Source organism: Budorcas taxicolor, chromosome 25 (assembly GCF_023091745.1).
Source record: "Budorcas taxicolor isolate Tak-1 chromosome 25, Takin1.1, whole genome shotgun sequence".
Classification (NCBI taxonomy): Eukaryota; Metazoa; Chordata; class Mammalia; order Artiodactyla; family Bovidae; genus Budorcas; species Budorcas taxicolor.
In genome coordinates this window covers 49069219-49191114 of record NC_068934.1, presented here as the reverse complement: position 1 = coordinate 49191114, position 121896 = coordinate 49069219, and the positions used below count along the sequence as shown (strand labels likewise).

General features: G+C 59.9%; 3 protein-coding genes across 6 annotated transcripts; 1 reads left to right on the top strand and 2 right to left on the bottom strand.

Moving 5' to 3' along the window:
- Positions 1–965: 965 nt before the first annotated feature.
- On the bottom strand, positions 966–73023 carry OSBPL5 (oxysterol binding protein like 5). 4 transcript variants are annotated; one of them, XM_052661800.1, is made up of 22 exons: positions 72950–73023; positions 38724–38862; positions 36466–36548; positions 27038–27118; positions 26681–26782; positions 25346–25549; positions 24207–24291; positions 22346–22517; positions 21794–21986; positions 20512–20696; positions 19709–19790; positions 18213–18311; positions 17695–17791; positions 16635–16733; positions 7612–7709; positions 7093–7182; positions 6860–6996; positions 6264–6449; positions 5940–6051; positions 3781–3922; positions 3332–3434; positions 966–1877 (listed from the first exon to the last, which is right to left on the bottom strand). In XM_052661800.1, the coding sequence occupies exons 2-22, from the start codon at positions 38839–38841 to the stop codon at positions 1739–1741; spliced, it is 2607 nt and encodes an 868-aa protein (XP_052517760.1). In that variant the 5' UTR covers positions 38842–38862; positions 72950–73023; the 3' UTR covers positions 966–1738. The 4 variants fall into 4 exon arrangements, with proteins under 4 accessions (XP_052517760.1, XP_052517759.1, XP_052517761.1 ...); XM_052661799.1 differs by lacking the exon at positions 72950–73023 and adding an exon at positions 72001–72051; XM_052661801.1 differs by lacking the exon at positions 72950–73023 and adding an exon at positions 72001–72051 and having other exon boundaries at positions 27062–27118.
- Positions 70663–93389, top strand: LOC128068595 (collagen alpha-1(I) chain-like). The gene is made up of 12 exons (XM_052661705.1): positions 70663–70825; positions 71041–71126; positions 71720–72342; positions 72468–72528; positions 72850–72900; positions 90044–90133; positions 92161–92355; positions 92446–92534; positions 92582–92760; positions 92802–92921; positions 93063–93148; positions 93270–93389. Exons 1-12 carry the CDS (start codon positions 70663–70665, stop codon positions 93387–93389), a joined length of 1863 nt encoding a protein of 620 aa, XP_052517665.1.
- Positions 93390–109005: 15616 nt separating this feature from the next.
- MRGPRG (MAS related GPR family member G) lies at positions 109006–109869 on the bottom strand. The gene has a single exon (XM_052662556.1). The coding sequence runs from the start codon at positions 109867–109869 to the stop codon at positions 109006–109008; it is 864 nt and encodes a 287-aa protein (XP_052518516.1).
- Positions 109870–121896: the final 12027 nt, after the last annotated feature.

The window sequence follows — 121896 nt, the reverse complement described above, 5'->3', positions numbered from 1 at the left end:
GGCGGGGAGGGCTGGGACGGCAGGGACGGCAGGGCACACCTGCCCCTCCCTTGGCCCCAGCCGATGTCCATCTTGTCCCACGGCCTCTCCCTCTCTTTTATCCTTCATGTCCGTCAGGGCCGGGCCGCGGTCTCCTTGTACTGTGGGGTGTGGTCTGCAGTCAGCTGCCCCGACCCCCCCCTTCAGGGGCATCCTGGGCTGTCCCAGCAAAGGCCAGCCCACTCCCCTGGACCTGGTGGCCAGGAGTACTGGGAACGGTAGCCACAGTGGAACTGAGGGGCTGCCTGGGGGCAGCTGGAGAGGGGGGGAGTGGGTTGTGATTGTGGGGAAGGGACCAGGCCAAATGCCCCCTGGAGTGCCCCGTGGGCAGCACCCCCATGTCCTGAGCCGGCTCATCGGCTGCTGGACGGGTCCCAGGCCTCCTGCACTGGCTCCTCAGAGGTGGGGAGGGGGCGCGGACTGCGTCTCTCCGCTCCCTGCAGACTGCACGCCCCTCCACGCCAGACCTCCTCCCTCCATCCTCGAGGCCCCAACCCTTCCCTGGGCCCCTCCAGCCCCAGACAGCTTCTGCTGGCATCGAATCTCTCCCCTGAGACACCCCAACCCTACTGGTTTCCAGAATTTCCCCAAGAAGGCAGCATACAACATGTGCGTCTGTTTATTTCACACGTGGAGACGTGTCCCCAAATTGGAGGAGGAGCAAGACATAGATAAAAAACTGGTCAGCTCAGGTGGCACCATCACAGCTGAATGTACGGCCCCGTCTGTGTCTGCATGTGCAGAGCTTCACACACACACACACACACACACACACACACACACAGCATTTGACACAGGAACAGAGGCCAGTTGACAGACGCTGTTCGCAGCCTGCACACACACACACACACACACACACACACACACACACACAGCATTTGACACAGGAACAGAGGCCAGTTGACAGACGCTGTTCGCAGCCTGCCTAAAATATTGCAATTGCGTTTATTAAAAATGTGTGGGAAGGGAAGACCGTGCATGTCTGTCTGAATAAAGTGTCCCCCCTCGGGCCCAGGCCAGGAATGCCCCCCAGACACGCCATGCTCAGATGTGCCCACCCCAGCTTGGCATGTCCTGGCTGAGGGAGATGGGCTGGGCCTGTGAAGTGTATGAACTGGGCCCCACCGTGCAGACGGCACAGGGGGCAGAAGGAAGCCCCATTGCAGCCCAGCCGGCGCCTGAAGCCCACCTGCGGCCCGTCCAGGACAGCGTGGGCGGGGACTCGGGAAGGGATGCTCTGTGTGTTGGGCACCCAAGAGGACCTGGGGTGCCGGCTTGCTCCTCAGAGCCTCCTACTCACCGCTGCTGAGGGGCAACACCTGGAGCCCGGCGGGCCCTCCTGCCCCTTCACCATCAGCCCCCTGAGGCTGCCCGGGGAGGGGGTGATGAGGCAAGGCTGCCAGAGAGCGTGGCCCAGGGTGAAAGTGGCATTTGGCTTCAGCATTAAGGCCAGCGCGGGGTGGAGGGCCCTGTGGGAAAGGCCAGCGCCTCGCCAGGGGTATCCCGCGCAGCAACCCCCCCCCCACCCAGGTCCCTCCTGCTGTCCTGCAGCCGTGGGTTCCTCCGTCCACGTGGGCCATGCTCACGGAGTCTCTGCCTCCATAGGGCTGGCTTAAAGTGCTAGGTGCCTGGGAGGGAGGCTCGGCTTCCCCTGTCCCCTAGTCCTGCAGACGATGCCCACGCCATCCCCACTGGGCTCTTATTTGAGGATGTAGTTAATGAGCAGCTGACACGCCAGGAACATGCAGAGCAGGAACCAAGAGCGAGGGCTGTGCAGGGGGCCCGGGGTCGGGGCCTGCCTGGCGCGGGCCGTGGAGCTCAGCATGGCCGAGAGGTGCCTGGAACGAGAGGGCGCAGCGGTTCAGCCTTGGCCAGCCAAGCAGCAAGGTGAGGAGTCTGGCCCTCGGGTGAAAACGGGGCCAGGGGCTCGCGTAGGGGAGGGCCCCAGGGCACAGTGGCTGCCTGGGGCTCCCTGGGCACACCCTTCAGGGAGAGGGGTCAGGGCTAGTGGAGCTGGGGCTCTCACATCCCCCCTCCCACCTCCACTGCCGTGGGCTGAACGGCGTCTGCAAGTCCTGTGTTGGAGTCCTGACCCCCAGCAGCCAGAACGCAACTGTTTGGAGATGTGACCTTTACAGGGGTAAATAAAGAAATGGGGTCACTAGGCTGGGCCCTCATCCCACAGGACTGGGGGTCCCTGTAAGAAGAGGAGGTCAGGACACAGACACACACAGAGGGACAACCCTGTGAGGACGCAGGGAGGAGACGGCCGTCGTCTGCACGCCTAGGAGAGCAGCCTCGGGAGGACCAGCCCTGCTCTGATCTGGGATTTCCAGCCTCAAGGCCCAGGAGGGGCAAATGCCTGTAGCTGAAGCTGCCAGTCTGGGCTTGGCTGGCAGCCCAGGAAAGCTGCAGCTCTGTCCTGGCCTCTTGACATCACTGTGTCTGGACCAAAGGCTGAAGCTATTGGCTGTGTTTCCACCCCCTCCCTCGCAGCAAAGCAGCAAATCTCCTTCTGTGGTGCCCTAACCCCCCTCCTGGTTCCCACGGCCTCCGGGCCGGGCTCCTTCGTCTTGGTCTCTCACCTCAACTGCCCCTCCTCCTGGCAGCGGCCATCCTGTGGTGCCCGCCACTCGGGACTGACCTCTGCATTCCCCATTTCCAGCTCCGCCCTGCCCAAACGCATCCTCCTCCAGGAAGCCCTCCCTGATCATGGAGACCGTGCCCCTCCCCCACTCTTACAAGGTGTCAGTCTCCGTTTCCCTTGGCCCTGCACAGCATCACCATGGAGCTGGTACCAAAGGGTGAGAAACACCTCTGGGCCCCCTTGGGTGAGTCGCAGGGGAAGTAGGGCTGGCCTCGTTACAGACATGAGATTCTAGGCTCCCAAGAGCAGCTCAGGTGTTCACAGCTGCCAAGGGCTCTCGGGGCGCCAGGCTCAGAGCCTCACCCTCTGCTCCATCTTCCTCCCGCCCCAGGGGCACTGCTGTCAACCCCAGTTCACAGATGGGGAGACTGAGGCCCAGACAGACCAAGGTTTTGCAGCTCAGAGACTTGCCGTCTTGACTGGAGCCTGGCTCTGGGGGAGAGGGGGCGTCAGAAACCGAACGTGTTCCTAGGCCCCCTGACATGACTTGGCCCGCTATTTCTGAGGTCCTACTGGTTTTGGGGCTCGGGGGGCCACTGCCGCTGGTACCTTCTTCCAGCTTCCATCTAGCTCCGCCCCTCGGGGTTCTGGCCGTCCTGCACTCTGACCCCGCGCCCCCCAGCTGGTCCTCCGAGGGCGGCGCACCTGTGCAGCTCCTGCTGGGCCTCCCGGATGGACAGGATCGCCTCGTGCAGCACCTGCAGCCGCCGCGCCTCCTTCCCACACCGAGGGCATGGGCTCTCGCAGCCTACAGGCGTCAGGAAGGAGCGGGGAGAGGTGAGGATGGGCGGGTGGGGGCCTGAGGTTACCGCCCGCCTCCCTGCAGCCACTGGCACAAGAGGGAGGTGGTGCCCACTCCGGAGGAAACTCCCAGGATCAGCCAGCCTCTGATAAGCCCAGGGGGTCAAACGGGGAGACAGGCACTCCCTGAAGACAGGGGACCAGGAAGTGGGAGCCCACCCGGAGAGTCACAGGCCAGACAGGCAAGCCCCGCCCCTCGCTGGGCGCCCCGCCCCAAGAGCAGACTCAGAGCCCGGCCCCCTCGCCCGTCCCCACCGGCTGCACCGTCCAGAGGGTCGGCCCACAGGTCTCACCCGGAACAAAGTCTCCGTTCTCCTCCTCCTCGTCAGAGAGCTCGGGGCAGGACTCGGGCGTGGAGCCGCTGCTCTCGGTGACCTGGCTGTGGCCGGAGGGCTGGTCGCTGGGCTTGCGGAGCCGCGGCTTGGGGGCGGGCCCCTGGGGGAGACGGAGCAGCTGAGCCGCAGCCCGCGCGCCCCCGCGCGCCCCCGCGCCCCCGCGCGCCCCCGCGCGCCCCCGCGCCCCCGCGCGCCCCCGCACCCCCGCGCGCCCCCCGCGCACCCCCGCGCGCACCCGCACCCCCGCGCGCACCCCCCGCGCGCACCCGCGCCCCCGCGCGCACCCGCGCACCCCCCGCACCCCCGCGCACCCCGCGCGCGCCCCCGCACGCCCCCGCGCGCCCCCGCACCCCCGCGCGCCCCCGCACGCCCCCGCGCGCCCCCGCGCGCCCGCGCACCCCCGCGCGCCCCCGCACCCCCGCGCGCACCCGCGCACCCCCCGCGCGCCCCCGCACGCCCCCGCGCGCCCGCGCACCCCCGCGCGCCCCCGCACGCCCCCGCGCGCCCCCGCACCCCCGCGCGCACCCGCGCGCCCCCCGCACGCCCCCGCGCGCCCCCGCACCCACGCGCACACCCGCGCACCCCCCGCGCGCCCCCCGCGCACCCCCCGCGCGCCCCCGCACCCCCGCACGCCCCCGCGCGCCCCCGCACGCCCCCGCGCGCCCCCCGCACCCACGCGCACACCCGCGCACCCCCCGCGCGCCCCCGCGCGCCCCCGCACCCCCGCGCGCCCCCGCACGCCCCCGCGCGCACCCGCGCACCCCCGCGCGCACCCGCACCCCCGCGCGCCCCCCGCGCACCCCCCGCGCGCACCCGCACCCCCGCGCACCCCCGCGCGCACCCGCGCACCCGCGCACCCCCGCGCGCACCCGCGCACCCCCCGCGCGCACCCGCGCACCCCCGCGCGCACCCGCGGGGCCACCTGTGCCGCAGAAGGCGGCCGGCAGCGGCGGAGGCTGCTGGCTCTGAGCGGGTGACAGGCCCGGCCCTGACCTGACTGCAGCGCCCACCACCCCGCTCCGACCCCCCATACAGAGGGAGACGACGGGGGCCGGGCCACAGGACTCCGGGGCCGGCAGGGCTGACCCTCCCAGCGCGCGCGGACGGCCGGGGCTTCCCCAGCGTGGACGCGGGGACCCCCGGGCCGGCCAGCCTCAGAGAAGCCTCCCGAGAACAGGGGTGGCCGCGTGACCGGAGGCCTGTCCCTGCGAGGGCCCGGGGGTGCCCGACACCCTGCATGGAGGCCCTTGCCCCCGATGAGTGTGGTCAGAGCCGGGGCACGGGGGCTTCCCACACAGGCAGGTTTTGGGGTGTGGTGGGGCCCGTTTTGACCAGAGAGGCTGAGGAGAGAGAGGAGGGTGAAGAGGCCTGCCGGGGGCACTCGTGCGGGAGAGACAGGGCTATCCGGTCCCGGCTGAGGGGCTGCGGCACGTGGGGGAAGGGGCTGGGACACACACGGCTCGGGAGGTACCTCCGCCCCCGTTTGCTGGGGAAATTGGGGCCACAGGGCAAGATGGGGGAGTCCACGCCTCCCTGCCCAGGGGGGAGTGCCCCCCCGTTGTATGCACAGTGGGCACCCAGCGGGCACTGATCCACACGTGGGGCCGCCCTGGGCTCCCCCTGAAGTGGCACCTCTGCCAGAGTGCTCCTCCCTTGTGCTCCCCAGGGCCTCCCGCTGTCCTCCCCACCCCACCCCCACCCTCCTCACCCACCCACAGAGGCCCAGGAGTCTGTGCAAATGCCACCTCCTCCTCCTCCTGCTACTTGGGCAAGCCCCTGGGCTGCCCTGAGGCTCAGTGTTTTCATCTGTACAATGGGATACCGCCCCGCCGACACCACGGGGAACGGTTCTGGGGAGCGACGGGGCAGGGCCAGTGCACCCCAGCACAGTGCCCTGAACATTGGGGTGTCCCAGGAACTGCGTGTCCTGCAAGGGGAGGGTCTTGGCCCCTTGCTGGGTGGGGAAAGGTGGAACAGGGACCCAGGGGGACACTAGGGGAGACCCTGCTGGGATGTGTGTGGGTCAGAGTGATGGGGACCCAGAAGAGGAGGGCCAGGTTAGCTGGGTGTGACGTGGGGGCGGAGGACCCCAGGCCGGGCCCAGGGCTGGTTCTGACCTGGTGCCTGGGCCCCGGGCTGCCCAGGAAGGTGGTCTCCCGCTGCAGGGTGTGCAGGACCCCATCTTGCTCAAACTGGGCGATGTCCTTCAGGGGGTCCCAGGGGCTGCGGCTGGGGGGAGTCCAGAGAGTGTGGGTTGGCAGGGGCGGTGGCCCACACAGTGAGGGGCCCCCTCCCGGCCCAGCCCTCAGCCTCTCATCAGGGCTGAAGCCCCCAGGGGAGTGACCACAGCCTGCCCCCGAGAGCAGCCCCCGCGTGGCCCTCCCTCCCCATCACTCAGGGCCAGGACAGTGGGGGTCTGCGGGCAGCCTGCCGCCACTCACTTCTCGTATCGGTAGCGCCACTCCTGGGTGGCAGGGTCCAGGTGGAAGAGCTGGGGCGTCCAGGGCACCAGGTTCTGCTGGCGCTCCCGGGCCCGCTGCCGCTGCGCCTCCTCTAGGGAAAACTTCTCCTGTGTGGCTTTGTGCTGGTCACCCTCGCTGATGGCCCTGGTGACGTGCTGCCAGAGCCTGCAAGTGGAGCACCCGCTCTGAGCCAAGGGGACCTGGGCAGCCTTGACCCTTCACACTAGAGGGGAGGCTCAGAGCAACCTCCATTTGATTGCCTCCAGCGATAAGGAGCTCACTACCTATCAGGGTGCCCATCTCTCCTGGGCACTGTTTATTTACCATGAGATGGTTCTTTCCTATGCTGGGTGCACACTTGGCACCACAGGGCCCTCCCTACAGAGCTCGCTCTTCCCCCAGGCCTCCCTTTCTCTCCCTCTGGCTTCCCACAGCCGGACGTGTCCTCTGCCACCAGGGATCCCCTCGGGTCTGTCCTCGTGCCAGGGACATCCAGGGAACATGCATCCAGGGATCGCAGCTGCCAGCCTGGCCGCTCCGGCTGGGGTCGGGGTCCTGCAGCACCCAGGCCTCACCTCTCCGACTCCAGCTCCATCTGCTCCTCCAGCAGCACTGTGTACCGCTTCAGCCGCTGCCTGCGCACCTCCTCGCTGGGGTTCCAGAAGAGCTCAGGGCCTCCTCTGCCCTCCTCCTTGATGAACACTTCCCTGTCCTGCCCCAGGTGGCTGGGCGGGTCAGAGGCACCGGCCGTGGCCTCCAGAGCCCCGGCCCGCCCTCCCGCCCGCGCCTGCCCAGAGGCGGGCCTTACCCAGTGTCCCGTGAGCCGCGCCAGGACCTCCTCGCCCGACGTGATCTTCCCCGAGATCTGGTTGATGCTCGTGCTGCCCCCGAAGAAGGGCTGTGGGGACATGCCCGAGACGGACGCGGGTGAGGGCGCTGAGCTGGGGAGGAGGAGGGGCCCCTTCCTCGTGGGGGTGCGAGCTCCCAGCCCTGGTGCACAGCAGGGGCGGCCACACTCGCCCACAGCCCAGCCAGAGCTCCAGGGTGCAGGGTCCCTGCCAGGCCTCGGTGCCCCATGGTGGGGACGGGCCTCGGCCTCGCCTGTCTCTGCTGTGTGGTCTGCGGGCAGCCCCTTCCCCTCTCTGCGCCCCTCACAGGCTCCGGCTGTGCTACAGGACGGCCAGGAGCTGCTCATCCGTGTGCCCCTGATCAGGAAACCATCCCTGGGCACAGAGAGGGTGGTGGGGGACCTCCCAAGGCCTCGCCTCTCCCCTGCCCGAGCCCCACGCCCCCCAAGGCCCTGAGGTGGCTGAGCTGCCTGTGCTACCTGGAGCTTGAACTCCAGCTCAGCCTGCAAGCTGTTCTTCTCACACTCGATGGTCACCCTGCCACCCAGCTCCATGGCCATCGTGCCGTAGAGGATGCCTGCAAGACAGCCATGGCAGGGGTCAGCGCTGCCCCGGGGCCGGCTGAGCCCCCAGGCCTTGGTGGAGTCCCAGCAGCGCTGAGACGGGGATGAGTGTGTCGGGCCCCGAGGGTGAGAAGGGAGCGGGGATGACTGGTGCTCCCGGTGGCCAGCGCTGCCAGGAGGGTGAAAATCGGACCTGGCTCCTCACGGGCCTGCTACCCCCGGCGGACGGGCTCTCTGGCCTTTGCTCATGTGAGTCGCCAAGTCTCAGAGACACCCCCACCCTTAACTGGGTCACCGCCTCCAGGAAGCCCCTGTTCCAGGCTCCCAGGAGCTCCACTGTCCCCTAGGAGACCCTCATCTCTGTGGGTCACTTGGCTCCACAGTTCCTGCCCTGCGTGGGTCTGTTTTAACTTAATACGTCAATGTTTTAATTAGCAAAGGAAAGCACGAGCCTTCTGTTTCTGGTCAGATGGAAGGCTTACTCTGAAAGAAAGAAATGAGGAAGGAAGGGGAGAAGAGAAGGCAGGAAGGAAGGATCCCTGTTACCCTAAGACACTTAGAGATGTGGGATAAAATATGTCTTTCGAAACTTCTTAAAAAATACAAGCTAACTGAAGTAGCAACATGGCGGGAATCACCCCCCAATCCTCCAGGCACCCCATGGAAAAGCTACACTGAAGGGAGGGGGCCTCCGAGCTGCTTGGGCGCTTCTCCAGGACAGGGCAGCATGGGGTCAGAGACGCAGGTATGGGGGCCTGGTCTTCCAAGGTGGGGGTGAGGGCATCAGAGGCTCTAGAACTGTCTGCACCCTGCTTTGTAGTTTTGACTTTGGAACCAGGCACCTGTTTTCACTTACAAATTATTTTCAAGATGAAATAGCAATTCCTAAAAATCCAAAGTGCAATGAAACCAAAGCCCAGGATGAGTGTCCTTCGTGGCATGATCTGAGGGGGAGTATTCAGTGCCATCACAGATCCCAGTGGGACCTACTGAAGATGGGAAGGAGCGCAAAAATCACAGCCCATACGGCCTTCATGGGCTTCCCTGGGGGTTCAGATGGTAAAGAATCTTGCCTGCAGTGCAGGAGACCCAGCTTCAGTCCTTGGGTCAGGAAGATCCCCTGGAGAAGGGAATGGCTACCCACTCCAGTATTCTCGCCTGGAGAATCCCATGGATAGAGGAGCCTGGCGGGCTACAGTCCACGGGGTCTCAGTGACTCAGATAAGACTTTCACATCATGCTGTCACCAGCCATCATCCTGCTGGTGGGCAGGGCTGTGTTGTTGTGAGTGCTGTAGGTGGGGTGTGAGTAAGATAGAAAGTGAGCGTGGTGGGCTCATGGAAATGCGCTGTCTCGTATGGGAGGAAGACATTTCACATGTGCTGAACGGGGTGGACAAAAACCCACTGTCTTGAATCTGGATTGGAAACATAAGTGTGAATGCATCTGTTTTAATCTTAAAAAAACAAACAATTCTATGTTCTGCTCAGTGGAAAGCCCTAGGGAAACAGAGACCAGACCACTCAAAGGAAGCACCTGGCCTGCAGACAATGGTGCCTAAGTCTAAAATACCTCTTCTTACTGGAAAGAACCAGAGACTCCCTGGAGAAATGGCTGATTCACGGGCTAGAGCAGGAGACGCCGCCGTCTCCTGGGATCACGGCAGGAGGAGGCAGCCCACTCGGGCTGGGTGTACCAAGGTCCCAGGGCCAATCTGAGGGCTCCCGCCGGCCAGCGTGGCACAAGGAGCAGCCAGCGTGATTCCAGCTGGAATACTCTTTATGGTCATGCCTGTTCTGATCCAACCATGTTCCAAGCAACATGACCTCACCCAGGACCACCTTTGGAGGAGTTCAGGGGGAAAACTCACTACTGTTTTGAAAATGCCAGGCTGGATGAGTCATAAGCTGGAGTCAAGATTGCTGGGAGAAACATTATATCAACAGCCTCAGATGTGCAGATGATACCACTCTAACGGCAGAAAGTGAAGAGGACCTGAAGAGCCTCTCGATGAGGGTGACGAGGAGACTGAAACAAACTCAACACAAAAAACTTAAGATCCTGGCATCTCGTCCCATCGTTTCACGCACGGCAAACAGAAGGGGGAAAGATGGAAGCAGCCACAGATTTTATTATCTTGGGCTCCAAAATCACTGTGGACAGTGACAGCAGCCAGGAAATCCAAAGACACTTGCTCCTTAGAAGGAAAGCTGTGACAACCGTGGACAGTGTGTTAAGCAGCAGAGACATCACTTTGCTGACAAAGGTCTGTATAGTCTAAGCTATGGTTTTTCCAGCAGTCATGTACAGATGTGAGAGTTGGACCATAAAGAAGGTCGAGTGCTGAAGAATTGATGCTTTCGAACTGTGGTGGTGGTAAAGACTCTTGAGAGTCCCTTGGACTGCAAGGAGATCCAACCAGTCCATCCTAAAGGAAATCAACACTGAATATTCATTGGAAGGACTGATGCTGAAGCGAAGCTCCAACACTTTGGCCACCTGATGCAAAGAGCTGACTCACTGGAGAAGATCCCGATGTTGGGAAAGATAGAAGGCAGGAGGAAAAGGGGACGACAGAGGATGAGATGGTTGGATGGCATCACTGACTCAGTGGTCATGAATCTGAGCAAACTCTGGGAGACCGTGAAGGACAGGGGAGCCTGGGGCGCTGCATTCCATGGGGTCCAAAGAGTCAGACACGACTGAGCAACTGAACAACAACATTTGGAGAAAAAATCTGGCATTTATCCTACATGTGCCGGACCGAGTGGCTGAGCACGTGGTAGTGAGTGGGAGTTTCTCTTCGCAGAAGATTGCCTGCTGGCTGGCTGAAGGAGCAAGGGACCATCACCACATGCGGTGCCGCCGAGGTTAGCGGAAGCAGGCGCTGAGACTCCACATCCCATCCCTGCCGCTACCATCGCGGAGATGAAGGCAGCTCGACATCGCGAACCTCGTGGCGGGGAGGCGGGAACTGCCTGCTGTTGTCTTGATGGAAAATCTGTGCCTGAAAGTGATCAAGCCTCCAGGGATGAGGCCAGCCTCCAGATGACAGAGAATACGTTCAGCTACAGCATGGACATAGCCAGTAAATCCAGACCGGAGGAAACCCCACAAGCAAATGATCTTATTCCTTCAAGAAATACATTGTGAGGGAAAAAAAGGTGCAGGGTCATACAGAGCACCGAGTGTGACCCTCGCCTGGAATCCTCTTCAAACAAATGAACTGCGACGTGTGTGTATCTACACGCACCTCAGCTTCCCTGGTGGCTCAGAGCGTAAAGAATCTGCCTCCAGTGCAGGAGACGGGGGTCTGACCCCCTGGGTCGGGAAGGTCCCCTGGAGGAGGGAATGGCTGCCCACTCCAGTATTCTTGCCGGGAGCATCCCACGGACAGAGGAGCCTGGTGGGCTGCAGTCCGTGGGGTTGCCAAGAGTCAGATTTGACTGAGCAACTAACACTTTCATGTATATAAACATACATGTACTTATGATAATTAGGGGTCTTTGAACACTGACTGTGGATCTGATGATTTAAGGAAAGTCTTGGTTACTTTTTCTGTGTACGTGATGACAGATTTGTTGTTACGGCTAAGAAGGGGAATCCTTACCTTGTAGTGAGTGAGTCACTGCAAGATAAGGCTGAGATGATGTGATCTCTAGAATCTACTTCAAATGAATGCCGTGGGGGGCATGTGACTGAGAACAAAGGAAGCAAGACACCTACAACACTGTACGTGGTTGGGAGGGGGGCCCTGTCCTTTCACAAGTATTTGATGTTTTCCATAACAGAAGGTTGATGAAAAAGTCATGTTCTTTTAAATGCACTGATGAACAGATAGGCATGCAAATAAATAAATAAGAGTAATTCTCTGGGAGAAAAAGATAAGAAGAGGAGGGGAGGAGGGGAGGAGGGGCAGGGGTAAGGGGAGGAGGAGGAAGAGAAGCATCTGTCCTCTGAGCAGCGAGGCCTTTGCTGACCTGACCCTTGGTGTCCTGTGGGGAGCAGGACAGAGGGGCTGCCCCAGGGTAGCAAGGAAAGTGTGCTCTGAGCCATTTCCATAAAACTGGGGCTCTCACCTCCCTACACCCTCAGCAAAAGGAGAGTAAAGGAAACAGTGGTATTGGGCACGGTTCTCGGGGTTAAAGGGCTTCCCTGGGGCTCAGCTGGGAAAGAATCCGCCTATAATGCGAGAGCCGGGTTCAGTCCCTGGGTCAGGAAGATCCCCTGGAGGAGGGAATGGCTGCCCACTCCAGTATTCTGGCCTGGAGCATCCCATGGACAGAGGAGCCTGGCCAGCCACAGTCCATGGGGTTGCCAAGAGTCACATACAACTGAGCAACTAACACTTTCACGTACATAAACATACATGTATTTATGACAATTAAGGGACTTTGAATACTGACTGTATATCTGATGACAGTAAGGAGAGAGTCTTGTTTATTTTTTCTGTGTATGTGATGACAGTCTTGAGGTTACGGCTAAGAAGGGGAATCTTCGCCTTGTAGTGAGGAGTCACTGCCGTGTGATGACGCAATATGAAGCACGGGTGGTGTGACATCTAGACTCGACTTCAAATGAATGCGGTGGGGGGCGTGTGACTGAGAACAGAGGAAGCAGGACGCCCGGTGTGTTGCGGGTGCTCGGTTGGGAGGGGGCCCCTGTCCTTTCACATACGTTTGATGAGAATTCCATGGACTGTATAGCCCACGGGGTCACAAAGAATCGGACAAGACTGAGCACTTTTCACTTCACTCGGAGTTAAAAATGCCTCCACCTCTCGCATCCCCGGACTTGACTTTGTAACGTCAGCTTGCAACTCAAATAGAAACTTCCTGGGCTTCCCCGGTGGTCCAGTGGCTGAGAATCCACCTGCCAATGCAGGGGACACAGCTTGCATCCCTGGTCCAGGAGGAGCGTCCCTGGTCTGGGAGGGTCATCCCTTGTCTGGGAGGATCGTCCCTGGTCCGGGAGGGTCGTCCCTGGTCCGGGAGGATCATCCCTGCTCCGGGAGGATCCCACATGCAGTGCAGCATCTAAGCCTGGGCACCATGACTGCCGAGCCCGTGCTCTAGAGCCTGGGAACCACAACTGTTGAGCCCACGTGTCCCAACTATGAAGCCCGTGCCCTCGAGCCAGCTCTGCAACAAGAAGAGCCACTTTAGTGAGCAGCCTGCAAACCACAACGAAGAGTGGCCTCTGCTTCCTACAACTAGAGCAAGCCGGTGCATCAGTAAGTAAATTTTTTAAAAATAGAGAAATTTCCTGTGTCGTTCACAACCTACTGGACACAACCGCCTAGTATAGGGGAAGACCCCCAACAGAATTAGAATCCCAAAGTCTCAATATATACAATCATCCCCTGAAGGAATGTTTATTCAGTATATACTGTGGGCAGAGGGGACCCAGCAGTAAACTGGCTAGAATAGTGAAATTCCTAGATAGAGAATAGAAAACAATTATGTTTACAATGTTTATAGATCTTTAAGAAGAAATTTTGAACTTGATCAAGGAACAAGATACAAATATAAACCAACAAAAAAGTTTGAAATGAAATCAAATGAAATTTTTAGGGGAAAAAACTCTCTAACATCGAAATTAAACTCAGTGGATGAATTAAGTATAAGGCTAGTAAGAGTTGAAGGTTTAAATCTAAAGACGTTATCTAGAACATGGAAAGATAAAAGATATGAAATGCAGGGCATAGAATGTCTGATTGAAGTTCTAGAAGAAAATTGAGAAATTGGAATGAAGCAGTATTAAAAAATAATGGCTTAAAAACTTCCACACTTGATCAAAACCATGAAATCTCTGCCTAAAAAGTTTAAACAAACCAAAATCCTTACAAATAAAAGAAAAAAGCCGACTTCTCTGGTGGTCCAGTGGCTAAGAATCCGCCTGCCCATGCAGCAGACAGAGGTTTGATCCCTGGTCTGGGGAGATCCCACAGACTGAGGGGCAACGAAACCCGGGCACCACAACTGCCGAGCCCGAGCTCTGGAGCCGTGAGCCACAACCACTGAAGCCCGAGGGCCCTGGAGCCCATGCTCCGAGACGAGAGAAGCGCCGGCAGTGAGAAGCCTGCGCACCACAAAGGAGTGTGGGCCCTGCGGGCTTGCTGCAATGAGAGCAAAGCCCTTGCACAGCAACACAGACCCAGCACTGTCAAAAGCAAAAACGAATAAATACATTTAAAAGGAAGAAGGAAACCCAGAGCTGTCAAGCCGCAGAAAACGATGGAGGAAACTTAAATGCATATTGCTTAGTCAAAGACACTGATTTGAAAATGCTACATACCCTATGATTCCAGCTCTGTGACCTTCTGAAAAGAGCAAACCTATGCAGACAGTGAAAAGACCAGTGGTTTGGGGGAGGGAGGAAGAGGTGAATTCATCTATTCATGTATAACCATCATAAGAAATCTTTAGGGTGGTGAAACGATCCTATAATCTTGTAGTGATAGAACACTTATTTGTCCCAGCCCACATAATTACACAACAAAGTGTGAACCCTAATGTAAACTACGGACTTAATATTCAACAATAATTTGTCAATACCAGCTAATCAACTGTGACACTGTAGCACACTAATGAAAGATGTTTACAGTAGGGAATTCCTGTGTGTGTGAGTATACTCATCTCTGTGTGTGTGTATACTCGTGTGTGTGTGTATACTTGTGGGTGTGTCAGTATTCTCCTGGGTGTCTGTCTGAGAGAGAGTATACTCGTGGGTGTGTGTGTATACTCGTGGGTGTGTGTGTATACTCATGGGTGAGTATACTCCTGTGTGTCTGTGTGTGTGAGAGAGTATACTCATGTATGTGAATATACTCGTGTGTGTGTGAGTATACTCGTGTGTATATGTATGTGTGTATACTCATGTGTGTGAGTATACTCGTGGGGGTGTGTGTGTGAGAGAGAGAGAGAGTATACTCGTGTGTGTGTGTGTGTGTGTATACTCATGGGTGTGTGTGTATACTCGTGGGTGTGTGAGTATACTCCTGTGTGTCTGTGTGTGTGAGAGTATACTCATGTCTGTGAATATACTCGTGTGTGTGAGTATACTTGTGTGTGTATGTATGTGTGTATACTCATGGGTGTGAGTATACTTGTGGGGGTGTGTGTGTATACTGTTGTGTGTATGTGTATACTCATGGGTGTGAGTATACTCGTGGGTGTGTGAGTATACTCTGGGTGTGAGTATACTTGTGGGTGTGTGTGTATACTCGTGTGTGTGTGAGTATATTCCTGTGTGTCTGTGTGTGTGTGAGAGAGTATACTCGTGTGTGTGAGTATACTCGTGTGTGTGAGTATACTTGTGGATGTGTGTGAGTATACTCATGGGTGTGTGTGTGTATACTCGTGTGTGTGTGTGTGTATACTCTGTGTAAGTATATTCCTGTGTGTCTGTGTGTGTGTGAGAGAGTATACTTGTGTGTAAGAGAGTATACTCGTGTGTGTGAGTATACTCTGGGTGTGAGTATACCTGTGGGTGTGTGTGAGTATACTCATGGGTGTGTGTGTATACTCATGGGTGTGTGAGTATATTCCCGTGTGTCTCTCTGTGTGAGAGAGTATACTCGTGTGTAAGAGAGTATACTCATGTGTGTGAGTATACTTGTGGGTCTGTGTGAGTATACTCATGGGTGTGTGTGAGTATACTCATGGGTGTGTGTGTATACTCATGGGTGTGTGAGTATATTCCTGTGTGTCTGTGTGTGTGTGTGAGAGAATATACTTGTGTGTGTGAGTATACTCGTGTCTGTGAGTATACTCATGGGGGTGTGTGTGTATACTCTGTGTGTGTGTGTATACTCATGGGTGTGTGAGTATATTCCTGTGTGTCTGTCTGTGTGTGAGAGAGTATACTCGTGTGTGTGAGTATACTTATGGGTGTGTGTGAGTATACTCATGGGTGTTTGTGAGTATACTCATGGGTGTGTGTGAGTACTCATGGGTGAGTATATTCCTGTGTGTCTGTGTGTGTGTGAGTATACTTGTGGGTGTGTGTGAGTATACTCGTGTGTGTGTGTGTGAGTATACTCATGGGTGTGTGTGTATACTCTGTGTGTGTGTGTATACTCATGGGTGTGTGAGTATATTCCTGTGTGTCTGTGTGTGAGAGAGTATACTCGTGTGTGTGAGTATACCTGTGTGTGTGTGTGTATACTCTGTGTGTGTGTGTATACTCATGGGTGTGTGAGTATATTCCTGTGTGTCTCTCTGTGTGAGAGAGTATACTTGTGTGTAAGAGAGTATACTCGTGTGTGTGAGTATACTCTGGGTGTGAGTATACCTGTGGGTGTGTGTGAGTATACTCATGGGTGTGTGTGTATACTCATGGGTGTGTGAGTATATTCCCGTGTGTCTCTCTGTGTGAGAGAGTATACTCGTGTGTAAGAGAGTATACTCATGTGTGTGTGTGTATACTCGTGCATGCGTGCGTGTGTGTTGGGACAGAGGGGGATACGGCGCACTCTGCATTTTTTGTTCAAATTTTTGGAAACCTAAAACTACTGTAAAAAAAAAAGCCTATTAATTAAAAAATAAAAGAAATCCTGTAAGTGAATTACTTTGCTGTATACCAGAAATGGACACAACATTGAAGGAAAAAAAAGGAAACCTAAACCTTGAACTACAACAGCGAGCCTGCAGAACACCAGAAACAAGAGAAGATCCTAAGAGCAGCTGCAGAGAAAAGCAGGCCACATAACAAGCAGGCTGGCGCTGACTGATCACCAACCGCAGTGGAAGCTGGAAGGTGGAGACAAGCTTTCAAAGCAGAGACAGACCATCTGCCCAGAATTTCATACCCCGCTAAACAGTCACGTAAGAGGGAGCGTGAAATAGATCCCTTGGAGCAGACAAGAACCAGGCTGTTCCCCCAAGGGAGCTGGCCTGGACTCTGCTCCCTGGGGTGGGGGCACCACAGCCTCTCACCTTTGCAGTGGGCGTAGGGCATGGTGAGGCTGTAATCCTCTGCCCGGGTCAGGAAGGTGAGGGTGGCCTTGCCATCCAGCAGAGCTGATAGTGAGTTCCCTGCAGAGAGACATGGGGTGGTAGGGACAGCACGTGGAGCCAGATCCTGGGGACCTGGGCCCCCACCCCCACCCCAAGTCAGAGGACCTGAGCTCCCTTCCAACAAGTGGGGAGAGCCCCAGGCACTTTGAGCTGTGTGACTGTGGGTGGGTCACTTAACCTCTCTGAGCCTCAGGTTCTGTGAAAGCCCCGTCCAAGTTGCACAAGGCATTCATCCTGAGGAGTTACTTAAGCTGCCGTGTGTTAGCGTTTATTTCAGTTACTAAAGCCGGGATTCTTAAGGGGGAGGCTTTGACCTTTTCCAAACCAGGGCCTCTGCTTTGATTTTAAATACCTGCAGAGAGAGGGTCTGGCCCACTTAAGGGTACACAGTCAGTGACGGGAGCACAGGGGTTGGAAAGGTGGGCACAGCCTATGCGGTCAGCTGGGTACACAGAGGCACTCAGCCCACCTGTCCCCCAGCGAGAGCCATGACAAGGCCAATCAGATGGAGAAATGCAGAGAAACCCACAGAGCCTGTGACGGCGAAGCTGCTCTGCCCTGTGCCGTGGGACACGGCGGCCACCTGTGGCTACCTGCACTGTGGCCAGAGTGACTGAGGGGCCACCTGGCAAGTTTCATTTCATCTGAATTACTTTAAATAGCCACCTGTGGCCAGCGATGCTGGATGGCCGGCCAGCCCTGGAGGCACCTTTGCACACGGTCCTTTCTCATTATCCTCCCAGCACCCCTGTGAACCCCACGGGAGGGAGGGATGGGAGGAGACGCCTGGGGGCCTCTGCAGACCCCAGGTTCTGAGCACTTTACCCGGCGTGGTCCCTGCTAGGAGAGGTGGGGAGGGACATGAATACGGCCCTCGTGGGAGCTCTTGGTAACCACTGAATCTGCGGCTCAGTCCTTCCCCCCACCCCGTTTTCCCAAGGCCCCCCGGGGAGACCCCAGGGAGCCGCTCCCCTCTCACCGTAGAACCGGGACTTGGCAGTGATGCTGCCACTGATGCAGAAGCCGTCCTTCCGGTTGCTGACGTGGAAAGCGGACACGGGTGGGTGGTGGGAGACCTGTGGGCAGGGAGGTGGCTCGTGCTACGGCCCCAGCAGCGGGCAGCCCCGCCCACCCACAACCCTCCCAGCTCAAGCAGCGGGTAGCCCCGCCCACCCCATCCGGCAGCCCCGCCCACCCCATCCCTCCCAGCCCCAGCCCCGGGCGTGAGGGCAGTCTCGTCTTGGGACTCAGCCCAGAAGCTGCCTGCCATCCCCCTGTCCCGCCCAGACCTCCCCCCGCCAAGGACACACAGCTGTCACAGCCACGGTGGGGTCTGCAACCCCTGGGAGAATCCCTCTGGCGGTAGTGAGGCCAGAGCTCTTCCGACGGTCCAAGGCTGGGCCGCCCAGAAACAGGCCTGGGCTGAGACACCCCCGACCCGCCGCCAGGGCCCGCCCAGTGCAAAGCCCGGTGCCCAGAGCCTGGGGTGACCCTTGCCTGCTCAGCGATGTAGAAGGTGTGGCTGTTGGTCTGGGGGTGGAACCAGCAACAGCGGAAGGTCTCCCCCAGGATGGGGTTGTAGGGCTTCTTGATGCCCTGCAGGCAATGAACAAGAGGCTGGCGTGAGGCACTGGGGGCAGGGGAGGCCAGGGACGCCAGCTGGACTGGGCTGAGGGCCGAGGGACGGTGAGGGGGCTGCCCCTGCCCACGGCCCCGGCAGGCAGGTCTCTACAAGGGACGCCGGTTTGCAGCCAGCGTCCGGGAACAGCACCCCACTCCTGCTCCAGGGAGACTATGCTTTGCCCATGATTTCCATTCGGGGGGAGGGGGCGGGGGGAACAGCCTACAAGATGTCATGTCCACATGTCGGCTCTGAGGGGCTCACAAGACCCTGACCACTGCACACTATCCCTGGACACCCAGGAAGCCAGTGTGCCGCCCACTCAAAGCCTCCAGTGGCTTCTAGTGACCTTTCGAGTGAGCACCCAAGTCCTCCAGCATGTCCTGCCCCCAGCTCTGCTTGGGCCACACTCACCTCCTTTCTGCTCCCCAAACAGTCCAAGTTCACCAGGAAACAACCTCCCTGTCTGGAGAGCCCTCCTCCCAGGTCCCCTGTAGCCCACCTCAGACTCCCCTCTCCCCATCTGATGCCCGTCAACTGCAGCTGGGTGTGCGCACAGGGGTCTCACCCCGGAGACCCGGGCTCTGTGACTGTCTGCAGAGCCCCCTGGAGGTGTGCCTGCGCATCCACAGCTCCACACTCTGCCCATCAGTCCTCTGATCCAGGCTTCCTAGAGCCAGCTCTGAGCCCACTCTGCAGCAGCCACTGTGCTGTCCTGGGTAGGTAACCTGGCACACGGAGCACCCTCCTCTGAGAAGTCCTCCGGAGTGCGCCCTCTATCCCAACGGCCACTAAGCGTGCGCACACCTGGCTTTGCCCAGGGCCTGCCTCAGAATACAGAAAGCCCCAGGAAGAGAGGGGAGACCTGGTCCCATTTGCAAACTGCTGTGTGACTCTGGGCCTTCCCTTCCCCTCTCTGAGCCTCAGTTTCCCCTCCTGCACAGTGGAACAGAATCCTGGGTCCCATGGGACCCCAGGCCCCTCCCATCACTACAGCCAGAGGAGCCCTGCTCTCATCAGAGCCCGGGATTTGGTTCTCAAAAGGGGCTTCACGCCCAAAACCCATGGGTCCCCAGGGTTCCTCGAGGTTCGGGGTCCAAAGTCCTCTTCTTGGCGCTGCTGTGTGGCAGCTGTTTCTCTGAGGCGTGGAGGGCCCAGCTCGGACTTCTCAGGGATTGGGACCACCCTGTGGGCCGGGCCCCGCCAGCGGGTCTCTGGGTGGGAAGTCCGGGCCTGGCCTCCCATCTCTGAGGACCTGCGGGGACAATCCTGGGGGGTGGAGGATGCCCCTCACCCCCAACTGCAGGCAGGGGCAGGGCTGAGTGGACCTCCCGCTGGCCGCCCCCCATACCTCCCCAGCAGGTGCTCTCACCTTGGGCTTCTTGTAGAAGCCGGACAGGTACCACCGCAGCACGAGCTTGATGCGGCTGTAGGCGTCCTCCTCCAGTGCAGCCCTGCAACCACGGGCGGGGGCCTCACTCCAGGCCGGGGACCCGGGCCTCTCCCCCCTTTCCCCGGCCCCTCCCTCCTTCCGTTCCAACCTCCATCCGCTTGTTGGAAACCCAGGCCCTTCCCAAGCTTCCCTGTCCCGACGCGCCGACGATGGGAAGTGTGTGTGTGTGTGTGTGTGTGTGTGTGTGTGTGTGTGTTGGGGTGGGGGGTGAATCTCCCACCTCTGGGAAATCTGGTCAGGAAGTATCTGTGTGCGTGTGTGTGTGTGTGTGTGTTGGGGTGGGGGGTGAATCTCCCACCTCTGGGAAATTTGGTCAGGAAATATCTGTGTGTGTGTGTGTGTGTGTGTGAAATACCAGGGCAGCTCCACCGCTGGGGCAGCGAGGGCACGGCTGGCTCAAGGCTGGCAAGATGCCGCCTGCAGGAAGCTGCTGGGATGCTCTCCCCTTCACCTAGCTCCCTGTGCGTGGGCTCCTGAGCCTGCAGGCCCCCTTCCACCCTCAGCCTTATTCAGCCTGAGGGCATAGTGCCAGCGCTCAGGTGCACAGAGGGTGCTGGGCTCCCCTGCGATGGGGGCCCTGACGGACGTGGGGCAGCCCTGCCCTCCCGGCCCAGCAGCCCCTCCCTGCAGTCGGGGCCCTTTGGAGGCATAGCGTCCAGGGGCCGTCTCCCAGGGCCGCTCTGCCTCCTCGGGGCGGGTGTCGGGCCCTCCCCGCGGCACACCTGGAGAGCAGGTCGGCGTGGCAGTAGTAGTCGGAGAGCTTGTTGAGGAATGAGCGCGGCTCGAGCACGAAGGTGGGCAGCGCCACGCGAGACAGGTCCATGCCCGGCCGCAGCTGCTTCAGCAGGACCCACACCAAGCTCTTATTCTCGTCTGACACAGTCTCCACCTGCGACGCCTCGCCCCGCTGAGGGCAGAGGGGCCGGGTCAGGCCGGAGCCGGGCAGGCGGGGAGCCTCGACGCCCAGGGGAGCTGCAAGGGGCACACTGCCACCTCATCCGGGGTCGCCCCTGGCCAGGCCCCCACGCCCAGCAAGCTTGTCCTGGCCCCACCTGACCCCTACCTATTCCGGCATGTATCCCCCGAGCCCAGAGGGGGACCTGCTGGCCCAGGCCAGCTGCCCTGTGCCTCGGTTCCTGGCCAGCCCAGACGCCCTGGCGCCCTCTGCGCCTCACAGTCTGTGCCCCGCCTGACACCTGTCTTTGCACACTTCCGTGCCGCGGCAGCAGGGGGCACGTGCTCACAGACACCTCGTCCCGCCCCCAGCCTGTCTCCACCTGGGGACAGGACAGCGGTGCTTCGGGCCAGCACCCCCTTCAGAAGGGCCTTCACTCCCCCAGGACCACACGGGGACCCCCTCTCTTCCCTGAGATGTCTCACCCTCCCCGTAGCTCCAAACACTTGCCAGGGAGAGACCTAGCCCTGGGGCTGTGGGCTTTGTCTGCGCAGGGGGTGGGGGGCATGGTGGACAGGGAAGCTGGGGACCAGGTGGGGGGCTCCGTCTCCCAGAACACGCCCACCACAGGCCCTCAGGTGGGCAGAACGATCTCAGAAAGGGTCTGGGGACAGCTGGCTGGTGGGACGGGTGATCCCAGGCAGGGCTGGGATACTCACACTTGGGAAACCGAAGCCCCTGGGTGATGCCAAGCCCCTCTCCCCTCCCTATGGACCCCCAGGACCTATGGATCCAAGGTCTTGGGCCTGGGGTGTACGTAGCTGGACCTGACCCCCTGGGGTCAGCAGCACGGGGGTGCCCACAGCCTGCCCTGCATCACGACCCGCCCCCTCCTCCTCCTGCCCTCAACTCTTCCCGGCATCAGAGTCTTTTCCAGCAAGTGGGCCCTTCGCATCCCTCCCAGGGCTCTCCCTGAGTCCTGCCACCCTGGCCCACCCAGTCCCGGGCCCTCTGGGTGCTGCAGAGCTGGCGAGCTCTCCCTGAGGTGGTGGCCAGGCGTTGCCTCCACGGCTCCAGGGGTGGGGGCTCCGGGGCGGGGCAGCTCTCACCTCCCCCAGCTCCTCGTGGTCCTGCACCACGTAGGTGGTCCCTCTGCGCCCGGGGCCCGCCGGGGCCTCGGACTGGTCGCTCCCGCTCTCAGTCTTCCGGCTGTGGTCGTGGGTCTCGTTATCCGACTCCTCGGCGTTCTCCCTCTCCGACTTGTCCGAGAAAGCGTCGTTCTCCAGGGAGGACCCGTTCAGTCTGGAAGGTGGATGGGGCCCATGGGTGGCTGGTCATGGTGAGGCCAGGCACCCCCACCAGGGGCGCCCCTCCCTGCCGGGCGCCTCACCCCCATCCCTGTGTTTAAAAGCCTGAGCGATGGGCATCGGACTATTAGTCCCAGTTCCCAGATGAGCACACTGAGGCTCCAGGGTCCACCTGGAGTGGAGGAGGCCTGCCTTTTGGGCCGCGGTGTGGGCAGCCAGACCTCTGTGGCGTTTGCTCCCCACCCCCTCCCCATGTACAAGGAGACCCTGCGCGCTGCTGCCAGGAGAACCCAGCAGGCAGGAGACCCAGGCTCCTGGGAGGGGCTGGCCCCTGCCCCCCACGCCCCTGCTCACGGGAACAGGTCCTGGTCGTGGACGGCGCCCGAGGCAGGCAGCCCGCAGAGCGAGGAGGGCGACCCGTCTGGCGAGGACCCGGGCTCCCCGTCACGGCCCTGCTTGCAGGCGCTGAGTCGCAGGAGACTGGAGCACCGCAGCGCCAGCTCCAGGGCGTCCAGCCAGCAGCGGCCTGCAGACAAGGGTGGGATGAGCGGCCCCCAGCTCAGGAGATGCCCAGGGCACCCGGGCGAGCCTCCTGCCCCGCTGCCCACCCCACCCTGCCCTTCCTCAACAAAGCGCCCCCACAGGACCCCCTACTCCTAGCACATGGTTATTCGCCTGTATTACAAAGGACTGAGGCCAGGATGGGTGAGTGACCGCCTCAAGGTCACACACTAAGCAGGACCCCGTGTGCTAGGTCGCTTCAGTCATATCTGACTCTTGGTGACCCCATGGCCTGTAGACCACCTGGATCCTCTGTCCATGGGGTTCTCCAGGCAAGAATACTGGAGGGGGTTGCCATGCCCTCCTCCAGGGGATCTTCCTGACCCAGAGACGCATCTCTGGCATCTCCTGCACTGGCAGGTGGGTTTTTTACCACTACTGCCACCTGAGACGCCCTCTGTACCCAGAGGCCCTGCAAGTTCCCACCTATGGAGTCAGGGCCAGGGCTCGCCCGGATGGAAACTGCCCCCACAGGTCGGGGCAGGGCCCGGCCTCTGCGGCTGCGGGCTTTGGCTGGCCTGGAGCGCAGGGCAGGAGGGTGGGTGGCAGGCTGGGGAGGGGCCTGCTGAACCAAGGCGGAGCAGGCAGCTCCTGGTGTTGGAAGAGCCCTGGGAGATGGGGGGGAGGGCCGACCTGAAGGGCAGAGCGGTGGTGGGTGGAGCCAGCCGCCGCCAAACCCAGCCCTTGTCCCCAGGCTCCTGCTGTCTTCCTGGTGGAGGCTGCCAGCAGGTTAGACCTGGGGTTCAAGCACTTTGAACTCATTTCTTTACTTCTCCGAGCCTTTAAAGTATGACCCTCCTGGAGGCAGAAAGTTTCCTTCCCTAACTCTCCTCCTCCAGGAAGCCCACCCTGATACCCCCAGGGCCTGTGGACCGCCCTCCTCCCTGACCACGGCCCCCATCCCCGTCAGGGACTCGGCTCACGCCTCAGCCCAGCTGGCCTTGTCTGAAGGGTCTCTGCTTGCCTCCCCCAGCAGATAGCAGGCTCCACGGGAGCCCAGGCCGCCCTGTCCATCCCAGGGCCCAGGAGAGGCGTGGCACCGAGTGGGGGGCTGGGGACAGAGGGTGGCATTCAAGCGACTCAGGAGTGTCGACGCGGCGTCTGGCCACCAGGGGGCAGCCGGGAGGCCCAGAGTCCCGTGGTCGGGCCAGGCTGCCTTGGGCAGAGCCTCGCCCGCCCGGGACCACTGGAGGGAGCCCTGCGCCGGCTCCCCGGGGCGGCAGGCAGCGGCGTTTACTCAGGGCGGCCGCGAGAGGGCGCCCCAAGCACGCGCGGGTTCAGGAAGGCGCATCCCTCGCGCGCAGTTCGGCCAGCCTGTCTCCCCTGGTCTCCCCAGATGGCTGGTAAAAGCAGCACCTGGTGATTCAACGGTGCCTGGCACTCAGCCACTGTTATCTGTTAAACAAGGTCATCGGATTCTCATAGCAGCTAAGGGGAGGGTGTTACTGCTCACCCTTTTGCCCACGGGGGAGACTGAGGCTCAGAGAAGGCGCAGGTAATGGGTGGACTTGTCCCCTGACGCCAGGCTGCCCCCTTGGATGGCGTCAGGAGGGTCTGAACCGGGGTCCCCTGAACCTGGCCGATCCTTCCACCAAGGGGCGGGGGTGCTTCACGTGGGGTCACCGTGGAGACCGGCAGGGCGGATGGGACTCACCGTCAGACTCGGAGGCGGCCCTGAAGATCAGGTAACTGCTGGGCAGGGGCTGCGTGATGGAGCCCACGCTCTCGCCTTTGGGGCCCTGGAGAGGCAGAGAGGCGGTGTCGCCCGAGGGATCGTGCAGGGGTGGGGGGGAGCACAGGTCAGGTGGTCATGGGGACCCACGCTCACACATGCACAGATGCTTCTGGGGCCTCGGGGCCCCCAGACGGGGTCAGGCCACGCGGACAGAGCAGGCAGCAGGAGCGGCGAGCGGACGCTCCCTGACCCCCTGCTCAGCTGGGGGCCCCACCCTCGGTTTTTCTCTCTGAGCCTCCATTTAGGTGGCCAGAATCAGCACATGCAAATCCAGGATGCTCGGTTAAATTTGAATCTCAGAAAAATTACATATACACAGTTTAAATATATCCCATACACTATTTGGGACATACTTCTACTAAAAAAAGAGCCGACTCACTGGGAAAGTCCCTGACGCAGGGAAAGATTGGAGGCAAAAGGAGAAGAGGGCGGCAGAAGATGAAATGGTTAGACGGCATCACTGACTCAACGGACGTTGAGTCTGAGTGAACTTGGGGAGATAGTGAAGGACACGGGAGCCTGGTGGGCTGCAGTCAATGGGGTTGCAAAGTCGGACACGACTTAGGAACTGAACAACAACATACTAAAAAAACCCCTTTTGATCTCCCTCTGAAATCCGAATGCACCCAGGCATTCTGGATTTCATCTGGCAACCTGACCCGCTCTGGTCGTGGGCTGGGCCGCCCCCAGATTCCAAAGGGGGAGGTCTGGGCCTGGAGCAGCCGCCCTCACATGGCCCCGTTCCCCAGCCTCTGGACAGGGCTCGACGTGTGATTTGAACCCATCAGGCCCCCAGGTCCTGAGTACCCCCCACCCCAACATGTATTCCACATGGAAGGCCACTGACCACATCAGATCCCCCGGCCACTGAGTGACTCACCCTTGCAACTGTCAGCCCAGTTTTGGACCCCCTGCTCCTGGGGCCCCAGCAAGAGGCTCCTGACTGCCCGGCCATGCTCTCCTCCCGCCCAGCGCACTCCCCCCACCCCTCCCACCTCGCCCCGTGGGGCTCTCTCCTCTCCTGGCCTTCCTGAGCCCTGGGGTTGGCGCTGTGGTACCTTCACGGCCCAGACAGACTGGTCCAGCGGGTGGAAGAGCTTGAAGCAGAAGCCGTCCTTCTTGGAGGGTCTCTCGATGAGCTCACAGCAGTGCAGCAGGACCGTGCCCACCCACTGGCCCACCTTGGGTGTCTTGTAAATGAGCAGCACTCCCGGCTTCAGCACGCACCACAGTTTGGTCCAGCTCTTAAGGGTCCCTCGGATCTGGAGGGAAGGGGGCTGCCATCAATGCTGGCAGGGACCCCGGGGGCATCTGAACTGCTAGGGGAGGGGCTGATGGACGGGGCCCCAGGCTCCGGGCAGGGTTCTCTTTTAGTTTTTAACAGGAGCTCTAAAAGATGGTGAATCCAAAGAAAGATGCTGCAGCCAGATTTACTGAAGTTCATGGAGCTCAAGTTCAAGTTCAACCTCAAGTTCAACGCTCTGCCCCAGTCCAGAGAGGAACTGGCAATAAGCAGTGACTAATTATCAGCCTTGTGATTTTGAAATTTGTGATCATTTCTTTTCTCATTCTAAATTAATATTCACTTTTGCACCTAATTTTTTATCCATAATTTTGTAAAGCAAAAAGAAAAAAGAGCCCACAAAGGCCCAGAGCTCTGCAGATGCCCAGGCTCCCAAGTCTGCTCTCTGCTCTGCCCCTCGTGGGAGCCCCAGGGACTCCACAGCTTTATCCCCACTCTATGCAGGGGGAAACAGGCTTGGGGCTGAGGGAGTTGCTCGCGGCCTCATGAGGTCTGAACACAGGCCTCTGACCACAGCCCAGGCCTGTCCCCAGAAGCCAGCGCTTCGCCTCCTTCCTGTGTCCTGACAGCAGGGGACTCCACCGGACTCTGGGCCCCCCGCCAGTCAGGGCCCTCCCACCTTAAACAGAAATAGGGTTTCTGTAGACGTGACCGAGTGAAGATGAGGTGCTCCTGGAGCAGGGGCCCTGGTCCAACAACCGTGTCCTTGTAACAGGAGAACAGGACACGGAGACCCAGGAGGAGGCCAGGTGACCGCAGAGGCAGAGGCTGGAGGGAGGCGGCCACAAGTCCGGGGGCTCCCGGGGCCCCCAGAGGCGGGGAGACGCAGGAAGAGCCCTCCTTCAGAGCCTCGGGAAGGAGCCTGTCCCGCCAGGACCCTGACTTGGGGCTTCCGCCTCTGGACCTGGGGGTCTGTTTTGGTTGCTATAAGCCACCCGCTTGCGGTCCTTGGTCAGGGACGCCCCAGGACGTGGCTAGAGCCTGCAGCGGCCCCCACGCCCAGCCGTCTCCCGAGGGGCTGGTGACTCTGCGCCGTCCCTGGGGGCGGCCCCCCATTGCAGCCGGGGCGGAGGCGGGGGCCCGCGCTCACCTTCAGGCTGTCTGCCATGATGACCACGCTGGGGTCCGTCAGGGCGCTGAGCAGCTGCCTGGTGGCACGCTTCTTCTCCTGGCGGTAGCTCTCCTTCTGCGCCTGGGCCCGGGGCACCACAGGGGTCAGGGGAGAAGGCCCCGGGTTGGCCCTTCCCCGGGGCTCCCACCCACGGGCGTCGAGCTCAGGGACAAGGACGGGTCCCAGGAGAGGACAGGAAGCGGGAGTGTGGGGGGGGCTGGGGTGCGTTCTGCCCCCCTCCCCTCGGCAGGCTGGAGGTGGGGGCTGGCCGCACTGGCCCAGGCTCCCCTTCATCCAGCAAATGAGGCCCGTGCCCCTCCCCGGGCCCAGGCCCACCTTGAGAGCTTCCTTCTTGCTGACCTTGGCTGTCGGGGACACACACTCCCGGTCGGACCCGTTGCACAGCCTATATTCAGCCTGCAGGAGAGACTCAGGTTGGGTGCGTGCAGTCCAGGAGGGGGACCGCTGGGGGTGCAGGAAGCAGGAGGTGGGAGCCCGCTGCTCCTCCCGCCCCCACCCCCAGCCCAGGGGAGATGGAGGGAACAGGCCAGTGAGGCGAACCTGTGAACAGGAGCTGGGGGGCAGCCACCATGGAGGGTGTTCGAGGTGGCCCCTTCCCCGGGGGCCAACACTGGGCAAATGGCAGTGACCCTCCCCATGGTGCCCAGGAGGCGCCTGTCTCAGCTACTGTCATGCGCCCGGCCTCTGGGCAAGGAGGGCTCGTGTGTGTGCAGGGGGACCCCTGTCCCTGACAGCAGCTGCCAGTCGGGGGGCAACATCCAGGCCCCCTCCAGCCGTCCGAGGGTGCGGGGCGGGGGGAGGGCGGAGCTGCATCCACAGCCGCGATAGTGACTGGCCCTCAGTCCTTTTACAGACGGGGAAACTGAGGCCGGAGCTGGGGCATGGGGAGAAAACGTCAGGGCTAAAGGCTGTGGGCCCCTGCCTGCTTCTGTAAGGCCTGAGAGCCCAGGGTGGCTGTTACCGCTTTTTGGGGGCAGCACTTGCGGGATCTTAGTTCCCAACCAGGGATTGAACCCGGGCCACCTGCAGTGAAAGTGTGCATTCCTAACCACTGGACCACCAGGGACATCCCGGGCTTCACATTTTTAAGGGATTGGGGGAAAGAAAAAAAAAATCAAGGTGAGATGTGAAAATCACTCAGCCCAGATTTCTGCATCCACCAGGGAGGCCCTCCTGGCGCCGGCTGTGCCCATTCCTTCCGCGCCGTCCGTGGCTGCGTGCGATCCAGGGACCGCATCAGGCCCGGGGGACAGGGTTCTGTGGCTGCCGAGCCGGAGACGCTCCCTCTCTGCTCCCCTGCAGAGGCGGGCCTGCCCTGTGCTGTCCGCTGAGCTGTGTGCCCCCACCCTGAGCCGCCAAGCCAGGGAGCGGGGCCCGGAGGCCGACCAGCCCTGGCTCTCTCCCCGCACAAGGTGAGGGGCATGGACCCCCTGGCTGCCCCATCCTCTGAGGTCGCGGCCGCCCTCGCTCACCTAGTTCTCGCTACCCTCCGGGGGGCGGGCCCAGCCGCGCTGTGTGCTAAGTCGCTTCAGTCGTGTGCGACTCTGCGCGACCCCGTGGCCTGTTACCCACCAGGCTCCTCTGTCCGTGGGATTCTCCAGGCAGGAATCCTGGAGCGGGCTGCCATGCCCTCCTCCACTCCCATCACCACTGGGCATCTCGGTGCCCACCAAGGCTGCAGAGCCACTGGTGGGACTCTGACCAGAGCTGTCCAGTGGGCCAGCTGTGCCCACAGCACCGCGTGCCGGGCAGGGCCTCTGGTGTGGCGTTTAGGACGGAGGGAAGGAGGGGTGAGAGCTGCGCTGGAGACGGGTGTACGTGTGAATCACGGCAGCTCTGCCCACGCTCCCAGCCATGCCCTGCGGCAGAGAGAGGCGCAGAACCTGCCCGCAGTCACACAGGTCTGAAGGGGGCTGGACCCGGGCAGCGTCACTCGGCGCGCACTCTCTGAGACCAGTCAGGACATTCGACAGCCCGGGAAGCCAGGGGCCTGGTCAGGGCGCCTGGGGGACGCTGCCCCAGAAGAAAGCTCTGGGCTGAGGCAGGAGTGGCGGTGGCAGGCTCTGGGGGCCGGGCTGACGCTCCAGCTCCTGGGATGCTGAGGCTCTCGTGCCCAGAGCCCCAGTTTCCTGAGCACATGCTGTTCCCCCCGCCCAAATGCTCTAACCTGCTCCTTCCTCAGGCCTCGCTGAGCTGCCTCGCCAGGCGGCAGACGGCCCGGACCACCCTGCTGGCATCAGACCCCAGACACCCCACCCACTCCGGCCGGCCCAGCTTCTCCTGCCGTCCCAGCCGCACGGACGTTTCGGTGACCTGCCAGGAGCTCCCCCGTGGACGGCTTCCGCCCAGCACCCCCGGCGCCAGGCGCTCCCCCGTGGACGGCTTCCACCCAGCACCCCCGGCGCCAGGCGCTCCCCCGTGGATGGCTTCCACCCAGCACCCCTGGCGCCAGGAGCTCCCCCGTGGACGGCTTCCGCCCAGCACCCCCGGCGCCAGGCGCTCCCCCGTGGACGGCTTCCACCCAGCACCCCCGGCGCCAGGCACTCCCCCGTGGACGGCTTCCACCCAGCACCCCTGGCGCCAGGAGCTCCCCTGTGGACGGCTTCCGCCCAGCACCCCCGGCGCCAGGCGCTGGGAGCCTGCGGAGCACGTCGGGCAAACGCAGGCACGAACGAGGACACCCTCCTCTGCCCCTTTCCTGCCGCCTGCTTTCCACCAGATGCAGCTGGAAGGAGCTTGTTTGGGGTGACGGAGGAAGAGAGCGGGACAGCGTGGGGGCCGTGGGGCTGGGAGGAGTGGACGGGGTGGGGTGTCTGTGCCCCACACCCTCTGCTTCTGGGCCCTGTGAGGCCGCTGGGCCGGGTCACAGCAGCCCCGGGCTGGGGCAGTGCCCTCCACTCCTCCATCCTAAGGGCCAGGCTGGGGACCCTGCCAGGCCCGCCTGCTGGCTCCTGAGGCCGCAGCAGGTGTAGCCACAGCAGGGCAATGACCGGCGCCCTCAGGGGTGAGAGACTCTGCTCAGAACCATGAACGTGGGGGTCTGAGCACTAAAGGGCGGCCGTGGAAAACTCGTTTAAAAAAGTGCTTGAGAGAGACCTACAGGACGGCATGAAGCATCTGCAATCGTGTGTCTAACAAAGCTCTAGTGTCCAGATACAGGAAGAGCTCTTACTAACTCAACACAGTTGGAGGGACCGATGTTGAAACTGAAACGCCAATCCTCTGGCCACCTAATGTGAAGAACTGCTGCTGCTAAGTCATTTCAGTCGTGTCCGACTCTGTGAGACCCCATAGATGGAAGCCCACCAGGCTCCCCCGTCCCTGGGATTCTCCAGACAAGAACACCGGAGTGGACTGCCATTTCCTTCTCCGGATGCGAAGACTGACTCACTGGAAAAGACCCTGGTGCTGGGAAAGACTGAAGGCGGGAGAAGGGGACGACAGAGGGTGAGATGGTTGGATGGAATCACTGACTCAGTGGACATGAGTCTGAGTAAACTCTGGGAGTTGGTGATGGACAGGGCGGCCTGGTGTGCTGCAGTCCACGAGGTCACGAAGAGCCGGACACGGCTGAGCGGAGTTGGTGATGGACAGGGCGGCCTGGTGTGCTGCAGTTCACGGGGTCACGAAGAGCCGGACACGGCTGAGCGACTGAGCTGAGCTGAGTGCGTGTGTGCTCAGTCGCTCGTGACCCCGTGGGCTGTAGCCCGCCAGGCTCCTCTGCCCGTGGGATTCTCCAGGCAGGAATCCCGGAGCGGTCGCCATTTCCTCCTCCAGGGGATCTCCCCCACCCAGGGATCGAACCCACGGCTCTGGTGTCTCCTGCACTGGCAGGCGGGTTCTTGACCCCTAGCGCCACCTGGGAAAGACAAGAGCCTGACATAAGACAAGAGCCAGATGCAAAGATGGACGGAGGACTTGGAGAGAAGGTGCTCGGACGGTGGCAGACAGTGAGGAAACGCCCGTCCCCCTCGGTCCTCAGCGAGGTGCTCATCTGGCCACGTGAGACATCGCTTCACACCCACGGGCACAGCCACGGGGACGGCTCCAGAAAGAACCGAAGCCGCCCACGTCCATGCAGGTGTGAGACGTGGGCGCCCGCCTCCCCGCTGGCGGGATTGTAGCACAGGGCGGCCACTGAGGAAGACCGCTCGGCGCTTTCTCCAAGAGGCCAAATACAGAATCTTCTAGAAAGCCATCTTGCCACAGAACTGCCATCTGGCCATCCCACTCTGAGGTACAAACTCAAAGAAGTGAAAGCAAGGACTCAGACACCTGCACGCACGTGCTCTCGGGAGCTCTGCTCCGCGCAGCCGACAAGTGGAGATGGCCCAGGTGTGCCCCGTTGACGAGCGGACAACCAACCGCCCGGCTCCATCCAGCCGTGGACCATGGCTCAGCCCTGACACCCGGCACAGCCTGGACGGGGCTTGCTGGAGCAGCTCGTCACAAAGCCCCGCACGTGGCACGGCCCCACGGACACGCCGTGTCCAGCACAGGCAAATCCGTACACAGGGAAAGCGGAGTGGAGGCTGCGGGGGCTGTGGGTGGCGGAGGGGACGCGGGCGACCGCTCGTACGGTCACTCTGGGGTGACGGAACCGTTTCTGAGCTCGACAGAGGTGGTGGCTGCACCACAGTGTGGACGCAAGAAATGCCACTGAATTAGTCACTCAAAACGGTTGATTTCATGTCATTTGAATTTATATCCTGGAAAACCACATGATATATATTTATTTTTAATTTTTTTAAAAATTATGAAGTATCTAGGGCTTGAGGCTCAGACAGTAAAGAGTCTGCCTGCAATGCAGGAGAGGCAGGTTCGAGCCCTGGGTCGGGAAGATCCCCTGGAGAAGGAAATGGCAACCCACTCCAGTATTCCCGCCTGGTTAATCTCATGGACTGAGGAGCCTGGCGGGCTATGGTCCATGGGGTCGCAAAGAGTCGGACACGACTGAGCGACTAACACTACACAATAAAAGTATGGTAACACATTACAGGAGACTCGGAAAATACAGAACAAGGTTACATGTGGCTCCACTCTGTGTTACAATTACTTTTCGTATGATATATATGTTATGTGTGTGTGTGTGTGTGTGTGTGTGTGTGTAGATATGGGCTTCCCAGGTGGCGCAGTGGTAAAGACTCTGCCCGCCAATGCAGGAGACATGGGTCTGATCTCTGAGTTGGAAAGACCGCCCACACCCCCCACCCCGAGGAGGAAATGGCAGCCCACCCCAGTATTCCTGCCTGGGGAATCACATGGATGGGGGAGCCTGGTGGGCTACAGTCCATGGGGGCGCAGAGCTGGACACGACTGAATAACTGTGTACACACCCACGCGCATGTGTATATGTACATAGAGACCTACACACTGAACATTTAATGTGCTATTAAATATGATCTATTATATTCAGCTTATAGAGAACATAATACCTGATATCAATATATTAAATGCATGTCCATGTTAAAAGTGGACTGAGCAACTGGACACAACAGATGCTCTGTCTATTATCATGTATCTATTAGAGTTTGTGTCTTTCCCAGAACTGCCCCCTTTATAGCAGCCCCAAGTCTCTCTTAAGGACCTGGGGCGTCCAGAGCTGTCCCTTCCTTCCTCCCATGGCCTCGGACAAGTCCAGACTCCCTTGTTTTGTCTGGAGCCTACCTTCCTTCTGGAATGTAAGCTCCGGGAGAGGGGGACTGCGTTTCTTTTTTGGGGGGGGGGTGATTTTCTTTTTTTAAAATTTTGTTTATTTATTTATTTTAATTGGAGGCTAACTACTTCACAATATTGTGGTGGTTTTTGCCATACATTGACATGAATCAGCCACAGGTGTACATGTGTCCCCATCCTAAACCCCCCTCCCACCTCTCTCCCAATCCCATCCCTCAGGGTCATCCCAGTGCACCAGCCCTGAGCGCCCTGTCTCAGGCATCGAACCTGGACTGGTGATCTATTTCACATATGGTAATATACTGGACATGGAACAACAGACTGGTTCCAAATAGGGAAAGAGTACATCAAGGCTGTGTATTGTCACCCTGCTTATTTAACTTATATGCAGAGTACATCATGAGAAACCCTGGACTGGAAGAAACACAAGCTGGAATCAAGATTGCCGGGAGAAATATCAATAACCTCAGATATGCAGATGACACCACCCTTATGGCAGAAAGTGAAGAGGAGCTAAAAAGCCTCTTGATGAAAGTGAAAGAGGAGAGGGAAAAAGTTGGCTTAAAGCTCAACATTCAGAAAACGAAGATCATGGCATCTGGTCCCATCACTTCATGGGAAATAGATGGGGAAACAGTGGAAATAGTGTCAGACTTTATTTTGCGGGGCTCCAAAATCACTGCAGATGGTGACTGCAGCCATGAAATTAAAAGATGCTTACTCCTTGGAAGTAAAGTTATGACCAACCTAGACAGCATACTGAAAAGCAGAGACATTACTTTGCCGACTAAGGTCTGTCTAGACAAGGCTATGGTTTTTCCAGTGGTCATGTATGGATATGAAAGTTGGACTGTGAAGAAGGCTGAGCGCCGAAGAATTGATGGTTTGGAACTGTGGTGTTGGAGAAGACTCTTGAGAGTCCCTTGGACTGCAAGGAAATCCAACCAGTCCATTCTGAAGGAGATCAGCCCTGGGGTTTCTTTGGAAGGAATGATGCTAAAGCTGAAGCTCCAGTACTTTGGCCACCTTATGCAAAGAGTTGACTCATTGGAAAAGACTCTGATGCTGGGAGGGATTGGGGGCAGGAGAAGAAAGGGACGACTGAGGATGGGATGGCTAGATGGCATCACGGACTCGATGGGCGTGAGTCTGAGTGACCTCTGGGAGATGGTGATGGACAGGGAGGCCTGGCGTACTGCGATTCATGGGGTCGCAGAGAGTCGGACACGACTGAGCGACTGAACTGAACTGAACTGAATATACACGTTTCAATGCTATTCTCTCAAATCATCCCAGCCTTGACTTCTCTCAGAGAGTCCAAAAGTCTGTTCTTTACATCTGTCTTTTGCTGGCTCACATATAGGGTCATTGTTACCATCTTTCTAAATTCCAAATACATGCGTTAATATACTGTATTGGTGTTTTTCTTTCTGACTTCACTCTGTATAATAGACTCCAGTTTCATCCACCTCATTAGAACTGATTCAAATGCATCCTTTTTAATAGCTGAGTAATATTCCATTGTGTATATGTACCATGGCTTTTTTATCCATTCGTCTGCCGATGGGCATCTAGGTTGCTTCCACGCGACTTCATTTTATCCATGACTGTGTCCCCGGCACCTGCAGGCCTTGCCTGGACAGGATGCCCGGACGTCTTGACTGAGGGAGTGAGATCTGAAAGTTGAGGCGAGTGCTCCAGACAGCGTCTAAAGTGCTTTCACTGGGTCTCGTTGTTTCACTGGGTTGTAGAAGGAGTAAGCATGTTGTCACTGCTTTTACGAAATAAACCTGCATCTAAACTAATAACTGTGTCTGTTGACAGATGGTTGGAGAAACAGAACATAGTCCAAGCACACAATGGAACGTTGCTAAGTTGCTTCAGTCGTGTCTGACTCTGTGCGACCCCACAGATGGCAGCCCACCAGGCTCCCCCGTCCCTGGGATTCTCCAGGCAAGAACACCGGAGTGGGTTGCCATTTCCTTCTCCAATGCATGCAAGTGAAAGTGAAAGGGAAGTCGCTCAGTCTTGTCCGACTCTTAGCGACCCCATAGACTGCAGCCTACCAGGCTCCTCCATCCATGGGATTTTCCAGGCAAGAGTACTGGAGTGGAACATTACTCGGCCGTAAAAAGGAAGAGAATTCTGACACAGCTACAAGCTGGACGAGCCATGAGGACACGATGCTCAGTGAAATAAGCCAGACACAAAGAAGGTAATCACAAATCCACTGGGATTCCACCCACATGAGGTCCCTAAAGTTGTCACATTCACAGTGACAGAGACGGGGGGGGGCAGGGAGCGAGTGCTGGGGGGCCAGGGAGCGAGTGCTGGGGGGCCGGGGAGCGAGTGCTGGCGGGGCAGGGCCAGGGTGTCCGCTTTCTAAGATGCTAGGGTTCTCAGGAGGGATGCTGGGGACAGTACAGCCCCCTGCGGGTGTGCTTAGGGCCCCTGAGCTGTGCCTGACATGGTTAGGATGGTGCGTTTTGCTACATGTATGTCACTGTAATCAAAACAGGTTTTAAAATTAAACAAATTCCACACGAATGCAGGCATTCCCACTGTGCTCCTAGCAGCTGGCAGCCCTAGAGGCTGAGGTGGGGGACGCTAGCTGTGGGAGGTACCCACGAAAGGCCTGGCTTCTTCCTCACTGGAGGTGGACACCAGGGACCCTGAGACCACCACTAACCCCTTGTCTGACAGAGCAGAGCGTGGGGTCCCAGAGGAGCCAGGCTGTAGTCACTGGGTCCCATGGGTGGCCACAGTGGGGAGAACTGGCCTCTGTGTGCCCCCAGCCCCACAGCCAGAACTGGGGCCTCCAATGCAGGGGCCACGGCTCCCTTGACCTGAGACCCTCTGCAGGGAGGAAGGGCATGTCTCACGCCCCACACCTGTGCCCAGGCCCCCGCACCCTCCCTGGATCGGAGCTTCTGCCTGGAGGGGTACGGCTGGGCCCCACCGAGAGGCACTGGGCTGGGGAACCTGTGGGGTGTGTGCACGTGTCTGTGTGTGTATGTTTATCTGTGTGTAGTGTGTGTGTTGGTATGTGTGTGTACGCAGGCATCTACGTGCCTGTGTGTGCCTCTGTGTGCATATGTGTGTATATGTTTATCTGTGCATGGTATACGTATCTGTATGTGTGTGTATCTGTGTGTGGAGGCATACCTGTGTGTGTATCTGTGTGTGTATATTTATTTGTGTATAGTATATGTATCTGTATGTATGTGTATCTGTGAGTATCTGTATATGGATGCATATCTCTGTGTGTATTTGTGTGTGTATGTTTATCTGTGCATGGGATATGTATCTGTACATATGTGCACCTGTGTGTGTCTGTGTGTGCATATGTGTGTATATGTTTGTCTGTGCATGGTATACGTATCTGTGTGTGTGTGTATCTGTGAGTATCTGTGTATGTATGTATATCTGTGTTCATGGGATATGTATCTGTACGTATATGTATCTGTATCTGTGTATGTATGTATATCTGTGTGTGTATTTGTGTGTGTATGTTTATCTGTGTGTGGGATATGTATCTGTATGTGTGTGTATCTGTGTGTGGAGGCATATCTGTGTGTGTATCTGTGTGTATATGTTTATCTGTGCATGGGATATGTATCTGCATGTATGTGTATCTGTATCTGTGTGTGGAGGCATATCTGTGTGTGTATGTTTCTCTGTGTGTGTGTGCACATGTGTGTGCTTTTCCAGATCATGGCATGGCCCTGCGAGGGTGCGGGGGGCGGGCATGGTGCAAGCAAAGCCAGAGGGAGGAAGTGCTGAGCCCTGGGCGGGTTCCTTATGACAGCAGGCCCGGGCCCCCTGGTGCCATGACTTTCTGTCCCCGAGCCCTCTCTGGGCCCCGTCTCCCATCCTGTGTCACTCCAAGAAGGCAGCTTGGAGAAGACAGCTCACACGCTGTGACTCCAGCTCCAGGAGCCTCCGTGATTCGGAGCAGAGAGCTGGGGTGGCAGCTGGGCCGGACGCCTGCTGCCCCTGCCTCGGGCACTTCCTGTTGCCCCTGGGCAGGCCCCCTGCCTCAGGCCCCCCCACAGCCGTGCTCTTACCGGTGGCACCTTCGTGGCAGAGCCTGGGGTTGGGGGCCCTTCATCCCGGGTTGGTGACGGGCCGTGGGGCTCCATGTCCTTCCCTGCAAGAGAGCGGCCGGCGTGAGGCCCAGGGCAGGGCGGCCCAGCCCATGGCAGGCGAGCCTCGGGCGCCAGCGGCCTGGGCGGGGCAGGAAGCCAGCCGGGAAGGCGGGTGTGGAACCAGAGATCTAATAACCACCAGCCAGCCACACAGGGGGTGTCACTGCAGGGAGGGGGGTCACCAATGGGAGGAGTGTCACCGCTGGGATGGGGGTCACCGCTGAGAGGGGGGTCACTGCTGGCAGGGGGTGTCACTGCAGGGAGGGGTGTGTACTGCTGGGAGGGGGTGTCACTACTGGGAGGGGAGTGTCACTGCTGGGAGGAAGGGGGGGTCACTGCTGGGAGAGGGTGTCACCACTGGGATAGGAGTCACTTCAGGGAGGGGGGTCACTGCTGGGTGAGAGTCCCGGGCCAGGGTGGCCTGGCCTTCGGGGTTCTGCGAGGCAGGCCCCGGTAGGCAGGTCCAGGGCACCCAGACTACAGCTGACCCCCTCCCACAGCCCAGTCCTCCAGCTGGAGCCCCACTGCCCCCAGTGCTGGATTCAGAGGGGTGGGTGGACACTGTCTCTGCACCCCTTCCCAGCAGGTGTCCTCTCTGGGTTGACTAAGCGGTGGGAGAGGGGCCTGAGGTGCCTGGACTCAATCCTGGGGGGAGTGGCTGCCCCACCCGCTGCTCGTTTCTAAAGCCCAGCTTCACAGGCAGGAAGAAGCGGGTGACGGTCTCAGAGGCCACTCCCGCCTGCTTCCTGCGGCTGGTGGCTGATTACCCAGTCCCTGCTTGGGAGCGGATGTGGCGATGACCAGGGGAAAACCATGCTGACAGGGAGGTGAGGGGAGGGCTCACAGAGGGTGGTGTCTGCAGACCCCCTTCCCCGCAGCCCTGGCCTGAGAGCCGCGCTCTGCAGAAAAGCCAGCGTGGAGACTGGGGGTGGTGAGGCGTCCTGCAGCCGGGCATGCTGGGGCAGTGAGGTCACCAAGGAGCACGCGCCCCTGCACTCGGCCCTGTGTCCCCTCCCCTGACCACAGCCCAGGGCTGGCTGCTGATGGGGGCCCCCCTCTATGCCCCAGGGGCCCTGCCATCCAGGCGTACTGGATTCAGGAGCTGTCGTGGGGGGCCTGGCCTGGGGCCATTACGGGGCAGCCTCCCAAAGTGGGTGCTACCACCTGGGCTGGGCGGATGCGGGGGCCCTGCGGGAGTGGGGAGCGGGCCGCCCCACAGTCAGAAGCTGGCACCGGCTCCTCTCTCTGCCTGTCCATGCCCGTCTCCTTGTCCTGTCCACCACACGTGCCACCCAGGCCTGCGCTTCTTCCAGGGGCTGGAGGGGCTGGGGTCCCCTCCTTGGCTCCAAAGCAGGTGATGGGAGCAAGGTGGGCGGGCTGCAGGAAGCCAGGCTGGGCACCAGAGGGGGCCCTTCTCCCACCGCCTCAGGGCCACCAGAAGGACGCGCTGGGCTCTCTGGGGATGGTGGTCACGGACGCGGCAGAGAGCTCAGCTCAGACTGCCGGAGGCAGGGTGGATGTGGGGCACTGGGGTGGGGGCAGGGGTTAACACCCGGATCTGTGAGAGCGCCAGCAAGCTCAGGTGACCCGTGTGCTGCGTGCCCAGCGCTTTATCTCCAAGCACGACAGCAGCGGGTCTGAACCGTCCCCACCCAGGGCCCAGGACTCCGCTGCAGCTAGCGCAGGTCCTAACATTCCCCCACTTTACAGATAAGGAAACCGAGGCCCTGCTGCTGGACCGAGGTCCCCCAGCCTGAGGGCAGGGGCTGCGGTCAGGCTGCCTGGACCACCGCACCACACGGCCTCTGCAGGGACGAGGATCTGCCTCCAGGCCTGGACTGGGGAGCCCCCTGCTCGACCTCCACAGCCAAGTTGATGAAACCTGGCCCCACAGGTCATGGAGTTCTCCGGCCCTACAAGCCTTCTATTCATTAACCCCACGTGGTAGATGCCCTCCCTCCCTGACCAGGACAGCACAGAGAGGGCAAGGGACATGTCTGAGGTCACATGGTCCGGGAGGACCCCTGGCCCTCCTGCGGCTCCTAGGTGACCGGGTCCCCCCGTGGGCACTGACCCCCGCCCCTCCTGTGGCCCCCAGGTGACCGGGTCCCCCCGTGGGCACCGACCCCCGCCCTCCCGCGGCCCCCAGGTGACCGGGTCCCCCCGTGGGCACTGACCTGGACCCACATCGAGCTCATGCTCTCCACCCACGAGCAGGTTCCGGCTGAGCTTCTGCGGGTTGGACGAGGGCGGACACAGTGAGAAGCGTCGTCGCAGAAAGACCTCCTCCTTCATGGTGTGGGCGCAGGGCGGCTTCTGGAAGGAAGGAGGGGGGCACTGGTCACACCTCAAGCCGAGGCTGGGACAGCCTGGGGCCTGGAGGCCACAGGCATCCTCCACCCGCCCGGAAAGGGGACCAGAGACACGCCAGAGTCAGGGGCCCCATCATACAGTCAGGTCCAAAACGGGACATGGAGGGCCCCAGGGGCCTGCGGGGCGGTCACCCAGGAAGGCCGCACGACCGAGTGCAGGCTTTCCAGGGCCCGAGTCGGAAGTCAGGCCCCGACCAGCCAGTTTGGCCATCACAGGTATGGCAGGACCCTCTGCCCTCCACCCAAGGGCTGGCGCTAAAGCGGCCTTGTCGACCCTGGACACAGCAAAGCGGAGGAGACATGGGCCACCCGCCGACCCCTCCCCGGGGATGGAGCTCTGGGTGGGGGGTCAACGTTGATGCACACGGGGAGGGCGGAGCGCTGCCTGAGAGGGGGCTGCAGAAGCGAGACAGGTGGCCCAGAGCACCAGGGCCCGCGGGCGCGGGCTGGGTCTGGCTCTGACTCCGGCCTGCCCAGCCCACCTAAGGACACCGAGAGACCACCTCCCGCCTTCCCCTGTTTCAGCTCCTTGGTTGGGTTTCCGACACCTGTACCCAAAGCGCCTGGAGAGAAAGTGCAGGTGAGTTTAGGGCGAGGTCGGCCGAGTCACTTCCATACTTTGCAGCACTGCCCAAACCGCCTCCCAGCCCCAGCAGGAGGGCCAGCCCGGGGAAAGCCCTGCGATACCCGCCACGCCCGCCCGGGTCCGGCGGCCACCCCTCATCTCGCCCGCGCCCCTCGCAGCCCCACCCTGAGCAGGGCCGGGGCTAGCCATCCACAGTGGACGTCAGCCCGTTTTACAGAAGAGAAAATCGTGGCCCCCAGAGCCCTGTGGTCTCAGCCGGCCAGGTGCTGGCAGAGCGGGGACTCGGGCCCCGATTCTGCGCTCCGTCCTCTCCCTGAGGACGTGCTGCACAGAGGCTGGCTGACCAACCTTTCCTCCAAGGCTGGGGGTGCCCCGTGCCGCCTCCGCGGGTGGGCGATGTCTTCCTGCCAAGCCCAGGACAAAGGCCCTAATTTCTCCCACAGGCCCTGGGCCTTCCTGGGGTGGGAGCAGCAGATAGCAGCCTTTCCTGCTAGGACAGTGGGTGCCTGGGTGGGGCTTCTGGAGGGGCAGGGCGGCCCAGGGCTCCATCCGCAGCCCCAGGACCTTCTCTGTGCTTCCCGCCCAGGGGTCCTGGGGGCCCCCAAGGTGCAGCTGGGCCTAGTGGCCTCCCCTCCCTCACCACTGCGGTGTCACTTGGCCAAGCTGGTTACCCGTGCCATTTTACAGATGGGGAAACTGGTTTCAGAGAAGTTGGGTATTTTGAGAATCATCTCAAACATGGTTCCTGAGTTCACATCCCCCACCCTCATTGGTTCACCTAGGTTTCTAGCAAACCCACTGCGGGGGAAGGCGGGGGTGGGCGTCTGGGGTCCAGCCCCTGCTGGTCGGAGTCCCGGTGGACACTCACGGCTTGCCCAGGTGCGTCTCAGGCCAGGCAGCCAGCACCTGAGAGGCGGCCCTGCCTTCCCACTCCCGCAGCTGAGCTCTCGCAAGCACTAGGCGGGCAGCCAAGGTGAGTCAGACGCGCTCCTGCCCGGCGGCCCCAGGGTGTACGATGAGAGATGACACTAGTAGGCCGCCCTCACCGGGAGCCTCACGTCTCAGGGGCTGTCTTGCAAACCTGGGGCGGGGAGACGGGCTCCTGCCCTCAGCTCCCCAATCTGGCCACAGGCCCTGGCTCCACCGGGGGGGCGGGCACAGAGGCCCCTGGCTGCCTTTCTCCTCAGGTCCTGCTGCATGTCTTTCCCCGGCACAGATAACAACTGGGGACCAGTGGCCTCATTGGTCTGGGAGCCCCCCATCTGTGGAGGATGTCCACAGCATCTTCCCTCCCACCTTCCCTCTCTCCCTTACATCCACCCATTATCCTACCCATCCAGCCAGCCACCTTCCCACCTGTCCATCCATTTAACCAACTTCTTAGCCATCCATTTATCCAGTCATCCATCCATCCATCCATTCATTAATTCATCCATCCATCCACCCATCCATCCATCCATCCACCCATCTACCCATCCATCCATCCACCTATCTATCCATGCATCCACCCACCCATCTACCCATCCATCCACCCATCCACCCACCCATCCATCCATCCACTCTCTCCCCACCACCACCCTCGGTGAATCTCTCTAGACAGTCAGTGAGCAGCCTCATGTCCTTTCTTCCCTTCTTCCTACTTGCCCAATAATCAAACACATCAGAGGTGACATCTCCGTGGCTGAACTGCTGGCCCAGAGCAGACAGCCCCAGTCTGAGGGCAGTGCCGGGATGCACCTGAGGATACCTGCTCTGTGTCCTGACTCCCCAGACCAGGCGCGGACCCCTGCGGGCCCCCTATGACCTGCTTGGACGGCGGGGGTGGCTCCTCTCCAGCGGGGCCTCAGGGGCTGCCCAGTGCCCACTCCTGGCTGCTGTCCATGGTCTCCTTTAAGGCCGTGGAGGCCGAGACGCTGCTCTGTTCATTTCAGAAGTACATCCAGGCCCGCTCTCCCCAGGGCTCCTCCCTGCCTTCGGAACACAGTCCAGCTTCTGTCTCCTGGTCCCTGTTTTCCAGACCATCAGGTCCCCGGCCCGCTCCTCCCACTTCATTCCCTGCCTGGCTCCGTCACCCACTCTGCCCCAGTCACACTGGTCCCCTTTATGCTCCTCAAACATGCCCATGCCCGCCGGGGCCTCTGCTCGGACGTGCTCCCCCCCGAATGCCCTCACCCACATCTCTTGTCTGTCCGGGTGGCTGGGTCCTTCTCAAATTCCACCCTTGGATCAAATGTTACTTCCCAGAAGGCTGCCACCCCCCATCTCACACGACGCCACGTCCCGAGGCGCAGTCCAAGTCGCCGTAGTGTCGCTCCGCGTTCCTTCGTCTATGTTAGCTCTCCTCCCCAACAGGACGCAAGCTCCAGGGAGGGGACAGCACTGTCCCTCCTGTCTGCTGTGTCTCCATAGAGCCAGGCCCGGGGACTGGCAGGGGGCATGAGGGCTCGGGGACCCTGGGACCTGGGGTGAAGGAAGGCAGTCCAGTCACCCCTGGGCTTAGAGCCTCCTCCTCCTCCGCGGGTCCAGGGAGGGGGGAACCTCAGAGAGGCGGTCAGGGTCGGTCTGGGGCCTATTTCCAAGGGAACCCTGGTGAGGTTCCTCCTGCCACGCCTGGTGCAGATGAGGCCCTGCCCTCCAGGCACCGGCAGGAGGCAGGCAGAATCCGGCCACGCCTGGAGGATCTGCAGACCCTCGGAGGCTTTGAGCCGGGAGGACCGCTGGCCTGATGCTGGGCTGACCAAGCCCTAGGTGGCGAGTCCCCTTGTCCCGGGGAAAGCTGAAGGCTTGTAGCACTGGGAGGGGAGACCCCTATGGGAGCCAGTCCGTGAGGATGGAGGGAAGGATGGAGGGAAGGAAGAATGGATGGGTTAGGAAACAGACTTCCCAGCTGGGCCAGCGGCAGTCAGGACCGCACCCGCGGTGGGCGGCCCTCTCCCTCTGTCCTGGCCTGGGCGCCAGCTGCCCAAGCGCTCGGGGCACTCTCTCTGCAGGGCACACTCTCTCTGGCCCCACCGTGGGCGCTTGGAGCCTCGATTCCTCCCACCTGGGCTGTCAGAGGCCGCCGTGTGTCTTCCTCTCGTTGGCCTCTCTGGCCTCTGAGGGCTGGGCTGAGCTCCTGTGGTAGTAACAGCCTCCCATTGCCCCTGGTCACTGGGACAACGCTCGTCTGCCCAGCTGGCCCTCAGTCGACAGCGCCCAAATCGTTCCCTGGCGGCCACGAAGGAGGCCGATCCCACCATCCGGCTGTGGCTTCGGCTGGTGCTTACGATCACGGAGTCCAGGGGTCTGAGCGGACACTGTGGGGCCTGGAGGGATGGCCCCCAGCACAGCCCGTGTGTGGGGCCCTGATACCCTGGTGAGGAGCCTCGGGAGTTTCTTCAAGAGGGTAGCCACGGTCCAGAGACCCCGGGGCCCCCAAGGGGGGCTTACCGTGGAGGCCAGGAGGTGGGGCGGCGGTGGGGAGGGGAGCCCCATGTGTCTGTGGCCTGGGACGGCCTGTCCCTGCTGAGCACAGAGCAGGGGTCTGCAGACCGGGGGCCCCAGGGAAGCCACTGCGCTGCCCCGCTTGGACCCACGGCCTGGGAGGGCGAGCGCTGCAGAGCTGAGCACGCAGGTGTGGCGGCGGAGGCGGCGCTGCTGGGGGCCCACCCAGCAGGCAGGAACCCCAGCCCTGGGGTGCAGGTGGGGGCCAGTAGGGGAGCCCGGGAGGGGAGGCAGCCCTGACTCCTGGCTCGGCCCCTTCCTCCCACCCCACCCCTGCCGTGGTCTGTGCAGGTTCCTCAGTTCCGTGTCCCCCCAGGGCCTGAAAGCTCCCCAACATCGGGGACAGCCAGGTCCCACGCGGTGCTGACCCAGAGACAGACTACAGGTCAGGCTCTGAGCTGCCTGGCCCAGCCCCGTGTCTCTGAGCTCCAGCACCGGCTCGGGCACCTGGCAGGTGACAGGCTCTCTGTCTTGAACCAAGGCCGAGCGGCCAACAGCGAGGCCAGGAGAGCAGGCTCAGCGCCCACAGTGCCCCACCTGGGGGCCCACACACTGCCTGCCCCGACCCGCTGGAAGCTGCCTTCTGAGCAGTACTGGGCCTCTAAACGCTGTCCCCTCCCTCCACCCCCTGACGGCCACCTTCCAGCCAGAACAATGCGATCCTTGTGAAGATCGCTGGGGCATTAGCGGCTACACCAGCAGGACGCGCGGCCTGCTTCTCCGGGGCCGGAATCCGCTGGGCCACAGTGGCCTGGGGAGGTGGGAAGGGCTGAGGCTCTGAGAAGGAATCCCACAGAACCCCAGGCTTGCTCCACATCCCACCTGGCGGCACAGAAGTGGTGATGGGGTATCCCACCTTGCCTGAAATGTCTGCATGGTCTCCGTTAGGTCCCTATTTGTGAAGGGGGGGGTTGCTCTGAATGGAGGTGACAAAGTCCCCTGCAGAGGCTGACAGGCCAACCCAGGGTGCCCACAGCTGCCTGGTTAGCATTCCCAGCGCTGGCCCAGGGTCACACCGGCCCAGCTGTGCTGGTGGAAGCAGGGGAGGTGTTCCTGGGCAGTGGAGAGGCGGCTGGGGCTGCTGGGGGCTCTCCATGAATCGGTGAAGGTGGCAGAAGCAGGCACGTACAGCCTGGTCCCCACACCACAACGTGCCCGCGCTCACACGGCACCCACTTCTGCTTGAACCAAATGATCATGAAAGGAAAGGGGTGAAGTGCCCCCAATCACAGATGAGCTTGAGGATGAAGCCCTCCTGCTTGGCTCTCTGTCTGCACACCCAACGGAGGGTCAGCAGATCCCAGGGAAGGGTGGCAGTTGTCAGGGAAAGGACGCTGGCCGCCGTGTCCACACCACACATCTGCATTCCAGAAATTTGCTGCGGTCCCAAGGCCGGCGACCATGGGGTCCCTGCCGAGAGGAGCCTCATAAAGGTCCAGAAACACACCCTGCCTACTGTCCCCTGGCTGGTCCCAGCATTTGGGGCTCAAACTGGGCAGCCTGAGCCGCTCCCATGGGAACATGGGGGAGCACCCCGACACAGCAGACCAGTGTTCAGAACTCTGGACCCGGGACTCCTGCAGGCCCTGTGCTGCAGACAGGCCCTCCGAGGGCCCTGGGCCCTTTCACAAACGCTGTCCCACGCAATGCAATTCTCATGGCACCTGAGGGATGAGGGGAGTGGATCTCATGACCCGATTTTAAAGGCACAGAAACCAAGGTCTCAGGAGGGGAAAGTGCCGTGTGAAGTCCAAGGGCTCAGACTGGGCCAAGGTCCCCTCAAGGCGGCACAGCTTCAAGCCCCCTGCCCCCTTGTACCTCGGAGACGGCTGAGGGCAGGGATAGAAACCAGGGGGGCAGGCAGGATCCCGAGGGATGGGGTGGGAGCCCGGCCTCCCCCAGGGAGACGTTTCCCGGACAGGCTGCCTTGGAGCAGCTGAGCCCCGGGGAGAGGGGCCGGAAGTGGCCTGCCCTGCTGAAGGGTCGGCAGGGCCTTGCCTGGGTGTTCCCGGCTGACTCAGCCGGGTCATGTGGCCATGGGCAGGGCGGGGTCCTGGCACCCGCCCACGTGGCCTCCTGACCGACACCGGGCCAACTGGCGCAGCCAGTGCCACCCACGTGCACGTCCTCTGCGGCAGAGCCGACCCGCCCAGCTCTAGAGAGTGGGGGCCACCGTGGCCTGTTCCGACGTGGACCCCGCTGCAGGTCCGATCCCAGCCCGTCCTGCAGCGACCCTGCCTGCAGGTCCCACTGAGGGCTTGATTTTCAGATGCACACTGCATCCTGGGGCTGGGGCTCTGGGGCGGGGCGGAGAGAGCCAAGGGCAGGAGACCGGGTTGAGGTCCGGACCTGCCCGCTCTCAGTCCAGCATCGGAAGCAGCAGGTGGATGTGGGCTCCCAAGTGACCTCATGCCTGAGTGTGGCTGGTGACCTGAAGTGCTGGACACACCAGGGGGCTGGGAGGCGGGACCCCGACGGAGCTGGGAGGAACCAGAGTGACCTGAACGCCACCACAGCCACCACTCACGGAACAGGAACAGGAACTTGAGTCAGACATGCACACGTGGGCCACAGCCAGCACCTCGGCTGGTCTGCACAACGGCCCTGAGCATCCAGACGGGTAATTATGCTCCGGTTTTTCCCCAGAACCAGCCACGGCCACACTGCAGGCAGAAGCACTCTGCACCATGTGCAGGAAAATGGCATCGGGTCTTGACGAACCCCCTTCCCTGCCTCCCACGCTCCGTCGGACGTGCAGCCCGGCATGCGGCTGCCCCCTTTCTATTTGAGGCAGCCCTGGAGGGCAGAGACAGAGAAGCGTGATCAGAGGTCTGGGTTAAAAAGCTGAGCTTATGCCAAGAACCAACTATGTACTTCCCTTGTGACTCAGCTGGTAAAGAATCCGCCTGCAACGCGGGAGACCTGGGTTCAGTCCCTGGGTTGGGAAGAGCCTCTGGAGAATGGAAAGGCGACCCACTCCAGTATTCTTGCCTGGAGAATCCCATGGACTGGACTGTATAGTTAGTCCATGGGGTCGCAGAGTCAGACACAACTGGGCAACTTTCACTTTCATCCTGCTGCTGCTGCTGCTGAGTCGCTTCAGTCATGTCCGACTCTGTGCGACCCCACAGACGGCAGCCCACCAGGCTCCCCCGTCCCTGGGATTCTCAAGGCAGGAACATTGGAGTGGGTTGCCATTTCCTTCTCCAATGCATGAAAGTGAAAAGTGAAAGTGGAGTCGCTCAGTCGTGTCTGACCCTTAGCTAAGAACCAGCTATGTACAGCACATATTATAACTAATAGAAAACAAACCTATGGTTACCAAAGGGGGAATGGGGAGGGAGAAATGAGAAGTTTGGGATTAACAGATACAAACTACTATATATAAAGCAAATAAACAACAAGGACCTACTGTGTAGCACAGGGATCTATGCTCAGTGTCTCAGAATAACCTATAATGCAAAAGGATCTGTAGAAGAATATCTGTATAACAATCTTTTTTATGTACCTCTGAAACTAACACAACATTGTAAATCAACTGTATTTCAAGTTTTAAAAAGCTGAAATTGAAAAAAAAGAAAGAAAGAAAGAAAACACTACAGAAGCCACTTTTTGCCTTTAAGAATGTGAGCGTGCCGAAGAATTGATGCTCTTGAACTGTGGTGTTGGAGAAGACTCTTGAGAGACCCTTGGACTGCAAAGAGATGAAACCAGTCAGTCCTAAAGGAAATCAGTTCTGAATATTCATTGGAAGGACTGATGCTGAAGCTGAAGCTCCAATACTTTGGCCACCTGATTTGAAGAACCGACTCATTAGAAAAGACCCTGATGCTGAGAAAGATTGAGGGCAAGAGGAGAAGCGGATGACAGAGGATGAGATGGTGGGATAGCATCACTGATTCAATGGACATGAGTTTGAGCAAATTCCAGGAGATGGTGAAGGGCAAGGAAGCCTGGCTTGCTGCAGTCCATGGGGTCACAAAGAGTCAGACATGACTGAGTGACTTAACAATAATGTAGAAACCACATGTCCAAGGGCACCCACTTAACATACAACCCTACGGCCTCCTCTTTCATGCCCAGCTGGCTTTGGACTCCACAAAATCCCTCCCCGGCCTTGTCCGGGTCGGGGTGAAGCCTCTTTTCCCAGCTGTGCCCCCCGAATCGCTCCTCTTCAGGGAACGAGGCTCCAGATCTGAGGCTGGAGCCCCCTGTCCGCCCTGGATGCAGCTGCTGGCCATGCCCTCAGCGCCTCGAGGCTGAAGGGGAGACAGAGCCTCACTCGGATGACCACCTTCTGGGACCCTGAAGAGCCCTGGTCCCACCCCTGTGCTTACGGGGGCAGCACCGGTGTCCTCTGAGGCCTTCAGGTGGGAGGGCCCCCCATCACTGAGAGCCCCGGGGGACTCACTAAGCAGGAGGGTGCAGTCCATGTCAAGAGCGCTCCTAGCAAGGATGGACGTTGCTCTGGGGACCCAAGTTCTGGAGGGCAATGTCCCTGGGCTTCCTGCTCCCCTGGGATCGGCCGGCACCTGCTTCCTTCAGGACATTCTGCACCGGGTGTGGAGCCTGACACCCTCCTGCCCAGCACCGTGGCCCCTCACCGTGGGGTTTCCCTTAGGGCTGGAGCCCAGTCTATCTAGCCCTGGGGTGCAGGGCTCACTGAGGTTTCCAGGAGTCGGGTTTGGGGGGTTTCATCACAACTTGAGTGCAAGAAGGGGACAGGAGGGGGCCTGGCTTCTCTGATGGCAGCGAATCCTTGTGTAAACTGAAAACTCCCTCTTGCTGGACAGTCCTAATCCCCCCACAGTGGCAGCCCCCCAGGGCGCATGCACCCCTGCCTCGCCCCCCGCCCCATACCAGAGGAGCCAGCGGGTGGGCAGCAGGCACCACGGCCCTCCCCCTCCTGTCTGCCTGCCACCCCCTGCAGGGGCTGGAAGGATGCTAGCTCTTGGAAGCAACAAAGACCCGAAGCTCCAGTTCCCTGCCTTCTCTCCACTTTACAGATGCAGTAACTGAGGCCCCAAGGGTGAGCTGGCTTGCCCAGGACCATGCGGCCGGTTGGCACCAACTCTGACTCCCCAGGTCACCTGGGGCAGGCGTGCTGGGCCCCCCTGGGGGTCACCCCACCGTGGCGGAGATGCCCTGACAGGCAGGAGGGGAACTCTGGAGAGTGTTTACGAGGCTGCGGTCTGTACAGCAGGGAAGCCCACTGCCTCCTCACCCCTCTGCCTGCAAGAGCCCGGGACCCTCTGGGTGAATGGGTCGCCCTTCTTGCCTCCGGTCCTGGGCTGGGGTGGCCACTCCTGCCGCTCCTCTGCAGCCCGATCCACGAACACCTACTGTGTGCTGTGCGCGGCCCTGGTCCTCCCACAGCCCAGGGGCTGTCTGCACTTTTGCGGGAGCCTGCAGGCTCTTCGTGCATGGCTCCTGGCCCCACCCAGCCTCCGGTTCAAGGACCTTATTCACTGCTGACCGCCTGGGCAGGAACGGGAGCCCTGCCTTCCAGGCCTGTTTGGGATAAGCGAGGGGGCAGCCCCTGGGAACCCCTCGTCAAGCTGCGGGCCACCCAGTCACAGCTCCACCTGTCCGTCCCCGTGGTTTCTGGGGAAACCTATTCTGTCGGCCGCGTGGAGAAAGAGGCCCCGCCAGCCGGGTGGGAGCAGGCCAGCACTGGGCTGAGGGCGCCGCCAGGTCCTGCCGTGGTAGGGATGGTCCAGGAAGGTGACCTGACATCTCGGGGGTGTGGTCCCCACCGCCGCAGGCCCTCTGGTCTCACCTCCAGCCCCTTCGCTCACTGGACCCTCCAACGGACCCCACCGTCTGGCCCCAAGCAAACCCCACTCGAAAGCACCCAGCTTCCTGGGGCCAATGTGTCAGTGTGACATTGGCCTGAGCCACAAGACATGGCAGGGGGCACACCAAGGGCCCCCAGTGAGACCAAAAGAAAAGCGAGGAAGAAATGAAAACCTATGTCCATGAGCAACGTGTGCACACACACGTCCACGGCGGCCAGCACGTGGAGGCAGCCCAGACGTCCGTCAGCTGACCCATGGCTAGCCCACCTGCGGTCCATGCACACTGTGGAGAGCTCGTGGGTGTGGAAAGGAGTGGAGCCCGAGCTGTGCCACTGAGGAACTGTGTGGAAGGCCCGATGCAGAGCGATGACGGAGGCCATTTCTTTTAAAAAAAAAAAACAGCTCAAATTTTCAAGACTTCCATCGATCACAATCACTGGGGCCACTGGCCAATCTCAAGCTCCAGGGCGTGGACCCACACAGCCCCCTCACCAGGCCCGTGGTCTGCAGACCCCACTGGCGGCTGCCCAGGTCAAGTCCCACCACTGTGTCTCGTCCAGGGGAGTCACTGAAAATGTGAGTCACTCAGTCCTGTCCGACTCTTTGCAACCTATGGACTGTAGCCCACCAGGCTCTTCTGTTCATGGGATTCTCCAGGCAAGAATTCTGGAGTGTGTAGCCATTTCCTTCTCCAGGGGCTCTTCCCGACGCAGGGATCAAATCTGGGTCTCCTGCATTGCAGGCAGATTCTTTATCATCTGAGCCCCCAGTGAGGTTTGGAGAAAGGCCCTGAGGCCCCTGACAACCCCCACTGGGGCTGAGAAATGCCCCCACTGAACCCAGGGGAGGAGGCAGGGCAGGGCATGTCCTCAGGCTCCGTGCCATGAATCTGGGTCTGTCCCCGATGTGCTGGCCACACCATGAAATGACAAGTTCCAAGGCACGCAGGTGCCCCGTGAGCAGCACATGACAGCTGAAGATGAGCGCAAGGGCGATGGGGGATACGGTGACCGCTTGGAGGCCGGCTCTGGGTCAAACATGTCCCTCTGGGTGCGGGTGAGCTTTACGGATACCTGCTTGCTGGGCCAGGTCCAGACAGCCCACTGCCCCTTCGTCTACGCCTGCCTTTCGGGGACACCTCAGGGTCCCCAGCCTGCCAGTCAGTGCTCTCTGGGTGCTCATTCACCCTAAAACGCTGTCTCTTGGTTTCAAGGGGCAGACCCAACCCAGACCCCACGGGCAGCGCCCTTCCTGGTCTCAGGAGGGGTCAGAGCCCTGGGTTATCTGATGTGTCGGGGGCCCACATGCTGAGGCCACAGGGCCACCCCCTCCAGGCTGTCCTTTCCGACAGGGGCAGGAGGCTCAACAATCCCCCTCTCCCAGGCAGTGAAAGTCAGTGGGAGGAGCCAGACGCCTGGTGGCTCCACCCAGCAGGGCCTGACCGGACCCAGAGGGGCCTTCCTCCCTCTGCAGCCTGGGGCCACAGCAGCCAAGGTCCCCTGTCCCCTGCTGACGGTAGAGGTGGCTGGTGACAGTGGTGGCTTCTGGATCCTGAGGCTTTTAGGGGAAAACTGGCAAGTTTCCTCTAAGAGGGGCTGCATCGGAGTCCTGGGGCAGCTGCAGCAGAGGACCTCACGTGGGCAGTTTAAACACAGAAACGGATTCTCTCCCAGGGTCTGAAATCACGATGTGGGCAGGGCTGCGTCCTCGGAGGCTCCTTCCTGCTGCTTCCGGTGTCCAGGGCCCCAGGTGCCCTGGGACTTGTGGAAACTTCCCTCCAGCCTCTGCCTCCCCTGCGGGCCTCACACCTCCCTCGCCTTCCCCTTTTCTCCTAAATCACTGGACTCAAGCCTCCACCACATAGTGTGGGATGACCTTGGCCAAGACCCTGCACCGAACTACACCTGTGAATTCCTAATTCCAAGGAAGCTCACGTTCACGGGTTCCGGGTTTAGGACTCAGACCCCCAAAGCAGGGCCACCATCCAACTCACTGCAGGAGTTTCCAGGGGACCCAGCCCAGCAGAGACCCGGGGTGGGGTGAGGGGGACCGCTACCCTCGCCTGGCCTGCAGGTGCCCAGGGGGCCCTTATCCCTCTGCTCGCACCCGGGCAGGCCCTTCCTGCTCGCCCGGGTCAGGCCAGCACCCACCAGAACCTCCCTGTCCCCCATCACCCTCAGCGTGGCTACCTGCACCCCATCAGCCCTTTGATTAACCTCCTAGGGCTCCAGCCCCAGACCACCCCCCCGGCCCTCCCCCCACACACGGAGTGCCCCCCCACCTCCCCTCGCAAGGCCCCGGGAGGTGTCAGCTTTCCCAGTGAGCCAGTGGCCCCGGCCCGGGTTCCAGACGTCAGGCAGCCTCACACGTCCCTGCCTCTGGTCTCCTGGATCCTGGGCTGGCGCTGGATGCCCCCTCCTTCCATTCCCCTCCAGACCTGGCGCTGGCCGCAGCACGCAGCTCGGTGTCACCCCTTTTCACTCCCCATCCCCTCATACACACACACCAAAGCTTTTATCAAGCCAGCCCTGCCCGCAAGCCCAGCACTGGCTGGGGACCCTGAGGCTGGGAGGGGCCGTGTCCCCGGAGCCTGCACATCCCAGGGCCGTGTTCTTGGGGGTCTGAGATTCACAAATGAGATACACGGGAAGTATCACACCCTCAAGTTCCCCCCAAACCTGACCCATCAAGAACTGAGGGGCATTTTACAGGTGAGTCGGGCTTCCCTTGTAGCTCAGTCGGTAAAGAATCTGCCTGCAATGCAGGAGACCAAGGTTAGATCCCTGGGTTGGGAAGATCCCCTGGAGAAGGGAATGGCAACCCACTCCAGTATCCTTGCCTGAAAGATCTCATGGACAGAGGAGCCTAGTGGGCTACAGTCCATGGGATTGCAGAGAGCTGGGCACGGCTGAGCAACTAACACTTACTTACAGGTGGGTCAGGCAGGGAGGGGACCCAAGGCTGACCCAGAACCCAGGCTGGATGGAACCTGGGCCTGTGGGCCTCCTGGGACGAGGGGAAAGTCACAGCATACAGAGGTGGGTCAGGTGGGCTGAGGGCCGTCCAGGCGTCCCAGCTGGAGCGCGGTGGAGGGCATCACCCACCCCTGCCTGGGCCCCGCCAGCCCAGGAGCCTCGGCCCCAGGCACCCAGAGCACCAGATGGTCGTTCCTAGCTGACGCACAGGTCGGGGAGACCCCTGGACGGTCATCTGGAGCTCGCGGAGGGTGAGGGATGAGTGGTGCGCTCTGCGGCAGGGTGGAGAGGGGGTCTCTAAAGACCTGGGGGCCCCTGGGAGGGAGGGGGAAAGAATGAATGTGAGACTCCAGCGTGAGAGAGCGCTGGGCTGCAGCAACGGGTACGGCTCTGGACCGGGGGACGGACGCCTGGCTGGTTCCGACCGCCCGCCTGTTTCAGGCCCTGGGTCACTCGTCTTCCATAGAGCCTCTGAGCCACCAGCGTGTGGCGATGGGAAGCAGGTGGGTCTCCCCTGGGGAAAGGGGTGATCCTGGGACCGCGAGAGGGTGGCGTTGGCCTCCGCAGAGCCTGGCCCAGAGCAGCAGGGACCCTGAGAGGATCGGGGCGCAGGGCCCACTTACCGAGGGGGCCCGGCGCCTCTACTGCTCACATGACCCTGCAACCCTGCCTGCCCCTCCCTGCCCTGTGCGGGGGTCGGGAGGAGTTGAGACACAGCTTGGCTGAGCTCTGAGAGGTCCCAGTGCTCCGGTGCCCCCTCAAAGCCCAGAGATGAACACGGGTCCTTCTCCTCCAGGGGGCAAAGGCGTGCACAGGGGACCCAGGCTGGGGAGACCAGGGGGTGGGGGCAGGACTGGGCCCCAACTCTGCCTCTGGGGATCCTGCCCAAGCTTTATTTTCCAGAAGCAAGACCAGGGAGACAGATCCGAGGGCTCAGCCCTCCCCCAGCTCCAGAGCAAGAAGGATGAACCGCAGGTCACAGGGAAGGTGATTTCTGTGCAGACGCCGGGCGTGAGACCAGCCGGACGGCTCACCAGGTCCCCAGGACACCAGGGTGATGTAGTCCTGTGGCTGAGCCCCAAGCTGCCTGCCCTCTGTGTGGCCTCAGGAAGCCCTCTCCAGTGGCAGAAGCCTGTCTGGTCTGGCCAGGCCCTGTCTGGGGACTGGGGATGGACAGGGGTCTGCAGGGGCCCAGGTGACCCTGGCGGAGGCCTGGGGGGAGGGAACACTTGTCTGCAGCCCTTGGGGTTGGATGTCATGTCCCCAGATGGCTGACAGAGCCTCGGACTCTGCTGGTCAACCTGACTTGACCTTGAGCATCCAGGCAGGGCCTGGCCCAGGGTGACAGACCGTGGCCTGCCGGTCAGCAGGAATCACCCCTTTGTGCCCCATGGGTCAGCCTGATGGACACCCTGTGGGCACACGGCCCTGAGATAGACAGACAGAGGGAAGGAGGGCAAGGTGGGTCTCTGGAGGGCAGTTGGGAGCGTGAATCAAACTGTCAAGCACATGCACCCCTCGAGCCCACGACATGACTTCTGGAAATTTACTATGGGACGTGAGATCATACAGTTGATATCTGTGCCAGGAGCCGTGCGGGCGGATTCGCTCTGCAGGCCTATTTTCAGGAGTGAAAACACCCATCGGCGGGTAGGAGGCAAGTAAACCAAGGGTGACACAGCAGGTGCTACACACGGGCACAGGACCACGCCACGGGCACGGAGACCACGCCACGGGCACGGAGACCACGCCACGGCCACAGGGACCACACCATGGAGACGGAGATGCCACGGACACAGAGACCACGCCACGGGCACGGAGACCACGCCACGGCCACGGGGACCACACCATGGAGACGGAGATGCCACGGACACAGAGACCACGCCACAGGCACGGAGACCACGCCACGGACACGGGGACCATGCCACGGGCACGGAAAATCACACCACGGACACAGAGACCACACCATGGAGACGGAGACGCCACGGACACAGAGACCACACCATGGGCACGGAGACCACGCCACGGACTCGGAGACCACGCCACAGGCATGGAGACCACAGCACGGGCACGGAAAATCACACCATGGGCACAGAGACCACACCATGGAGATGGAGACGCCATGGGCACGGAGACCACGCCACGGGCACGGAAAATCACACCACGGACATGGAGACCACACCATGGAGACGGAGATGCCATGGAGACGGAGACGCCATGGCCACGGAGACCATGCCACAGACATGGAAATCACACCACGGGCACGGAGACCACGCCACGGGCACGGAAAATCACACCACGGGCACGGAGACCACGCCATGGAGACGGAGACGCCACGGCCACGGAGACCATACCACAGACACGGAAATCACACCACGGGCACAGAGACCACACCACGGCCACGGAGACCAAGCCACAGGCACGGGGACCACGCCACGGCCATGGACCACGCCACGGACACAGAGACCATGCCGTGGGCACGGGACCATGCCACGGCCACGGAAAATCACACCACAGACACGGAGACCACGCCACAGAGACGGAGATGCCATGGCCACGGAGACCACGCCACAGACACGGAAATCACACCACGGGCATGGGAGACCATGCCACGGACACGGGAGACCACACCACGGGCATGGGGACCATGCCCACGGCCACGGAAATCACACCACGGACATGGGAGACCACTCCACGGACACGGGAGACCACGCCACGGACATGGGAGACCATGCCATGGGCACAGGGACCACTCCACAGGCACAGGACCACGCCACAGCCATGGAGACCACACCGCAGCCACAGCGTGGAGGAGGGGGCTGTGACACGGTGACTCCAGGGCAGGGTGACATAAAGTATCGACAGCCCACTTGACCTTGGTCTCGTTCACGTCCCCGTGATGAGCAGCCACCCCATTTACTGCAGAGCACTCCCCCAGCAGAGCTGGTACCTGGCCGAAAATAAATGAGAAGCCAGAGATGCTGGGCCTGGAGGAGGGCTTGGGCGAGACAGTCTTTGCGAGGGCAGGTGGCCGAGGGTCCTAGAGGAGTGTGGACTGGCCTGGGGCCCCTCCATCAGGTCCACCCAGACCCCCTATTCAGCAGCCAACGTCCCCTAAGCTGCCCCAAGGGCACGTCCCCCCACCTCCAGGCTGGAGCTGACCAGGGCCTGTTCTCCAGGTGCCCGCGGCTACGCCAGCCCCACTGAGAGGCCGTCAGCTCCTGGTACCTCCATCTGGCAGCCCAGGACTGCTCCCCCATCCCACCCTTCACGCGCCTCCCCTCCCCGACATCTTAGACTCTCTGCTGCAGAACCTCCTCCGTTCCTGGGGGCAGGGCACCCACGTGGGGTCCCTGGCTTGTCCCTGCAGCCCCAGTGCCAGGGGGCGTTCGGTGTGTAGCAGGTTCTACTGATGACGTTCGCTGGGTGGGAGGGGGCATCTAACCCAGAGGGATATGTATACAGCAGGTACCCAGGAACCAGACTCAGCTGACTGAGGCCGTGACCCCTTCTCCTCCTTCGGAGCTGCTCCGAGGGGCCAAGAAGAGACTGCAGGGGCGTGGGGGGACACGGCAGAGGCAGAGGCTGGGGACGCACAGCCCAGAGGCCCGCGGGGGCTCCAGCGGGTGTGGAGAAAACGGCACTGGAGCCTCTCCTGGGGGTCTCTGGGGAGGGTGGGCTCAACCCCTCCAGGAGCTCCTCGAGGTCACAGGGGTGTCTGGGGGGAGACCTTCCAGAACCTTCCCCGCTGCCTTCTGCTCTCCAGGCCGTGTGTGGACGGCCAGGGGACCTTGTCTCAGAACCCCGCCCAGACAGCCGGACCCCCCGCCGCAAACGCGGGCTCTGAGGGCAGCTGCAAAGGCCGGCAACGAAAGCAGGAGGAAGCTGGGGCGCCAGGCAGGAGGTGAGGACAAAGGTCTATTTCAAGCCCGAGATCACGGAGATGAGACGCAGCCACACCCGGGGGCAGCGGTGGGGACCGCGGGGCGTCGCGGGAGCCTCGGTTACCCTGACCTCTCCGCTTCGATATTTCACGTTTTCCATGCTGCCGAGTCAAAAGGGACGGCCTTAAAGCTCGCGCTTGAAGGCTTCAGGGGAGAAGTCATAAAAGCCTTGAGGCGAGAGAAGAAATACATGCAAGTTTACAGCCCCATCCTCCCCCGCAAGCTCATCCCCAGAGTTTAAAGGCTGAAAACAGGCCAGGTGCCTCTGAGGACACCAAACGGATGACACCGGTGGATCGGAGGCCGCACGCCCCCCGGGACAAGCACGGCCAGAGACACGGTGCTGGAGGTTCAGCGTCAGCGGCGATACGAGAGGGAAGAGGAGACGGGGGCATCGCCTGGGGTCCCCAGTGTCTGGCCCCCGGTGGGCTGCAGCGTCTCGAAAGTGTGGACTCCCCAGGGCTGGGCCTCGGCCTGGCCCTCTGCGGAGCAGCCTGGGGCCTCCAGCCCCGCCCCGGGCCTTTGGGAGGCTCCAGCCTGATGACCTGGCTCCCCCAGGGGTCCAAGATGTGCCCCTGACTCACAACGGCTCCCCAAGGTCAACCATACCTCGCCAGACGCCCTGAACTGGGAAGCTGGCAGAGATTGGGAGCCAGGGTCCGGGTGCTGCCCTCAGCTCCCCAAGGCCTGGGCTGGGGCAGTCACCCCTGGGAGACCACTGGTCCAGCGTGTCTACAGCCAGGCAGCCTGGAGAGGGCCATGACGTGAGCTGGGGCAGGGGGTGCTGGCCCCCAGGCCCCCGTCACCTCCTCCCCGCCACCGTGATCACCCCCAGAACTCGGCTGGGCTGCCGTGTGGCCGGTCACCAGCTCGGAGCCCTGGCCCCCCAAGTAGAAGCTTCACAGCTGAACAGCATCCTTGTGCCTGCTTTTACTGGGTGCCCACAGCAGCATCTCTCGGGCTCTGGGTTGTACAACCTCTGGGCCTCCTAGGAGGCGGCCCCACCACTGAGACGCGAAGCCAGGAGCTGCCTGGAGGTGACGCCGGTGGGTCGGTGGCCCAAGCCCTCAGCCCCTGTGCACACACGCCCCCAACTCCAGGGTGAAGGCCGTCCCCTTACTCCCTTCCTTCCTCTTTGGTCGTCAGAAGACCCCAGCTCTCGATGACGTGGCAACGGGCAGTCACTGCCCTGGCCAGGCACTGGGCAGCTTGGGGCACCACCAGCCTGGACACTGGGCACTGCTGTGGGTGCCCCGAGTGCCAGGGGCTGGCACACGACTGCGCAAGGTCCTTGTCTCCCTTTCCCACCCTGACTGCCCACCACACACACACACACACACAAGCAAATCAGGGACAAAGCAGTTCCCCCAGTGGTGTCACCCAGCCTTGGGGTCCCAGCACCCCAAGTCTGAGCAGAAAGGCCTGCGGGACTAGAGGCGGTGCACTCAGGGCAGCTGCGAGTCACCCTCAGGAACCAGAGTCCCCGGGCTCCAGGGAGGGGCTGGCACTTTCCCCTTCTGAGACGGCTCTTTTGAAAGAGTGTTGTTCGGTTCCCAGGTAAACATGGGTGATGCAAATACAGCTGTTCTCCCCGGGTTCACTCCCCAGGCCTGGGACCCACTGAGAGCCTGGCAGGCCGGGCAGGGAAGAGGGGCCCTCGAGGGCAGACCAAGGTGTGTGGCGGCGGGCACGCCTGGTGTGCCCAGGTCTCAAACTGAGCAGGACGCAGGACACGGGACACAGGCAGCGGAGAGTCCGGAGGGGCACATGTCTCGCACGGAGGGGCCAGGTCAGTGGCTAGAGGCCAAGGACCACAGTGTCCCACCTGCAGACACTGGCCAGCAGCCTGTGCCCAGCAAGCATGGGCACCGTGAGAGTTCACGGACACACGCTGGCCCGGGGAAGCCAGACACGCCCCCTCCCTGGTGGGGAGGTCCCCCCAGTGGTCAGGCCCGGCGCTCAGCCGGGCACCTGAGGGGTCTGTGCCTCTCTGGATGTCCCGGTGATCTCGTCTGTATAGTAAGGCAGCCCCCTGACCCCACCTCCAGGATCGCTGGGAGGACAACACAGCCGCATCTGGGATGCCACCCCATGTCCCCAGAATGCCATCGCCTTCCCACCCAGCAGTCAGCCCTAGCCCAGCTCCTAACCATTGCTTCTCCAGGAGTTTCCGCAAGCTCCCGGCCCCTACCCACCGTGGCCACCCTCTCCTGGGTGCGGCGGGCTGGAGGATGGCACCCCAGAAAAGATACGTGGACATCCCAAACTCACAGGCTGCAGAGGCGACCTCCTTAGGAAACAGGATTTCTGTAGACATGACCGAGCGAAGATGAGGCAGCCCTGGAGCAGGGGCCCTGGTCCAACAACCATGTCCTTGTAACAGGAGAACAGGACACGGAGACCCAGGAAGAGGCCAGGTGACCGCAGAGGCAGAGGCTGTGGGGAGGCGGCCACAAGTCCGGGGGCACCCAGGGCCCCCAGAGGCGGGGAGACGCAGGAAGAGCCCTCCTTCAGAGCCTCGGGAAGGAGCCTGTCCCGCCAGGACCCTGACTTGGGGCTTCCGCCTCTGCACCTGGGGGTCCGTTTTGGTTGCTATAAGCCACCCGCTTGCAGTCCTTGGTCAGGGACGCCCCAGGCTCTCACACTAGGAGCTCAAAGCTAGCCTGAACGAAAGGTGAGTGTGGACGCTCCGAGGACGTGCCTGAGACACCCTGTGCCCCCAGGACCCCTGCTGAGACGGCAGGAACGGGACCTCTCCACGCAGCAGAGCACACGGACCTCGGACGGAGCTGACCCGGGCGCCTCTCCCCTGTCCCCACCTGGGAGAAATCCACACCGGCCCTGCCTTGTCTGTTCCCACGAGAAGTGAGGCTGAAGGCGAGCACACCACTGCGGCCCAAACCGAGCAAAGAAAGCCGGTGCTCCCTGGAGAACGGCTGCTGTCGCTGGGGAGGGTTTCCAGGCGACACAGGGATGCTGTGGTGGGGTCACCTCCCAGGCTCCGAGCAGGAGGCTCTCCGTCCCACCCCGCCCACTCCTAGGGAAGAGCCGGTGCTCAGAAGCCCCTGGAATCAGCCGTTGAAGCCCCCTCTGCCTCCGGAGCCAGACCCGAAAGAGCACATCACACTTTCCTACAACGTGGGCAGACGCCGGATGCAGCTGGGTGACGCGGGGAGCGTGAGTCATCACAGGTCTCAGTGGGAAAGTGCCTCTCTCTCCAGTTCACTTTCCAGCCTCCTGACGGAGTCAAGGGAGAGAAGTCTGGGTCTTTACGCAGCTACGTCTCACGAATCTCTCTAACTTAACAGAAGCAGGGCAGCCTCAGGCGCAAAGCTGCAGCAGACAAAACGGGGCAGCGCGACCCGCGGTACAATTTGGTGTTTCGAGCTCACTGTGTTTTTAGATTACCTGCTATTCATTACAGGTGAGGGTGATTCTCTAATTGCAGCAACAATCTAAAGTTTCTCATAGATGCACATTTACTTAAGTAAAAATAAATGAGTGGACTTAACCATGTTCTAAAACACAGTGCAAATAGATGGGGAAAAAGTAGAAATGGTAACAGATTCTATTTTCTTGGGCTCCAAAATTACTGCGGATGGTAACTGCAGCCACAAAATTAAAAGATGCTTGCTCACTGAAAGGAAAGCTATGACAAACCTAGACAGAGCATTAAAAATCAAAGACATCATTTTGCCAACAAAGGTCTGTATAGTCACGGCTATGGTTCTTTCCAGTAGTCACGTGAGAGTTGGACCATAAGAAAGGCTGGACGCCAAAGAATTGATGTTTTCAAATTGTGATGCTGGAGGACTCTTGAGAGTCCCTTGGACAGCAAGGAGAAAAACCAGTCAACCCTAAAGGAAACCAACCCTGAATATTCATTGGAAGGACTGATGCTGAAGCTGAAGCTCCAATACTTTGACCACCTGATGCAAAGAACTGACTCACTGGAAAAGACCCTGATGCTGGGAAAGACTGAAGGCAGGAGGAGAGGGGGCGACAGAGGATGAGATGGCTGGATGGCATCACCGACTCAATGGACATGAGTTTGAGCAAGCTCTGGAAGATGGTAAAGGACAGGTAATCCTGGTGTAATGCAGTCCATGGGGTTGCAAAGAGTCAGACACGACTTCGCGACTGAATAACAACAAGGACCTAAGTCTCTAGGAAAAGGGTTAAATTATTTCTCATTTATACCTAAGGCTACAAGGCATTGTGTGTAAAGCATTTTAGAAAGACTTCCCTTGAACGTGGGAAGGCTTTTAAAGGTTTGACAGCAGGGGTGGCTGCTCTGGTGGGGGAAAGGCCCCCAAGGCCTGAAGGAGTGGGTCCCTGGGGGGCACAGTTTCCACGGGGTTATTCCTGTCTGGCAGGCCGACTGGGGCCCAAACAGAGGCAGGATGCTCCAGACTGGACTGGGAAGTGATAAACGGCCACGTCGGGCAGAACAGGCTCGCCAGAGATAAACAGCATGTTCTTTATGCTTTCAAGATTTAAAAATAAACTAGAAAACGACACGGTTTAAAAATAATGAACAGGTGGGAGGACAGTCATTTGCCTGGGTGTCTTCCTCCCAGCGTTTGTTAAACCGCAGGTTAGAAAACAATCTGCAGCGCTGCTGGACGGCAGGGACACGAGCAGGACGGAACACGAGCTGTGGGGGCCGGAGGCGGCCCCACTTGGGAGAAGCCCCTCAAGGACCCACTCGGCGCGGAAGAAGCCTCTTTTCCCGCTGCGCTGGGAGCTCTCGGTAGGAAGCCCGTAAGGCCAGACCTACTAGGTGTGCCTGGGGCCACTCCCTAAAACAGTGTCTGCTACTCCCAGCTAAGGGTCTGCTCCCCTCCTGGGCTCTGGGTGGAGGTCTCCATGGGCCCTCCTTTGCATCCTCCGGCAGCCCATCAGGTCTGGTAACAGGGAGGAGCAGGGGACTCCCAGGGAAGACCCCCACCAGCACGGTAGGGAGCACGCGTTCCGCCCTCAGGACTCTGCACTTGGCCGCGGGCACAGAAAGGACTGGGAGTGTCAGGACGAACAGCCTGGTGGCTCAGCATCTGCTTGACCACCCAGCCCGCCGGAAAGGCCACGTTTGGTTCCACGCGGAGGGTGTCTGCTGGACTGGACAGCAGGCAGTGGGGAGGGGAAGCCCAGATGCTGAGGCTGGCGGAGGTGCTGTCTGGCAGGCAGGAGGCCAGGGAGCAGCAGGACCTGGTGGCACAGACCCCGCGACTCGCCTCATGGGACTCCCTGACCACAGGTGGGGCTCAGTCGCAGAGAAGCGTGACTGGGTGTTTGTGTGAGAACCTCATATGATGTGGGCTTCTGCCTCCATCCCAAGTCCAGGCACTGGAAATGCTGGCCAAGGGCTCCCGGGCGGATATAAGACCGTCAGGATCCAAGGGAGTAAAGTCTGAAAACATTTCCAGACATTCATGGGTGGAAGAGGCTCTGATTACCGCAAAATCTTACTCCCTACAAACATCTGGGCCCCGCAGAAAATAAAAATAGAAACACACCCCAGGAGGGTCACGATCATGGCTGAACTGCATCCCCCAAAGCCCTGTGTTGGGGTCCTGACCCCCAGGACCTCAGAATGTGGCTGTATTTGGAGACAGGGTCTTCAAAAAGGTGGTTAAGGTAAAATGAGGTCACTAGGGTGGGGTCCTTACAGGAAGAGGAGGCCAGGACACAGACACACTCAGAGGGACGGCCCTGTGAGGACGTGGGGAGGAGACGGCTGTCTGCACGGCCCGGGGGAGGCCTCAGGAGGACCAGCCCTGCCCACCGCTGGGTCTGGGAGTCCAGCCTGCAGGACTGGAGATAATGAGCGTCGGTAGTGTCCGTTACGGCAGCCAGAGCTGACTAATATGCCCACAGGAGCAGGCTTCCCTGAGATGCATGGGTCAGCACCCAGCACCCTGGGAGCAGGGGCACCTCCTGGCCACACCGGCGAGTGCAGGAGAGGAAGTTTCTCTCCCAGGGTGGACGCCCAGCACAGGGACCCGAATCCTGCCGGGGACTCTTCCCAGCTGGTGGCCATGGCCCAGGGTGTCCCCCAGCTCCCAGAGGCCTGGGGCACCAGCGTCACCCATGGTCCTCTGCACCCAGGCCCCAGGAGACCAGACGACTGGGCAGCTGCCTTCCACCAGCAATCTGCTTCCACGGAAATACTGTGGTCTGGGTCTTGGCCGCCATCTGTGTCCCAGGTTCGGCGTGAGGGGGAGGGGATGGTGTGTGTGTGTGTTTCAGCCTGGGCCCCTCCTCGCTCTAACCAGCTCCAGGCAGAACCTGCAGACCCTCAGCCAGACCCCACCCTCCCTGGACCCTTGCAGTCACTGGTTCAGTCTATTTTTTTCAGCTTAACTGAGCTGTGATCAGCAAATAAAACAGCGAGATATTTAAAGATCTATACGTCATGCTGACCCGATACATGTCTCAGTGAGAGAGAATTCCTCCAGTCTAGTTAATTAGCACATCCGTCGGCTCACGTATTGGTATTTATTTTTTTCTTGGTGAGAACGGTTACGTTCCAGTCTCCCAGTGAATTTCAGTTCTACAACAGTGCTATCAACTACAGTCATCACCTTACATGTAGTTCTTGCTTTTAATTAACAGAATGCGCTGGTCACCGAGCGACCCCTCGGGGGACCCTGGCCAACATCTGTGTGTGCACTTGGGAGCCAATTGTTAGCCTGCAGCCCACGCAGAGGTGGAAGCAAGACCTCCCTCCAGAGGGATTCAAGGTGACAGGCAGTCCTGGAGGGTCTCCAAGGCCAGGAACGCTGAGGGATGGCCTAGGAAAGTGCATCTTGACCCCAGACAGCTCAGTAAGCCGAGGACCTCACCCCACCAGGAGACGCATCCCCTGCCCACCCACCCGGGCTGGGTCCCCACGCCCACCCCGTGCTCAGACCTTTGTGACTCTTCAGCGCCACCCGTGGCGGGGTGTCCTTCTCCAGGGAAAGGCTGGCTCCCCTCTGCGTGTGCTGGGGTGTCCATGGCAGCCACGTGGCCCCATTCAGCCGAGACCTCGCCCCAGGCCGATACCCCAGAGAAGCGCCTGCTTACGTGCCCCAGAAGACCTACCGTAAGACAGGATCAGATGGAACTGACCCAGGGCCTCTCGACAGAAGAGTGGGCCTATGAAAAGCGTTAGTCGCTCAGTCGTGTCCAACTCTTTAAGACCCCATGGACTGTGTAGCCCGCCAGGCTCCTCCGTTCACGGAATTGCCCAGGCGAGAATACTGGAGTGGGTTGCTGTTCCCTTCTCCAGGGGATCCTCCTGACCCAGGGATGGAACCCAGGTCTCCTGCATCGCAGGTGGTTCTTTATGGTCTGAGCCACCAGGGGCCTAAGTGCTCCCTTATCGATGGAAAATAAGGAAAGTGAACGGGGCACGGGCACTCAAGACCACCACGGCCAAAAGCTCCAAAGGCTGCGTTTTCAGGTTTTTGCAACTTCTCCATGACTCCGGAATTACAGGAAGTAAGAAGGGCGTGAGGGCAGCGTGACGGTCAGGCGACAGCTGTCATGCAGCCAAGGGGCCTGCGCTCGTCTCTGGACTCACCCAAATACGGCAAAGGCGCAGGAGCGCGCGGGGGAGTCAGCTCGGCACCCCCGTGGGGGGACCACGGAGGTGGGGGTCAGTTCCCAAGCTGGAACTCTGGGCTCCCGGCCTGAAGCAAGCGGAGCCAGAGGTCAGGACCTCGACGAGGCGGGATGGGTTTTATCTTTTCACTTGTTTCTGTGTGTAAACCTTTCCCAGCCATTAATCATTAATCAGAACTGCAATCAAGGATAAGGAACACACCCTCCTGGCTGGCAGAGCCTCGGCCGATGCGGGCCGGGCGGCTGTGCCATTGGGGGGGGGGCCAGCTCTGTGCTTCAGAGGCGTCCTCCTCTCGTCCCCGAGGCCGGCACTGCCGCGCCCTTTCCACAGATGGGAAAACTGAGGATTCGCCCAGGCCCCCTGGCTAGTGATGTGTCCGAGCTGGGGGGGCTCTCGCCTGGTTCTTGGACCACTGAGCCCACGATGCAACCACCGCGCAGCTCGGCATCCATGTGGTCGGACGGGAGGCTTCGGAGCCCCCACGGCAAGTCAGGAGCCCCCTCTCCAGGGCGCTGCTCACAGCAGACTCAGGGCATCTGGGTTAATGAGCTCCCGTGACCCGCCTGCCACCGCCTAAAACAAAACACCCAAACCAAACAAACAGGAGCAGCGGCTCACTGACCCGTCAGGAAACCAGTGACAGTTTCCCAGCAAGCGGGCGGAGGCGAGGGCCTGGCCCGGGGTTCTGGCCCGGAGGCCAGTCCCAGCCCCAGAGGGGAAGGGACGGTCTGGACAAAGAGGTGGTGTGTCCACAACGGAACGCGGCTCAGCCACGAGAGAAGACCAACGCCTGCCGTTTGAGGCAACACGGACGGATCCCAGGGCATTATGCTTAAATGAGACAAATCAGGCGGAGAAGGATAGATCCTGCAGGGTCCGACTCGTATGTGGAATCTAAGCAACAAACAAAAAACCGGAACAAGTGAACAAGCCAAAAAGATACAGAGAAGGGCAGTGGTTGGGAGGGGTCCAGGGGTGTGAGATGGGTAAGGGATCATCGGAGCCGGATGGGGTGGAGAGCACCCTGTGTGAGCACGCCGCGGAGCATACAGAGCTCAAAACACAACACACACACCTCATACACACACGAAACTGACATCCTGTTGTAAACCAGCGTCACCGCGGTTTTAAAAATGTTTACAAAATGTAATATAGCACGTGCTAAGTCGCTTCAGTCGTGTCCGACTCTGTGACTCGATGGACTGCAGCCCGCTAGGGTCCTCTGTCCATGGGATTCTCCAGGCAAAATCCTGGAGTGGGTTGCCATGCTCTCCTCCAGGGGATCTTCCCGACCCAGGGATCAAACCCACGTCTCATGACTCCTGCACCGGCAGGCGGGTTCTTTACCGTGAGCGCCCCCTGGGTGGGAAGCCACCGTTAACAGAGAATATTTCGGGTAAAAGAGAAGCGCAGGTAAGGGGTGAGGTGGACCCATGCAGGGCCCGCGGACAAGGTGGCGGGCCGGGGCTGCGCTGCCCAGACACCTGGTGTGTTCCCCGCATGCCTGCTGGGTGCTGCCAGGCCAGCGGGAAGGGCGCTCCAGGAAGGGGGTCAGCACCTGCTAAGGCACAGAGGTGCCGATCACATCAGAGTGAGCGCCCAGCAACCTGGGAGAGCAGGGCGGGGCTTGGGGTGGGGGCTGCCCCAGGCTGAGAGGGCACTGGCCCAGCGCCAGGTGGCTGGAAGGTGCTCCTGCAGGACAGGCCTCTGCTGCTGCTGGTGGGGGAGATGCCCAGCCCAGGAAGGGTCTGCATGGGAAAGAAAGCGGGATGGCGTGGCCAAGGTCCCGGCAGCAGGCCACGCACTGAAACTCCAGCTCGGCGTGTGTGGGGGGGACACCTTCCCCTCTCCCGGGGGCCTCCAGAGCTCGCTACTGACCAGCAAGGATGACCCACCCTGGCCACTGAAATGGACAAGCAACTGGGCCCCGTTCCTGACTGTCCTCACCCTCCGGGCCACCCAGTGGGGCTGAATTCTGACGTTTCTGGGTCAAGGTGTCGCCTTCTGGCAACCCCAAACTCTCCCAGCCTCTCAGGACCAAGGGCTGGGCCTCTTCCCATCCCCCTCTTTTTAAAAAACTTGATAGTATACTTATCAGAATAAATAGACTGGTTAGACATCTAGGTTAAAATGGTAAAATGATTTTCATAGTTTTTAGGCACGATACACACTGTGTTTTACAATAGCATAAGTACTTGGATTTGGCATTTGGGGAAAGATAACACTCATTCAACCTTTGGGTCCTGCCCTGTGGGTCCTGCCCCGCAGGGGACCCGTCCCTAGGGCCGGGAGCTGAGTTTCAGAGGCAGCACGGAGACCTCAGAGCAGGGACCCAAGCAGAAGCAGTGTGAGTGGGCTGGAGTGGGTCAGGGCTCTTCAAAGTGGACTGCCGGCTTCGCTCCAGAAGCAGGTGGAGGACGCAGGAGGGGTACTGGGTCCCCCAAAGGGCTCACACAGGGCGGCCCGCGTGGGCGACTGGCAAAGCCCCCTCCTGTCCTGTCTCAGGACTGCAGGGACTGCGGGCAGCAGCAGGTGTCCGCGTCAGTGACACCAAGTCCTGGGTGAACCCGAGGGGGTCGGGGAGAGACTTCCAACCCGTCTTGTGGTATTCACACTTTTCAAAATGAGAGAACACTTTCTTCCACATAAAACCTGCTGGAACCTTCAGCTATAAAGCAGTGGGAAGGGCAGGTGCTGGGGAACCAAGCCCTCTAGAGATGGGCCTCCGGACGCCCCCTCTCTCCAAGCTCCTGCCCCAGGACTCCCCGTCTAGTCAGGCAGGAATGTGGGACACAGGATGGCAAAAATCTGGGGCCTTAAGGGAGACCTACGGATGGGGCTTCCCCGGTGCCTCAGACCGTAGAGAATCTGCTTGCAATCCGGGAGATCTGGGTTTGGTCCCTGGGTGAGGAAGATCCCCTGGAGAAGCAAATGGCCACCCACTCCAGTATTCTTGTCTGGAAAATCCCATGGACAGAGAGCCTGGCGGGCTACAGTCCATGGAGGTCAAACACGACTCAATGACTTTCACAGATGGGGAAACTGAGGCCTGGTGGGGACATGTGGTGATCTCGCCCTTTTGGGGGCGGTGGTTTCCTTGTCTCTTAAGTGGAAGCTGGATGGACCTTATGAGCCGTAGGCCCTCAAGCCCAGCTTTGCTTGGGGAGGGGAGACAGAGGCCTCAGGTGAGTGTCTGCACTCACTCAGGACATCAGGACAAAGGCCGCTTCTGTGGGTCAGCTTGCACTCAGGAGATGCTAAGAGCTAAAGGCCATCTAGGTGCAGGGGGCTGGAGCTCTCTGTCTGGGGGCGGGGTCCACTCCCCACCTGCACTCACCTTTGGGCTTTAAAGTGAAGCCTCAGCCCCCTCTGCCCTCCCCAGACCCCGAGGCCCTGCTGTGTGCCTGCCAGCATCACCAACACGTGGCTGATGGTCACCTACCTCCTGACTTCCCTTGGGACTGCAGAGGGCCTGGCTTACACACAGGGAAATGGGGCTTTGGGGAGTAAAGAGACTGCTGGTCCCAGGGCCTGGGCTAGGAATCCCCAAGCCTCTTCCTTGGTTCAGCCCCCAAATCCACCGTGATGCCTGGCGTCATCTACCCCAGGCCCACCTCCAACCCCAGGCCTGCACCAGGGTCCGGGGGGCCAGCCAGCTCAGCCCAGGCCGGGCAGGCAGACGGGCTAGCGGGGATCCAGACTCCCCTCAGGGACAGGGTTATGCGGGAGGGCCTGTCCTGTCCCTCTGGGTGGCTGAATGCTGACCCAGAGAGGGCCTCGGCCAGGGCACTGAGGATGTGGATGTAGAGGTGTCCCGAGAAGGCAGGGGCTCGTCCGTGGCCACGTCTGGCCGCACTCTCAGAGCCCTGCCCCAGATGCCACACTGGCCCTTAGGTCCCCCCTGGGAGGCAGGTGGGGGAAGGGGGACTCCTCCCATTCCCTGTCCTCGGGGTTGGAGTGGCGACCCCCACAAGCTCAGGGTCCACGGGAGGATGTGCAAGGGCCCCGGACCTCTGGGTGTCCCCCCGAGGGTGAAGACTCGCTGTGAACCCGCCCTACACCCAGTCCAGCAGCAAAGCCATAAGAACACGTTGAGCAAACGTGTCAATAAATAACAAGGAGGCCTGTCCCTGGGCTCTCTGACCTGGAAGGTTCCGTGCTCAAGTCTGTAGACCTCAGGGGCAGGTCCTTCCCCAGCTCCGCCCCGCACGGTGACCCCTGAGTGGGGTGGGTGAGCGTCACCCTCCCGGACAGGCTAGGCAGGCCTTGTTCTCCCACGCATCCTCGGGCCCCTCCCTCTGGCCTCCTGGGGACGCGGCTCTCCCAGAAAGGGCAGGCCGAGAGAGCCCCGAGGAGCTGCCTCTGCAGCCAGCACAGCCCCAGCGACAGACCCCCGGGAGACCCCGGCTCTGCTGTAGGGCTCCCCCACAGGCGGGCACAGATTGCCCCACCGCACCACCCTCCCCACGCCCTGCACAGGCCTGGCCCTTTAAGGCACCTCCCCTGTGCCGTATTCACCCCAATAGGCGGGCACACCAGTACCGCCACCTGAACCCTCCCACAGCGAACACGCATTTACTCAAGTGGAAGCTGCTGGAAATGGGCTCGCGCTGGCTGTAACCCAGCCAGCAAGGGAAGGGACAAAGTCACCGCCCCTGCCCACTGTCGGTCAAGGACCGAAAGGCTCCCTCCCTCCTGGCTCAGAGGCAGGCCCTTGGCTTGGTTCATCTCCTCTGAGCCATCGCCCCTTCTGCCTTCCTGGGGACTTGCCTACTCCTGGTCCCCATCCCCAATCCCACCCTGGCCTGGACAAAGGAAAGTGACCCCTAGCTGGTCAAAACGGTCAGGCTGGCCAGAGGCCTGTGGGAGGGGGCACCCCATAACCCCCCTTCATGTGCTCGTTAACCTGTAAAGTACTCCTTCACTGGGTTATGAGTGGCACTGCCCAGCTGTGGGGCCTGGACACCCTTGCAGCACCCCCCCCCATTTCAGCCAGGGTCAGAGAGGGCCTGGGCAGCCTTGGCCCCCTTCCATTCACCCAGTAAATATCAGGCATTCCCCCCAGGTCAGCTACTCTGCACACCATACTTCCAATCCAGGAACGGCAGGACCCCTGGGAAGGGGGCAGGCTGGGTCCATCCTTCCTAGAGCAGAGGGCACAGGCCGGTCAGGTGTCCCACCTGCAAGTGCTGGTGAGGCCCACAGACCAGGAGGGAAACACAGGATGGGGTGTCCCTGGGCAAAGACGATCCTACAACTTCATTTGAGCACCTACTGTGTGCCAAGCTGGGGGTCAGAGCCCCAGGGGATACCAGTACCTACTGTGTGCCAGGTCAGGGGTCAGAGCCCCAGGGGATACCAGCACCTACTGTGTGCCAGGCCGGAGGTCAGAGCCCCAGGGGATACCAGTACCTACCGTGTGCCAGGCTGAGGGTCAGAGCCCTAGGGGATAACAGCACCTACTGTGTGCCAGGCCAGGGGTCAGAGCCCCAGCGGATACCAGCACCTACTGTGTGCCAGGCTGAGGGTCAGAGCCCCAGGGGATACCAGCACTTCCTGTGTGCCAGGCTGGGGGTCAAAGCCCCAGAGTACAGCAGCACCTACTGTGTGCCAGGCTAGGGGTCAGAGCCCCAGGGTACATCAAGGCAATGAGTGAAGGAAAACCCCAATGCCTACACGTCGCCTGCCGTGGGCCCGCCCTGGCCCAGCTGCTCTCTCTGTATCCATCCACTCAACTGAACTAGTGCAGGACAGAGGTGGTTTCAGAGACGACGGATCACGGTGCTGAGAAAACGAAGCCTCACACCTTGGAAGGGAGGAGCAGAGGCCAGTCTGGAGAGAGGAGTGGGTGGAGGGTGGGCTTGAGAGGTGAGCAACGTGCTGGCTCTGAGGCTTTTGCCAAGGGCCCCGTGGGTCCCTTGGGGCTGGCCAACCAGGCTCATGTCCTGCGCCGTGGGAACAGCCTCTCACTGGCTTCATGACCCAGATAACCTTGGAAATTCTCTTACAGCCCTGCGCCTTCCCAGGCGGCTCCACGTCTTGGGTGTGCAGCGCTTCTTACCTTGACGGCCGATTCCCCAGTTACCTCACTGGACAAAGAACTCGAAGCCAGAGTCCTTGTGTCCCAGACCCAAGTCGCACCTAAGCCCTGGCCTTCGATGGGACGTGACTTCAATCCTGACCACAGAGCGGGTGCCCACTCCCCTCAGCGCAGACAGCAGGATAGGCCAACTCTACACCCACAGGCACACAGGAATCCTGGCGTGGGGCAGCTGCAACGCCGAGGACACGTGATCCAAAGTCCAAGTCCTTTGTCCTCAACTACCACCACTGTTCCCTGGACGAGCTCTATCTGCTCACACAGCTCCCCAGCCACTGAAGGTGACGAGCCACCAAGGCCAGCCGCACACCTGCACAGAGCTCATACCCCGGGCTTTTCCCTCGACCCGCAGGCTCACGGGGCAAGCCCAGCCCCAACAGCAGCCCTCTGCTCCTCTGATGGCCTCGAGCAGCACGCCTGGCCCTCAGAGGGGCCACTCAACCCCTCTGCGCCACTCAACCCTGCCCCCACCCTGACGGTGCCCCCCTGGCTCCTCTCCACTCCTGAGAGCATCCAGGCAGTTCTATCCAACCTGTGGACCACTCCCTTCAAATCCAAAAGATGGGGATCCTTTTGGCACGTGCCGTGCGCCCCTGAACAGCCCCCAGCCCCAAGGTTCAGGCCTCACCTATGTAACTCTTCCTAGCTATGGCCGCACACCTGTCCCTGGAGTGAACAGGAAGCGGGGCGGGCATGCCTCCATCACCTTGGGTGAGCTCTCATCCACCTGTGCGCCACCGCACACGCGCACACTCTGGCTTGACCACAGCATCAGCGGGAAGCGAGAGTCTCCCAGACACAGCTGCTGAGAACACCCAACAATCTTCAAACCACTGGCCTGTCACCCAGGTTTCCTTCCCTCCTCCAAGTGCAGCATGTCAGCTGACTGTCACAGTTCAGGATGCTTCCAGGAAGACAGATTTCAGGGGAGAAACTGACCCCCAGACCTTCTGAGCCCCGTAATGACCATCCTAGAGGGGAGGGGCTGTGGCCAGCATTCAGGAAAGAGCCGGGAACAGACCTTTGGAGACTCAGCTGATCCCTTAGCCCAACTCAGGCCAGCCTGACTCCCAGGTCCAGAAACGAGGGGCTTCTCTCCAGCGTCCAGGACGCACCGCCCACATGGGTTCACATCGGCATTGCGGCCTCCCCAGGACAGGGCCCAGGACTCCCGGCAGCTGGAGGGCCTCCGCCTGGCCCATCTGCTTTGGCACCATCTCTAAACACAGCTGCAGGACAGACCAGAGAGATGCACCTCCTGCCTGCCCTCCTGGCAGCCGGGCCCTGCCCCACATGTGTGCAGGCGGACAATGGGACCGCAGGCCTGGAGCCCAAGGGGAGCTGTCCAGACGCCCCCAAACCGCCCACAAGGCCTGGCAAGTTCAAGGAGCGGCGCGGCCTCACACAGCCAGGTAAGTGGGTAAAAGCCACGGGCCGACCACTCTGCCTGCCATTGTTGAGGGCAGGGCTCTGCCGTCTGGGACCTGGCCCACACAGGTCCCCACCCTGGCAGTGACCAGACTGCGGCTGGACCCGGCCTAGGGGCGTACCTGGGGCAGGGGGAACCACAGAGGTCAGCCTGCAAAAGGCACCTCGAAGGGGCTCCGGCAGATTATCTCTGGTGCAGAGCGAGTAGCGAGTTGGAAAAACCTCCAAATGGAGAGAGAGCGAAAACCCAACCAGCTGCTTGGCCAGGGCCTGGCTCAGCCTACGGTGAGTGGGGGCAGAGGAGCCCACTTCCCCATGGCGGGGCCTGTCCACACGCCCTTTGGGCCACTCAGAACCCCGGTTCCAGGGTCTTCCACAGCAGACTGCCGAGCTGGGCGGGGGTGGGGGTGGGTGGAAGGTTGGTCCGGGCTGTCCCTGGGGGTCCCAGGGGGCAGCGGCTGGCCCCCAGGGCTGCCGGCACCCCGACCCCACATCCCGCCCTCCCCTGATACCCAGGCATCCTCAAGCGCACAGGACCCTCATGCAGACTCATGTCCCGGGAACAATGTCGGGAACAATGTCGGAGGCTCCGAGTCTTCAGGGGCTCAGTGGTCTAGAGAAGGAGGAGGCTGGGGACAGCAAAGGTCCTCCCCCGAGCTCAGGCAGGCTCACTGAGGACACAGACCAAGCCCAGAGCTGGGAGGCCAGACCCCAATCCAGACCCCAGGCAAAGGCAGCACGCCCCCTCCCCGCAGACCCTGCCCCTTCAAGACTCCCTGGGTCTGGACTGAGCGGGGACACAGAAACGGCTCCTCCAGGCAGCCTCTTTCAAGCCCCCCAAACTGAGAGCCCGGTTACCCGCCGCGCCTCACGTTCAGCACCACCCGCCCCCCAAGCCGCCCGCGTCTGCGATCGTCCCCGCACCACCCCCGGCTCCCCAGGACCGGCCACTGTCGGGGGCTGCGGGGCTGCGCCCCCGTCCCCCGGGTCCGCAGACTCTGGCACGGGGCTCCCCCGACTCCGCAGCCCGCCCCCCTCCACCCGGCGGCCGGCGGGACGCTCCCGACCCTCCGGGCCGCAGCCCCTCCGGCCCCCTCCCCGCCCGCTCCCCGGCGCCTCCGCAGCCCTGCCGCCCCCTGCCCGCCCGCGGCGCTCCTACCCTGAGAAGCGGGGCGCGCCGGGCCGGGCGCGCGGGGGCTCAGCTGGCGACGCGGCCCGGCTGCAGGAAATGCCAGAAGACTGATCCAACCGCGGGAGCGGAGGGAGGGAGCGCGGGGCGGAGGAGAGGAGGCAGGGCGGAGGGCCGGAGGGCGCGGCGGCCGCAAAACCCGGGCGGGATCGCAGTGCGGAGCCGGCGCGCCTCGGACCCCCGCCGCTGCCGGGCTGCGCCCCGCTCCCCCGGCACGCGGTCGGCTCCTTCGCTACCCCAGCCCGCCCCGCGACGGGGGTGCGGACCCTTCCGGAAAAGGGGTGCTGGCGGTGACTGGGGTCAGCCTCCAGGGTGAGGCTGTGGGAGGGCCCGTCGTGGTCACAGATGCTTGCAGACCTCCAGCCCCCGTCTCCCAGCCAGGGTGTGGGGAGACCCCTCTCTTTCTGAGCCCAAGACTCTTACCGATTCTCCCCCAGGTGGAAGCCACCAGAGCACAAGAGGAACCCCAGAAATCTGAGCCCATTGTCCTTGTCCCCCGTGTGTGGTTAGATGGACCCTGCTTCACACCCACGTTTCTAACAGCATCTCTTTCTCAGCATATATATACATATATATATATATATATATATATTTTTTTTTTTTGGCCAGGAGCCCGCCTTCTTGTGAATTTCCTCCTGTGTCCTTCTCATCCTTTCTGCCCTCAGAGACCGTTTTAGACCCTGAAACCTTCTTGTACACATAAGAGGCTCTAATTCTGCTAAACAACCCCAGGCGGAGTGGAGGAGGTCAGGGGTCTCCTTCAGCCCTTCCCGGGTGGCCCCGGACCTGCTGGGGTCTTCCTCTTACCCTGTCCCACAGGGGCAGACCAGCTGGAGCCAGGCCCACCCACTTCCAGACCTGGCGGACCAGGTAGGGTTTCCAAACTCTCAGTCGCTACCTTCCAAGGGGCAGGACTGACCCTCAGCTGAGCCCCGGCACCCCGTGTTGCTGGAGCGTTTCCTGAGCCTGGTGGTCAGAGGGAAGCAGCTTGACTGCCTGGCGGAGCTGGGGAGTTGCCCAGAGAGGCCCCTTCAGGCCCTTTGAGTTGGAGCAGGCTCGCAGGAGGGCGGCTGCAGGACTTCCTACCAGAGCTCTGCCCCAACCAGCCAGGTGGGTGGCCTCGGACCAAACAGGCTCCCAGCCTCATTATCATGGCCACCCCATCCGGCCAGGGGTGGTTCCCCCAGGGCATCAAAGCACGGTGGGTGAAGGGGTGGGGTGTGCTGCCGCGCAGGCGGGTCTGGCCTCACCCCCAGGATGGGTCCCACCCCACCGTCACCTTGCGAGGCCTCTGGATGCAGAGCTGCTCAGACAAGATGCTCAGGGCCATGGTGGGACCCCTCCGCCTTGTCAGGGGGTGGGATCTGCTCCGCACACACAGACGGAGGAGACCAGCCTGGAGGCTCTTCTCAGCTTCTGCCTGGGGCTGGGTGCGGCTGCCGGCAGCCTGGCCAATGGCTGGTTGTCAGGGCCAACCCACAGGGAATAGAGGAAGAAAACAAAGCCGCCATCCCCTGGGGTGGAGGTCTCAGGGGCCCGAAGTAGGGAAAGTCTCCAGTCACTGTGATGCTGGCCGCTTGAAGCCAGCTCGCGTTTATGAAACGACACCGCTGAGGTCAAAGGGGCACCTGGCCAAGTGTAGGGCAGAGAAGCCGGGGTGGGGGTAGGGGGGTGGGGGCTGGCTGCAGTGGCCGTGGGGCCGCACTGGGGGGGCTTCACATCCAGGAGCTGCCGTGCCGCTCTGCGCCTCGGTCTCCTCACCTGTCATGGGGGCCTGGACTCCTTGAGTCCCCGAGGAAGCAACAGGCCCTTCGAGTGAACCCAGATGACGTGGCTGACGGGTCTCTGAAGAGCAGCCCCGGTTCTGAGTTTAGGACATCTCCCGTGATCTGCCTGGGAGAGGGAAGATCTCTTTAAAGGCCCCTTACAGGTACAGAGAAGGCGATGGCAGCCCACTCCAGTACTCTTGCCTGGAAAATCCCATGGACAGAGGAGCCTGGTGGGCTGCAGTCCATGGGGTCGCTGACAGTCAGACACGACTGAGCAACTTCACTTTCACTTTTCACTTTCACTTTTCACTTTCATGCATTGGAGAAGGCAATGCCAACCCACTCCAGTGTTCTTGCCTGGAGAATCCCAGGGACGGGGGAGCCTGGTGGGCTGCCATCTATGGGGTCGCACAGAGTCGGACACGACTGAAGCGACGCAGCAGCAGCAGCAGCAGCAGGTACGGAGGACTTCACTCTTTCTCAGGTGAATACAGTTTAAGGTTAAGACAGTTTCCATCCAGTCTTCAGCTGGGCGCATTTTGCCTTCCTCCTCGAGGTGACCTCGGGTGGTGTCCGGAGACACCCTTGCTTGTCACAGCTGAGGGTGCTCCTGGACTCCAGTCAGGGGAGGCCGGGGGGCCAGCAAACGCCCATCACACCCAGGAGAGAGACCCACGGTGGGAAGAGTCCGGCCCCAAACGTCAGCCGTGCTGAGGCCGAGACACCCTGCTCTCGAGGGGGTGTGCTTGTCACCCTTGGGGTCGCTGCTTAGTTCTGGGTGGTCCACCCATGGGGGTTGCGGGAGCCCCCACGGGTCTTGCAGGTAGACCCCCACCCTGTCCCCAGTGCCATGCCAAAGGGCTCTAGATGATGGCTCCAATCCTCCCCCCAGTTCTAGAAGGCAGGTCCTGACAGGCTCCAGCCTACAGGCGGGGAAACAGAGGCACAGAGCTGTCGAAAGGTCTCCAGGCTCTTGCTCCCCACAGCCTGGTCCGGAGCTGTCCCTGAGCCTCTGAGCTCCGCCCCCCCACCCCGCCCCCGCTGATGAAGAAGACCACAGGCTCAGAGGGAAACCCCTGGGGGCCCCCGCCCCTTCACTTAATTGGCTGCCTCACCGGGCAGGGTAGAGCAGCCAGGACACTTAAGAACAGGGGTGTCTGACAGGGTGCCTCCCAGGTGGGCTGCGGAGGGAGCTGGTTGGGCTGGCCCCCCGGAAGGGGCCTGAGCCAGGTAGGTGCCGGGTGCTTTCACACCTGCTGAGCGCCAGGGGCAGCAGTGACTGTTTCCCCATTTCCCAGGTAAGGAGAATAAGGCCCAGGTATAAGGGGTGCAGCTGGGTCCCCGCCTCCTCCCTGGGCCCGGGGCACCAGTGGAGTGGCCCAGGGGATGGGCCAGGACAGGCCAACCTGGGCCCGCTCTCTCCTGCTGACCCCAGAGCAGATCCATCCCTCACATGTGGCCTGTAGACTTTGCTGGACACTCAGGGGCAGCTCAGAGCCTCTTTGCTAGGAGACCCTCAGCTCCTGAGCCTCAGTTTCCTCGCTTGTGCAGTGGGGCTGAGGTGACTCCCTACCGAGGGGTACGTGAGGCCCCAGCGTGGTCTCCGCAGCCTAGCAGGCCATCGTAAGAACACCTGCGGCATCGATCGCTGGCTTGCCAGACACCGGGCGCTGGGCCTTCACTTTCTGGGCATGCCAGGTTGCAGCCTCTCCTCTGCCTGGAGACAAGGGTTGCCATCCCCACCCTGTCGAGGCTAAGTGACCAGCTCCAGGCCAGGCAGCTGGGGAGTGGCCTGAAAGGGAACGTGTTAGTCATTCCTGGCCTGTAGCCCACCAGGCTCCTCTGCCCATGGGATTCTCCAGACAAAGAATACTGGGAGTGTGTAGCCGTTCCCTTCTCCAGGGGATCTTCCCAACCCAGGGATCAAACCTGGGTCTCCTGCATTGCAGGCGGAGTCTTTACTAGCTGAGCCACCAGGGAAGCCCCAGGAGCGGCTTAGGCAGGGCTGAACGCCGGGAGGTCTAGCTGGGGTGCGGGAGGCCAGCTGTCCGTGCCCCTCCTTGGGGCTGGGCGTGCCGAGAGGGGTCATCCTCCAGCCCCTTCCCTGCGGCCTCAGGTCCCGCGCATCCCCATGCCTGTCCCTCCCGCTCTGTCCTGGGAGACACTGTCTTCCTGAGAGGGTGTCTTCATGGGCTGAGTCACCGAGCCAGGTGTGGGGGCTGGGAGGGGCTGCTCTCCGCTCTTTCTCAAGGAAACCTGTGAAATTCAGCTGGAGAAGCTCCGCTGGGCATTCTGAGTCATGTAGGCACCGGGCCCGGGCTTCCTGGGCCGGCCTGGCCTGGATGGCTCCCTCTCCGTCTCTCTTTCCCTCTCTGTGCCTCTGTCTCTCTCTCTCACATACACACATCCTTCAGGAGGACACATTCAAACCCCAGTACGTGTTCTACCTGGAGGGACAGGAAGGTGTTATTCACCAAGACCCTCAGGGACTCCACAGGAAGCACTGACGTGGCCTCCAGAGGCTGTGTGTAGGGTGCGCGATGCTGGATGCCGCTGGACACGGCCGTGTGCCCGCGCTCAGACCTCCCTGTGGTCACAGGGGGTAAATCTGGGCTGGCAGACTCTGCCTCTGGCCCTCCTGTGTTGACGGAGGTGGGCACTGCCGTGAGGGGGGTGGGCACACGCCTGGGGAATGCCTGAGGTCCCCGAGCGGGACAGAGTCCACCGCACGTGTGGACAGAGAATGTCACCCGCTGTATCATCAGTAGCCAGAGGACGTTGCAGCCACCAGGCCGCTCGCTGCTGTAAGTGTCCTGTCACCCCACGGGGACCCAGGATGGAGAAAGCAGGATCCTGGCCCCAGACAGCCGAGGTTTAGTCAACGGAACGGCTCCAGTGAGCCCAGACTCTTGCACCTTCCCGTACACAGAAAACTGCTAAATTCCTTAACTTGAGACGTCTTTTTTTTTTTTTAATTAACAGCAATCTTTTGATGTTCTGATTACTTGGTTTTTGTTACAAAACTCCTATATATCCTGGCTGCTCCCTTAACTCTTTGGAGCAGTTTCTCTGAGCAGTCTGAGATTCTGGCCCCCAGGCTTAAGTCCTTAGCACGTCTGCGTGTTCCAGTCTCGAATTCTCCTCTCCTTTATCCTATAAGCTTCCCTGGTGGCTCAGACGGTAAAGGATCGGCCTGCAATGTGGGAAAGCCAGGTTCAGTCCCTGGGTCTGGAAGATCCCCTGGAGAAGGAAACAGCAACCCACTCCAGTACTCTTGCCTGAAGAATCCCATGAACAGAGGAACCTAGCGGATGACAGGCCACGTGACACGGAGTCAGACATGACTGAGCAGCTAATACCCCGCCTACTTTGGGCTTCCCTGGTGGCTCAGATGGCAAAGAATCTGCCTGCAATGCAGGAGACCTGGGTTCGATCCCTGGGTCTGGAAAGGTCCCTTGGAGAAGGAAATGGCTACCTACTCCAGCGTTCGTGCCTAGAGAATCCAAGGACAGAGGAGTCCACGGGGTTGCAGAGAGTCGGACACGACTGAGTGACTAACACTTTAACCTATAAGGATACAGGCATTGGATTTAGGGCCTTCCGGGATAATCCAGGATTTCTTAGGGAAGTAACTTAATTACGTCTGTCCAGGCCCCGTGCCAAATGAAACACAGTGCTTGGACCTCCCTGGTGGACCAGTGGTTAAGTATCAGCTTGCCAGTACAGGTGACATGAGTTTGATCCCTGCTCCGGAAATGTTCCACGTGCCGCGGGACACCTAAGCCCGTGTGCCCCAGCTACTGAGCCCACACCCTAGAGCCCACGCTCTGCAACAAGAGAGGCCACCGCAGCGAGAAGCCTGGGCCCTGTGACTAGAGAGTAGCCCCCCACTCACGGCAACGAGAAAGACCTCGTGCAGAGCAGGGAAGACCCAGGGCAGCCAAAAAATGCTCCTAACAAAACCCCAACTCTCTGCTTTCACATCATGCTTTTTTTTTCACTCTTCACTAGCTCCTTCTCACGCTCCCCCCACCCTCACGTCCTTCCAGCCGCTGACACAGTCCTCTACTTCTGCGTGTCCCGGTCTTGAATTCTCTCCTTTCTCCTGTAAGGATATAGTCATTGGATTTAGGGCCCTCCAGGATAATCCACAGAGAGGGCAATGGCAACCCACTCCAATACTCTTGCCTGGAAAATCCCACGGATGGAGGAGCCTGGTGGGCTGCAGTCCATGGGGTCGCTAAGAGTCGGACACGACTGAGCGACTTCACTTTCACGCATTGGAGAAGGAAATGGCAGCCCACTCCGGTGTTCTTGCCTGGAGAATCCCAGGGACGGCAGAGCCTGGTGGGCTGCCGTCTATGGGGTCGCACAGAGTCAGACACGACTGAAGCGACTTAGCAGCAGCAGCAGCAGCAGGATAATGCAGGATTTTGTATGAAGTCCTCAATTACATCTGCAAAGAACCTTTGTGCAGGTAAGCTCACACTCACAGGCACGGGTTTGGACATGAGACCACGCTGAGACCGCTGGCCAGACCCAGCCCCGCAAGTCTGCAGGGCACCCCTCCTGGGCAGATTTCTGCGTCTTGAAATGAAAGGTCAGCATGGCTGGCTCCACGCTCAGCTTCCTGCTGGCGGATCCTGCCATGGGACTTTTCTTTTGCTTCTATGGCAGCAGGCAGCAACCCCAAGCCCTCCTCCAGACATCAGAAGGGGGGACGTGCCACTGTCCTTGCGGTCCTCCCAAAGTCGGGCTGGAGAATGCCAGCCCTCAGCCCCGGCATGGATTTGGGGGACACATCTTTGGGGAACGTGACTCACCCCTTGCAGCAGGGACCCCGGGAGTCCTGTATCTGCTTTCGCGTTGAAGACCTGCATTCTGCTTCACTGAGCCAGGCCCACGTTGGCTGAACTTCTTTCCTGTGGTAAATGCTTTTGTTCTGAGTCTTCATTTGAGGACACAGCCTCAGAGTCCTGAAAGCCAGGGACTAGAGCTGATCCGGGCTTTGCCCTTTCTCGTCTCAGCCCCAAGTGAGAAGTCTGTCTTTGTTCTCAGTTACAGAGGATGGGAGGGCAGCAAGGGCTTCCCCCCCACCCCCACTGACACAGAAGCCCTGAGTCCTGGCGGGGAGCTGCCTCTGGGGCTGGTGATCTCCCGCCAGCCTGGAGCGTTCCGACATTCCGAGACGCGGGCTTCTGGCAAGCTCATGCTGGGGCTGAGGGCTGGCATCTCCAGCCCGACTTTGGAAGGACCACAAGGACTGCACACGTCCCCCCTTCTGATGTCTGGAGGAGGGCTTGGGGCTTCTCCCTGGAGCCACAGAAGCAAAAGATCTGCCTGCGGGAAGCTGTGCGTGGAGTCAGCCACGCTGACCTTTCATTTCAAGACTAGGAAACCTGCCCAGCAGGGATGCCCTGCAGACTTGCAGGGCTGGGTCTGGCCAGCGGTCTCAGGCCCTTCTCCCACTCACTGGCCACTGCCAACCAGTCCCTCTCCTATGGGCTGGGTAGGGTCAGCAGGCAGAATTCGGAGAAGCCCAGCAACATTGTGTACAGGGGACCGAGGACTGGAGGTGGGAAGGTCGTCACCCAGGTCACGTGTGAGTCCGCACCAAAGCGAGCTGGGGCTCCAGGCATTTCTGTCGCCCCTGCAGGAACGCAGGGGCAACGGAAGCGGAGAACGTTCCACTAGATTTGGAGGACCCAGAGCAGCACTTCTCAAAGTGTGAACTTGGTAACCTGTCGGGTCCTGAGACTGTTTTAGGGTCCAAGACATGAAAACCACTTTCCCAAAATACGAGGATGCTATTTTCATTTTTCACTTTATTCTTTCACAACTTAACAGTGGAGCTTTCTGGAGGCTGTGTTGAGACTGCAATAGAAGCAACACAGAAGCAGGTGTGAGACTCCAAGCGGCTTCTGTTAAGCCAGACGTTAAAAAGACTCTCAAAAAAAAAAAGGTAAAATAATACTGCTTTTCTCACTCACTATTTATATTTTGGAATAGATAACTGGTTTTCACACATAATGTGTTATTTGTGTTATCAACATAATGGGCTCATCATTCTTTTTAAAGGATAAGTAAATGAATATTTTTTAAAGCTCAGACTAAATATTGATAAACTAACCTACAGAAACAAATCACTGTGATCCTCAATAATTTCTTTTTTAATGAAAAGAATCTTGAGACTAAAAGTTTTGAAAACCATTGACGCAGAGGATGACAGAAGCTGGAGTCACGATTCCAGGAAGAGCTGGGGCTTTGGAGTCAGAACAGGGTATGAATCCCGGCTTTGCCACCCTCATTCATTTGTCCACTACCATCGTCACTGGCATCACCATGGGCACCAATGCCAACATCATCACCCCCATCATCACCCCCATCACCACCATCACCCCCACCACCACCATCACCACCATCACCCCTATCATCACCACCATCACCCCCATCACCCCCATCACCACCACCACCATCATCACCCCCATCATCACCCCCATCACCACCATCACCACCATCACCACCATCATCACCACCATCACCCCCATCACCCCCATCACCCCCATCACCACCACCATTGCTGTGATTACCATCTACCCTTGGCTGAGCATCTACTATCCGCCAGACACTGTATTAAGTGGTTTATAGTCATCGTCTTCACTTGCCAGAGACCTTTATGAAGTAGGTGTTATTATCCATATTTACAAGTGAGAACATTGATGTTTTTGAAAAATTAAACAAAATCACCTGGCAGAGCGGGCTCTGAACTCCAGTCTGTTTGGCTCCATAGACCCTCTGGGAAGTTGCTCAAGCTTGCTTCGTCCCCATTTGCTAGCTGTTAGCTGGGAATGTTACTAATGATACTAGTTGCCGTTGCTGACGACCCGCTACGCCCCGGCACGCCCACATCATCGTCGTCCTGGCTGTGATGCAGGGCCGGCACTGAGGTAGTGTCCATCCTGGCGCAGGTGAGTTTGCAGGTAAAAGCACTGCCCCAGTGCCTGCACAGGAGGGTACCCGGTGAAGGGTCACCCCCAGCGGCATGGCCTCCCTTCGCAGTGTGGGGCCGCAGCTGCCGGGACCGGGACTTTGTGCAGGGGATGGCAGAGATGGGCGCGGCCTCCACCACCACTCAGCTCTGTCTCCTGGACTCGGGATCCTCCCGGGGCCCCCTCTGTTCCTCCTCTCCCTCACTGAATATTGATGGTGCCTCTCTTAAGTGCTATAATAGTATTCCAGGCACAGGGGAGTCAGCTGAGAACAGGAAAGCGAGGCTCCTGCCTGCACGTTGCTCACAATCAAAGGCAGAAAACAAGTGCCCGAAGGCAGACCCTGCTCTGACCCACGCGGCGAAGGACAGGTCGAAGGACAGGTGGACTGCGCAAGGGGCTGGGAGGAGCCACAGGATGCCGGTGCTCTCCAGAGGCGGTGGCTAGGGAGAGCTGTCTGAGAATGGGGCTGACCTTTGAGCAGGAACCTGTGTGAAGTGAAGGGGCGAGCCCTGGCACCTCAGGGCTGACCATCTTCCAGGCAGAGGAACAGCAGGTGCCCAGGCATGGGCTTGGTGTGTTCACATGCTGGCAGAGGTCAGTGGAGAAAGGGCGCCAGGGGAGGCCGTGGAGACTGGCGCCCTATCCCCTCACCCCGCGCATGACTTTCCGTGCCGCGTGTGGAGTTTCATGTTCATGGTGATGGAGACCACATTGGGCGGGGGGAGGTGGGGGGAGTTGCTGGTTTCTGAGAAAGGAACGTTATGACCTTGTTAAAAAATATATTTCTCTGGCTCCAGAGGTTCAAGAATGGAGGCAGGGTGCGTTTTAGAAAGATTTCATGTGGTCCAGACTTACTTTAGGATAGTAGAGGGGAAGTTGGGAGCAGCGGGCAGATTCAGGTATATTTTGAAAAAAAAAATGATATCCACCCAAGCCTGTGTCTTAGCCAGCTTGGGCTACGATAGCAAAATATCACAGGCGATGTGGCTTCTGAACAAATTCACTTATCACAGTCTGGAGGTTCGAAGATTGAGATTAGGGTACCAGCGCAATGGGGGTCAAGGGAGAGCTGCCTTCCTGGGGTCCAGACTGCCACCTTCTGTTTGCATCTTCACAAGGCTGAGAGAGAGAGGGTGGGGGGAGAGACAGCGAGACAGAGAGAGAAAGAGAGAGAGAGACGGGGGGAGAGAGAGAAAGAGAGTGAGAGAGAGACAGAGACACACAGAGAGGAACAGAGAGAAAGAGACAGAGACAGAGACAGAGAGAGAGAGACAGAGAGAGGGAAAGAGAGAGAGAGACGGGGGGAGAGAGCGAGCTCCCTGAGGTCTTTTTTATAAAGACACTAATCTCACTCATACGGGCTCCACCCTCATGACTTAATCACCTCTCCTCCTTCTAAAACCACCACATGGGGATTAAGGTTTCAACACATGAACTTGGGAGGACATAAACATTCAGATCCCCTGGAGAAGGAAATGGCAGCTCATTCCGATATTCTTGCCTGGAAAATTCCATGGACAGAGAAGCCCTGCACGCTACAGTCCGTGGGGTCGCAAAGAGCTGGACACGACTGCACGCACGCACACACACACTCAGTTCACAACAGAGGTTTCCAAGCAACGGCAGGTACTCAGCAAGGGCTGGGGTAGGAGTCAGGGTTCTAGCGGACGCTACCCCCAGGCTAGGTGATGTTGACCTTCTGGTGCTTCAGCATGTCCCCATCCTTAGATGATAACACACCTCCCAGCCCTCAAAGGAGTGCTGAGACTCTAGAGAGGTAGCAGGGAAACACATTTTCCTTTTGGAACCACATCAGCTTCTGCGGTGTGGTCAGACAACCCTCATGGCCCTTGGGGTCAGACATGAGCTCTTTGAGGTCAGAGTTGACCTCCTCCCCAGCAGGTCTCCCTTCAGCTCGCTCCAGGTAGATGCTTCGCAGATGAGTGAAACCACAAACTCTCAAACACACAGATGCAATAATCCTCAACAAACTACTAGCAAATCCAGTCTAGCAACACACAACACTGTCAACGGGGAGTTGTCACAGAAATGCAAGGCTGGTTCAACACCAGAAGATCAATCAGTGGAATTCACTATGGCAACAGGCCAAAGAAGCAAGAACATACGACCATCACAGTGGACGCAGGAAAAGCGACCTTCATGGAGGCAGACTTGAAGTTTCCAGCCCAGGTTGGGAACAAAGCAGAGAGGTCCACTCTCTCCAGGCCTACTTAACAGCATACCGGAATCCCAGCCAGGGCAGTAAGATGATCAACACACAGATTGACTTTGAAAGGTTGAACAACAAGTTTCTACTGTATAGCACAGGGAACTATATTCGATTTTCTATAAAAAACCATAATGGAAAAGAATATATATATAAATTTAACTGAATCTTGTTATTGTACAGCAGAAATTAACACAACATTGAAGATCAACCCTATTTCAATAACACATTTAAAATAAATACATAAAAGACAAAGGGACAGCCTTTTCCACAAATGTTGCTGGGAAACTGATCTCCACAAGGGAAAGAGTGAAGTTGGACCCTTACCTCACACCATATACAAAATTAATGAAAAATGGGTAAAAGACTTAAGTGTCATAGCTAAAGCTATAAGGAAGAAGGGAGGTGGGAGGGGGGTTCATGATGGGGACACATGCACACCCAGGGCTGATTCATGTCAATGTATGGCAAAAACCGCCACAATATTGTAAAGTAATTAACCTCCAATTAAAATAAATAAATTTAAAAAAACCACTCAACCTAGGAAAATCCCCATTCTTTTGTTTTCATGGGGAAATGAAATGTTTTCCATTATTCATGATACTTAAAAAATACAGATCGTCCGCTGTGTAAATCTTTACTTTCTGAATGTTATCCACGATGTCTTGAAATGATCTGCTCATATCAGATTTTACCCACAAAGTAAGTGCTTGTGAAATAACCTGCAGTCTTTGATGACTATAAAGTTAAAATAATGTTAATGACATACTGAACCTAAAATCAAATAGTGGAATATTAAAATCAACACAAATAAAAGCTTCAGATTTAAAAAAAAGAAAAAAACTCTTGGAAGAAAATGGGAAAATGTTCATGACTCTGGGCTTGATTTCTTGGATGGGACACCAAAGGCATGGACATGAAAAGAAAAAACAGACTAGATTCATCAAAATTAAAGATTTTGTGCATTTAAGGACACTGTCAACAGACTGAAAACGCAACCCAAGGGATGGGAGAAAATATTTGCAAATTGTATCAGAGAAGGAAAAAATCTGTCTACAATACACGGGAGCTGGGTTTGATCCTTCGGTCAGAAAGATCCTCTGGAGATGGAAATGGCAATCCACTCCAGTATTCTTGCCAGGAGAATCCCATGGGCAGAGGAGTCTGGCACGCTGCAGCTCATGGGGTCGCAGATTCGTACACAACTGAGTGACTTTCATTTTCACAAGGAATTAATATCTAGAATAGATTAGAAAGAAAACCTCCTACAGTTCAGCCAGAACAACTTGATTAAAAAATAGGCAAAGGACTTAAATAGATATTTATCCAGAGAAGACATGCCAGTGGTGAAAGGCCATAGGAAAGATGCTCCACACCGCTAGTCATTAGGGAAACGCGTGTCCAGACCACACAGGATGCCCTGGAACGCATGGTGCTTGTAACCATCGAGGCCAAACCTTCGCCCACTCAGATGTTCATCTTCCGTTCACGGGCTCTTTGTTCTGTACACACTTAGGAGTGAGACCCAACTGCGTCCTCAAGGTGCTCTTAGGCTGGGGGAGATGGGGAAGAAAAGATGTCCCAAGAGCCAACTGTGATGGCTGATTTTCTGTGTCGTCTTGACTGGGCTGAGGGCTGCTCAGATAGCTGGATGAATAGACACATCTGTGTGGCGTAAGACACGATTTCTGGGCGTGTCTGGGAAGTGTTTCTCGAAGACATTAGCATTTTAGGACATTTATTTATTTGGCTGCACCCCGACTTCGTTGAGGCACACAGGAGTTTTCATAGAGGCATGCAGGATTTTTAATTGCAGGCACTTGGGATCTAGTTCTCTGCCCAGGGATCAAACCCAGGCCCTCCGCACTGGAAATGCAGTCTTAGCCACTGGACCCCCCCAGGGAAGTCCAAGAGACCAGCCTTTGATTCTCCACTGAGTGAAGACTTGTGTCCTGTCAGACTCCTTGTGACCCCAGGGACTGCAGCTCGCCAGGCTTCCCTGTCCTCCACGATCTCCTGGAGTTTGCTCACACTCATGTCCATTGACTCAGTGATGCCATCCAACCATCCCATCCTCTGTCGCCCCTTCTCCTCCTGCCCTCAATCTTTCCCAGCATTGGGGTCTTGTCCAGTGAGTCAGTTCTTTATATCAGGTGGCCAGAGGATTGGAGCTTCAGCTTGGTATCAGTCCTTCCAATGAATATTCAGGGTTGGTTTCCTTTAGGATTGCCTGGTTTGACCTCCTTGCAGTCCAGGGACTCTCAAGAGTCTTTCTTTCTGGAGCTATTTCTCTGCTCTTCCCCATTAGCATGGCCCTCACCAATTTGGGGGGCGTCATTCAATCCAAAGTTTGAGGATAGGTGGATCCACTCTCTTCTTGGGCTGGGATGTCATCTTCTGCCCTCGGACACGGGACCCGCTGGTTCACTGGCCTTCAGACTCAGGCTGAACTGCGTCACTGCCGTGGACAGTGGAGAACTTGGCCCCCATGACTGTGTGAGCCGATTCCTAGTCGGTCTCTTTGTACTTGGACCTACATACATTCCTCCGTTTCTCCAGGGAGCCCACAGCATAGCGAGGGTGCGGGAGAGCCTGCGGGGGAGCCAGCAGGGCCTTCCTGCGGGGCGAGGGGGTTGGCTCCCCGGGAGGTGGTCACCAGAGCCGGGGGGGGGGGGGGGGGCCTCCCTGCACGGATCTCAGGCCTGGGTAGGGCTGGGGGGTCTGGCAGGGTGCTCCTCTGCAAGGTCCTCTGAGGGCACACAGAGGAGACCAGGAGCTGGGCTGGGCTCTGTTCCCGGCCTCACAGCTGAGTCTGACGACACCCTGTGTGTCTGCCATGGCCTCCTCTGCTGTCGCCCTGTCTGATCAATCGCGTTTAGCTTCAGGGGGTCAGCGGTTCTGTCCTGTCACTGGACAAGGGCTGCTGAACCGGGCAGTGCCACTCATCTTGGTGGAGGTGGGGTGGGCTATGAAATTCAATTAAAATGCTAACTACCTCTGGCCCCAGAGAGCCTGATGGCACAGCCCGAGGTCCCCAAGGAGTTCAGCTCCTGGAGGCACCAAAGGCAGCGTCCACACTCAGGGTGCCTCTTAGGGTCTCTCTCTCTCCGCCTCTCGCATCCCCATCCCCACAGAGGGGAGGGCCATGGATGCCCCGGGCCGCTGAGCCATCCCTGGATTCCCATTGCTGCCCAGAGCTGATGCGAGGTCGAGTCTATGGGAATGACAAGGCCTGGGGGGCAGGAAGGACCGGCCTCTTACTGAGAGCATCCTGCAGTGAAAGGCAATTTTTGGAGTAGACGATGGATTTGCAAAATAATGGGCAGGAACTTCCCTGGTGGGTCAGTGGCTGGGACTCCCTGCCCCCAGTGCAGGGGGTTTGATCCCTGGGTTTGATCCCTGGTCAGGGAACTAGATCCCTCGTGCTGCTACTAAAGCCCAGCACAGCCACACAAATACATAAATATTAAGAAAGTAACAGGCAAACCACACAGAAAATTAGCTCGTCTGCTCCATGTGGTGGAAAACTGCTGGGCATATTCATCAAAGAGCAGAGACAGGGCTGGCATGGGCCAGGTGGGCAGGTTGGGGGTCCACCCTCTTGTTTTAGCTAAAAGAGCTCCAATTTTAATCACTGTAAGTATTGGAAAGTTTCTGCACCTTGTTAGATGTGATGCTTTATTACAAGCAACTGTGATCAGCGGTGGGGGCACTACTGGGGGTCCTTGCACACCCGTCTTGGTAAATATTTGCACATGGGCAGAGGGCTGGTGGGCAGCTGTGTCCATCCATCGGCATGGCTTCCTGCGAAGGGCTGATGCCCACCGGTAACCAGACGGGCTCGCATGCGGGGTTGTAGAGATGCAACCTCAGTTATAAGGATCTGGGGGCCCACCAGCACAGAGCCACCAAATGCAGACTCCAGTGTCCCTGGGGGGAGCCACCGGCTTGTGGAGGGACCAGGATGTCAGCGCTTTTGGCTTCCAGGTCATCCAGAGGGCAGCTGACCAGAACGGGAAGGCTCTGGAAGGAGGCGCCCTGCAGAGGTGTGGCTCTGAGAGAGGAAGGGAGCAGGCCTGGTAGGTGGGTGGGACTGTTCAGGAACCAGCAACTTCTAGAAGGAAGCCACGGGGTGTGAGTGTGGAGCTCCACGCCAGGGCTGGTTTGCGCGTGAGCCAAGCACATCCAGGAAAGAAGAATTGAACAACGGAAGGGCACGTCCCTCAGCCCGGCGTGTGCCTGGCACCCTCCCTCCACAGGGACACACGGCCCCCAGCCTGCACCGAGTCTGCTAGGAAAGCCCGCTCCTTCAGCCCCCTTTGGCTCCAGCCTCACTCCTCCTAGAAACCCTCCCGGACATCCCCTGGCTCAGCCAGCTTCCCCTTAGCCTCCTTGGAGCTGAGCCCATGTGGCTGTGAGCCCCAAGGAGGCAGCTGCCTATCTGTCTGGGTTTGTCCGTCAGGATCCAGCAGACTCGGGAAGAGTGGAGGGGACCCCAGTGTCCCAGGGTTTTTACCTTCTTTCTCTGGGTGGGGAGGTTTTGTTCTGTGTGTCCACACCTGCTGTGTAAATATCAATCTGCTCTCTGTGGGGGGGGGGGGGGCCGGCGGGCAGAGGGATGACATGGGAGGGGGGACCTCTACATGCCTGGCTGGGCCGCATGCCCCTGGTGCCTGCCTCCCCGGTGGTCTCCCCTCCTCAGTCCATAGCTCGGCAGCTGGTGGGGTCTTTGGACCTTAAGCAAGGGGGTGCGAGGAGGTGGGCCGTGGCGGGGTGGTGGCTGAAGTGGGGATGGACCCGGCTGTCCCTTGCAGCCCCCCGACCCCCACGGCTGTTTCTGCCCCCTCCTCCTTGTCTTCAGCTAGTTCTCCGAGCCAGGTCTCCAGTCTCCTGTGCTCTGGGAGCTCCCACCTCCCTCCATAGAGCCCCTCCCCTAACAGCCTCAGCCATTCTGGAAGCCCGACCCAGACGGGCCCACCCCGACTCCGAGGGAGAAGGTCTCCCTCCCACCCCCAGGGATTCCGTTAAGTTGGTGGTGAGGCAAGTAGGGTCCAGGCCTGGGGAGTTTTACAAGCATCCCAAGTGAGGCCACTGCACAGTGGGGTGGAGAACTTCAAGGAAGAATGGGGTAGTCCTTGGGGCAGTCCCTGAAGGAAAGTTATTACAAGGCTCAAAATAGCCTGGAATTAAAACTCCCCTCCAGGTCCTCCCCATTATTCTATGCAAAACAAAGAACTCTCTCACCCGAAGGAAAAAAAAGTGGACATTAAGGTTGATTAGCCCAGCTCCCAGAAGGTCCAGCCTCTGGCCGATCTCTAGAATTTCTTGTCCCAGCCATTTAAGAGACAACTACTCCGAACAACCTTGGAGAAAAACAGGCCCCCTTCAGACAGTAGCTTTCCATATATATGTCTATATACTCACCCTGGTTCCCAATAGGAAAAGGAGTACGTCAAGGCTGTATATTGTCACCCTGCTTATTTAACTTATATGCAGACTACATTATGAGAAACGCTGGGCTGGAAGAAGCACAAGCTGGAATCAAGATTGCCGGGAGAAATATCAATAACCTCAGATATGCAGATGACACCACCCTGATCGCAGAAAGTGAAGAGGAACTAAAAAGCCTCTTGATGAAAGTGAAAGAGGAGAGTGAAAAAGTTGGCTTAAAGCTCAACATTCAGAAAACGAAGATCATGGCATCCAGTCCCATCACTTCATGGGAAATAGATGGGGAAACAGTGGAAACAGTGTCAGACTTTATTTTTCTGGGCTCCAAAATCACTGCAGATGGTGATTGCAGCCATGAAATTAAAAGATGCTTACTCACTGGAAGAAAAGTTATGACCAACCTAGATAGCATATTCAAAAGCAGAGGCATTACTTTGCCAACAAGGTCCGTCTCATCAAGGCTATGGTTTTTCCAGTGGTCATGTATGGATGTGAGAGTTGGACTGTGAAGAAAGCTGAGCGCCAAAGAATTGATTCTTTTGAACTGTGGTGTTGGAGAAGACTCTTGAGAGTCCCTTGGACTGCAAGGAGATCCAACCAGTCCATTCTGAGGGAGATCAGCCCTGAGATTTCTTTGGAGGGAATGATGCTGAAGCTGAAACTCTAGTACTTTGACCACCTCATGCGAAGAGTTGACTCACTGGAAAAGGCTCTGATGCTGGGAGGGATTGGGAACAGGATGACATGGCTGGATGGCATCACTGACTCGATGGGCGTGAGTCTGAGTGAACTCCGGGAGTTGGTGATGGACAGGGAGGCCTGGCGTGCTGCGATTCATGGGGTCGCAAAGTGTCGGACACGACTGAGCGACTGAACTGAACTGATACTTCCTCTTTCCTCTGGTTAGTGCAGCAGCTCACTTATCTGACTGCTGCCCCTTCTCGCCTCATTAAAGGTGATCTGTTCCTGCAAAGTGCCAGTCTCATTCTTTTTCTGAACCTCGTCTTTTCTAACTCCCTTACCCTACCATCCCGACTCCCCAGACATGGCGAGCAGCCCCCCTTCCTCACGTTGGCTCCCTTGCTTAGCCGGGGCCGCAGGTTCTGGGGTGAGAAGGTCTCCCGGACCCCCTGATGAGTCAGGTCTCCAAATGGAAGGAAGAGGTCTATCCTTTCACAGAAGCAGGAAGTCAGCCCAGGGGGGTGTGAGCACGTGGCCCCCGCCTCCATCACACTCCCCAGCGCCTGCCTGTCTGTTGGGTAAATAGGTTATTTGGAGCAAAGCACTTGAGTGGTAACATCCCCACCCCTGGAGGCCCGGGGACTTCAGCTTCAGGCCCGAGCGGGGGAGGAATTCCTGGAGGGGTCAGGGGAGACATCGAGGGCCTGTCGTCCCCGGAATCACGGCCCTGGAACGTCTGGGGCCACACTGTCCCAGCGCCGCATGGACAAGGGGCCGGCGCAGGGCCCAGACCTGGAGACGAAGAGGGAGGCCCCTAGGCCTGCGGCCAGCCCCGCTCCTTCCCGTGGTCCCCTGGGCTCTTTCCCACACTTTCTGGTTTTTTTCCGGCCAAGGTGGACCTGCAGGGGCCCTCGGTGAGGTCCTTCCTGACCAGCAGGAGGCTGGTCTTCCTGGATCTGTTCGCCCTGCCTCCCCCACCCCAGGTCAGATCTCTGTGCTCCTGGGAGTGAGGTGGCGGCAGGGAGGGGCCCTCCAGCACAGACCCCGGTACCAGGCCCAGGGGGAGGGAGAGGGCTTCCCTGGGGGGCCAGGCAGGTCTGTGAGGCCCTGAGGAGACAGGAGTGTAGGGAACGCTGAGGGCAGAGCCAGGGGCCCGGTTGAGGGTAGAGTTTCCTCTTTGTGCAGGACCACCCACTTGGACTTCTATTTCTTTCCAGGCTCTCTTGCAGGGTATACCCCTACCTAGAAAGCCCCCTGAAATCCAGGATGGGGTTCCCTGCTTAGGCTTCACGGCCTCTGGATATCCACTGCTCTGAATCCTATTCTGCTGTGAACCGATCCTCACCCTCACCCCACACGCACTTCTAATTTGTATTAGGGTGTGAGGGATTGCTGGTGGCTTATCTGAAGTCTTTCATTAATAAGTTTTGCATTCTTACTGGGGAACAAAAACTGAATCATTTTGATCCAAAAGGAATGTTTGATCATCTTCTTCTCTCACAAAGAGTAGCTGCTGAGAGCAGGGGTGGGGAGAGGCAGGACTGAGTCACAGAAAGCTCTCTCTGCAGCCAGTCTGGTAGATAATGCAGCGGGTTGTTCAGCCTTTCTGAGCCTCAGCCTCACCCTTCTGCAGAGGTTTTAATCACAGCTTCTTATCAGGTGCTTCAGGAGGGTAGACAGAGGGAATGCTCCTGTGCCTGGCGTGCAGGAAGGGCTCCATTATTGCTCCGTTAACCCCCTGGTCAGATGTGGGAGAGGTATCCGTGCTGGTCCTCCGCTGCAATCCCCATTAACTCGCTCACTCGCCCGGTTGCCCCACGCCCTGTCCACGGCGGTCACATCGTGGGCGTGGCAGCCTCCACTCCAGCTGGCACCTCTGGGGTCTCAGCTTCCCCCCACCTGATCTCCCGTGCATCCATCTGTCCACCCTTCCTCGTGTGCGCTGAGTTGCTTCAGTCGTGTCCGATTCTTTGCGACCCCATGGACTGTAGCCCTCCAGGCTCCTCTGTCCTTGGGATCCTCCAGGCAAGAATACTGGAGTGGGCTGCCATGCCCTCCTCCAGGGGATCTTCCTGACCCAGGGACTGAACCCAAGGTTCTTGGGTCTCCTGCACTGGCAGGCGGGCTCTTTACCACTAGAGCCACCTGGGCAGCCCACCTCTCCGTGTGCCCCAAAAATGTGGAGGTGCAGCAAAACCCTCGGCCCAGACTGACCCCTGCTGGGAGGAAAGGAAGACGCTCTAGGGAGCGATGGGGAAGCCGGAGGACCTCGGGGCTCATCCCGAGGGGCAAGAACAAGCCAGGCTGGTCCTGCCCGGCTCTCCAGGGCCACGGAGGCCCGAGCCTGGACCTCGCCCAGACTCCTCTCCAAGTGCCCCAGTCTGGTTTTGTAACCACCGGCCGGAAGGCTCCCTGCGGGTGTGTGGGTCCCGGTCTGGCAGCGGGGAGCCCCGCTGAAAGGCCAGGCAGCCGCTAGCACCTGCTGGCTCGGCTCAGCTTCAGGACGCAGGAGCCTGGGACACCAGCTGGAGACCCGGTGGTGTCTCTGCAAACCGGCGACCCACAGCAGGGCCCCCAGCAGGACCCCCAGCAAGCCGCGGGGAGCTGGGGGAGGGGCCTGGACCGCATTCTCCGTCCCAGTCCACGGAGGAAACAGCCCGCAGATGCCTCCATCCTGAGCTTCTGGCCCCCAGAGTGAGAGGCTAGAGGTCCGTTGCTGAAGTCCCTGTGTGGGGCTTGGCCACCGGCAGCTCCAGGAGATTAACACACGTCCACCACGGAGGTGGGATGCGCGAGGGGGCCTCAGGGGGAGAGCTGGTGCCCCCAGCACTGAGGCCCGGAGCACAGGGGTGACTTTGCCTTCTGACGGCGTGGACCGTGGCTGGCTGAACAGAAGCGGCCATCTTCCGTCTTGGAGCAAAGGGGACTGTCGTGGGCCGCCCCCCTCCCGCTACCTCCTCCAGGGAGGCCTCCTGGCAGCCTCCTGTGTGGCCCGCCTTCCACCCTCCAGCTCCTTGCGGTTTTGCTGGTTTTCCATCCGGATGGGGAGCCCCTCCGGGCTGGCGTGGTGCCCGAGCTCTTCTCCAGGCCTCTGCCCACCGCCTCACAGTGTGGCCGCAAAGGCGGGCCAACCCCACGGTCAGTGCAGCACGTGGCGGGGAGCCCCTACGGGGGCCTGGAACGCTCGCGGCTTCTGCGTCGACGCGCTGGTCCCTGCCTGGTGGGGGTTCCGCTCACCCGCCTGTGCTCGAGGAGGAACCAGGGGCGCCCCACCCTTTGGGTCCTGTGCCCTCAGGCTGAGGCAGGGAACCCTTGCGGGGCAGAGGGGAATGAAGGAGAGTCTCTGCAGAAAGAGGAGGCGGCAGGTCTCGCCAGCCAGGTGGGGTGAGCTGAAATTTAAGGCAGCTGACAGGCCCCATCTGTGCCAGCAGGCTGCCCGGCCCGCCTTCTCCTTCACACACCTGGCAAGGACGGCAGTGGCTGCAGCAGGCGGCCGGGCACCGCGCCAGTGACGGGGCGGCTCCCCGGGCCTCGGGCAAGAGGCGCTACGTCCTGTGGCTGCAGCCTCCGCTGCCCCAGGGCGCAGGGGCCGTGGGACCCGCAGGGAGTGGCCCGTCTGCTGGCTTTCATCTGCCGGGGAGGGGTCCCTAGGAGCCCAGCCTGCGCTGCGGGCGGCTGCTGGGCGGGAGCCTGGCTGTCGGTCCGTCCAGCAGGCTGTGTCTTTGACCACGTCATCACCAGGCTGCCCCAGTGGACCTCCGGGAGCCGACGGTGAGCAAAGCAGAGGGTCCCACCACCCACGGTGCCCTCCAGGCTGAGAGACAGTAATCACGTGGACGGACAGGCAGCTCGTGGGAGCACATGCCCACCCGGAGACCCTCACTCCACAGCCCCCGCCCTGCTCACCCCCAGACCTCAGCAACTGCCGCTGTGGTCTTCCTGACCCCCTGACCTCCCCTGGGGCTGTCTGGCCGGCCCCTCATCTGCGCAGCCTCACGGTGGGTCTGAGATGGAGTGAGGGGAAAGTGTTGCGCGCCCCTCCTGCAGCAGGGGTGATGCCCCCCGCCCTCAGGGCCGGCCCCTCAGGCCCTCTCCTGTCAGCCCCCTGGGTTCCGTCAGGCGTACCCCCATAGCCCTGGCTCAGGTTCCTACTCCCCTGAGACGAGCCCTCCGCTCTCGGAAGGGCTGCGTCCCTGGAGCCAGAACTCTGGGGATGACCGCAGCTCTGCCACTTACTAGCTGTTTGACCTTGAACATCGCTGAACCTCCAGGGGGGCAGGAGTTGCAGGATGGCCCAATGCCCCCTCCCCACGATGTCCTGCCCTTGAGCTTGGGTGCCACCTGTGAATGCCAGCGAGATGGTGCCTGTGACGACTTCACTCAACCTGGCAACAGGGGTCTTTGCAGAGGTCACTGAGGTCCCTACTCAGCTGACCTTGGTTCATCAACGAGGAGATGAGTGGAGCGGGTCTGGCTACTGGATCCAGAGGCCAGAGACGGAGGAGGCTGTGATGGGAGGGAGGCTCTCCCCGCAAAGACAGAGGAGGCCACGTGGCAGGGAACACAGTGGCCCCGCTGACAACCAGCGAGGAACCAGGGCCTCAGTCCTACAGCTGCTGGAAATGGAGGTTGGCCAAGGGCCTGGGTGATTGTGGGCGTGAGCTCTCTCCCAGGGGAAACCGAAGGAACTCGCCGGCAGCTGTCCTGATTTCTCTGTGAGGCTCTGAGCAGACACCCCAGCAAAGCCTGGACTGCTGGCCAAGGGAATAATAGCGGTGGGGTGGGGGCTGGGGAGAAGCTCTTGGAGCTGCTAAGTGTGTAGCAATTTGTTACACAGCACTAGCTGACCAATACAGCCTCCCAAGCTTCAGTTTCCCCAGCAACAAGACAGTCCTCACTCAGGACAGTAGTTACTCACAGGCAGGTGTAGGGATAAGACAGCTAGAACAGAAAGCCCCAAGGACGGCTGCGCTCAGCAGGTGGGGGCCAGGGGGCCGTTTCGGTGACCTGCAGTCAGCTCCCGCCACCCTCCCCGCCCGCCTGGCTGCACCCTGGAGCTGGCGCACTTTGCTGCTCTGTTGATGACCTGCTCTGAATCTGTCTCCTCCAGGCCCATGGTGGGGTGTCGGAGGGGTGAGGTTGGGGGTGTCCAGCTCTTTCTGTATCTCCTGGACCCCCAGGGAGGTTTCACACAGAATGATGCCTGGAAATGTCTGGTGAGCATATTTGGGCTGGACCGATGAGCTGCTGGTCAGAGAAGGTGTTTGGGTCTCTCTCGGGGTCTGGGGCGCCCAGTCTGCTAATGCTTGGCCCGAGACGGGTAAGGACAGGGTGGGTCTCAGATGGCTCTGTTACTGAGGTGCCAAGGGAGCTGCCCTCCTGCTGAGTCAGTCCTCAGAGCCCCCCCAGGCCTGGAGGAGGAGCCGAGCGGACATGGGTTCAGGGAGGCCTGAGGGGCTGGGCGGGGGCCGTGGGTTCCCGGGGTGGACTGGGCTCTGGAGGACGGACAAGGATGTGATAAGGACAAATTGTGAGCCAGCCGAGGACTGCCAGCCAGAGGATGCTGGCTCCTGACTCAGCCAGCTGCGGTGTGACACTTTCTGGCTGGAGATGAAGGCCCAGAGGGCTGCAGGACACACCTGGGTCACCCTGGGCCCCCGGGCACCGAGCGGGCCCCTCTGGCCGGCTGGCTCTGGGGCATCCTTGCCCCTGCCCTGGCCTTACCCAGGGGGAGTGTGAGGAGGCGGGGTGATCCTAGGTGGTGCTGCAGGGCAGGAGGGGTGGGAGGGGAGGGAGGCGGTAAGGGTCTGGTCTGGGGGAGGGGCACAGCAAGGCTGGTGAAGTCGAGGGATCTGGGACAGTGCACAAGGGCTGTCCAGCCCAGGGACTCGCGTGGGCCTGAGGGCCCTGTGGGGGCTCCTTGAGAAGGACGGCAGAAGCCTAGCCAAGAGGCTTGTTTGGAGCTGCCCAGCCCCCTCAGGCCCCCAAATCCTAGCAGCCATGCTCCGCCCGGCTGCAGTCACCACCGTCTCCTGGCTCCTGCCACTCCCAGGCGCCCCATCCCCACCCCATCACCTCGGGTTTCCTTTTAGGAAAAAGAGAGTCTTTCATCCAAAGTCACCAGCCAATGGCTTCAATCAGACCTCTGGAGGGGCGTCTCTTGTGGCCCTGGGGGCCCTCCTCGCAGGCAGAAGCCCAGGGTGTGGGGACCCCAGGGGAGCCTGCTCCCCTGCAGCCCTGCCCCCGAGCGGGGTCCAGGGGCTGTGGGCTCAGCGTCTCCCTCCCCGCCTTCCTTGGCTGCAGGAGGAGAGCTTGAGAAGTGAAGTCTGGATGTTCCCTTTGGCCCAATTATTATTCCTCTCTTCACCCCCTCTGCCGCCTGGAGGAGTCAGCCTGAGAGTCAGCAGGAGCAGACCTGCAGGGGGGCTGGTCTGCGGCAGGTCTGAGTGCCTCCCCTACTGACCTGGGGTGGGGGGTCCCTGGGGGGTGGGAGGCTCAGACCCGGGGCTGGCTGCTGCATGGCCGGTGGTCCCCACTCACGGGACAGCCTCCCGGCCCCGCTGCCCTCTGTTTAAGGAGCTCGCTGCCCTCCCCTCACCCCTCCCGCCCAGGACCCGAGCCATGGAACTTCTCGCTGCCAGAACTGTGGGCACAGCCTCTCAAGAGGTACACACTTATCTGAGACTAAAATGGATTTGTTGGCTCTCCAAAGATGAATAGGAAAATGCAACATCAAAATTAATGAACATTCAGTTGAATTTTTAGTGGCAACAACCAACAACTCACCTATGGCCTGGTGTTACACCATGCCAGCCACCCCACATCCGGGAACATGTTTCATTCTCACGAAAGTGGTGGCGAGGCGGGCGCGATTATTAACCTCCCAGATGGACAAAGCGAGCAGAGGCAGAAGGCAGGCCCTTGCCCAGGGACACACACCTGGGGTGAAGCAGGGACTTGAACCCAGGCTCTGTGACCATCACCTCTGCCTCCCCAAGTCCTCCACGCTGGCCCGGTCTAGGGCGGCCCTGCATCCAGCCCCGGGGCTCTCCTGGGGTCCTGAGCCGGCTGCTCCTGAGCCGGCTGCTCCCGCCCCGCCGCACCAAGACAGCCTTCCTCACCCAGGGTCTGGACCACAGGCCCTGGGCTGCAGCCTCCTTACATTAGGTAAACGCCGGAGGAGACAATGCCGTGGTGGCCAGGCCCCCCCCCCCCGACCTCAGAGCCCCCCAGGGCGAAGGCGTTGAGCTCCCCAGGTGCCTGGTGCACACACAGGCTGGGGACCCCACTTCTGCTGCAGGAATCCCATCTGCACCCCAGGTTGCATCCGTGTCCTCCATCACCACCCTGAGCACCTCTCAGCTTTATACTCCACCCTGCCAGGGTGACGTTAGCTCAGAAATTCACAGATACCCTCCTCTGAAGTCCGGTTTTTAAGAAAGGAACCATGGTAGGCAAAGAAGCCAGAAGTCTGAGGCTCTGACAGGACACAGGGATCTTCAGAAGTGACCCTGCAGGGCTCTCAAGTCCCGAAGCGCCCAGCCTGTCCCGCTGCTCCTCCAGGAGACGCTGGCTGGAGCTGCCCCCAGGGGCGGGGGGAAGGGATGCTGAGGCCCAGGTGTGGGTGCAATGCAGTACTGCCTGGAGTGCCCTGGGACCCACCTGCCCGGCTCAGCTGAGGGGCGCGTCTGGGGACGAGCGGGCAGAGCCAACCCCCACCGGGCTGGTGTGTCAGCCCCTGGCCCACTCCCACTGGGGACCTGGGGGAAGTCAGCAGAAAACCGGAGGGCTCTGCCACCTGCTGCTCCCCGGCCCCTCCTCGGGCGCCCAGACCTTCCCTTCAGCCCCCAAACCTCAGCGGGGCCATCTCCTCAGCCCAGGCGGGGGCGCGCTCACTCACCGTGCAGCAGGGCATCCGCGCGGCGGGCTGGCTCCCTCCTCCAGGCTGGTCCCCTGGAGTTTCCACTGAGCTCTGCCGCCCCCTCAGGGGGGAGATGGGGTGGGCAGTGGGGTGGGGTGGTGTGCCTGCCCAGCAGAGGGCTCAGCTGACCCCTCGGACCCTGGCCACCCCCAGCACAGGCTCTTCTGGGCGGGGACCCTGCAGGTTCGGAGCTGGCGGAGTCTCCAGGGGAGTGTCCAAGCAGTGTCCGGAGTGGCCGTGGACAAGTGAGGCAGGCTGCCCAGTGAGGGCCGGCGGGCAGAGGGCCGGCCGTCCCGCATGCGCCTCTCCAGAGCCTGCAGCCGTCCCCTCCAGCCCCCAGCTGCCACGAGCAGGACCAGCTGCAGCAGCCGCCTCCGGGCGCCAGACAGATCTGGGTCCAGCCGTGCGGCTGTGGTCTGAGGAGCAGGCTGGGGTGTTACCTAACAGCCCGAGGCAGCCGCACCTCCCCGTTGGCAGGTTTGTTTAGAGATGACAGTGGGAGGCAGACGGGTCATCACGCAACACCAGAAGATGCCCGCCGTGACCTCCTGGGACTTCTTCCTCCCTGGCAGAAACTGAGGCACAGAGAGGCTGAGCGACAGCCTGGGGTCACACAGCGAGCGTGAGGCACCGCGAATTCAGCCCAGCTCCCTAGGTGCCAGTGTCACTCTCCGCTGCCCGGAGTAGCCAGCTCCCGCCCAGCCCAGCCCTGCTCACCCTGCGTCGCCCACCCTGCCCTGCAGGCCCTGCTCACCCCGCCCCCTGCCTGCAGCATCGCAGGAGCAAGTGCAGACGAGCCTGCTTTTGGAAGTTGGGTTGGGAGAGCTGCAGGTTCCCTACACACAGGTGACTCTTCGTGGGGGCCGGGGAGGAGGGCAGTGGGGCGCAGGTGACCCCTGGGGTCTGGGGGGGAGGGCAGTGGACATAGGTGACCCCTGGGGTCTGGGGAGGAGGGCAGTGGACATAGGTGACCCCTGGGGTCTGGGGGGGAGGGCAGTGGACATAGGTGACCCTTGGGGTCTGGGGGCGAGGACAGTGGGATGCAGGTGACCCCTGGGGTCTTGGGGGAAGGGCAGTGGACATAGGTGACCCTTGGGGTCTAGGGGGGAGGACAGTGGGATGCAGGTGACCCCTGGGGTCTGGGGGGGAGGACAGGTGTCTCCTGGGAGGCCGCGGAGGAGGGCAGTGAGACAGACACTGGGATGTGTCAGCAAGGCCATCTTTAGCCCTTGTCTGGCCTCTGCCACCAGGGTGCCAGCCTCTCCTTCACACGCTCAGCTCTGCTGCTGGCCCCGAGTGGCCTACAGCTGGATTCAGGGCATGAAGGAAGTAGGTCCAGAGGAGTGGCCTGGGCAGCCAGAATGCCCCTCTGACTCTGCTCTACAGGGTCTTGTACACATGACCCTTGGACCCTTTGCCCAACTTGCCACTCTGAAGTGGAGGGAGGCCGCCCTGCAGGTCCGTGGCCTGAGCTTTGTCGATACACCCACCACCCGCCAGGCAGGTCCCTTAGCCTCTCTGTGCCTCCGGCTGCAAAGTGGCCTCTCAAGACCCAGGGCAGACTCTGGTGAAGGCCGTCAGCCCCCAGACCTTGGCCTGCACTGGGACCCGCCACAGAAGCTTCTGTGGTGGGGGTGGGCTGGGAGGCTCCAGGCTGGTCTGCAGGACCCCTGGCACCCCATGACAGGCAGGTAGCCGGACCTGCCCAGACCATGACAGCTGGCGGCAGATGCTAGGCAGCGCTGTCCCCACCCTAGAGGGTGGACACCCCACCTGTCCTGCCCATCTTCAGGGGTCACAGTCACCAAGCGGGGCGTGAGACCATCACCAGTGACCACACCCCTCCCCCTGCCCCAGGGAGGAGGTGTAGTCCAAGCAGGTCTGAGGGCCAGTTTGGCCCCCAGCTCCTGGGTTGGACCAGAGCAGAGCCGCCAAGTCTGGTTAGCAGCCCTGCTGACCATTGGAATTTTGCAGGTGGCCCAAGGCTTCCCCTGGGATCTAGCGAGAATTTGATCTGTTCCTCAGATGTCGGCCCCTCCCTCTCTCCCTCCCTGCTTCCTCCCCTCCCTCTTTCTCTTCTCTGGCAGCCCCTCCTCCATCTCTGCTATTCGCTGTTTAGGAGCAGGCCCATGCCCAACACAGCCAGCACCAAGTTAGGGACAGAGCTCCTGAGCCCCATGCTTACCTGAGTTTGCAGACAGGTGTGCATACGTGCAGAGAAGGCTGGTGTCAGAGTACAATTTAGAGACTGCTGAGGTCAACTCTGGGGAACCTGGTACCTGTCTGATGAAGAAGGCTGTGTGTGTGCATGAGGCGAGGGAGGGAGCCGAGGGGCACAGAGGTGGGTGCAGGCTCTGTGACCTGAGCTGTGGAGCATGGAGGAGGTGTGGGGTGGCTCTCTTCCTCCTGCCTTCCTTTGTCTTTGGCAGGGAGTTGGGAATGTCTTGAGGAGGACGATGAGGAGTGATGGTGATGAGCGTGGTGATGGTGGTGATGGTGATGGTGATGGTGATGGTGATCGTGGTGGTGATCATGGTGGTGATGGTGGTTGTGGTGATGGTGAGGATGGTGGTGATGGTGGTGATGGTGGTGGTGACGGTAGTAGTGGTGAGGATGGTGGTGGTGGTGGTGGTTGTGGTGATGGTGAGGATGGTGGTGATGGTGGTGATGCTGGTGATGGTGGTGATGGTGGTGAAGGTGGTGATGGTGGTGGTGGTGATGGTGGTGGTGACGGTAGTAGTGGTGAGGATGGTGGTGGTGGTGATGATGGTGGTGATGGTGGTGAAGGTGGTGATGGTGGTGGTGGTGATGGTGGTGATGGTGAGGATGGTGGTGATGGTGGTGGTGGTGGTGATGGTGGTGATGGTGGTGATGATGGTGGTGGTGGTGGTGGTGGTGGTGATGGTGATGATGGTGATGGTGATGATGGTGGTGGTGATGATGGTGGTGGTGGTGACGGTAGTGGTGGTGGTGATGGTGGTGGTGGTGATGGTGGTGGTGGTGATGGTGGTGGTGGTGATGGTGGTGGTGATGATGGTGGTGGTGGTGACGGTAGTGGTGGTGGTGATGGTGGTGGTGATGGTGGTGGTGGTGGTGATGGTGATCGTGGTGGTGATCATGGTGGTGGTGGTGGTGGTGATGGTGATGATGGTGGTAGTGATCATGGTGGTGGTGGTGGTGGTGATGGTGGTGATGGTGGTGGGGGTGGTGGTGATGATGATATTTTAAAACAACAGAAAGAAGTGCTGTGCAAGGGCCTGGCATGAGGTGGCGCCTCTGGCCCTGGAGGTCTACTGGTCCCCCCACTTCCTCCTAGCCTGGCGTCAGGGGCCATATATAATCCTGAAAACCTGCTCACTCCATTCCATGTTTTCTGGCCAACCCTGGTCCCACCCTGGCCCTGGGAGCCACCTCCACTCTGCTACTTCCCTCTCTAATTAAACAAGTCAATGTATATGTCCCTTCACCCCCAAAGTGTGACGTTAATGGTGGAATTTCAGGCCCCATGGAGAACGCAGAGGCAATGTTTTTGAGCCTGGAGGGAACCCCATCCTCCAATTCGATCCCGGAAGGCTGCTCTGGGAGGGGTTGGCCTTCTCCCCGGCGCACAGGTGCTGAGAGGCCTCCTACTGAGCTGCTAATGAGGAGCAAGCCCCAGACTGGCCTTGCTCACCGCTCCTCAATGCACGAGGCATAGGACCTCTCCGTCTGTCTGCGCCCTGCTCCCTGTGTCTCTGGCGAGGCTCGGGAGTCCCCGCTGGAAGCCGCAGAATGTCCTTCATCAGCGTCTCTGCAGCCGCCTCCCCCACCTGCAGCCCATCTTTCCAGGCCACTTGGCCGGCGCAGGCCCCCTGCCGCCTGCTTGCTGGAGGGCGGGGAAACTGCCTTTCACCGGCCTGGGCCTGCCGGGCTGAGACACTAGCATCCTTATCGCGGCTCCGGAGGCCTGGGCCAGCAGTGCACATGTGCCCACGCAGCTGTCCGTGGGGCCGAGCTCTGCTGCGGCCCAGTGGGGGGACCGGCGGAGCCCCCACTTTGTCTGGGCCTCCATCTCTCCGCGGGCGGTGGGAATCTTACCCTTGCAGAGAGTCCAATGCCTCATGTGCTTTTTTGGATGTAATACATAAAGGAATGTTCATCCTACTTACAAAGAAACAAGCTCTCTCCTTTTTTTTCCTCATGGCGAGGGGGTCCCTTGGGTCTGTTTTCCCCTATTTTTCACGAAAAAAGGGGGCAAAGAAGACCCACTCACTCTCCGCTTTGATCTAGGAAACGACAGTGGGATGCAGTCCAGTGGCCAGGGCTCAGGTGACAGTGGAGAAGGGGGCCCTCTGGGGGGCAGTGAGGAACCCCCACAGGGAGGCTGCCCCACCCTTCCTTTGTGTGCAGAGGGCAAAGCAAGTGAGGTCTGCCAGCCTCTGACATTCAGGAGAGGCCCGAAATATGAAGTTTGGAGGGAAATTTCCCAACTGTAAGTGCTGTTAACTGATCAAGATTTAACCACTGTGAACGCCAACAAAGGCACCTGACCGCAGGCTCGCAGGCCCCCAGCAGCTGACCTCTGGCCCAGTGTGACCGCCGAGGGCCTGCCCTGGGTGGTTGCTGATGAGCTCTCAGGGAGAGCAGGGTCCCTGATGCCCTTTTGGGATGCCAGGCGGTCTCCAGGCCGTGAAGCACCTTTGTCAGGAGCTCCACACAGAGTGTGGTCTCTTCTCAAATCCCCGCTTTGACGCCTGGGGGCGACCAAATGCAGACTGATGGGCCCCCGGAAGCTGTGGCTGGCAAAGATAAGCCAGCAAGTGGGAGGCCAGGGCCCCGCATGAGGTCAGAGAGGGAGGGCAGACAGGCCGAGGGCCTCCCTGACCGCAGAGCAGTTTTCCCGCAGGTCCAGGAAGCAGGTATTCACTCTGCAAAAGCTTAGCTCCTGCAGGCTGGGAGGGGGTCCAGAGCTGCAGGCCCCTCCTCCCTGCTGGGAGGGGCCGTGCCAGCCCCCGGAGGCCCCTTCTCTGGGAGGGGAGTGTGCCCACCTACAGGCGTCCCATGGGAGGAAGAAACACACTTGATAGCTTTGTTTAGTCTATTCTAAGACCTGCTGACTCAGCCGGAGTCGCAAGCCCAGGTCCTGCCGTTTTTCATTCTTCTGAAAACAGGCAGTTTTCCAGGCTGAAGAGAAGTGCTTCATATTTGAAAGTGAAAAATGAAGAGAGCTAGAAATGATGCGTGTGTGGATAATCATAAGGGATATTTTCTTCTTAATTTCTACAAAGCAAGAATAGTAAAGATATATGTTGGGGTTTATAACATTTGTAGAAATTAAAGGTATAAAAGTAATCCAAAGAGCTGGAGGGGGAAAAAGGGCTTCATCCGTTGGAGGGTCCTTAAGTTGTATGTTGAGTGGTTTACTATTCGCTGTGTTAAGTTAAAAGGGCATATTATCATCTCTGGGGAAACTTGCCAGAATATAAAACAAAGAGCTGTAGCTAAAAAGCCAATAGAGAAGATAAAATGGAGCACTAAAGATGATTTGATTAATCAGAAAGAAGGCAAGAAGTGAAGCTCAACAGGACAATGAATGTAAGTGACAAATAGAAGCAAATACTGAGACGGTAGATTATATTCAGTCGCATCCGTGATTATAGTACATGTAAGTGGACTAAGTGCTCTGAATAAAAAGCAGAGATTTTCACACTGGATTAAAAAATACTACCCCAAAATGTGCTATTTACAAGAGCCACAGATGCAGAAAGATTGAAAGAAAAGAGTGAAAAAAATCTGCCATTCAGACAACAATGACAAGCTAGCCAGGGCAGCTAGTGACTTATTTCAGGCAGAGGAGACCTTCAGGTGGGCTCCCAGGTGGCACTAATGGTAAAGAACCCGCCTGCCTGTTTAAGAGACATCAGAGCTGTGGGTTCAGTCCCTGGGTTGGGAAGATTCCCTGGAGGAGGGCAGGGTAACCCACTCTAGTATTCTTGCCTGGAGAATCTTATGGACAGAGGAGCCTGGTGGGCTGCAGTCCACGGGGTCGCATAGGGTCAGACACAACTGAAGGTTAGTCTGCACGCATGCTATGTATGGGAAGATGCTTTGCTCAGTCTATGGGTGGTGCTAGTGATAAAGAACCTGCCTGCCAATACAGGACACTTAGGAGACACAGGTTCAATCCCTGGGTCAGGAAGATCCCCTGGAGAAGGAAACGGCAACCCACTCCAGTATTCTTGCCTGGAGAATCCCATGGACAAAGGAGCCTGGCTGGCTACGACTGATAAGATTGCGAAGAGTCAGACTCGACAGAAGGGTGTCACTGGAGATAAAGAGGAATATTTCATAATTGTATTAGTAATCTATTGCTTTGTAACAACTCCAAACTTTAGCAGCTTAAAACGATAAGCTTTCTCTCATCGCTTCTGTAAGTCAAGAATTGGGGAGTGACGTATCTAGGACCGTTCTGGCTCAGGGTCTTGTAATGACCAGGCATCTTGGTCATCTGAAGTCCTGACTGGGGTAGGAGGGTCCACCTCCAAGGTGGCTCATTCACATTTATGCTCAATTCAGATGATGGAAGGAAAAAATTCCCTGAAAACCAAGACTTTCTAAAACTGATGCAAGGAGAGAAAGAAAATCCGGGTAGCCCTGTATTTGTTAAAGAAACTGAAATTGCATTTTGCACTCCTTCCACGAAAGATGGTTTCTCTGGTGAAATAGTACTGGTCTTACCTAGATTCTTACAGCGTAGAAGAGGATAACTGATACTCCAAACTGACAAGGGCATTATGAGGAAAAAAAAGCCAGAGGCGGCATCTCCCACGAATGTAAGTGCAAATGCCCTTATCAAATGTTTAGCAAGGCAGACTCTGTGATAAGTCAAATGGAAAATATATTCTGGCCAAGTGGGGTTTATCTAGGGACGATGAGGTCAGCATTGGAAAACGAATCAGTGAAGTTCTCCAACGTAACAGAGTAAAGGAGAAAAGCCGTGTGTGTGTGTGTGTGTGTGTGTGTGCGCACTCGCGCGCGCGTGCGCGCGCGCTTAGTCGCTCAGTTGTGTCCGACCCGGTGCAAGCCCATGAACTGCAGCCAGCCCGGCTCCTCTGTGGGATTTTCTAGGCAAGAACACTGGAGCGGGTCGCCATTTCCTCCTCCAGGGGATCTTCCCAACCCAGGGATCGAATCGGCACCTCCTGCGTCTCCTGCGCTGCAGGCAGATTCTTTGCCCACTGGGCCGTCGGGGAAGCCCCAGAGGAGAAAAACCATAAGGTCATCTCAATAAATGAAGAAAGAGGTGCAGTAAAGGTCAATACCCGTTTAAGATTAAAAAAAAAAGCAACTTTTGGGAAATTAGGAATAGATGGAAATTATATCAGTATGACAAAGGGTATATACAAAAAAACCTATATTTAACATTGTATTTAGTGGGGAAATACTGAGCACTTTCCCTATAAGATTGGGAATAAGGCAGGGATGCCATTTTTACCATTTCCATTCAACACTGAAGGGAGGTCTTGGCCAGTGCAATTAAAGAAGAAAAGGAAATAAAAGAAAGAAGTAAAATGATCTCTATTTGCAAATGACATGATTTTGTACATAGGAAACCCTAAGCAGACTTCAAAAAGACGACTAGAGAGGATTCCCTGGTGGCCCAGGGACTACGATTCCACACTCCCAATGCAGGGCGCCTGGGACTCATTCCTGGTCAGGGAGCCCGACCACACAGGCCACAACTAAGGGTTTAAATGCCGCAATGCAGGATGAAGGTCCTGAGAGCTATAACTAAGAACGGGCACAGCCAAATAAATAAACAAATAAACAAAAATTTAAAAAGACTCAGAACTAATTTAGAAAGTTGGCAGGAGAGTTATTCAATCGTATAAAAAGTCAAGATGAAACAATTGGAAAATGAAATTAAAAGATAATTCTGCATAGCATCAAAGCTTCAAATACCTGGGGATAAATTTCCCAAAATATGAGCAAGATACCTATGCCGAGGGGAGGTGGGATTTAAAACACGGTTTCCTGGTGGCTCAGCAGTACAGAATTTGCCTGCAGTGCGAGAGACTGCCTTCAGCGCAAGAGGTGTGGGTTCAATCCCAGGGTCGGGAGGATCCCCTGGAGAAGGAAACAGCAACTCACTCCAGTATTCTTGCCTAGAGAATCCCATGGACAGAGGAGCCTGGGGTGCGAGATACAAGCCACGAGGTCACAAAGAGTCGGACACGACTTAGCAACTAAACATGCTTATTAACCGAAAAACTCCATAGCGTTAAGGTGTCAGTTACCCGTGATGTTTTTTTGGCCCTGGCTTGTGCAGCAGAAGCAAGTCCCCTGACCAGGGATGGAAAATTCGACCCCGCAGTGGAAGCACAGAGTCTTAACCACCAGACCACCAGGGAAACCTTCCATGAATTTTTATAGAATAATTGAATAGATTCAATGCCATCCCAGTCACATTTTCAGTAGATCTTTGAAGAAATTGTCAGGTTTCTTCTAAACCATATTGGGAAATGTAAATTTTGAAGAAGAAATATAAAATTGTAGACCACCTGATTTCCTGACTTATTTTTAATGCTGGTACTTAAGACAGTGTGATGCTGGTATAAGGAAAAACAGGCCAACACAGAACAGAGTCCAGAAATAAACCTTCCATGTACAATCAACTGATTTACAATAGAGACGCCCATGTAATTCATGGGAGAAGGGAAGCCTTGTCAACAAATGTTATTAGAATGGCTGGTTATCCACATGGAAAGAAAAAGAAAAATCAGCTGAAACTTGACCTGTTTCACAGCAACCACACTTGCTCTGAGCAGAACCACAGGAAAGGCCAGCCGGGAAGGAGGGTCACGCGGCTGCTCTCGCCCCCTGTCCCCGGTGGGCCTCTGTCTCGTGTCTAAGGCACACCCGTCCCATCCCAGGATCCAGCGCCTTCAGCCTCCTCTGGGGCCCCCTTCTTTCTTTCTCTTCTTCTCTGCTGTGTTTGGAGGCCTCTCAGACTGTCCCCCGTGGATTCTAGTTCCTTCCTGACACAGGCAGTCCCGGGATCAGCGCTGGCACCCCCTCCTCCTGGGAGTCCCCTCTGCTTTATGAGTGAGGGGGCATGTGACCCTCTTCCTTGCATCTGTAACACTAGGCGGGGCCAGACGGTGTGTCATCCACACCGGGACACACACGACTAGAAGGGGGTGGACACGCTGATGGCTGTCAAGGTCAAACTGGGACACACGGGGCCTCTCTAAGCCTCTTCACATGCCGTCCTTGGATTGAGCGGACGTGTCCATCGCTTCTCCAGACGCTGAGCTCTTGGGGAAGCGGCCACACCTTGGCGTGACCCTCCCCCGAGCTCCCGCCCCGCCCCTGGCCCTGAGTTGCCCCTGCTGGTGTTGCTGGCTGAAAGCGGAGAGTGGGGTGGCGAGCTGGTGATGGGCTGGGGCAGCTCTGAGCACCTGGGTCTCTCGCATCTCCTGTCTGCTGCTCAGGTGTCAGGTCAGTGGTCAGGCCTCGGCTGACCCAGAAGCTCCCAGAACTAGCCTGGGCTGATCCTGCTGAGTGGCGCTCCATTCAGCCATATCCTTGACTCACTGGATCCCACGTTCGCGCCGTCACCCGCTCACCCATCTACCGGTCCTCCCACCCCGCGAATGCCTGTCAGGCCGCTCCTCCCAGCCGTCCGGGTCTCAGCCCAGGGAGACGGCCCACACCCAGACCCCCAGGAGCTCGCCTTCCAGTGAGACGTGCAGACACTGAGGCTAAAATGAACGCAGGAAGCGCAGCACGAGGTGGGAGGGAGCCCCTCCGGATGCTCAGCCGGTGGGCGGGCACCAGGGGAGCTGAGGGCAGGGCGCCCGCTGCCAGGAGCTCCCAGTGTCACAGGACAGAGAGACACGAGCACAGGCCCCAGGGGCTGGGCGGGGTGCCAGCCGTCAGCGCGGTTTCTGGGCTAAGGTCAGGGCGGGCTGGGGACACGCGGAGCTCTGCCCAGAGACGGAGCTGGAGATGGCAGAGGTGACGTGGCTGACCTTGAAGGTCAGGAAGGTCATGGTCCACCCTCTGCCAGCCTGGCCTCCTGCCTCCTTCCTCGGAGTCCAGGTCGGAGATGCTACTCTGCTTCTCCTTCTGCAGACGAGGCTCCCGCTGTCAGGAGACTTGCCGGAGGTCACCCGGTGGGAGAGACGCCAGAGGGAGCCCAGTCCCGGTTTTGCAGGTCGCTCTAGGCAGCCGTCACTTCTCCGGGAGTGGGGACACGCTGGCTCTATAGGGCCCAGGCTGGCGTCCGTTTGCCCAGCAGCAGGTTCTGGGACAGAGGTTTGGCCCTGCCCATCTGTCCAGACTGGGCTGCTCATTACGCACCCCAGACACTGCCAGCTGCCCAGCTGCCTGTCTGGCACGCGGACGGACGGCCCCTCAGGGGGCCCTGCAGCTATTTCCTGGGGCTGGGAGAGGTGGAGGCTGATGCTGGCGCACCTCTGAGGCTGTCCCACCCTCATCGCATTTCCAGGGGCTCTAGGAAGGAAGCCACACCCCTCCTTGGGTCCAGCATGAAGTGGTCCCAAGAATGGATGGCTCCTCCCCATCTTACCCCCAAAGCCAAGGCTGAGGTCGCTGACCCTCCTTCCTCAGCCTGCTAGGCTGTCAGAAGCATCCAGTCCTCAGGGCACTGTCTGGGGAGACCAAGTGGGAGGACCTGGGGTGGCCACAGTCCTGTCCATCCCAGGAGGGATGGACAGCTTGCAGAAGTGTCCCTGGGCCGGGGAGGGGTCCAGGGAAGTCTTCTTTCCTTTCCTTAGCGTTCTCCAAAGTCCCAAGGATGAGCAGCACATACCTTTTCCAGTGAAAAAAGGACAACTTTTTAGAAACAATTCTCCTCGTGTTGTAAGAGGCATTGTTGTAACAGGTTTCACGTAGCAGGTATAGAATGTCTTCATCTTTGGTAAAAATTGAAATTTCTGTGGCTCTCCATCACAAAAATGAACACGGCCGGAGGGTTCTATGCCTCACGTGCCGCGCTCTGAGTCCTAAAGGTTTGGTGACGTAGCTTTTCAGTATTTTCTGTAGGACTTGAAAGTCTTGACAATGATCATGAAGTATAGTTTTAAAATATCAGAAACACATAACAGGATCTCTCCTTTGGAAGCTGCAAGGAATGGCGTCAGCTGTCTTCCTCCTCCCTCCCATTCTCTCTTCCGCATCACCATCCGTCCATCCGTCCATCCACTCATCCACCAGTCCATCCACCATCAGTCTTCCTTCTTCCCTCCCCTTCTTCACCAGGGAAGCCCTGGGGGTGGGGTGCTGGCAGGGGAAGGGGCAAGGTCTGTGGCAGGTGGGCAGGGGCAGGAGGGGAGTGATGGGTGTGCAGAGGATTCCCTGGAGGAGGGGAAGCTGAAGATGGGGGTCGGGGGGCAAGGGCACCCTCCAGGCAGCAGGTGTCGAGGGCCCCCGGGGCTGGGAGGGGCAGGGGAGCGCTGAGCGGGCACCGGGCTCTGCTGTGACCCCAGCTTTGCCCATGTGCTTTGTGAGCACTTGGTGGGGAAGCCCCGCCATCTGGTGGCCAGTGGGGAGACTGCAGGGCAGGTCCTCTGTGAGGACAGCCCCTCACCCAGCCAGTGTCCCGGCTCCCATCCGCCCAGCCCCCATGTAGGCCTTGGGGGGTGCCACACCCTCTTCACTCCTGCCTCAGCTGGTGGCAGGGTGGGAAGGAAGTGGGAGCTGGGGTGCCCGTCCTCGCCCCAGTCCTGGGAGCTCCCCGCCTCCTTGCTATGTCTCTGGCCTGGTCCTCGGGCTGCCCTTGTTCCCTGCAGGCCAGGGGCGGGGAGTCAAGACCACAGCGCTCACCGGGCCCCCAGGACTTGGGTCCCCAGTGTGAGTGAGCCGGGGCGTGACGTGGAGTCCTGGAGGGTCTGGCAAGGGATGGGGGGTGGGGGGCGGCCAGGGCGGCCCCTACACGCGGCCCATGGGCAGGGAGACCCCGCCGGCCCCCAGCTGGGTGCCCTCCCCCAGGGAGCGCCGGAGGACTGCTTGCAGAGGCTCCCGCTGGCCCGGCTGCCGGCCCACCATGAGGTAGATGAGGGGCCTGGCGCTGCAGTGGATACAGGCCAGGAGGGTGGCCAATGGGAAGAAGGTGGACAGCACGAAGCTCGGCAGGTACGGGCGCAGGGTCCAGCAGAGGAGGCAGGGGAGGCCGCAGACGAGCAGCAGGAGCCCAGAGCCCAGCACGGCGCCGAAGAACCGCGGGCGCTGGCGCGGGGAGCAGCACGCCACCCAGACGAGGAGGACCAGGCCGGCCGCAAAGGCCGCGCAGGCCAGGGCCAGCAGCCCGGCGACGCTGGCCACGTGGTAGCGCAGGCAGGCCAGTGGGCGCGTGCTCTCGCGCAGCAGGCCGCAGGCGTCGGCGGTCAGCAGCACGGCCGGCGGGGCCAGGGCCCAGCTGAGGCTGCAGACAATGCCCGACGTGTGTCTGGGTCGGCAGCCCTGGTAGCAGGTGGGGGAGAGGTCGGACAGGCAGCGCTCGGCGCTGAAGGCCGCCAGCAGCCAGAGGCCCACGGAGAAGGCCATGAAGGTGACCGGGAAGTGGAGGCTGTGCTCGGAGCCCAGGGCTGCCCGCACGGCCGAGAAGGCCAGCTGGCAGCCCAGGAACAGGAAGTCCGCGGCGGCCAGGTGGAGCACGTAGACGGCGAAGGGGCCCTTCTTGATGTGGAAGCCGAGGTGCCAGAGCACCAGCGCGTTCCCCAGCAGTCCCCCGATGCCCACGGCCAGGGTGAGGTAGAAAACCACGCTGCTGAAGATCCCCCAGATCCCGAACATGCTGGCTGGCTGGCTGGGCAGCCGGTGGGCAGGACCCTGGAGGGAAGCAACAGACGGTGAGTCGTCAGCACGCAGGTGCGCCGGACGGCCCCTTCCAGGCCCAGCCCTGCAGGCCCCACGACCTCTTGGTAAAAGGAGGATTTTGCAAGACGGGGAGGCTGACTAGGTGGGTGGTCCTGCCCCCGGCTGGTTGGTTAGACTAAATGCACAAAGATCGGGTGAGAAGGCCGGGTACCAACGTTGTTGCAGAGGTCAGCATCGACTGGACAGGACTCGAGGCAAAGGGGGCGCCCGTGTGGACACGGCTCAAGGACTCCATGTGGGGAGAGGCTGGGTTACGCTCCTGCCGGACCCCAGTCCCAGAGGGTCAGCCGGGCGGAGACCAGCAGTAGCCATGAGCACACTCAGTTCTGTGCTGGCCGTGGAGGGTGCGCAGCGCGGGGCGGGGGCGGGAGCCGTACTGTGGGGGCGGTGGGAGGCTGGGAGGATGAGAGAAGGCAGAGGACACCCCCAGCCTCCCTGGCTCTCCGGACCGGGCAGGCGTTCAGCCGGCTCCTCCCGCTGCAGGCGGGTCGGCCGTGTGCAGCTCCGAAGGCTCGCAACCTTGGGGATGCGGTGATGCCCGGGTCCTCAGGAAAAACCAGTGCAAGCGTCTGCTGCCAGCCCCTTAGGGGCAGCGAGAGGGCACGTCCTGTTCCAGTCCCAGGGGAGAGACTCTGTCCCGGAACAGGGGAGGCAGACCCCAATGGCGGGGTCTCAGAGGTGCCCTTCCCCCTGCCCCCTCCCTGCAGAGTCCACGCCTTTGTTCTCAGCCTCGCAGCGGCTGTCAGCCTAGAGTGAGGAGTCAGGGAGCCATGCGGGGGGAGACAGACACACACCCAGAGAGTGACAGAGAGATGAAGAGGGACACAGAGACACCCAGAGACTCGGTGGGGGCGGACAGCCCGCCTCCCAACCTTGGGGTCTCCCCAGGCGCCCCCGGCTGGGCTGCGCCTCTGCCTGGACCAGCCTCACCTCCCCCCACACCCCGTTACCCAGGTCTGCCTCCTTTAGGGCCCTGGAAACTTCTGCAGCTCCCTTGGACCCTCCCAGCCTCGCAGCCCGGGGTCCTCGCCCACCCCTTCTGTGTGGCTGTCCTTGCGCCCGGGAGCGGGCCTTAGCGGGGTGGGTCGGAGTCTCTCACCTTTACCCCTCACAGGATCTCCCTGAGCGGGGCACGGGCACGCTCGGTGGTGTCAGGGGACCCAGAGAGCCGGGCTGGACTCTGGGGTCGTGGGGTCGTGGACTGTGCTGAGCTGTCCTCGGGGCCTCGGTCTCCCTGAGGGACCCCAGGGGCTGAGCCGGGTGGAGGGTGAGGGCCAGTGCTGGGAGCAGGGCTCTGGCCCCGGCAGCGGGTGAGGAGGAGTGGAGGGGTTACCTGGACGGCTGTCCTGCCGGCTCTCAGAACAGGCACACCTTCCCGGTACATACAAACGAGGGCCCAGGGTCCCGGCTTGTAAATGACGCGCCCGCCGTCTGCTTCGCCATCCTCACCCGAGCTCCCAGGCCCACGGGAGCCCGAAAGTACTCAGGGGAGTCCAGACCCATGCAGTGGGGAGCAGGTGGGCTGGGTGCAGGGGCCCCAAGGCTTCTCACCTGCTGACCGGGGCGCCTCTCAGCTGCTCACCACTGCCCAGGGCTCCTCCCGGGCCCTAAATCCTCCCGTGTCCCCGGGGCCCAACTGGCTGGACCCGGGCTCCCAGCCAGTTTCTTGGAAGTGGGAGGGGCCCTCACTCCCATTCACAGGATGAGCTCAGACAGCGATGTCCTCATGTGGGCCAGCCCTGCCCTTCCTCCTCAGCATATGAGGCGTGTGGACAGTGGGGAGTGGCCTCCTGGGGCCCCCCTTCCAGTGGGGGCTGGACCTCACGTCTGGGGGGTGCTCCTCAGGCTGAGCCGGCTCCTCTGTCCCCTGATGTGTGGGAGATGGGCAGTGAGGCAGGAGCCTGGCCGTGTGGCCTGGGTGCAAGGACCTAACCCCCCCAGGCCTCAGTGTCCCTCTCCATGGCCTGACCATTCCCTGACAGCTCATGCCCGGCCTAGGGCTGGACCCCACTGTGGTGAGGGGGTGGTCTGGGCCTGCAGATATTGGTCCCTTTCTCAAGGACCCGTCCCGACTGTCCACTTGCCAGCCTCACACCCACAGGTCCCAGCTGCTCACTGACCCTTAGGGGTTAAAACACTTGTCCAAGCTTCACGTCCTGAGCTGGTCCTGCCAAAAACTCGCCTTTTCCATGGGCTGCTCTGCGGCCCTGGGGACTCAGAGCGCAAGTCAGAAGTCACGTGTAGAGATGCTGTTTGTCCTAACATTTTTTTTCTTTTTTTTTAAAATAATTTTTTAATGAGATATAGTTGCTTTACGGTAGCTCAGACAGTAAAAAATCTGCCTGCAGTGCGGGAGACCCAGGTTCAGTCCCTGGATTGGGAAGATCCCGTGGAGAAGGAAACGGCTACCCACTCTAGTATTCCTGCCTGGAGAATCCCATGGACAGAGGAGCCTGGCGGGCTACCGTCCACGGGGCCGCAGAATCAAACATGACTGAGTGACTGACGCGTTCTCTTTGTCGCTTTAGAGTGCTGTGTTAGTTTCCGTTGCAAAGCAAGGCGAATCAGCTATATGTTTCTATGCGTATCCCCTCTCTTTTTTAAAAAAATTGTATTTATTTATTTATTTTTGGCTGCTCTGGGTCTTTGCTGCTGCGAGAACGTCCTCCCAGTCTCAGCGAGTGAGGGCTACGCTGTGGTTGCGGAGCCTCTACAGCAGGGATTTCAGGACTTGAGGCTTCAGGAGCTGAGGCGCGCGGGCTTAGCTGCTCTGGGGCACGTGGGATCTTCCCCGAGGGAGATCAAACCCATACCCTCTGCACTGGCAGGCGGACTCTTAGTCCCTGGACCCCCAGGGAAGTCCTGTCCCCTCTTTTTTGTACTTCTTCCCGTTCAGGTCGCCGCAGAGCAGTGGGAAGGGCTCTCTGTGCTGGACAACAGGTCCTCGATAGCTGCCTGTTTTATGCAGCGTGGGTCCCGGTCTCCCAGTTCATGTCCTGATATTTCCCAGTTCGTGGGTTTGGCTCTGAACTCATTTCTGTAGCAGAGGCGAGGCCTGTGACTCCTGGCAGGGCCCCGGTCCCCAGCCCCCGTGGGAATCGCTGTGTGGCCTCCAGCCCCGGAGACCCAGGAGGCAGGGCCTGGCCCCGCCTCTCCCAGCGCAGCCCCGGGTCTCAGGACGCTCTCCGCTGCCCCTCCCCTTTGCTCAGGTCGCCTTCTCCCGAAAGCCGAAAGCCGTCCTGGCCTTGGTACCCGAGGCCTCACCCCAGCCTGCCCCATCCTCCCGCCCCCCCCTTCTCCTCCACAGCGCTGGCCCCCGTGTCCCACCGCCACCCCCCTGCTCTCTGCCCGTGGCGGCCAGGGGGGCCTGGTGCACACCAAGCTCTCAGCGCAGCCTCAGGAGGCGTGTCTGCTCTCGGTGTGTTGGCCACAACGGCAGCACACACCTGTGCGGGGCGTGTCCTGGGCCGGACGGGGCCCCCGGAGACACGACCTGTCGGTCCCTGGAACCTCACTGGGAAGAAGGGAGGGCTTTGAGATGAGGTCATTCCGGATCACCCAGGTGGACCCTGAAGGCAGTAAGTCCTTAAGAGACAGGACAGGAAAGACACATGGAGGAAGGGCCACGTGCCCACGGAAGCAGAGGCTGGAGGGCTGCAGCCACAAGCTCAGGGGCTCCTGGAGCCCTCAGAGGCTGGAAGGGCAGGAAGGCCCCGCTCTGGAGCCCTGGGCCACCTTGACTTCAGACTCGCTCTGCGGACAGTGAGAGGAGACGTGTCGTCGTCATAAGCTGCCCCGTCTGGGGGCCTTGGCCCCAGCTGCTCCTGCGACGCAGGCCACACGCTGTTTGCTCTCCACGGAGCAGCTCGTTTATGGCACAAGTGCTTCTGAGGTGCCGCCGGCTGTGCGTGCAGATGGGGAAACCGAGGCCCGGGCGCTGAGGGCAGCAGGCCTCAGTGGGTGGGTAGGGACTCAAGTCAGCCCGCTCCCCCGCTCTCCCCGAAGCACACAGCAGTTCTCAGAGCTGCGGGCTGTTCCTGGACCCTGGAGGCCAGCGGCTTGTGGCGTCGCCCAAACACCAGTGTGCTTGTTTGGACTTGTGTCTCCTGAGCCTGTTCACAGCTGGTGGCCTGTGTCCAGGCTGTCTGATGCTGGGAAAGACTGAGGGCAGGAGGAGAAAGGGACGACAGAGGATGAGATGCTTTGATGGCATCACCGACTCCACGGACGTGAGTTTGAGCAAACTCCAGGAGACAGTGAAGGACAGGGAAGCCTGGTGTGCTGCCGTTCATGGGGTCTCAAAGAGTCAGAGGTGACTTAGCGATTGAATAGCAACAGCAAGAGGATAGACTGTTATTCACAGTTCTCCAGGGGAGTGCGAGGGCCACCAGGGACCCTCACTTGGGGAAGCATGATCAGGCCAGGCGGCAGAGGGAGGGGACCGTGTGGGCTGGAGGTTTTACTGTGGTTTCTGTCGGAAGGAAGGGGTGAGTCAGGAGGAGTGGGCTCAGGATTGGCTGGCTTGAATCACCCCTGGGGGTTCTGGGGCACAGGGTCTGTCCCTGGCTATGTGGACCTGCCCCCTCTGCAGCTGATGATGTGTGGGGGGTGTGAGCTGCGGCTGGTCGGTTTCACTCGCGAAGCTGTGGGCAGCGGTTTGCTGTCTAGGAAGCCGCTCACTGAGCGAGGTGCAGCCCCTATGGGGTCAGGAGGCAGTGTGGGAAACCCAGAGAACAGAAGACGGGGTTGGGGCGGGTGGGAGCTGAGCACTGCGGGATGGAAGGAGCGGGCCCTCTGCCCCCGCACCTGGCTCGTTCTGACCTGGGGTCTTGCGTGCCAACGGGCTCCTTAGTTGCTCAGTCATGTCCGACTCTTCCCAACCTTGTGGACTGTAGCCTGCCAGCGTCCTCTGCCCATGGGATTCTCCAGGCAAGGATACTGGAGTGGGTTGCCATGTCCTCCTCCAGGGGATCTTCCCAACCCAGGGATCGAACCCTGGTCTCCTGCATTGCAGGTGGATTCTTTACCTTTAAAGGCTATTTGACCAAGCGGCTCCTAAGGGGCTGCTTAACTCCTGCCCCGGGGAGAGCGGACAGAGGATTCTGGATTGGGAGCTCGGCCCCCTCCTTGGGAAACCAGACCCCCTCGGCCAGCACTCAGCTCTCTGCCCCCAGTGGGGCGTCCCTTCTGGACGTTCACGTGATGTCACACATGTTACATGTTCGACCCCATGACCAGCACTCAGCTCTCTGCCCCCAAAGGGGCGTCCCTTCTGGACGTTCACATGATGTCACGCGTGTTACATGTTTGATCCCGTGACCAACGTTGTACAGACTTGGCATTCGTCGGCTTTTCTTGTCTTTAGTGTGACTCCAGTGACGCCGAAAGGGTTTTAAAGAATTAGGCCTTTTCTCTCGACCCGTTCGCAAAATCACCAAGCCCAGGACCACCCAGCAGAAGCCTTGTCCACAGAGCTAAGAGCGGCGGCGGCTCCAGCGGAACCCCCCACCCCACATCCCAGACAGGGCAGCGGGGGTCGGGGGTGGGGTGTTTTTCAGACACCAAAGGGTCCAGGGGTTCTGGAGGAATTGTGCAATTCATAAAAAAAAGATAAATCTTGACTGGATTCTGTATTTTAGGTTGAATGTTTCTGTTGTTGTTCTCCAACTGCTGAGATAATTAAATAGCTGAGCAGTGAGTGTTGCCCCACACAGTGAAAACAAATGATGACTTGGAACCTTCATGCAGGCTGGGGATGGGCTGAGGGGTTCCAGGGTGCCTCCTTCGGCTCCTGGCTCACAGGCTGCCTCGTGCCCTGAGCAGCCTCCCCGTGGGTCTCTGAGGACGGGGCAGTGTCCACACCCTTCTCAGGAACGTCTCTCTGCCTGCTCAAGCAGTGATGTACCTGTTCTTGGGAACTCTGTCCTGGCCAGAACAGTTCTGGGGTCCTGGGGGTGGGAGCTCGGTGGTCACTGGCTTTGGCCTTGGGACCCTGGCCTCCTGGGACCTGGGGCTGTCTCCCCTCCCAGCCTGGCTCAGGACACGGGCTGGGGTCAGGCTTTTCCTGAGGTCAGAGGGGTGTGGGCAGGGTGGGGCAATGAGATAGTAAGGTGTCCTTGCCTGGGGGAGCCTGCAGGTGCCAGGCTCCAGGCTCCAGCAGTCTGGATCCAGAGTCCTGGGGTCCCATGGATCATAAGACAAGGGCTAAGCAGTGAGATCCCGGCAGAGAGAATGCCTCGCCAGCCACCCAGGCCATTGGGCCAGACGTCTGCTGTGTGACTTGCTTCCACACCCACGACCAGGGGTCCAGAGAGACCCCAGAGAATGCTGCAGCTCTGGGGCTTCCTTGGGGAAGGTGCCCCTGCTTCATGGAGCCCAATAAGAAGGAATTGTGAACCCCCCAAACCCTGGGGTGCTGGGGGTGGGCCCTCTGGGAGGGAGGGGGATTATGAAAGCCGCTGAGCTGTGTCTGCCCCAGACATGGCAGGGGTGCTGGGGGTGGGGGGCTGGGGCCTCTTGAGGTCACTTTTGGCTCTGCCTTTCTGGTGGGGGTCCAGCAGCGACTCAGCTCCAGCGCGGTGTCCCATCTGGAAGGTGGGAGGACTTTCCTGCATAATTTAAAGGGTCCCCAAGGCAACTTCTCCGGCGGTCTGGTGGTTAGGAATCTGCCCTGCAGTGCAGGGACGTGGGTTCTTTCCCTGGTCTGGGAGCTAAGACCCCGTGTGCCGTGGGGCAGCTAGGCCTGCACGCCCCAACCACTGAGCTCACGCACGGCAACTAGAGTCTGTGGGCTGCGACGAAAGATCCCACGTGAAGCGACGATCGTGGGTGTCCGCAGCAGACTCGATGCAGCCAAACACATCACTGACTCTGCTGGCAGCGGATTTCCTGGGGTGCCACCCGCGGGAGGGGTGGCTGACGGGTTCCTGCTTTTCCCCTGGGTCCTCCCCTGCCTCTGGGGGAGGTTTGTATCTGGAGGCTGAAAGTGTTGCTTGAGGCCACTTCTTCGTCTGAGCCTCGTTTCCTCAAGTGGAGTGACTGCGGTTGACAGTCACATTCTGGTGGTGGGGCGAGGAGCTCTGCCACCCTGAGGGCCGTGCCATGCCATGCCTGTTGGCCCCGAAAGGTGGGAAAGCCCCAAGCGGGGGCTACACTGTGCTCCCGGAGCGGTGGCCCCAGCCTCGGGGGCTCCCACCTCGCCGGACCCCTGGACCCAAACTGCCTAGGACACTTGGGAGGCTGGGATGAAGGCACCCTGCTGGCCAGGATACGGGCTCTGGCACAGCCCTCGTGGGGTGATGACCAGGGGGAGGGCGCCTCTGAGATCAGGATACCACGGTTCTGGGCAAGAGTCTGGACCCTCACCCCGACTAGAGAGGGATAGGTTCAATCATGGTGGAGATCAATGTCCTTCCATCCCTGAGGCTTAGGGGCTCAGGGTCAGAGTTATATTCATGTGTAGAATTCAGAGAAAATGCTCCTTCAGTTCAGTTCAGTTCATTTCAGTTCAGTTGCTCAGTCATGTCAGACTCTTTGCAACCCTATGGACTGCAGCACACCAGGCCTCCCTGTCCATCACCAACTCCTGGAGCTTGCTCAAACTCATGTCCATTGAGTCGGTGATGCCATTCAACCATCTCATCCTCTGTCATCCCTTTCTCCTCCTGCCTTCAATCTTTCCCAGCATCAGGGTCTTTTCCAATGAGTCAGTTCTTTGCATCAGGTGGCCAAAGTATTGGAAAGTATTTCAGCTTCAGCATCAGTCCTTCCAATGAATATTCAGGACTGATTTCCTTTAGGATTGACTGGTTGGATCTCCTTGCAGTCCAAGGGACTCTCAAGAGTCTTCTCCAATGCTGCAGTTCAAAAACATCAATTCTTTGGCACTCAGCTTTCTTTATGGTTCAACTCTCACGTCCATACAAGGCTACAGGAAAAACTAAGCTTTGACTAGACAGACCTTTGTTGGCACAGTAATGTCTCTGCTTTTGAATATGCTGTCTAGAATTCAGAGAAAATGCTCCTTAGATACATTTAAAAAAAAAATTATTGAAGTAGAGCTGATTGACAATGTTTGTTAATTTCTGCTGGACAGCAAAGTGATGCTCCCCCACGCCTAAGTGGGGCTTCAATTCCAGGGTCATCGTGGCTTTCACGGGGGACATGCTCTCTGCTGGCTGCAGCTATGTGGAGGCTGGAGGGAAGCGGGGAAGGTGGGCTTGGGGTGGACTGGGCTGTGTGTCTGCCTGGTGGCTGGCTGTGGTCCCACGCCTTCCCTGATTCTCCTCACCTGGAACAGAGCCTGCGGGGCGTCCTGCATGTCCTGGGTATGAGAACCACCTGGGCAGTTTCCTCCAAATGCATATTCCTGCCGCCCCAGAGACCCCACCCCCAGTGTCGTCGGGGCTGGAACCCACTTCTCCAGCAGCCACTCTGATGGTCCTTGTGGGCAAGGGGAGACGTGATATCTCCGGGCATACGAGACCTGGTCACCAGCAAAGGCCACCACCCTGGGTCTCAGTGACCCAGCCTCTGGTCCCGGCACCCGCCCAAGGAGGGCAGCACCACACTCCCGCAGTCAGTGTGTGGTACCTGTGGTCAGGACAACCCTGGGCACCTCCCCTGCCCAGCCCCAGGGCCTCAGCCGTCACTTCCACGAGAAGGGCCCCCTGCGGGAGGTCTCTCTCCTACACCCCAGCTTGACCTTGACCCCCAGCACCTGCGGAGGGACCCCCGTGAGGGGCGTGGGCAGAGGTAGACGGGCCGCAGCTGTGGAGCTGGGGGCGATGTGCTCTCAGTTTCCGGCAGAGAAGAAGGTGTGGAAGGAGACGCGGGGGGGCAGCAGGGCCGGGGGGGATGCCCCAGGGTGGACGGCACCTTGAGCAGCACCCCCTGCAGGGCTGGGGCAGGGTGCTCCCCCCCAGCATAGCACAGTGCCATGCTCCCTGAGGAGCCTGGGAGGTGCTGCCGTGCAGCAGGCATGGCGGCCAGCAGAGGCCCAGGTGAGGCGGCACAGGCAGGTGGTCAGGTGGCCGGGGGGAGAATCACGCCCAGGACACAGCAGAAGGATCCTGGTGTGGCCGGGCCGGTCTGGACAGAGGGCGGGAGGTCAGCTGCTCAGGCAGCAAGTTAGGGACCACGGCCAGTGCCTGGCCCCGAGGAGGACGAGACTGGCACAGGCCACGCCCAGAGGCAGGCGCGGGGGGACCCTGTAGAGGCTGCAGCTGAACATCGGGGGACTGGTCCAGCCTCTGCGGCCCGTCCGGCCCAGGGTCTGGCTGAGGGACAGACCATGGGGTTGAAAGCACCCCCTCCTGGGCTGTTGGGACGCTGTCTGTCCGGGTCTCCTGCTCCGTCAATCAGGCAGGTTCGAGGTCAGGGGTGGGAGGGCCCAAGGGCTCAGGAAGCCCTGGCAATGCCTGAGTTTCTGGGGGTTCCAGGCCCCTCTTCCCCACACCTGAGGGGGTGAGAGCCAAGGGCTGGGCGGTGATGGGGAGGAGGGCTGAGACCGAGACCGCTCCCACTTCTGCTCGCTCTGAGCCTGCCGCCCCCTCCAGGGCCCAGGGCAGAGAGGATTTCAGCACGAGGCCCGGTCTCCGGGGCCCCTCCGTGGGGAGGGGCGGCCGGGCCAGGTGGGCACCGGGGCTCCCCGCTTCTTGCGGTGTTTCTGATCGTCAGGACAAGTCCTGCGTGTCGTCAGAGTGAGCGCAGGGGCCCCCGCGTGTCCGGCGAGGGGCGTGGCCTCAGAGGGACAGCAGTGTGAGGCCCGGTGTCGCGTTTGTCACCCTTGTAAAGCAGCTCTTCATCCTTGGGGGCCTCTCCACGTCGTCACGACCCCGAGGTCATGACTTGGGTCACAGGGTCACGGCAAGGTCATGACCCTAGGAAACCTCGCTCGGCCCATGCCCCATCCTCACCTGCCCCTCACCCTCCCTGGCATTGAGTCCTGAGTCCCTGGGGCAGCTCCTGCGTGCCGGCGGGGACCGTAGCGTTCAGCGTGTCTGCCCACGAGGGGGTCCCAGCTCTGGGGAGCCCCACAGATCCAGTGGTCCTGAGCCGCAGCCCTGTGCCTCAGCCCAGTGACCCCGCTGAGCCGCAGCCCCAAGGACCACCCAGCACTCAGGGCGGGGGGCCAGCGGTCCACCCCCACCACAGCGGATGCACCTCCATCTTCCGCTCCGTCTTTCGGGGACGGGGAGGTTCGCAGAGGACGCGGAGGAGCATGGAAACGCACACCCCGACTCCTGAGGGCGCCCCGCAGTCCCGCAGGGCCCGCCTGGGGAGCAGGGCTGGGCAGGGTGACAGAGTGGAGAGCCCACATTCCCAGAACATGGGCTCGGGCCGGGGGCACGTCTCGTGGAGGCCGGCACCCCGCCCCTGCGGTCACCTGGCGGCCGCGTTCTCGCCAGCACCTGGAGCCCGAGGCTCCTCCTGGTGAGGGTGGCAGGACTCGGGCTGAGGCTTGCTTCCACCCAGAGACTGGCTGGGCGCCGGGGCTCAGGCTGGGCTCCCCTCCCTTCCTGATGGCAGTGGGCTCTCTGGTCTCACGGGGGGCTGGAAGCTGTGGGGCGGAGTGGGACGGTGGAGGCTGCGACCCAGGGACCCCCGCACCGGTGCTGGTCTCAGCTGCTCCGCCGCTTCCGGGATGTCAGGGAAGGCGTGGCCCCCGGAGGGCCCTGAGCTCAGCAGCGCCGGCTGCCCTGCGGGCCTGCTGTCTCCCTCTCTGCCCACATGCCCAGTTCGCCAACGCCTCCTGTTTGAAGAGGGTGAAATGACAGCCCCGGGTGGGTGTGGGTGAGTGGGCAGTGGAGTCCAGACCACTTGCCCCAACCCTGCTTCTCTGGGACAGTGAGTCCTGCCTATGGTCCAAGTTGTGTCCTCTGGTCTGGGCAGGTGTCAAAGCCCCAGCTGGAGCCAAAGTCTCTTCACCCCGTCCCTGAGCTCCATGCCCCAGCACGAGGCCCCTGAGAGGCAGGGCTCGGGCCTGCAGGGGGTGTGGACAGGATTCCGGTGTGATGCCGAGTCCTGCAGGGCCCCACACACCTGAGCTACAGGGAGTCCACCCCTCTCCCCTCCCAGGCTCCCTCCCGCCTCTGCCCCTGCCAGGAGCAAGGCCATGAAAAGAAGGCAGGTTTCATGGGTTTGGTTGAATGTTTTTGCGGTGTTTGTCCAATCTCTGAGATAATTGAATAGCTGAGGAGTGAGCCTGGTTTCACCCGACGAAAAGAACAATATTTCAAACCTTCCATCCAGAGCTTGTTGGGAACCGCAGGCGTCTCCCTTGGCCCCGTGGCTGACATGCTTCCTCGCGCCCCGAGCAGTCTCCCCTCCGGTCCCCAAGGACAGGGCAGTGTCTCCACCCTTCCTGGGAACATGTGGCTGCTCAAGCCTGTTCCTGGCCCAAACAGCCCCAGGGATCCTAGGGCCCTGGCGATGGGGGCCCAGATGGGCACTGGCCCTGTGGCCTTCTCGGACCCTGAGCTGTGTCCTCTCCCAGCCTGACTCAGGACCCGGGCTGAGGTCAGGCCGTGTCTGAGGTCAGAAGGGTGCAGGCAGGGCAGGGAGGTGACAAATTAAGGTGTCCTTACCTCTGGGGGAGCCTGGAGGCTTGGCTGCCCGACTCGGTCCAGCGCTCCAGCTGGGAGGACAGCCCCAGAGTCCTCTGGAATTAAAGGCCAGTGCCAATCTTTCCCCAGGACCCAGCGGTCTGTGCCCCAAGGCAGGGGACAGTGTGGACTCGGCCAGAACGATGGGCCTTGAACTGCACTCAAGGCCTGATGATGAGGGAGAGAGAGACAGACAGACAGAGAGAGGAAGAGAGCTGTGGGCCAGGCAGGGTGGGGAGAGGATAAGAGCACCCACCGAGGCCAGAGGCGCATGGGTGCTTGTCATGTCTGGACTGCTGCCAGCCTGACCCTGGGCTGTCCCAAGGGGGCCCGGGCC

Coding starts and splice junctions, on each gene's coding strand:
- OSBPL5 (XM_052661800.1), bottom strand. CDS start 38,841: ATGAAGGAGGAGGTCTTTCTGCGACGACGCTTCTCACTGTGTCCGCCC. Junction 25,550..26,680: donor TCATGGCAGACAGCCTGAAG/GTGAGCGCGGGC, acceptor CCTTCCCTCCAG/ATCCGAGGGACCCTTAAGAG. Junction 17,792..18,212: donor CCTTCTACATCGCTGAGCAG/GCAAGGGTCACC, acceptor CCCTGCCCACAG/GTCTCCCACCACCCACCCGT.
- LOC128068595 (XM_052661705.1), top strand. CDS start 70,663: ATGCACCTCCTGCCTGCCCTCCTGGCAGCCGGGCCCTGCCCCACATGT. Junction 71,127..71,719: donor AGGGCCTGGCTCAGCCTACG/GTGAGTGGGGGC, acceptor CCTCACGTTCAG/CACCACCCGCCCCCCAAGCC. Junction 93,149..93,269: donor CTCATCTGCGCAGCCTCACG/GTGGGTCTGAGA, acceptor GGGTTCCGTCAG/GCGTACCCCCATAGCCCTGG.
- MRGPRG (XM_052662556.1), bottom strand. CDS start 109,869: ATGTTCGGGATCTGGGGGATCTTCAGCAGCGTGGTTTTCTACCTCACC.